The sequence below is a fragment of the Canis lupus genome, chromosome 30, assembly GCF_003254725.2.
Source record: "Canis lupus dingo isolate Sandy chromosome 30, ASM325472v2, whole genome shotgun sequence".
Taxonomy (NCBI): domain Eukaryota; kingdom Metazoa; phylum Chordata; class Mammalia; order Carnivora; family Canidae; genus Canis; species Canis lupus.
The window spans coordinates 5,348,651-5,466,881 of record NC_064272.1 but is presented as its reverse complement, the minus strand read 5'-3'; the positions used below and the strand labels follow the sequence as shown (position 1 = coordinate 5,466,881).

The 118,231-nt window shown below is 37.1% G+C and overlaps 1 long non-coding RNA gene and 1 pseudogene across 7 annotated transcripts; one reads left to right on the top strand and one right to left on the bottom strand.

Moving 5' to 3' along the window:
- LOC112675422 (tropomyosin alpha-3 chain-like) overlaps positions 1–5,440 on the bottom strand; it is a 6,298-nt pseudogene extending 858 nt beyond the window's left edge.
- Positions 5,441–20,280: 14,840 nt separating this feature from the next.
- On the top strand, positions 20,281–89,035 carry LOC125754063 (uncharacterized). Of its 7 annotated transcripts, none has more exons than XR_007407344.1 (6): positions 20,281–20,623; positions 27,003–27,080; positions 33,352–33,456; positions 85,299–85,348; positions 87,829–87,921; positions 88,406–89,035. It is a non-coding gene; the product is annotated as an uncharacterized LOC125754063 (long non-coding RNA). The 7 variants fall into 7 exon arrangements; XR_007407349.1 differs by lacking the exon at positions 20,281–20,623 and adding an exon at positions 25,978–26,055; XR_007407346.1 differs by lacking the exon at positions 20,281–20,623 and adding an exon at positions 25,999–26,051.
- Positions 89,036–118,231: the final 29,196 nt, after the last annotated feature.

Below are 118,231 nucleotides of genomic sequence, written 5' to 3'. Positions count from 1 at the left end.
CACTGATGGCTCTAGAGAACTACATTGGGGTAGTGCTGAGTTCAGGGACTTAATAGCATTATCCAGACTCAGAATCTGTCCATCTCTCAGCTTGGATGTCCTCTGGATTGATATAATTCAGGCAGACCTTTCCTCTTGGTGACAAAATGACCACGCAGAGTTTCAGTCTTTTCCAGTCATTGTAGTACAGTCTCTCTAAGGTGTCTCACTGGGTGGACACAGCCATGTGCCCATTCCTGAAACAGTCATTCTGCCTAGGAATGTAGAATGTGGGAATGGCCGTATTTCCCTTGTTCATCCACTTTTGGAGGGATAGAGACAGACTCACATAAACCAAGAGGGAACATATTGTTAGCCCAAAGGAAAATTAAGGTTCTCCTACAAAAAAATTAGATGTCTATTATAGTTTTAATTTTGCTCAAGGTATTTTCTGATATAAAAAGAAAGTATTATGTTGTCAAATTTAGGTTTTCCTATAATTTCTTATCCAAGTTTAAAGCTTAAAAAGGTCACAGAATCAATAAGATTAACTTTTCATTTTCTTCAGTTTTTTTATAGTTTATATTTTTTACTTATCTTTTAAATAAACTAGAATTAAATAGACTTAAAAGCTCAATAAATTACTAAATATTTCAATAATATTTATTGCTGAAACTGATTTATCACATTTATAATATATAAATTTTAATGGACACTACTTTCTACTTTTAAGTCATTTATTGACCTTTTTCTGTCTATTCTTTTTTTTTAAGATTTTATTTTTAAGTAATCTCTACACCCAGCACAAAGCTTGAACTTACAACCCCAAGATTAAGAGTTGCATGCTCTACCAACTGAGCCAACCAGGTGCCCCTTTTCTGTCTTGTCTTCTGCCAGCACTATAGCATTTTAGTTTGTAGCTATGTAATAAGCTTTGATATTTGGTGGGACAAATAAATGGCAGGTAGCTTAAATGAGAGGGGATTGAAAGATCTGGAGTCAAGAGTTTTACGTACCACAGTAGAGCCTGTTTTTTACCAGAAGAGGCTGCCTGTGCGTGTGGGCACTCCTGGAGCTGAGGTTAAGGAGTAATTGAAAGGAAGGAGAGAGTAAAAAAGCGAGGACATAGGGCCATGGAATCCAAGCATCACTACTGTTTTAAAATATGGCAATGCCTGTGCATTACAAAAGATGTGGTCTTCTCTAATTGGAGCTCAAGACAAATTATTATGTAGACTGTTTCTTTTTAGCACATTTTAATTTTTATATATTTTTTGGTTCTCATTTGCTTTTGACATCTCCAAGTTAGGCTGTTGATGCCAAAGAATGACACCAGTTAGACATCAGCACTTTATGAGCTTGCTGCTTCCAGGACTATTTATTTGCCAGGCAGAGAAGGTGGTACCTAATACTGAGAAATGACTTCTCACAGTCACACTGAAGCTAGTCATGAGGGCTGCTAGAGACTTTCAGTGAACAAAGGAGCCCCCTGCCCTCCTAATAACATCTCCTAAGCAGTGTACTTTTTATCTCCCTTAAGGCTTATTCTGTCTCTACTATTTTTCAGAAGGGAATCTTAGAAGGAGTATCATGTCTCTGCTTAGCTATCAAATATTTATTAAACTGTTAATATTTTTTGTGCGTTGTGCTTGGGAATTTTAATATAAATAAAATATTATCTCCCCTTTTGAGGAGTTCATTGTCAGGTCCAATAGTTCTTAGTTCCTTGTATTTGCTTTCCCAAAGTTTAGGCTCCCACTCTGAGGACCTAAGGCACTTGGCATTGCCCCAAGTGGTCCATTTAGAGGTCAGAATAAATTGCCTTCCATATTTAAACAGATTCTATAACCTTTAGGGTTTCTACTTATGCCACTTTGTGGCAGGAATGCTCCCCTTCCACCACCCCTCCTTCTCTTATCCTGGGCCTGACTTTGTTTTTAAGCATGCAGTATTAGAGCCTTTTTTGATTATTTTTCATGATAGAATACTTTGCTTAGTGTTTCAAATTCAGTGCTCCCTTTTGCTAATGTTGATGTGACAAGGTTTTCTTAGCCTGGACATTTTAAATCTAGATTCTTCAAATCCTGAGCTTTACCTTACATAGCTCTGTTGATGAGTTCTTGGAGTTTGGGGTACTTATGATTACATTTTGCTCCATTCCTATGAAATTCTGTTGTTAACAGGGGACATTCTGGTGAGTCAGATGAACCTGTGTCAAAACCATTTCACTCTCAAGAAGGCACAGTGGCTCTGGGTGCTTCTCAGTGGCCAGGGATATGCTTCCTTCTTCATTGATCCTGTTAAGTGACAAGATCCTGTCTTTTGGGGTGAAAAATATCCATGTGATTATATGCTCTGATTTATCATTCAGTGATCATATTAGCTATGTCGCCTCTTGCATTCTGTCATCTGGGCCCCACTGAGCTGTGAGGCTATTACCCTTCTCAGGAAGGCACTGACTTACTCATCAAGGGGGACTACTTCCTCTCCCTACTGCTCTGTCTCCCTGGAAGCCTTCCAACAGGACATTAGCATTTACAAATTAATTTGCACTACCTTGGCCAGAATGTAATTCTAATTCCAATTTCTTTTCCTGCAGGCCTTCTACAATATTCCAGCTATTCCTGTTGGGAGTTTCCCTTTCTTCTTCTCCAATAGTTCCTCTTCAGTTTTATTTATTTGCTGATATTTTGACAAAAATCTACCTTTTACCAAGCTTATGTATCCTTCAAAGCCCTGTTTATTTTCCAGCTCTTCCAAGAAGCCTACCTGAATATTTAGACTGACTTCAAAGTCATAATCAATTATATAATACTAATTTGGCTTAATCATTGAAAACCTTGCATCATAGGGTAGCAGTTAAGGTCATAAATTTTAGAGACAGTTCTTTTTTTTTTTAAGATTTTATTTATTCATGAGAGAGAGAGAGAGGCAGAGACACAGGCAGAGGGAGAAGCAGGTTCCATTCAGGGAGCCCAACATGGGACTCAATCCCGGGTCTCCCAGGATCGCACCCTGGACCCAAGGTGGCGCTAAACCGCTGAGCCACCCAGGCTGCCCTAGAGACAGTTCTTTTCTCTGTTTTTGAGCTGCTTGAATTTGCGTAAATTATTACCACTTCTAGTCTTCAATTTCTTTATTGGCAAAACAGGGTTAAGGATGACCTTTCTTGGTATCACTAGAGTCCATCTAGTGTTCTGTACATTGTAGATGCTCAAGAAGTTAGGAGGAAGTGCTTGCAGCTTCTATTTGCCAATGATAGGTTTACTTTAGGAAGTATTTCCTGGCTGCTCTAGAACAAAGTTTTTTTTATCAGTGATGATTAAGAGTGGTCTATAGGCAAAAACCTTATTGAACTCTTAGATTAAGGATTATAGACTAATGGATCATGATCTCAAAATTTCTGAATTAATATAATGATATTAGTTCAAATAATCTCATTGGAGCTCAATACAGGGTAATAACAATTGTCATATACTTCCTTGACAGATGTCAAAAGAGTGAATAGCACATGGACCAAAGAGTGTGGCCGCATATAAATTATATCACTTACTAAAACATTCAGAGTGGCTGGCTTTTCTCATGATTTTGAAGTGAATTTAAGCAGATTTTCAGGAAGTTTTCTTAATGTACTGGTTTCTCTTAGATTTTCCTAGATATTTTATTGGTTATGTTTAAAAATAGAGATTTAAATGAGGATTGATTTAGTAGCAGGGGTCCTTTTCAGAGAACTTGTTTTAATTTTGTTTCAGGAGTTACTGGCTGGCCCTAATTTGGCTTATTGCATAGATCAAAAGCATTTCATTTCATGCCCTCATGTTCGCCCTCTTATGAAGCCTCTCTACTTATCTCGTAATTTCTAGTTTTTCTGTCACAAGTGAACTGTGGGATCTTAGTTCCTTACTTTCTAAACAAAGGGATGAATTAGATGAATATAGGTTTTATGTATACTTTTTATAATAAATGGTACATATAATTTTATGCCATTTTCATGATTACCACAATCAAAATTTGTAGTACAACATTCAAATTTTCTGCAACATTCAAATTTTCTTAGCCATTGCTTTTATAAATGGCTTACTGGTATACTGCTCCTCTTGCTTTTAATCTCATCCTTTTTAGGACTTAGAGTGTAAGCTTGTTGAGAGTTCAAGGTTTTGTTTGCATTTTCATTTCTTTTTTGGTTAAATTAATACATATGAAATATTACATATATAACATATAAACTCAATACATAATATATTACATATATGCAATGCATAATCCAATTATGAGAATAATTATATTTAATAATATATGTAAATTATACTTTATAACTTCTTAATTGAATTATATATTAAATATAGTATATATTAAATATATGTAATTTAATCCTTAATTGAATTGTATATTGAAAGTCAGCTGGAAGATTTTGTCAAATAGATGTTTTAGCTTAAAGGTCAGTGTTCATGACACATAGAATCATTGTTCCAACCTCTACTAATTTAAAGAACTTTGAATAATTTTGAGTGATTCAGCAGCTTCTATTGCCTCTAATTGCATTGCTAGTGTGAAACAAATTTCTGTAAACGGAACACAATTTAAAAAATCAATGCTATATTATGTGTGTATGTGTACTCCTTTGAAGATTTTTTAAGCCAAAGGTTGGAATCCAAATTTAAGTTAAAAATTCAACCCTATTAGTTCCAACAGTAAAAATGACACAACAGAAGTGGTTGGATGGATGTTTACCTTCAGAGGTTACCAGTTTGCACATGTGCAGGCAATAATGACTCTTGGCACTTCACAACTTATTCTGCTGCCTAGAATTTGTCAGATATTTCTTTAGACATGAATTCTGTGGATCTCAATTTTAGAAATGTTACAATAGAAGAATTATATCTTGGGAACAAGAAAGCATGGTATATAACTGTCAATCAAGTATAATTTACTTTCCCTTGCTGCCCTGCTCCCAAAGGCATGTTAGTATTATTTAATTCGTTTACTGTAACTATGGTTTCTAAAAGATTTAAAGGTTTGAAAGCCACAAATAGTGATTATGCTGGGTGTGACCCAAATAAAATCCACTAGATTGTCTGGAAAGCTTGGTGAGAGTTTTGGTATCCTCTCATTCTTCAGGGGAGCCTTTCTGTTATGTTATCAGAAGCTTTCCCTTTGCTTCAGGAAGCCCATTGGCCTGCCCGGAGAGAGAAATTCAGTTGGTAGGGTACTTTATAGATGTCTCTCGATCCTCCTGGACAGAGGAGAAAGCCCAACACCTGACACTTGGAGAGGTTAAGTCTTTGAATGAAAAATTGCCATGAATTTGAATGAAGATAAGAGAGAAGGGGACAGTGAAAGATGTTCCAGTGGTGAGGGATCATCGGTGTTGGCAGCTGCCCATCCCTCTTATCTCACCTAATGGCGGGTGCCTGCCAATGTTTATTTGTCCATTGCCATTCACCAGCTGCTCCTCTGCCATGTTGTTTTCCTTCCCAGATGGCAACACGATGTTCCACGATAAAACTGACACAAAAAACAATGCAAAATTTGTCTAAGAGAGGTTCAGCAAGCATGAGAAAAACATCTGATATCTCTCAGAGCCCGCCAAGTTCGCAGCTTACAGTGCCAGAGTAATTATGGGATGATTTGAACAGAGGCAATGCATGGGGAAGCCACTACCAAATGTAGCAGGTAGGTTTCCAGAAGAGGCAAAACATTCAGCTCTCTCGTTCCTCTGGCACCCTGACAGAATCAATGAGCGCTGCCTGTGGCTCCCAGAAGCCTCGTACATTATGGAATCTGTGCTTTACCCCATGCTGCCTAATTAATGGCCCACTATTTTAAAAACTCTTTTATTCAATTAGACTCTGCTTTCAATAAGATAAACAGTCTTGCTATCAAAATCCTAGGAAACCAACATTTATAGGCTGCCTTCTCGCCAAAGCATCTGCTTTTCTGTTGCCCTTGGTCTTTTATTCTGTCCAGTTTTCATTTGGCTGTTTGATTCTGTAAAAATTGACTGCTATTTTGGGGAATAATATGAAACAAGAGAGTTTCTCTGCCATCCTATTACTCTGAGGGCTATTTCCCCCTTAGCCTCTACACAAGAACACAAACTAAAGAGAATCATTTTATTATTGCAGATTACAAAGAGCCACAGATGTTATTTAAAATGCGGCATTGACTGGATTTCATATTCATCACTATTACTCAAAGTACTGCCTTTTTTATGGGTTACCATTACGACATTTTTTGTCAGATCAGATTTTTAGATGAAACACTAAAGAGTTCTTTCTTCTTTAATATGACCACATGCCTCTTCATTTGACTCAGAATTGTCTCCTAGGGATAATTGCATTCATGTCTGTTTGGCTAGATTTTTTTTTATAGTTAATATAGTTTATTTGACCTACTTTAGAGACAATACTGAGGAAAATAATTTTAAAAATTATATCTAGCATTCAAAGAATCTGCCCCAAACTGGCTGAACTGTGGAATTGTTGGTTTTAAAATATTGTTAGTGAAAACAAAGAATAGAAAATGCCCAGTAGTCTTTGGTGAAAAATATTATTTTAGTGAATTAATTACTTATCTTCTGACTTATGAGTGGTATAACATATTGGTACAATTTAAAAACAGATTTTGCATTTATTTGGTCTGGGGAGGAAGTTTTTATTGTAGGTAGAATCAGGAAAACCAGTTCAAGAAATGTTGACACATTCCCACATAAAGAGAAAGGCTGTTGAAAAGGCTCAAGATTTCTTGAGTAAGACCTGAGTTTGGGTGTTATCTGGGCCATTAACATTAGCTGAGTCACTTAACCTCTTATAATCTCCATTTCCTTTTATAGAAAATGAAAATATGAGTAATAGTTGCCAACTACAAATGTTGCGAGGGTCAGATCAATTTACAGATGCAAGAATTTTATAAGTTGTAAAGCATAGTGCAGCTATTAGGTGGTTTCAATGACATGTTTCTCTGTTTAGCTGTATCCTCATAAAGTTTTCCCTCTTCTTAGACAATAACTTTCCTTCAATAAAAGGTTTATTTTTCTTTAGTTTTATAATTTGTTCTTGCAGCTTCAGAAATCCTGGAGGATAGTGCAGTGTAGATTTTATGATGGTTGTGAATATTTGACCTTCTAAGGGTGGAGGAAAGATCTGAATATATTAACTTTTGAGGCCATGCTCTAATTCGGTTTTGTAGGAAACAATGTCATTTGACATTTCAACCTTTTTGCAGGACAAATTGTTGGGCATTTTCCAAGACAGCAAGAGCTGAACTTGAACTTTTTCTTCCACTTGACCATATATATACAGGTAGAATTAATATAATGTCCATATTCTAGTTCATATTCATGTTGGATCAAAATGATTCCAAGGAACAGAGCAAGGTCAGATTGAGAACTCTCAATATTGAGAGAGAGGTTGATTTTACTAATTGATGCCTGTTGGAATTCATGTTCATCCAGAATACAGCAGGAGTTCTCAATCCTGGCTTAAAATCACCTGTATAACATTTGTTGCTGTTTGGTTTTAATTCTTTATGGCTACTGTGGCTTACTTAATTATCTATGATGAAGCAAGGAAATTAACACTGATAGCCAGCAGAACCCATGTCCAAACATTTTGACTTAAATGGTTCTGTGTGACTTTTCATTATCAAAAACTTTTAAGCTCTCCAGGAGAATCTTAAGGTACAGTTAGGCTGAGAACCACGCATTTAGAAGTAAGTGGCAATAAATTATGTACCAGTAGGTATGTACACACTACTTTGGTATTTAGCTAGGTTAGGTTCAGCTAGGCATGATTTTTGAGTGATCACTTGAGCCAAGATTCCATGATAATGTTAAAAGCATGTTTTTGAGTTACAAATATTGACACTAAAATTTTACATTTTTCTGCTCATTAATTTATTTAGTTTTAAAATATTAACTTAGTGTTTCCATTTGAAATGTTAAACATGTGTCACCAAGTTTTCAACTTGGAACAAGGGATAAAATAAACTTCTAAAACAGTAAAGACTGAGAGAAATATAATCCATGTACATAAAAGTTTTTGGGGTGCAACAGGGAAAGGGGTCCAAAGACAAAAATGTTTGAAGACCACTGCTCTAATCTATTATTTTACTTTCTTCAGAACTCTGTGTCTGTCTGGAATTACCTTGTTTATTTGTGAATGTATTGTATGACTTTCCCAATGAGAATACAAGTACACTAAGCACAATCTATTCACGGCTGGCCGTCCAGTGCCTAGAAGTATCTGGTGCAAAATAGATACTAGAGGTTTAATTATGTACCCTAAACATTCATATGTTTAAGTTTTAATCCCCAGTATCTCAGAAAGTGAACTTATTTAGAAATAAGATTATTGCAGACATAATTAGTTGAGATGAGCTCATACTGGAGAGACGTAGGTCCCTAATTCAGTATGATTTGGTGCCCTTATAAAAAAGAGAAGTTTAGACATAGACATGCGCACAGGGACTGAAGTTATGCTGTTCCCAGCCAAATTACTTAGAGAAGCTAGGAGAGAGGGATCTTGAGAAGGGATCCTTCTCTAGCACCTTCACAGGGAGCAGGGCCCTGCTGACATCTTGATTTCAGACTTCTGGCATCCAGAACTGTAAGACAGTAAGTTTCTGTCATTGTAAGCCACTCAGTTTTTGGTACTTTGTTATGGAAGCTCTAAGAAATGAATATAGTAGATATTCACTAAAGGTTGGTTAAATGCATGAATTATTTACTGTTTCACATGTACTACCACATTTTTCATAACAATCTGATCAAGTAGTGCCATTGTATTCTTTTTCTGCATGTGAGGAAACTGAGGCTTACAGAGATTAAGTAACTCGCCCAAGGTCACATCTGTCTGCCTCCTTAGCTGGAGCTCCTCAGCTCTACACTATGTGGTTTGACAGATATACTATATAGGATACATATGAAAACAGGAGGTCACCTTGAATAAGCAGTGCAATGCACAGAAAGAGTACTCAACCTGGAAGCCCAGTATCTGGAATATCAAGCATTCAATCTCAGTCAATTTAAAGATCCTCTGCCATCTTCACCCTGTAACTCCCAGCTTAGAGTTGTAACTTCAGGCTCAGAAGTCAGCTGTGGGGAAAGAAGGTGTGGAGTCTCTCTTTGCCTTCTGTGTTCCACCTTGTCTTATTTCTCAAGGTCAGGGTGAGGTGAGAGAGAAGAGGGAAAGGAGGAACAAAGGTCTTTCTTAATCAGTATAGTGGTCACATGACTTTGTAACTGTCTGAGTGGCAGATGGGATATTATTTTTGGTTCTTTAGAGACCCATTTTTTAAAAAAAGATTTTATTTATTTATTCATGAGAGAGAGAGAGAGAGAGAGAGAAAGAAGCAGAGACACAGGCAGAGGGAGAAGCAGGCTCCATGCAGGGAGCCTGATGTGGGACTCTATCCCAGGTCTCCAGGATCAGGCCCTGGGCTGAAGGTGGCACTAAACTGCTGAGCCACCCGGGCTGCCCTAGAGACCCATATTATAGCATTGTTCCCTGCCAAAAGAAGATGAACCCTTTGGCTGACTCTGGTCCTGGTTCTTTCTGTTGGAGTCACCTAACCTGGATGATGACCACTTGGGCAAGGCCCTTTGATGGCAACTCCAGTCCTGCTTGTCCTTGGCATCCATTCTGGCTCAAAGGAAACATTTGGCTCTGAAAGTACAGGCTGCTCCTATAGCTCTCTCTTATCCTTGGCCATAAAAGGCAGTAGTTCCTGCAAGCCTCACACATTTACATTCTTTCCAGACTAGAATCAGCCTCTAGGCTTCCTGAAACTTCCCTTACTTGGCTTTAGTGGTTGTATTGAGAAATAACCTGATATATCTGGATTTTAAAGTGAGTTTCGGGATGTTGTTTATAGATCAAATATTGCTAGGAAAATTATTTTTTAAAAAGGCTTTATTTATTTATTTGAGCGAGAGAGCACAAGCAGGGGGAGAAGCAGACTTCCTCCTGAGCAGGGAGCATGATGTGGGGCTTGATCCCAGGACCTGGAGATCATACCTAAGTTGAAGGCAGCTGTTCAATCAACTCAGCTACTCTGGCACTTGCTAGGAAAGTTATTATGACCAGAATACCAAAAATACTGGGTATTTAATACCAAAAATATGGGGTATATAAATGTCCATGTTCTAATCCATGGATCCCTCATTTTAAGCAATTCAACTGCTTTTACTAAATATCCCCTGTATGCCAGGCACTGCCCCAGGATAAGAGACAAATACTATCTATGACTAACACATTCTCACTAGGTCATAAGTAGCCTGAAATTTCTGAAGTGAATATTATAAAATATCATGGAACTGATTTTTAGAATGAAAATCATACTCCAAGATCCAAAGGCCCAGAAGAATAAGCTTAGATATACCTTCTGTTCTTCTGAAGATTTCTTTAGTTCATATTATAGTTTCAGCAGAACTCTTTATTCTGATTTCTCAGTAACTGAATAATTTGGTGCCTGCCTGCCATGCTTTTACCATTCTTTAGGTCTGAAGGATATTAATCTGTTTCCAAAACACGTGACTCTTGTCCCCTTTACTTGCATACACACACACACACACACATACACACACACATCTCCTCTTATGTGCAATTTAGTATGCTTAATAAATTCTAGTGATCAAATAGGGAGTTATTTAGTCAGTAGGAAATTGTCTAATTTGTCTCTGGAAGAAAAAATTCTTAATTACCTTTCAGAGAATTTGTTTAGTTTTAAATGATATTAGAGTGTGGGTAAAGTTTTCCTTTAGGGAGGTGCAAGGCTTAATATGTTAAGAGCCTATTAGGAGCAGTGCATGATTTTTGCATCATGTATCATTAGTTTATTCAACAAATATTTATTCAGAACCTGCTAACTACCAGTCAGCATTCCAGGCATTGGGGTATATCAGTAATCAAATCATAATGAAAAAGGCAAAAATCTCTCATTGAGTTAACTTTTTATTTGGGCATCAGACTATAAACAAGATATGTAAGTAAAATATGCAGTACTATGACCTAAGGAAAAGAAAGAAAGCACTGGCAGGCAAATGAACCACTAGAGGAAGGGGAGTTCAATTTAGATGTGTGGCCAGGGAAGGTCTCAGGGAAGGTCTCGCTGAGAACCTGCCTTATGAACTGGCTTGTGGGACCGTCCAAGCTCTAGACTGTTCTGGAAGAGCAAGCTCAGAGACCTGAGGGTGGCAGTGGGCCTGGATTAGTGGGGCTGGAGAGCAGCCCACGTGGCTGGAATGGAGTGAGTGAGTGTGATAGTGGGAGGTGATGTCAGAATTAATGGGGACTGAGGGGCAGCCACGGAGGCCTTGTAGGCCACAGCAAGGACATCAACTCATATCTTGGGGCCAATGGGGAACCATTGGAGGGCTTTGAGTGGAGAAGTGATATGATCTCACTGTTTAACAGGATTACCCTGGCTGCTGTACTGGGAATAGACTGCAAAGACAGAAGTGGAGACCATTCAGGTAGTATTGCAATAATCTAGACAAGAGGTGATAGTGGAGATTGTGAGAAATGGTCAAATTTTGGGTGTATGTATGTTCTGGTAGAGCCAACAGGATTTGCTGTGGGACTAACAGATGAGGAGGAGGTGAGTAAAAGGAGAGTTAGGTGGCCCTGAGGCTTTCTGTCTGAGGATCTGGAAGAGTTAAAGTCATGATGGGAAACATTAAGGAGACATGTGTCAACCTCTCTTCTCTCCAATCATCTCTCCCCAGCTCCTACCCCTACATTGTCTCTTCTACCTTCTTCAGCTCTTTATAGCTCATTCACTGAAATCTTGTACCTTCAAACTCAGGACCATTCCATTTCTTCCTGTCATATCCTTTGCCATCTTGTTTACTTTTCCCATTTATTTTTAATTTATATTTACTAAAGAGAAAAAACAGCACAAAATTCCCTAAGAGGTAAATGTAAGATGGTGAGAATTATAGCCTTTTAATTCAGAGCTCCTGTTGTCTTCTCTTCTTAATATATAATGAAGCCAAAAGATTAATGGACTAGATATTAGGAAATCCACGTTATTGTTTAGGCTCTCTGATCTTGGGCAATAAGCAACTATTTTCTGGACCTTAATTTTGTCGTCATTAAAACCAACAAAGGGTACATGGCTGGTGAGGTCATTTCTGGAGCTAGTAAGTAGATAATTACATTTTCTTACTGACCAGCATTTCTACGAGTCATGGCTCCATGAATGATACCGAATCCTTGGAGTTGTTTCATATTGGTGTGTTATCACTGATACTATATAAATAACTTACTGAGTACCTATTATATTTGAGGCATGGCACTAAATGTTGCAGAGAATATCAAATATGAGAAACTTACATTCTTTACCATAAACACCTAATCATAGTCATTTATACAACCAACCCACTGAAGGACATCATGTGGCATGGTGACAAAAGGCCAAAATAGAGGATTATAAATATTAATTCTGACTAAAGAGTGTTCATTAGAAAAGACTCCAAGAAACTGACATTTGAGTTTTATCTTGAAGAAAGAGTGAGATTTGTACAAGTAGAGATGAAGAGAAGATCCTTAAGAAGGGTATAGTATGCTGATGGGAAAGTATGCTAACAATTTAGAGAATAGCTTGGAGGTCAGGTATGTGTTAGAGTCTCAAATCCCACCCAGAGGAGAGTAGCTTTGATGTCCAGGAAATGGCCAACCTCAATATTGTTTCAGGCTTTCACACCTTGTTTCTATTCACCCTTAACTCCACTCCTTACCATCACAATCTGACTCTACTTTGTTCCCCGTGATCTCTTCTTGAGCTAAGCTCCTTGCACAATGTATTCCTTCTATTGTATATGACATTTATTTCACTTGGCTTTCTCAAGCCCTATCTACATCTAGCTCTGTAGCGCTGCTGTTCAATTCCAGATCTGTAGCCATAGGACATTTGGTTACAATGGTTAGTGAATACCTTTGTATATGAAATCTCTAGGCCATTTCCTAAAATCCAGTGAATTTAGGCTTTTACTATTCTATTATAATATCCAGATACATTTGATCACCTTTTCTTTTACGAGTTCCTTCTTTAATTCTCTAATATTCTCTCCTTGTGTTATGAAGTCTAGAAACAATTAAATGATTTACTAATTACCCTTAACAATTCCATTAATAATCTTAAAATGTATAAGATAAAGCACTACTTTTGCTGTGTAAGTTTGGCATTGTAAAGATTTATGTAAGTTATACCAATACCACAGGAGGAAATGTAGATACACATTTTATTCCTAAACAAGGAATATACATTGCTATTGCTTTAACCCAAATTGGACCATTAATGATTTTTGTGTATGTACTGTGAGCCTATATCAGGGGATTTTTAAGATGTGGGAGTATAGGGCAGCCTGGGTGGCTCAGCAGTTTAGCACTGCCTTCAGCCCAGGGCATGATCCTGGAGTTCTGGGATTGAGTCCCACGTTGGGTTCCCTGCATGGAGCCTGCTTCTCCTTCTGCCTGTCTGTGTCTCTGCCCCCTGCTTCCCTCTGTGTCTCTCATGAATAAATAAATAAAATATATTTTTTAAAAAGATGTGGGAGTACATGAGAATGGATGAGAAATAACTTATATCTTACTTTTCACTAATTTTTCACAGAGATTTAATATTTTTTTTAGTTGTCAGTGTAGGCAGTAAACCATATTCACTTTTATCAATACTTGTGGATTTGTCACCAGTAGACATCATAGATTCTTGGCACATTATTGTTGCAGGTCCCTCAAAATGTCATTTATGCTCATCATAATCTACTTTAAATGATGGTAATTATTAAATCCATCATTAGATATAATGTTTAATAAGTTATAGAAGCACATCATATTATTTCATCATAATTTTTAATTTTAAAATGTTTTGATGTCTTTAAATATAGTTGGTTTCCTTGTTCTCTGTGTTTTATTATATACATTTGAGAATATTATTTTCAGAAAGGATACACAGATGTCACCAGACTGCCAAAGGAGTCAGTGGCACAAAAAAAGTTATGAACCCTGGGGTACATAATGTTTTGAATTAGATCTAGAATGATAAATAGGTAGGTAGGTAGGTAGGTAGGTAGGTCGGTCAATACAGATAGAAAGGCCATAGGCTCAGGCTTCTTCCTTTGTCTCTCCTATTTTCATGAATCACTAGATGACCCAACAGCAGTGGACACCCTTAACATGTTGATAATATAGGTATAGGAAAGAATTGAGCATATTTTTCACAAAACTCCTCTTCTGTTTAAATAAATGGTTATGCATGATGATCAAATACAACCCAGAGAGAAACTTTAAAAACCTGGAGCAATCTTGGAAATGCTAATAGGTATACTTAATATCATATTTTCTTTGTTGAGTATGTACTTAACGAAGGGGAAATGCTAACAAATTGTTTCTATGGAAAAAGATTTATTAGTTTCTCTCCTGATTTGAATATTTCCTCAAATAAGTATGCTTTGTGATTATGTATATATATATCAATACATTTATATGTGTAGGTCTATATTTATTATACATACATGGACATACATAGATTTCAAAGTTTTATCTACTGTGTAGTGAGTCATTTTTATTAATATACTTTATAGCTAAGACTTAAAATGGGGGTTTTCCATTGCCTTAAAGACTAATATTCTCTATGTATAAATTTCTCTGCTTCTTATCTATTGGGGTTTTAAAAAATTTATAAAATTTACAAAATCTCCACTAATTAATTACTTTGTCCAATTAGATTGTATTACTATGTCACATTGAAGTTTAGTCAAATATTAGTATAAAAAAGGTAAAATCTTTATTTTAAAATATACCTTTCATACAAATTACTTATTTCTGGTAAAGATATTTGTTCAATTTATATACTACACTATCTATTTATCCAATGACACTTTTGATCCCTTTGCCACAACTTCTGATTGAAAGCAAAGTTCCTATTTTTAGTTACTTTATGAAGCTTTCTTGCACTAGGAAAAGGCAGAGGTGATTTATACCTTCTACATACCCTTTCCAACAAATAGTCATTTAAAAGATTGATTATTTGTTCATATATTTTTTCTTATGCAGGTATTGAATAGACTCGGGTGTATCCTCTATTACTATCTTGCTGTAATAGGTTTTATTCTATTCAGGTATATTAGGTGTCTCTAGTTGGGTTTGTGTTTCAAGTTACTTTCTATAAATGTCAGCTACTCAGGTAGTCAGTTACGTGGACTCAGTCCCTTTGATTGGGTTCCATGGTCCTTGGCATCATCTCTTGTCTTTCCAGCCTTTCCAGTGATATAGATGCTGAGGTGCCCTGGATCTGGCAGGTGCTCAGTAAATACCATCTCATGACAAATGGCCCTGTCTGATCAAGAAGTTCTGACTACATCTTCAAATCTCTTTTGATGTAGGTGCCGATAAAACTTATTTGGTCATGTAATTGGCCATTATAGACTGGTTTTATGCTGTGTGATTTAGGCAATATATGGGATAAAGGCAACTTTGTGTTTTGGAATTTCAGAAAGTCACATTCAGTAAAGACATGGTATAATATCTGAGGTATTTGCCATTAAAAAAATTTCGCTGTACTTTATCAAGCAAGCATCTCCAACACCCATCGCCCATACTTAGCACTAATCTGAATGGTGAAGTTGCTGTGTGGATCACCTGATATTCAGCAATTTAGGATATTGCTGAAGATGTCTTAAGAGTGCTCAAGGACATCTCTCAACAAAGACAGTATTTCCCATGACACTATATTATAAAGTTTGGTGTTGACCTAGTAGGTTTTGTATTTGTTACCTGTGTATAACCAGGTAGAGCTCTTTGCCAAGGTAGAAGTCTGTGGGTTGCAACTAACATTGCATTACATTTTCTACTGGTATTTAAAAGGCAGAGACCTAGTAAGGGGGCCATAGAATTTTTGAGTTTCTCCTCTTGCCCTTGAAAAGCTTATGCTACCTAAAACCTTTCTGTTTGTTTTTGTTTTGATGTTCGCTGTGCTGAAACTCTTGAAATCCTAAAAATTTACCAGGGGATTAAAACAGAATAGCTTGAAGGAAGAAAATCCATTCCAACAACGATGTAACTAAAGATTTTCTCCATACGAATTATTTCACATCCCTCCATCCTTTCAGTTGTTACAGAGTTCCAACAAATGCCAGGCACTGTGCTAGGTGCTAGGGGTAGAGAGATGAACAATATATAGTCCATGTCCTCAAGGAATTGATGAGCTATTTTGTAAATAGTGAACTACAACATAGGACAGAATAAAATAAATACTAAATGGAGAGAGAAAAGGACAGATAACTATTGGCCACAACTTGTCCTAAGAGACAGCTTATATGACAGAGAACCATGTGTTCCTTGATGAATTGCTATTAAAATCTAGTGTTCAGCTGAGAGGTTAAGAATGTGCTGTGTTTGCCGACTGGGCTTGAGAGGGATGTATAATGAAATTCATTTAATGAGGCTCTCTGAAAGCAGAAGTGCTTTTACTAGAGGCAACTTCCACTTGTCTAGTCATTATTGTGGTTTGCTTATGAGTAAAGGGCTTTGTTGTAAACACATTCTTTTTCCAAAGGGCTCTTTGACAATAGAAGGGAATTGCAATTCTCTCTGCCGGCCAAAAGAGGGCATTGGAGCTCTCAGAATGGCTGTTACAAACTGATCAGAACAGGCATTTGGCTCAGATTTGTCAGGATGTTTTCTGACTCCCATAGGATAGATCTGATTAAAATATAGTTTTGGGACCTGAACAAGATATGGAACTTGTGGGTAGGTAGGCTCTGACTTTGGTCTTTTGAAACTGAAGACACATATTTATTTAAGTACACCTAATATTAGTGATTCACAGTCTCACTCCCTTTGTATTATAGAGTAGTATGCTAGTCTCAAAACCAGCCACTGTCTTAATAGACACAGAATTTAGCAGCAAAAGAGTAATGTTTCTTTTCACCCTGAAAACTTACCTTTATAGTTCTGTTGCCAAAACTCTGCTCATTTGTGCTTTGTTTGGACATTCGATTGTGGAAACTTCTCTCCTTCCTTTTATCTCCTTTAGAAGTCCTCCGTTTCTCAGCTGGAAATGTTGGACTATTTTGAGGTCTATAGGACTAGAGTAGCTCATAAAGTTCTGAAGATGGGGCTGTTAAGCTTGGAACTAACATCCTGAAGATTGGTTTGTGGAGCCAGTATAAACATGACTGACCAACTTTGTTCACAATTGCAAGGATTAGTTTTATTTTTGTTTTGCCTTTAAGGGCAATCCTGCCTAGAGGCCAGGATGAACTAGGAGATCTCTTGAGGTAAGATCAAGGACGCTATAAGAATTTCCATTAATCCTTTAAAAACAAAATAATGAACTGGCCAGAGCATGAATGTAAACTGGGATTCTTGAGTTTTAGCCTCCATCCAAAGTAGATTGAGTTGCAGAGAGATCTGAAAGCCCCACCATTTTGCATTTTTAGTTGTCTTCCCAATTAAATGGGAACAAAATAGACTTGCCCTCATTCATTTGGACTTTTCCAGGAGGATTAATTTTCACTAGTGGCACTAGCATAAAATCTACAGGAATGTAAGGATTATTTGTTTCTTTTTTATCTCTACCCTCAGTGACCAGCACAGTCTCTGACTTATAGTAGTAACGAATAATGACTATTTGTTGAATGACTGAAGGAAGGAAATAAAAACGATATGATGTTTTCTTAAGACAGCACACTTTATTATCTGATACTCCAATAATAGTGCTGAAACCTTATATGTGTATATTGCTTAAGATTTTACAAATACCATTTGTGTATGTTATTTCAATTTGATCTTCAGTTCTGTAATTGAAGAAACCAGAGTTCGGAAATTGTAAGTAGCAGATATACGTAGGATGACCATGAAGATAGTTTTGAGATGGAATTAATTAAGGATTAATTAGTATGTCACTTCAACAATGTAAACTGGATTGTTGTGGGAGCACGAAGTGAGGACATGTATCTAGGTCTTCTGACTCTGCTTAGTACACTGTGCTCTCAGAAGTGTAATTTCTGCATCTTCCCATTATCAGCAGAGTCATAATAAACAGTGATCATGAAGCATGTGAATATTTACAGAATTGAACTGTATTCAACATGGTTTTGGTGTTATGTGTATTTTTTCCATTTTTTTTGTTTTGTTTTGTTTTATGATTCTTTAGAAATTGGCAAACTATGGAAGACTGAAATATTTGGGTAGTTTAAACACTCAGTATCCTTATTGCACCAAATAATAGAGGGTTCTGTGTATGTTTGCAATAATATTTTACATATACCAAGGAATTTAATAGTCACTTTATAGATGAAGGAGATATATCTGTGATTTGTGCAATATAATCAACCTGCCATTATGATTAGTCTCATTTATAAACTCCTATTAACACACAACTTATTTCATGCAAAAATGTAAAATGTACCTACTCTGCCTTCATGGATAGGTATCTGTGGATATGAACATACTGTCACATTTTCACATTTTCTATTGTATTTTGTACTTGACAGTCCCAGTTCTCTTGTTTGTGCATATCTATGCCTCACACAGTTGGTTTACATAAAGAATCTAAAATATTTTGTGCTTTAATTAGAGTGAAGAAGATCAAGAGAGTTCTCAAGGATATAATAAAAATAGCAACTTAGAGGATAAAAATCATTAAGCACAGGGTACCTGGACTTGTGTTTTGTGAAGATGTTCTTAACAAAGTACTGTGATCTCCATGGGCCCCACTATTCTTTCTATCATTCAGGCTTTATTTCTTTATTTCTTTTTTTTTAAGATTTTATTTATTTATTCATGAAAGACAGAGAGAGAGAGAGAGGCAGGCAGAGACATAGGCAGAGGGAGAAGCAGGTTCCATGCAGGGAGCCTGATGTGGGACTCGATCCGGGGACCATGGGATCATGCCCTGAGCTGAAGGCAGATGCTCAACCGCTGAGCCACCCAGGTGTCCCAGGCTTTATTTCTTTGAGTCCTTTTTACCTTAATTACAATTATCCATTGCTGTCTGAAATTAGAGTGAATTGGGTTATGTTACAATAACAACCTGGAATTTTCCATAGCTTATAACCACAAAGATTTGGTTTTTATAAATCCATCTGAGTTGACTGCTCTGTGTTGTCATCAGTTTGGGACCCAGGATGAAGGTACAGCCATTATGGATACATGACCAGTTTCATGGAAAGGGAAAGAAGACCTGGCCAATCACACTATGGCTCCAAAAGGCTTGTCTTGGAAGTGATATATGTTTCTTTTGCTTACCTGTATATGTCCCAAGCAAATCCCATGGCCAAGTATAATGTCAATCAGGTGAAGAATGAGGGTGGGGGGTAGACCACAAGAAAGACCACAAATACTCTAGTATTTGACAGATGAGTAATGCAATCTACCATGGTCTCCTTTAGTCTTAGCTGAGATACTTTGTTGGAATCACATCTTGCTTCAGAGAACCATTAGGATTCTTAACTTCTTATCCTTTTATCAATAAATTTGACTTTACAAAATCAGAGATTAAAAATTGGGAGGTTCTAATCTTGCTAAATTTCTGTGCTATTGGGCTTGTCTATTCTCTAATCAATATTTCTTATCAAATAATAATTGCAAATCATCAAGCTAGAGTACCAGCCTTGTCTTAAGGGAAATTATAAAATAGTGGTTTAAAAACATGTACAATTAGCTATAAAAGCATATGTCTTTGTAATTCCAGACTCAAGGAAGCTTTATCTCCTTTAGATCATCAGATAGTTTGGGGTTTTGAATTCTAGGTTTTTGTTTTATTAATTAAAAAAATAGTTATTTCTAAAAGTCACATTATATTTCCTGAATCCAAGGGGTGCTATTAACATTGTCTTATTACAGTATCTAGTATTAAATTTTGTTTTTACTTTTGCCACCTCTAGTATAAATTGTTCCAGAGTGGAAGAAATTAGGTGTTTGCCCACTGCATTACTCTTATACTTTTTTTGGAAGAGGCATAAATTGAGTTTGTGAACTCTGCTTTTGCCCTCTGAATTGAAGAGAAGTTTGCTGAGGTGGCGATGACCAAGAAACAGTGTGTTGGGTGCCAGTGAAGTTCAGAGAAGTTATTTGCTTAAGTATAGATGGAATTTGCTGGAGAATATCTACTTCTGGGTCTCTGTACAGTATTGACCAGAAAGCCACACTTATTGGCCACACTATGTAAGGAGAAAGAAGAAAAAAACAGAATCGGTAAGAGAGGTCATTTGGTCTTGTCCCTCCAGTGCCCTTTACTGACAAGACTTACCATTGTGACATCTGGCAAAAGAGAATGTTTATAGGGTCCAGCTGTAATATCACAAAGCAAAGAAGGATGTAGTTCAGGCTGAGAGGCAATATGTTGATAACTGTCACAATGACTGTAGAATTTATTGTTTAAACTAGAAAGCAAAGAGAGAGCAATTAATATTTACTGTGAGGCAATAGGTAGAAACTAGTGCTGTGATAGAAGAAACTAGAAATATGTTTACTAAGCCTGAGGGGTGAATAGAATCTGGATAGGGAAGAGTAGTGTCGCTGAAGAATACTGTGGATGCAGGAATCAGTGTGACCAAAGAAATGGGTCCTGGGGACATTGGAGTAGCTAAGCTAAATATGTGGCATAAGAGAGAAGCAAATACAAAGACGAAATAACGGTAATCCTTGAATAATGTTTTTTTTTAATAAAAGGCTTAACAAACTCACTATCCTAATACTGAGGCCCCTAAATATGAAGGTAGTTTTCGCCAGGATGTGCATTTCCCTTTCTACCATTCCCATCTTCATGACTAGCAGTAGCTTGAAAGGCATTTGTTACACTCTCTACTATCCTAAGAATTCAGTGCCTTTTGAAGACCTACAGTTGAGTTGCCAAAAAAAGTGATTTGGTCTCTCAAAATTAGAGGAAGGAAGATAATTTGGTAGAGAATTTGCTTATTGTCAATCTTTGTGATTTTATTTTGTAAAATTTAGAATCGTTTATTAGGAGAAAATGGAAAAAATGGAAAAATTCACCTTTCTACAGAATGTATATAGTAACATATGGTATAATTCAGGCCAAAAAGAAATCTGTATAGGTTATTTTTCAAGTGTTTGTATGTATGCATATGTCAGATAGAATAAGATTATTCTTAGTGTAAATCTTAAGAACATATATTAAGAACTAACACAACTGATTTTTCTCTGTCTTCCTCCTTCATCACTGAATACAGCCTCTAGTAATAAGATTTCTTGTGAGAAGCCTGTTATTCAAATTCTTTGCACAAATGCTGAAGAAATAGAGGCCCAGAAACGTGAAGTGGTTTGCTCAAGTCACTAGCTACTTAGTGGTAGAGGCCGGTTTTCTGCTTCTTAGGTCAATACCCCTTCTTTTCCAGTAGGTTCTCTTGTTTATCTCCCAGTTTGATCAGAACTTCAGTATGTGCATTTCACACGTAAGTGAAAATAAGCCCCGGAGAGATGTGTCTGGACATTTTGCTTTCTAGAAAAGGGATACTGTACTCAATTTTCATGTTTCTTGGCTGACTCCACAAAGCAATGTTTCCTCCCTCCTTACTGTTCTCTGTTCATCTACTTTTGTTCCTTTTATTTCTGGCCCAGCTCCCCCATATCATATCTCAGTTATTTTCTCCTCCTTTGTCCAAGGTCACAGGTTTGGAGAACAGGGACCATGTTCCTTTGGAAGGCAGGGGGTCATATTCCAGACACTAACAGGTCTCCCATGTTGAGCCACTTCTCTATGTCCTCACACAGGCCCCTCCACTCCACAGTATTTTCTGAGCCTCTGGTCCCTAAGCTCCTAAGCTCCCTGGTTTAACTCTGACATCTGGTAAACCATGTTGGAAAAGCTTCTTCTGGAATTTCTGTACATCCTCATACACATTCCAGATAACAAATGAAAAGTATTTGTGGGGGGGGGGGAGAGAAATGAACAGTTCTCAAAAGTTTACTTTAGATTGATTTATTGGCTGACCTCTCTGTACCTTTCTAACAAACTTGCTATTAAAAACAGGCCCATCTATTCCAATTTACCACATGTGACCCCATTAAATTCATGGCCAGCTTCCCATTGTATGGAACTCCATAGAGATTTGGAAGCTTATTTCTAGCATTTAACTTCCCTGGTAAAAACCAGTGACTTTAATGATAACTGAACACAAAGGAAAAATACTTTTGAATCATCTCTCTTTTATAGATGATTTTACAATGTTTGAAAATTTGATTAAAATCAACTTTGTGAATATTTATAAAATATATATCAGTCTCTCCACCTGTGACATTTTTGAGTACTGTCCATGCAGAAAGAACAGAAGTTGCGGTCAGCTTTTTTTGGTGTCTTTGCCCCTGATATTAATCTTGCTTTCTGTGGGGGCAGTCATAATTTCCACCACTCAGTACTAAGTGCAACATTCACAGAAATCTTAGAAATGGAAAGCCATCCCCATTTTCTTAAATTCTTGTTTCCAAATTCTCTAAATAAGTTCATAAAAATTTGTAAAGCAGCTTTATTAACTGAGAAAATTTCAATAAAAAACACAATAATGTTTAAAGAAAAAACAAATCTGGTTTGGCATATAATAGCTGTGTGATCTTGTCAGAAAGTCTTACTTTACAGAAGGCCCATGGTGCAAAAACTATAAATAAAGCAGCATCTCCAAAATTTTGAAAAGAGCCACACCACCCTTTCCTCCTGCCTGTTTTAAAAATATGTAACAAAATAAGAGAATTGGGAAAAAAACCTCTTCCCATACCCTGTCTGGCTAATTCAGACCAACTGGGAAAAATCACATGATGGACAACACATCAAAAATCTAGACTGAAAACGGCCAAATCTATGAATAGCAGATATGGGAACCAGCCCAAGGCTTGTGTGTAGAAGGGTGACAGATAAAAATAGTGCCCTAAATTTTTCAAAGGTGATTTGAAATCTCCCAAGTATAGATGACTTTGCTACTGAAAATAAGATGACAAGGGTAAAGTTGAAATTGTGACTCCTTCAAGGGTCTGTAGACTTAAGTTAATGTTCGAGAAAGAAGGGCTGGTTTCTCCTCCTCATCAGCAAGCTGAACACAGGCACAGAACATTTCTTTTTCTCTGACAAATTCTTAATATATTTATCCTTCCCCTCTGCTCCTTTCAAGAAAGGAAGGCAGCAGCTCAGGATTGTGAATTTTCAAAAGCATCCCATTTTCAGTTCCCTCCTGCTGATAAAAGCAATGTCCAGAAGACAAGAGGTAGGCTTAGCGCTGGGGAAATTATATATATATATATATATATATATATATATATATATATATATATATATATATATTCTTTCTCACATCATAAACTTTTTTTTTTTTTTTTTTTTTTGCTGGACATTCTTCATTGTGCTTCTGCCTCCACACTGTGCTTGATATCACTGGGGGTGTGGCTTGTCGCTACTGAAATAGAAAAGTTTCTAAAACTTGCTCTCCCCCATATCAACTAGGTACAAAGATAAAGGCCATATAGTGCTTTTATTATTTTATGTTTTTGAGCGGGGAAGTAGTGCAGAAGGAAGTGAAGTTGTTTTGAATGGCCATTTTTGAAGTTCTTTGCATCTCTTCCGTGCTATGCCATTGATTAAAATATCTTCACATGTCTCTGAGGCTCTCTAAGCTGGATGAGGAGAGTTTGGTGACAGTGTGGAATACCATTAGTAAGATTTCTTTTGGTGACAGACAGATGTAAATGTATCCATCTAATTCTCTACTCTCAGGTCTCTTTCTGCAGATGGATGTTAATAATTAGCAGTTGCATCTCCTCCCTCTTTATCAAATTGGATTCTCCATAAATTCATCATTTCCTTTTTATTTTCTCAAAGTAGCAGCAGCTCTGACAGCCTGCCTTTGTTCTTGTGTTTATAAATAATTTATAACACAGAAATATCTCTTCTTAGTCTTAAAACATAAACTAATGGAATAACACAACACACTGGCCCAAACTACCTTCTACTTAGGAAGAAAGAAAACGTCAGGGTGGGGTGAAAAGCTTCCTCCCTAACAAAGGGAGACTGCAGATCATATGGGAAAAAAATGTTTGTCCAGCTGAATATAGTTTTTTGGTTTTAATATTCCACCCCCCTCCAGATTCTAGCCATGTATGGGAGTTCTAGACAGCACAAGCAAATTCTTTTGTGATTTCCTTTCCAAATAGTATACCTTTGTGTGAATTCCCAAATACACAATGCATTTCATTAAGCTATCCAGAAAGGAGACAATTATTCAATTAAAACATCCACAGATGCTAAAAGCATACCATGGTACATTTATTCAGCAACTTTATGCTCGTAACCCATGCACAATCTTTAAACACCAAATTACAGGGATTTGGTCCAAATTAGCAATAAAATACAATGTGTTTGCCCTCTACTGGGTAGTAATGACTGTGTAGTTTTCCTTACATACCCAGTGGCCTTGTAGACAGCTTCATAACTGTTTCATGTAGTCACTAACACAGTGTTATAAACAAATATGGCTAGGATTTGTGCTAATTAAGGTAAATAGAATAATGTTGCATCCGTTTTTCTAGGCTAAGATCTTGAGTAGAGGTGGTTTAAAATTTTTCCTTATATTGCTCTAGGCTTGCATATCATATCATAGGAGATCATTTATAAGTCATCATTTGATATCCTGGAAAATATATTCAGGTTGTAGATAAATAACCCGCCTAACAATGCTAATGCAGAATGTCTGGCATGTAATTTAGATAGGAATCTGAACACCTCCTTACATCAGCTGTTAAGATTTTGCACTGAAGCAGAAATAACGTCTTATCTTCCATCTGGAAATGGGACATAGAATAGTGACACAAGTTATTTACAGAGTTACTGCAAAACAAGAGTGGTAACAGAGTAACTACAAAGCAACTCCCTGGGTTACTGCTGCAATATAATGCCAGATAAATAATCATGCCCGGGTAAATAAATTGGAAGACGCCTGATTTTATAGAGCATAAATGTAACTTGCATTCCTATTGGGGTGGAGCTTTTCCTCACACGTTGATTTCTGAAGCTTCTTTCCAAGTCCAAGCTGACCCAGCAGAGCAATAAAAGTGTGCATAGAACACTCAAGCCATTTCTACCTCTCAGGAAGTTGGGGGGAGGAAGCCCTGTCCACAGCCGGGGTTGGGGCCTCAGTATAGTCCTGAAAGACAAACATACCTTTAGATTTAAATTGATTGAACCAAGGGGCTGGGTTTGACTGGAGAGGAATTTGACTGGTATTTCGGGTCAGGTCCTCTCTCATGGTCCCAATTGTCTTGCTCTTGGCAAATGATTTATTTTTCTCTTAAAAATGGGGTAGAATTAATACCTGACTTGGGGCTTTTGGAATATTTTCTTCCTGGAAGCAGCAGCCAGCATTACTGGTCTCAGTGATTCACAAATGAAGCATTAAGGGTAGACTTTTCTTTCTTTTTTGTGGTACAAGGGGACAAAATAATTACTGGCTTGTACCACAGCCCAACAATTACGAAGAAATGAAATCCTCTGTTTGTCTTAAAAACATTTCTACATAAGTACTGGGGCTCCTCCCCCTCCTAGCAGCCCACCCACAGGATATCTTCTGGGCTCTGCCTTTATCTTTGGGGTCCTTCTGGGGCAGGGATATAGCAGGATATCTCAGAGAAAAATATTTGTTTTTATTCAAAGCACAGAATATAAAATGCCCTAGAGTCTCTCTTTCTCTGGGAGAGAGAGTGGAAAGTGACATAAGTAATTGACAGGGTATGTGTAGAGATGGGATTGAGGAGAGGTAAGGTGGGAGGATGAGAGCATTGCCGACTTTGGGGTAGAGATTTCACAGGAGGAAACACAGTTTTGACTTCAGAAGAGACAGTTTGCTGAAACCGAGAGAAGTGAAGGGAAGGAGAAAATCCCACAGAACTCACTTAATATCTAATAATCAATTTAATGTTGGTCAGATGGGCTCAGAGCATCTTCCAAAATTCTAGAATTTTGCTGTCTACAGTGTCATAACAGAAAAGGCAAGGCATTTGTTTCTCTGTTCAGGTCCTTGTCATCTTGCTAAGTCTGTACTTAGCTAAATGGCTGAAGATGTTTTGGTTTGTAAGGCAATTCTTGTTCCCAGCTGCATTAAGCTGCTATTATTAATTACCTCCTTTGGCCTAACATTATGCCTTTAGAACACACATATTGTCAGGCTCTCTGTGACTATTGAAGGCTATGCCATACACAAAGGCATTAAGCTTAAAACAATAGAGGCTGGTTATTTGATAGTAAAAGATGTCAGGTGGAGGCAAGCACAGTTGGCTAGAGCTGACTTGAAGCTCGTCATAAGGAAATAAGGGGTGAGGTGATCACAGCACAGCATTAACTGTGCGTGAGAGACACACAATTCTACATGGCAGCTTCCATCATGCATTTCCCATGGAAGAAGGGGGGAAATGGGCTCTGGGTAAATGATGGGTGAATACAGAATCAATTGTAGTGTATGACAAGACACTTTCTCTCTTTGTTTAATATATAAATCAGGAGCACTTATGAATTGATATTAATTAAAATAATGTATTTGCTTTCTTTCAACAGTAATGTCAGCCTTGTTAAAAAACGGAACACTAAATCTTCATTAGACTTTCAATATTAAAAAACTTGCATGAAATATGAATTAACATTTAACTTGTTGCTAGTTAGATTAAAGGAGAGAGAATGCAATAGGCATTTAGCATGTTGGACAAAGGCAGAACTGGCTTTCCCAAACCCGGGAATCAGTTGGTCTCCAGAGGTCATGCTGGTGAGGGAATCATCCATCATTATCTTCTAACAGGAGTGACTGGGGCCCAAATGGAATTACTGAATGCTATAGCATCCATGGAATTAAGTTCATATCAGAAGGCTAATGCATGGTGAATCAACAAAATGTCTGAACATGAAAATTCAGTTTGTAAAGGTCCTTAGAGTTCTCTTGGTACATATTTGGGGGCATGAGCAAGACAGCCTTCATTTTAGAAGAAAGTATGTAATACATTCACTTTTCCATAATCTTTTCCACACAGAAAAATTATGAAAAGCTCAAAGTGCTGTGGCTTAGCTATGTTAAATTTTGGAAATCTGTGACTACTGGAGGGGAACAGGTGGGTAAAAGCCTTTTTGTTTGTTCTATTCAGATGGATGGATATTTGATGACTTCTGGTCTTCATTGCACTGGTGGCCTGAAATTAGAACAGATGTAATTGGAATGACCAGGCTGAGACCTCATATTGCATTCAAAAATACATTATGAAACTTCAGTGATATTATTGGCAATGTGTTGTCTTAGGTGCAAACAGCTCATAAATGCGCTTGCTTATAAAATACACCATCGATCTTATAATTACATTCCATCTGGATTTATATGTTTTGAAAATGTGATTGAATTTTAGACCGCTCTCTAGGTTGACATGTACATGCACAGCAAAGCCACAAGGTGGTGGTATGGTGTCACCATATCTTTTAAGAACAACAAGAAAAGGGGGTTTGTTTAATGAGCTTGCACTCACAAGCCTGCTCATCTAGTGAACTGTGACTTTTCAAATACCAACCTATTAATGTCAAAGGCAATACTGAAGGGAACAGTTCTGTTTGATTTAAAAAATACAGACAATGTGAAGTCCACTATGGCCCAGTATCTATCACCTATGGGGTTCCACTCATGCCTAATGCTTTATTCAAGCTAAGACCTAGTTTTTATATATCAGATTAATACATATCTACAGCTTTGCACCTTTCTAGTTTGATTTTTTTTTATCATCGGGGCTCACCAGGGCCATTTTCATTCCCTTACTATAGCATCTGCAAGCAGGTGGATTAGAGATAACTCTCATTGTGCTTTGTTTTTCTCCCGACACTGTCATTAATCATTCCTTAAGCCACACTTCAACTTCTAGTAATCAGGACTGGCTGCTCCTGAGCTGCACAAGAATTGCCTCTCACAGTGTAATATGGAATTGGAAGCGAATGGCTGAGGCCAGACGCCTCTTCTGCATTCCCCATCTATCTCATCATTTAGGTATTTATCCATCTCTGGCTTGTACGGAGAGCACCTCTCTCCTTCCCATGAGGACGCAGATTGCAACAGAGGATCAGATTTGTTACCAGGCTTTGGGCTTTGATTGTCCTCTTATAAGTTCGGGATTAAAGTGAAATTTCCCACAGGGCTATGCAGGATTTGCTAGCATTTAACTGTTTAACCTGGCTGTTTGTGAATGAGAATCCTGTGGTCAACTATTCCGTAGAGAATATTATGGTAAGCCGAGCCTGAGTGGTACACATTCCGGTGTGTGCCTGTAAAAATGGGCGCAGTTGATTCCAATTAACTTCATACCTGATATCAGTTGTTTTCATGTACACAGAGAACAGTGATCCCAAGGCAAAAAGCAAGCCAAACCATTCCCTTTTATGAAATATAGATGTCAGTTTTAAATAAATGCAAATCTGCTCCCTCAAAATTAGGATTTCCACTTGGCGCTTTTCACACTGATTAGAGAATTAATCAGTCTTGCATGGTTGTTTTCTACTTTGTGTAGATATTTTACATTCTCTAATTTGTTTACCAGTTCTAATCTAACAACAGTTTGATTCTTTATTCAACATATCTTTGAATATGCCCAAAACAGAAACAGAGTTGTGAATTTATTTACACTTACTAAATTCACAATGATAAATATGTACTTAGAATGTCTTAGGTTAGATGCAGAACTTAAACAGATACAGCTTCCTAATCTTTGTTATTCCTGAAGAGGAAAATTCCTCTAATGTGCTTTTGATTCCCCATAGCAAGGCAGTGTGGAACTGGGGGAAAGATTATTCAAAAATCAAGCCCATATTATCTACTTTTGTTGTTGTGGTTTTTTAGATTTGTGTCTACTTAAGGGAAGGCTTTAAAAGAAGTCAAAATCATTCTGTTACCTAGTATTAAGGGGGTCGTATGCCGACCCACTGTACTTAATATATTTAATGTGAATATGTTAAGTACCTAAAAGGATAGTGCTCATTTTGTGTGTCTCATCAAAAGAAACAGAACAAGAAGGCAACAGAAATATGGAATTTAGCAAATCATTCAAAACTTATGATGAAACCCGTTGTTTGCAAGAAAACCAACCAAATCTTTAAGCCTTTTATTATTCCACAAATCCTCTGTCATATTTTTAGCCTTAATTTTGTAATGTTAAAAAAGAGTGAAATACACAGTTAAGCAGAAAAACTTAAAAAAAAAACCCTTATATTTAAAAAAAATGGTCACAATATATTGAAGCATAAAAAAACAGCTTTAAGCATCTCACTGGAAATCTGTTTGCAGTGGCTCGTGTAGGTGGCAAATTGATCATTTTGGGGGAGTAGAGGAATGGAAGGTTATAGTGGCCCGTAGACTAATTTATTTGTTTTGCTGCGTTCGAGTCAGGCACCCTCTTATTAGGGAACAGCTTTCAAAGCAGTTGTGATGGACACTGATCTTGAGCCTGGTAGGAGCTTTGCTTTGCGTGGGGTTATAAAACAAGAACACTGCAGGTCTTGTTACTAAATATCCTTAACCCCCTTTACTATAGCCCATAAAATTAAGGAGGCAGTGAGTTAGGAGTACATGGGGGGAAAAGTTCTCTTAAATGCAAGAGAAATCTCCAGATTCACATGAGTAATTTTCAGCTGTGTATTATGCTCCTGAAGTAACCTCTTCATTCCCATTGTTTTAGTGTGAAATCATTTCCTCGGGAGATAATTAGAGTTGCTCCATTTATTACATTAAATGATTAGCATGCACTTGAAATGATCCAGTGTATTTTCCTTTATTGCTGATGACTCTTAAATATGGGCCTCTATTCGTAATGGATAAATTAAGGTTGTCTTGGCTCTTTGTAGCCGACCGTGTAGCCAAACAAGAGAGACTTTCTTTTCCAAACATAGGCCAGGTGTGCAGTGGCTGAGATCTAGGTCTGAAGAGATTCTATTCATATGGATGTCCCACCTGGTTCAACAAAGAGCTTGATAACACTGCTTAAAGGGTTTCTCTCCCAAACCCCTTAATAAAAATGCTTTTAATGACAGTACTTTATCTGGCATTACTCATCCTATGCGTGGAGTAAGTAAGTTTAACATAAAGTGACCCAAGATTGCATTTCAAAAAAGTACCTCACAGAAAAAGCATGCACATTATCTGAGTAAGCAATATGCCCTACAAAGCCATGGAAAAATGATGTTTTAAGAATTACCAAATATAGATTTCATTTAAATGCAAGTGCTTCTTGTTCTTTTTGAACTAGCCTGGTTGTGTAGCTGACAGAGTCATCTAAAAAATCCACTGGAAAGTTTGGATCAAGTCGACAGCGCATGTTAAATAGGCACCATTGTATAATTAGAGAAGTGGGAAAGAAATTGATGCATTTTGTAGTTAATTTATATATTCAGATTTTCAGCAAATGATAATTGGGAAAATTTGAGCATGGTATTAGAACAATTTAAACCAATATTTATCTAAAAAATGTAAATGTGCACAGATGTAAGGACTAACCATGATGAAGATTTAACCAGTTTCACATTTCACCTCTCTGCGTAAATATGTGTTGATATTTAATAAATTTCATCAAAAGAGATAGGATTTCACATAAAAGGAAAAAGAGTTTCAAAGGAAATTATAAAAAAAATTCGTCCCAACTTCAAATAGTTTGGTATATTTTGAGGATGAGATTATTTTTCTTCTACCTAGACATGACTCAAAACTGTGTCATTTTGTCTATATTGATTTGTTTATGTAATTATTGTGTTCTAATAGCATTGTTATTTTCAAGAAAACACAGAGTTGCTGTGGAGGTTTATCATGCATGGCAACAGCTGGAGAATTAAAAAAAAAAAGAAGAAAAGAGGCTGGGGTGTGAGGTCGACTAGGTAGCTTTGCATTTTGGCAACAATGATCCCTTTGCCCTGGAAGGAGTGAGGCCATTTAGATTTCCACACCCTGATTTCTCAGGTATAGTGAATGGAAGAATAAGTTACCAGCAATCAGGTATTCCCTTAGCAAGTACAAAGAGGAATTTAATACTTCTCTCATATAACTGGTTTACTACTTCCCTCTTATAATTCATATTCCAGGAATGATCACATAAATTCTCTGTAAACAGTAGCTAGTATTTTACTATCACACAGTCAAATAAAAAGCACTTGTGGAAAAGTTCTTTGTATCTGAACTATGATCTTGAGAAGGGAGGCCTGTCAGTAGTCAAAAGAAACTGTATGTTCCTTTGTGTACTAAAACAACAACAACCACAGACTCTTTATCTGTGCTTTATTTTCTGGGTATAGTTTTAGCTTTGCAAGCGATCTGAGCAGCTATGCAGAATTTCTTATTAAATGTTATTTAAATGTAATCAATTAAAAATGACAATGCTTTGGTTAAATATCTAAATGACCGTAAATAATCTTGGTATATTCCTAGTTTCTTAGATGAAAATTTAGCATATTTGTTCCTTTATGTAATAGCAAAATGTTACTGGGTTCTGACTGAGGCACACTGGCTTTGGGAAAACATGGTTTCTGAAGATCCACCTTATAAATGATATTCTTTCTGCTTACACTCCATGTTGTTTACCCAAAACACTTTCCTACCAACTTAACATTTACTCAGATGGGACACATCATTATAGGGGAGCAGAGAGTCTTCTAGATCATCTAGTCATTTTTTTATATAAAGAGTGACCAAGATCCACAGATATGCAGGGATTTATCTGGACACACACAGAGGTGATGTTAGGACTTGTATCAGCCCCTAACTCTATGTTCAGTGCTCTTTCTACTTCCACAGCAAAACAAAATCAAATAGAAAAATAACCGAAATGCCTCCTTCAGCTTCCCTAGTGGAAAATATTATTTACAAATAGGGAAGTGGGAGCAATCCAGTATAATTAGGCATGATCCATATTAATGACTATTGCTACCAAATATGATTTTAATTCTATGCAATACAGATTTTATTTAAATTATTTTAAATGGATAATGGCCAAACTATATTAACCTTTAGCTAACCAGACCAAAGGATCTTTGCATGCTGGCAAATTCAATTAATATAAGGGCGTTGGCGATCTATTTATAGTAAACCTATTTTTAATTTCTTTGAGAACTTCTGAGAGCACTGTCAATGCATGGCGTTCTGAACTGGAGGAGACATATTATCCTGAAACAGTACTGAAATGTTGTTTAGCTCTGACAGGAGAATTCTCAGGGTAAGGATGCTTGAAAGTCTTTATCAGTGTCCTTATAGGAAAAATGATCCACTTGCAAATGATGGAGATGAAGGATAGGTTTAAATTGCGCTTCTTTTTATAACTTTGTGAATTTCTTTTTAGTGTATGTCTCTTTCAAAAGATGAAGTTATAACAGTACTAATACTAGTGGTGTGGAAGGTTACAATGGCTGAACACCATCTCCCTCAAACATTTATTCCATTTAAACAAAAATACCTGATAGCATTTCCATTATTCACAAGAAATCACACAATATAATGGTTTCTAGCACTCCTTTTGTAATAGCTTATTTAAATACTTGGGGCTGCAATTCAGATTTCCACTTTGTTCAGACTTCACAGAAATACTTTATTCAATTGATCACATTTTTATTCTTTATTGTACTCTAAATCGCCTTTGATTTCTTAGAACACCAGAAATAAAAATCAAGTCTCTAGTCATGTAAAATAAAAAATTCTTCCCCATGCATTTACTTAGAGTAAAACCAAAACCAAAACCAAACAAAAACAAAGTAATATACACAAAAATAGAAAAACACACTTCCCCACCAATAATTTAATAACAATTAAAGTGTATTATGTAAGAGTGGGGCAGCTATGTTCTCTCTATTGTTTTATGTTTTAGAAATCTGATATTTTGTGAAAATAGGCTTTTCTTAGGTGGAAATTTAATTTCAGCAATCTTTGTGATATCAGACATTTGTGAAGACAACCAGAAACCTCAGTTGATGCTTATAGTGATTGATTGCATCAGATTGAAGATGACCCTACCCCCAAAATAAATCTCGTAAATATACATGAAATCACAAAAACTGGCTAAACTCTTAACTTTTAATAAGCTTATATTTCAGCAGTGTTTTAAAGTTAAAGAAAAATGACTGTAGCCACTGCAGCTGACACATCAGGGTGGCATAACTTCTCTTTATAAAAACTTTATCCCAGAATGTATGGTCTAGAAAAAGCCTGAAAGCACTTTAGGGCACTTTTAGAGAAAAAAGAGAAATAAAGCTAAAAAAAAAAAACCCAAAAAAACAAAACCCTCAATGGTAGCATGCTATATATTAAGTTTATTTAAAAAATGCTTTTAATTTTGCCTTTATGCAAATAAGAGAAAGTCTGTTAAAATTAATCCACAGAACAAGAGTATTCAATTACTACAACGTGGTGACACGAGCTGCCAAGAGAAAGGAATTCAGACTCCAGGGCTGGTACAGTTTGCTTTTTATCCAAGTCCCTCCCAGGTGAAAATGAAGTACCTATAGTAGCATATGGGATATTTGACTTTATTATGATAATGCTGCAGCCCCTAAAGGAAAGATTCATGGAAACATACCAGTGTGTGTCTTGATATAATAGAAGTAAAAGACTCCACTGTTACAATACATAATTTAACTATGCAAATACAGACTTAGGTGTGCAGTGATTTATCCATTTGCAATAGCTTGAAATTTTTTGAGAGGATTCTTAAAAACTTTATTGTCTAAAAATGAATATTTATAATGCTTTAAGGACAGTGGTTACTTAACAGCTAGCTGTAATGTTTGGAATCAATAAAGAATGAAATGAAAAAACATATTTAGAAAAACTTCCAAGTGGGTTTTGGAGAGATTATATGAAGACATGCATCAAATTACTTGACTCGATATAACACCTTTTAGAATATGATACCTGCATATGTATTTTTCATATATGTATGTATATATACATAATACCTATAGAGGTTGGTATCCTTAATGGCAATTAAGGTGCTCTCCTATTTATTGTTCATTTTTCTTTAGTCCCAGGAAATAAAAATATTTCTTTTAAGATCATGTAAAAATGTTTTTATATATTGAAACAGAAACATCAAAATTCATTAAGAACAAAGCTCTGGCATATTAATCTGTCTGCCAGTTCTCAGCCTAGTGTGAATTCATCTGTTTGTAAGTCTTGGAAGTAGATATCAAAATAGAAATGCTCAGTAATGATTCCAGTAGTATTAACCAATTCGCCTTTTATTAAAAACACAATGTTTGATAATCTTGCGATACCTGTGATCTGAGTAAACTGATCAGAAAATTAGAAAAGCAGTTTTCCTCCCTGCGTTTTATCCTAAATCTATATGAAGAAGCATCCGTTACTTGCAAAGTTTCAAATGTTATTTGATTTATGTGCACTTGAAAGAAAGATTTCCCCTTGAAACAACGAGGACAGAATGTCCAAAGACATGGTAAATATATAGTTTCTTAATTGCAAAGCCAAAATAGATTACACACAGCCTTGCAAAAATCTAAGACATCTGCTTTGTTTGAGACAAGAAGAAAGACATCTGGGGGCTTGAATGTTTCTTTGTGACCTGCTCCAGTGTGAGTAACCTTGTAGTTAACTAGGCATTTAGTCAGGTCCCAGAAAGATCATTGCCTGGACTCTGCCTCAGAGGCTGATGGGGACCCAGGCCAAAGCCGAAATGTCATACCCAAAAGATCACTGAAGCCAGGCAGTCGGGGTGGAAGTGTCATAACTGGGGCAGTGTAATACCAGCCATCAACCATTTATCTCCCCGGCAATCACAAACCTACACACATGAAATAATCGATGGGGCAGAAAATTTTTTTTTTTTTACATCTAAAAGTAAAAATGTCAGCACTGAATCTTCTAGAATCATTTTGTTTTCTGACTGATTCGTAATTCTATTCTTATTTTCAAATCTCCTTAAATACTGGGGTCTTTTGTCATGTGGGAAACCTCTGGTGATTTCATATGGCATTGATGGAATAAATTCACTTTAAAAAAATTTCAATTACAGGCTTCCGCAATTACGTTTGACTTCTCTAACTGCAGAGAAGCCACAATAAAGTAGCCCTTCTGCTGTTTGGTTATATTCTTGGGTAATGTTCTGTGTGTTCAGTGTAGCACAAAGTGGTTTATTTGCTCAAAGATGCCTCCTTGATGTTTGGGCTTGCTTGTTCATCGGCCAAAAGGAGCACCCTTCTCCTGGTGTTCCCATCCCTGTGTGACTTTGTAACTGAGTCCAGATGCTGCAGGAGTGCTTCCACTGCCTGACAAAGACACTAAACCCCCAAACTGCCTGAGAGTTGTTGATAAATCTTTCCGTTGGAATTACACTTGTCTCAATGGCAGAGATACAAGATTCACTTTTTACTCACTATTTGAATGCATGGACGGCACATTTAATTACTCCCCATAGGCAGGAATTTGGCAGCGAGAAAGCAGTGTGTTTTAATCGGTCTGTCTAGCTATATTTTAAAACACTCCTTACCACAGTGCCTGCATATTTGTGTTGGCATTAACGGAACAAAAATGTGCATTGGATATGAAAGGTATTTTGATGGTAGGTAAACACATTTATTTTTCACCTGATTTCTGTGTTCTGTACTTACCATGCCAGAAAGCAGACTCGAGAGGATGGTACTTGCAGTAGGGGGAACTGAGAACTGAGGGTTTTATTTCTCAAGTGCTGCCTTTAGGATCTGAAAACAGGGTTAGTTTAATTAAGCAGCAAAATACCCAGTGGTAGAGTTTAGAAAACAGACCAAAGAGTAGAAAAGAGAGGTTTTTGTAGTTAACTGGCAAAGCAGCTGCAAATGAGCTAATGCTTTACTTTAAAAATATTTGATTTCCTTGATTAAGAGAGTGATTCTCTTTTACATGTTCATCATCACTCTTTATGAAAACGTTAATATAAATAACATGTGGCTGATTCTCCAGTGTATAGAAACATAGTATTAATAGCTGGACTATAGATTTTCCTAGGCACCACAATGTTGAAATTCAGTGTTGTTTTGTGAACAAGATCAAGAATAGTTAAATTGGAAAACTTTTTGCATTCCTCTGGGGTAGCACTTTTTCCTGATCTCTCTCTCTCTCATATCGTAGAAAGGTCTCTTTCACTGTAAAAATGCCCTGATATTCAAATATCTTACTTTTGACATCTTTCACATTGTAAATTGTTTCTACTTTTTTCAAAATAGCATCTCACTTGTATCCTGCACTTTACTTTGAAAGATCCTTCTCATGCTTGTCTTGTTTTGAAATAACATGGATTCTAGAGGCAGGCAAAGTGAGTTATGATATAGGCCCCTCTTCTTATGGGTTTGAACGCAGACACACTTAACTCCCACGTAGCTTTTTCCCAGTGACCTTATCTGGCCACTCGCGTCCAAGATTAAAAGACAGTCAGATCATTTGGCTTCTACTCAAGGCAACTATTATCTCCTTCCCTGAGATGACATAGCATTTTTTAGTTTGCATCAATTAAAAAAACAAGCAAACAACTCCAGTAGTCTTTGCACAAAAGAAAACAAAGTTTTCTGCCTTGTCAGGAAATTAACAATGTACCAAAATAAAAATAAGTACTAACAGCCTGCAGTGCAAGTTGCTGCTGGAAGCAAGCAAAACTGAGGTTGCTGCCTTGACAGTTGAAAGAGCAGATTCTTGAGGAGGGGGGGGAAGTATTTTTCTATAAATTTAAAGAATTTCTCCCAATTATGTCTCTGTAAAGAATATTTTTCTAATGTTTAAGAGCGATATCCTCTATTACCACACTTATTACAGCGAAATGTAGGAATGCATGAGTGGTGGGTGTTTTGTTGTGACATCTGAACTATTTGTAAATATTGTTCACAGCTTTCTTAGCATATTTTAGCGAGGCAACATTTCAGGAAAGTATAATTTATTGCACATGATATAGATGGTGAGCTTCCCAACCCATTTGTTGTAGATGTGTTTGCACAAAAGAAAACTGACACCAGGCATATTAGATTAAAGTAGCAGATTTCTGTCTGCGGGTCTGGAGTCCCTGTAGCGGTTGCCTTGCCTTTATAAAAACATCAGTGAGGCCAAGAGATTGGTCCCAAATAATGTAGTACTTGCACGGTTGGGTAAAGAGTACATTTTTCTCTATTACTGTACCATATTTGCTTGTTTGTATGTATGTGTGTATGTGTATATGTGTTAGTATATGTACCTGTGTGTTTGCATGCACGTGGGTCCATATGTGCGTATGCACGTGAGTGCATGCACGTGTACATGTATGTGTGCATGTGTGTGCATACATATGTATATATATGTATGTACATATTATTGCCCAGTCATGCTCCTATGACTGTGGCATGTAACTCCACTTTACATGATATTTTCTTCTTTCATTTCCCACAAGAAAAGAAAATATATATACAGTCTTTGCCTCTGATGCCTTATTTGGCTTTGTCTTATTCTTTTAAATTTTCCTCAAAGAGAGATAAAAGTCTTGAAGGAAGTATTAAGATGGTTTCTTCTTCCTCTCTATTCCCTGCCCATTCTAAGTGACAAGGAAAATAGGTTCTACTTTAGCTAGTTCGTGTATTTGTTTGTTTTCTAAACTGTCGTATTTTTAGAAGAAAAAAGAGTTGGGACTATTTTGAAAAGCTGCTTTGTTTTCAGAATACAAGTGAATTATTTGGGAAGTAAAAGCCTGTTTGTTTTCCCTAAGGAAGGTTTGGCAAACTTGATCCCCCTCTTCTCCTTTCCTCTTCCTCCTTGTACAATGGGGAATTATTAGCTCAACTTCACCTGACAAGCCACAATTATTGAGTGCCTACTGTGTTCTGAATATGTACTAGTAACTTCACAAGAGCTCTATGGGGTCAGTGAGATTATCCTCATTTTACAGAGGTGGAAATTGAGACTTAAGGAATGAAAATAACTTGCCCAAGAGCCCATGGCTGGTCAGAGGCATACCAGAGTGTGAATCTTGGCTTGTCTGGCTTCAGAGCTGGTGCCCTTTCCCTCTACCACAATGCCTTTGAATTAAAGGTAAATGTGGCATCTACTTTTATGGTGGAGCAGTTACCAACCGTGGCTGTGAATCAGAATCAGCTCTATGGAATGTTAAGAAAAACTCTAATGCTTGGTTTTCCACTCCTGAAAATCTCATTTTGTAGATTTAGGGTAGGAAACTGGCATCCATAATTTTTGAAACACCACAGGTTTCTGATGCCTGGCATTAAGAGCCACAGGCCTAGAGTGTCCCTTGCTCTCTCCCAGATAGTCATAAGACAGTTCTGATAAGACAGACGATATTTCTGTTAAGTTGGCACTGGACTCAGTATTTGTTGGTTCTTAATGTAGCTGATACACTGTTCCACCTAAGTTTCTGTTCTTTTTTACTCCTTTTTCTGGAATAGATAATCCAGAATGGACACTGATAAATTCTGGTAGAATGGCAGATAGTATGCTTTTTTTTTTTTTTTTTTTTGATAGTATGCTTTTAAAGGCGTTTTATCTGTTAAGGATAGCAACCAGCACAAGCCAAATGGTGACCTGCGGGCTGAGGGCGCATGCCAAGTCACCCTTTACAAGTGACTTTACAATTTCCTCAGCTGAGGATATTTGTTTAGTTTCTATCATTCTCAGAGGTTAGGGGAGTCCACACCTGATTCTCAGTGGCATCAATATCAGTCCTAGGTGCCCTGGGTGAGAAAGCCTTGTTGGCCTAGTAAATTCAAATTTGCTATTCAGTTAACTCATTTCATATAATATATTTTAAAAGAATATTTATTTAATTAATCTCTACACCTAACATAGGGCTTGAACTCATGACTCTGAGATCAAGAGTCATGTGCTCTTCAGACTGAAGTGCCCCAATTTCATGTAATATTGAAATGAAGATCAACTAGAGCCCCTCTTCAAACTGCCAGAAAGTCTTGTACATAGCTTGCAGTATGCATTACTAAATCATTTACAGTTTGAATTGCACTATTCATGCCCTGTTTACACCTGCTTCTGGCACTGAACCATCATAAATACTATAGTGTACCTCTATAATGAATTTTCTGAAAATAGGCTAAAATACTTCTTTTCTACAATCTTTCAGCTAATGGTTTGTGCCAACAAATTGACTACCGTGTAGAAACCAGCAGGATATGAAAATGTTCAGCTTATGGCTTACTAAAAATGGAAAAATGACACATATTGCTGATTTCATTTACCTGAGAACACCTCCCAAGTCTCACAAACCATTTGCAGGCATTTTGCCATCGATGAATATAACTGATCTCATGAGGATTACCCAAATAAGAATGCAGAAAAACATCTTTAGGGAAATCTGATCTCAGCCCCAAAGTCTATTTACCAAGCATTATTGAAATTAAATTAAAATGGAAGTATTTTTAAAAAGTCAATAGCCCAAAGGTACCATTCCTAGTCTGATTCATGTATTTGCTGTCTTATAAAATAAAATACGCTCTTTTAAAACATATTCCTGCTATTTTCAAATGTCATGCCTATGTACATTCCATACACATATCTTAGTTAAATACTATTCAATGAGTTTTTACAATGAAAATGTTCCATCCTACTCTTTACCTCCTTTCACTGGTGCCTTACCCCCTACCTGCCTAGAAACAAAGGCATAAATGCTAAAGCAGCCCAGACACATCTATCTCTGTAACGGAAAAGCAAGTGATTCTGCATGACTGTCCCTAATGGTACCAGCACGATCTCTGCCTGGCTGACCCCAGCAAAGACCCAGTGATTCATGGATGACTTGCAAACGTTCCCTCTTGCTCTCTAAGTGAAAACATGTTGAAAAAGACCCTCAGTTTATATATAAAGTATAAGCAGCAAAGGTGTGCTGTCTTAATTTTCAGTCTAACCCTCAAGACATCCTCCATGGCATCAGTATTAAAGCAGGAACCAGGACTACATTTTCCTACTTGATAATAAGCTATGGAAGTTGCATGGGGTCGAGTCTCTAGGAAATCCCCTCTTTCTTTGAAAAAATGTCATTGGTAAGATAGGAGATTGGCACCACAATGAGCAAAATATAGTGCAGGCTGATACGCATTGTCAGGTAGAATTTGGTTTGAGACACTGACTTTTGTCTGCGTGGTGTCTCCGTTCCAAAGAAGATGGAAGATGCAAAATTGCAAGTTTCCAATCTCTGGTTAATGTGGTCTATACAACTGAATAATGTATAAGGAGATGTTCCTTTGATAATGTCACAATTATTCATTGTACAGCCATAAACTCAAATATTCACATTAACAGCTAGGTATTATTTTTCTTCTCTGAAATTAAGTGAGCGGCATCAGTGGTCATAAATGAGAGCATTCATCAAAGGCGGAGCCATGGCAGAGGATTAAGAGAATGCTGATGAAGTGTCCAGATTCCCATAACTTGGAATGGAGCTGCATTCAGCATTCCTTTATTATCCATCTGCCACATAACAAAAAGTCTCCTATATTTAATGCAGGTTTGCCCTAGGCCACGTAATAGGATTAGGAATAATTTCTACAAATTTACAAAAACAAATCACATGGGAAGGCTTAGAATTTGCTAATAATTTCTCCATAGCTGGGAGATCAAAGGGTTGTAAGAGTCCCTAGCCAGGCGGTAGTTTGACCCTGGCCAGGCTTTTTTAATGAAAGGGTTAATCTTCTCCGAGGTGACCATAGAGGAGCAGATAGTGTGACCAAAGGCAGATTCAGGCCCCCAAAAAACAAGGAGGAAAATGGTCTGCAAAGTACAACAGCAAGAAAACATTTACAGAATCACACTACATTTTCTGGTTAGAAAAAATGAAACTGCAGAATCTCATTGAAAGAGGCGAGACAAAGGAAGAGGGCTGGCTGAGAAACAAACCCAGAAAAGATCAAAACCCCTCACCATTGCCTTGAAGGAAAAAGAAAAATTGGACTGCTTGCTTCTCCTTTTAAAGGTTGACTCCTTTGTGGTCAGGTGAGGGCTGCCATCTCTTGTCCTCTCTCACTGTTCCTGTTGGTGTGGGAGGAGAAGCAGCCCGCCTTGCAGGGTCTACTAGCACAGGAAGCCAGGGCCTTACAAGGTAGTCCAATTTCAGGTACGCTACTTTATCTTGGTATATTGGGACAGAAAATCATGAATTCTTATATGAGGACTTGCCCTATTCTTAAAGGGAAATGAAGGTGAACAAAGGCATATTAAAAATAACAAGGGCAGCTAGGATGAATGGCATTGCTCCAGTGTCTTCCAAGTTCTTTATGATGAATTTTGACGAGTGGCAACCTGTAGCCAAAATCTCCTGTCCTGCCTTATCTTCATCAGTGGCTGGAACAATGTAGCCAGGATTTGCATGTGTCAAGAGCCCCATCTGCTCTTTTTTTCCTAGCAATGGTTAGGGGATCCCATTGCCAGATGCATGACTTGTTCTCAAGACATCCTGAAGAGAGTGCTGTGTTTCTCCTTTATCTGTTGTGCCACTCATCGAATGGAGAGGTTAAATATAGAATCTGTCTGATGTAGAAGAGATGGTAAATAATTTCATAGTCTCTCTGAAGGGGGAGTTAGCTCTTTGATAGGGGTGAGAGGTTTCTGTTACTAAGCCTCTTAATCTGGGAGTTGATCCAGTGAGAGGAAGATCAAAGTTGCCTGCTCACCCACTTCCATTACTTGTTGGTCTGTTAAGACTGAGGTATCGTGCTTCTTAGAAAGCTCACTAAAGGAGACTGGCTTGAGAGAAAAGGAAGGAGATTGATTGAAAAGCTGGTAGCAGTAGTCAAAATGATGACTTCAAAATGAGGAAAATTATTTTTTTTTGGTTATCCCTTTCTTTTCCCTCCTAGCTCCTGATAAGAAGCAGGCTTATGATATAGATCCACCTCCTGTCTGGAAAGAAATCAGAATGCATCAGCTTCTTTCCTCTGGGGCACTGTGGTCCTCTCACTGCTTTCCTTAGAATGGAGAAAAACTGATTATGGATTATTTCTGGGCCTCACTGATGTTGGTAGAGGATAAATATCAAGATGGACTTCCAAAAACTTAGTATTTTGCATTGCAGTGTCTTGCAATGCCAAATTCCTTTCTATTGGCAGTATGAAAGAATGATTTTTTTTTTTTTGGCAGAAACAGCAGATCTGAGACATAAAAAATAGACTTTCTTGGCACTCGCACACGTGTTGACTTATAAGACGTAGGGAGTCCTAAGGTCATAGCTAGTCAACACTGAAGTAACATGCTGAGAAGTCAAATATAGGTTCAATTCTTGGTTTCTCTTTTACTTTGTGAGTGCTTTGCACGTATTTGGTGCTGTCCTAAATGCTGTACATGTATCAACTCTTTTAATTCCCCCATAATCATATGATAGAAGAATATGTATTACTTATACCTTCTAGATGAGGAAACTAATTCTTAAAGAAGTTAGCTCATTTACTTAAGAGATGAGAGGGATCTTGGAGGTAACCAAATTTTGTCTTTATTTCATTTTTCACATGATTAAATTGAGACTCTGAGGCAGTAATTTGCTTAAATTAGGTCACATAGTTAATAGGAGAGCTTGGGCAGGAGAACCTAAGCTCCCAATTACCTGCTTGTGCAGAATCCTTTCCATGAGAACATACTGTTTCCCTGCTGTAAGGATCTTACAAAATCCTAACATGGATTTCCAGCACTTCTTTTAATCACAACAGACAAATTTATTTAGTCAGCAATCGTTAAAAACCTACTGAAGAGACAAGCACTGTGTTAAATTTGGGGGATATGAAGAGGAATAGAACATAGTCTCTCCCTACTCTTGAAACACTATAGGGAGAGAGATGTAAAGGGAAAGTTGTAAATTGGCAAGGAACAATGCTATCTGTGGAGATATATATCTAGTATGCTATGGTAGCTTGAAGGAAGAAGACAGAACTCTTCATGGTAAAAAGTCAGGGATCACTTCATGGAGGAACTTTTATGTGAACTTTGAGGTCTCTAAGGATAAATGGTATTTTACCAGATGAACAAGGAGAAAGAAGATATTTGAAGAACCGAATGGGTGAAGGGAAGTGTGAGAACGAATGACCTACTGAAGAACTGAATTCAGGTCAGAAAAAATATATTGGACAATACTTCCATTGATGCTATGAAAGTGTGAAGTTGAGGCCATACAGGAAATGATGAGTATCTGAACTGTGGCGGTGAGAATCACAGGGAGAGAACAGATCTGAGAAATAAAAAGTGAGATTGGCAGGACCTTGTAACATGGGAGGTTAAGAGCAACCTCCTAACCCTGTAGGATTCTCCAGTGACTAGGCACATAGTGGTACTTTTCGCTAAAATAAGACAGATGTATCAGAGTAGGTAGGGAAGAAAATTACTTGAAAAGTAGAATTTGAGTGTCTGTTGGACACCTAAGACACACATGTACACCTGACTGTTAGACATATGGATCTGGAACTCAAGGGAGACAACTAGGTGGGCAATAAAGATGTGGCATCTTCAGTATATAGGTAGGAAATGAACCCATGAAATAGATGAGATTTTTTCAAGGAGAGTGCATGAAGTGATAAGTGATAAGCACTGGCAAAGTCCCAGCACTTCAGGAGCAGGCTAAGTATGAGATGCCTGCGAACAAAATAGAGAGGCAGCATTTGGCAGTGGAGCAAGAAAATAACCAGATGACAAGGTTTACGGCACTGAAAGGAAAGTGGAGGGAAAAGCATGGGTCAATATAGAGGGAATGGCCAGCAGTGTTGCCAAGAGGTCAAAGAAATGAAGGACTGGAAAGTAGCCATTGGGTCTGCCAAATATTAAGAATGAGGACTGGAATAGAAGAATTTTAGAAGCCTGAGTGCAGGAGCTATGTGAGTGGATGAATGGTTGGGAGGAACGTTGGAGGGTGGAGTTTGAAAATGAAAGGAAGGTGCGAGAGAAGGCATTCTCAAGATCTAGCCAAAAGACCAAGATGGGAGGAGCCATCCAAGAGGACTGGGTTGAAGACATGTAGCAAGTTCCCAGAGAAGGAGTTGGGATGGAATGGAATCAAGAGCTCACAGAGTCAGGTGGCCTCAGTCATGGCTTAGCCTCAACAGTCATATGAACAGAGGTGACATCTTTCCCCAGACTATCTCTTTGAAGCCAGTGATTTACCTGGGGGGTTTGTGGAACCTCCTGGTAGTGGTCTGGGGAAGATTTAAAAATTTTTTTTTATTGGAGTTCAATTTGCCAACATATAGCATAATACCCAGTGCTCATCCCACCAAGTGCCCCCCTTAGTGCTCATCACCCAGTCACTCTGGGGAAGATTTGACTGATAGAAGCTAAAGATGAAATGGGGAAGGGACTGTTTAGAAGTCATATTAAAGGGGAAATATGTTCAGATGGTGGAGGGTAGGGATGGGAAGAGGGACTGAATAAAAGTCATGTTTTAGGGATAAGGTGAGAGAAAAGAAAGAAACTACTCTCCATTATGACAGAGGGAGTCTGACACAAACCTAAAACTAGCAGCAGGGCCTCAGAGCAAAATGCAGTCTTGGTGGCAGTGTTATAGTTTTCATGATATTTTTGTAACTCATTCTCCCATCAGGTATGTGTAAACTGATGGATGAACGGGATGTGTGGGCTTGTTGGAAGAGCTCTTTCTCAAAATACCAAAACATTTTGGGACGAGGCCATTTAGCCACATTCTGGGGCTGTCAAAGTACAGAGATAAGGAAAGTGGCTTCTTTCTCCTTTTTTTATTTATTTTTATTTTATTTTATTTTATTTTATTTTATTTTATTTTATTTTTTATTTTGATTTTATTTATTTATTTATTTTATTTATTTTTTACCAACACCAGAAAAACAATGGTGTTATTTCTTCTTCCTTTGGTGGGTACTGCGAGTACAGGATTCCATTTTGGTGGATGGCAAGGCAGCAGCTACAGATTGACTGGTAGCAGTAATGGCAAGGTTTGTCTCACAGGAAAAATCAAAAACAAAACCAAAACTGTCTGACAGAGATCTGGAACTCTCTGAGAGATGAAGCTCCCATTCACCATCATGCAGAAGCAATGAGGGAGTCAGCAGTTTTTCTCACAAAACTTGTCACTGGCTGCTCAGCAGGAATCAATAGTCAGGCAAATGGTGACTGTGAATGGTGACAGTGTTGGTGGTGGCCATGGTGGCTTTATTGGAGGAGCTGGTGATAGGGTGCTGGTTTTCAGTATTTCTGTCAAAACTTCAGGTTCAGTTTCCCAGGGCCAATCCACGGAAACACTGAGAACAAATGTTCTTCTTTAGGTGTGGAGTAGAGTATTTAAATCGACACAGTTCTGAATTCCAGTCACTGCTCTCCCAAGTACTGGGGCAAGTTCTTGAACTTCCCATAAACCCTAGTTTCCCACCTGAAACTGCCTCTTCAGGCAGTTCTGATACTTCCTTTAAATCTTTCAGATAATGTAGGTAATCTAAAAGTGGCTAGCAATAAAACCCTTACTAACAGCTAGGTCACTGGAAGTTGTAGCATTTTTGTTACTGGCTTTGAGGGTGGGACCTGAATGAATGGAGGTTGGTGATACTGAGATCTGAATGTTGATGTTAATGGCTACCTTGATGTCATAGTTTGGGGGAACTTGGGCCTTATAATTAAATTGTTTCCCATCTTTCCTCTTGAGCATAGTAAGCAAGTTTACTCAAAGTTAAGAAGAAAGGAGAGACAATTGATTACATCAGGATGCTGCTGAGCTTTCAAAAACACAGGAGTTCCTGGATCGGTACTCTTAATCTGTAGCATATCCTGTTCAGATACATATTCTTCCCTTTTTTGCTTTCTCTGATTTCATTAATTCTATTTGCAAGCTGATTTTCATTGTTCTAAAGAAAGATAGAGATATATGCACTTACTATTGACTTTGCTACTTATTTTAATTCTGTTCATGTAAACAATTTCACAGAGGTAGAAAAGATAGCACATTTTGGTTGATTCAGAGCTGTTCTTATTCTTCTTAAAGTGTGTTTTGTGGGGCTTCTCATTGGATGTTAATGCATGATGTGGAATAAAGACTCATATTTCAACTGGGAAAAGCCATGCTAAAGAGGTTTTATTTCTGTAGTCAGTTTTCTAGAGACTTATGCTCACATGTATTTGGATCTCCCAAACTTATTTGATCCTTGGAATATTTTGTTTCAGCATTATTGCAGAACTTGTGTTCAATGGGTCAAGCTTTGGGAAAAGTGTTTCTAGGAAAGCACAGGCAACCAAGACTCTTGGGATCTGAGATGTTATAGTGGAAAGAGTCCTGTAGAATCTTCTAGAGGAGTGAGAGAAGGAAAAAAAGAGATTTGAGGAACTAGCTTTTGGTGTTCTGCATTTTCTCTTTGAGGTGATCCCAAACTATTCCTTTGGTACTTAATCACAACCAGGAAATTTGGAGTGGGGGAATTAAGTGGTAACTCTCAGACAGAATTCTTTGTTATTCTTCCATGAGTGGTATGGCAGTGCAATACTGTATGTAGGTTTTTTTTTTTTTTTTATCTATATACCAGTGATTAACTCTGTCTTTTTATTCTATTCTACAAATGGCAGTGATTTCTGGCAACAGCCTTTTCTATAGTAAATACTCTGAATAGTGATCAGGACCAGGGGATATGATGTATTTTATAATAGTAATTAAAACACATCATAAAAGGTTGCTATGGATATATTTTTAAAAAGGACTTTTGTATAGGATTTAACTCTTTCATCTCTTCTTAATAATTATCTCTTAACTATGGCTTGGTGGGAATTCTCTTTTTCAGGGTACATAATCGCTCACTATTTTAATCACACTAGATAACCCATGTGAAAACTTAGTTACTTGGTTAATGATTCTTAACCAGAGATCAGTAGGCATAAAAAGTTCTGTATACCTTTTAAAAATAAATGAGATGGGGCCCACACCCACAAGTCTGATGGAGTTTGTGAGGGGCTCTCAAGTTTCTGTTTTTCACAGTGCTCCTTGGGTGACTCTGCTACATACCTTGAGTTGAGAACCCTTGAGATGACTACACCTAAAAGAACAGAAATGGATTATTTTTCATTTGAACCAGCATGGTGTGATAGACTTCACACAGTTCTCACTGATGATGGTGCCTATCAAGAGTGTACATATTAAAGTCAGAATGAATAGCCAACAGCCTTATTTGCATCTGGGTCTCTTATGATCTAAGCATTCCTTTGGAGGCAAATTTGGTTATCAGAGGTCAATCGAGTGGGAAAGGCAGGAGATGGGCTCATCTTCTTGTAGACTGTTAGGTACTAGATTCCCTTTTTTGAGGAAACTTCCTTAAGACTGTGGTTTGTAGGTACTTTTGATGAAGGGAAATGTGATATTTCAGGGTAAGGAAAATAAGGAGCAGTGGAATCTCTGGGGGTTGCTATATCAAGAGACATGGTAATGAGAAGGTAGTAATGGAACTGAGTTTTCATTTCTTGGCTTGATGTCCATACCCAGCTCATTCTACTCACATTTTTGGTACAACTACCAATGATGATATTTTGGGTTTGAAATAACGGAGATATTTCAGCCACACAGTGTTCCCATGAAGATGTTGCTTAAAAATGACCATGAACAATTTTGCAGAAAAATGGAATGTTTGTCAAATTAGGGGATCAAATTGTACTATCCTTCAGTGCGGATAGGAGGAGATCCTGGTTAACAAAGTATTACAACATCTGTAAATCTCCTTAGGAAGCTTTCTAGGATGGAATGATTAAATGATAGCTTATTGTGCAGAGTGGAAGATCAAATTATCAACATATTAACAATTTCACCTTTTTTTTTTTTTTGACCTGCTAGCAAGCTAAGAAATGGCTCTTGAGAGAAAAAATTGGGATTTCACTAACTGCTTGTGGAATGGATGAAAGGGTGATGTGTCTATGACATCTGTCACCCTACTGATCTCCTGGGTTGATTCAGAACTGTCCTGGAATGGAATCTGAGGATAAATTGGACACTGTGTGGATTAGGGCATGAGTTTTCTTTGAGTAGCTTGGCTTAACATCTAATTGCCTTGGTCATACAACACCTTTGAGAACCTTGGATTCTCATGTTGTTTCTCTCAAGAATCAACCAACTTAATCCCTACTTGTTAATCCTTCAGGGAAAGTGTGCATGATATTATTACACATTGTGCCTGATTTTGTTTTATATATATTCAAGCCATAGGAGGATGCATGACCCTAATACCTGTTTTATTTAAAATGGATTATTTGCCTAAACTTCTCTAATTAGAACCTGACTAGAATCTCTCATCCCCATCCCATCCCCACAAAATACTCAACCCAAATATTACAGTATAATTGAAATTAGATTAAAAAATTAAATGACATTTTGTGAGCTGTTTAAAAGGGTCAGCAATGTGTTTGAGTGCTACGAGATTAACCTTTGCTCATTTGGGAAAATGCAGACTTCAATAGGGAATCTGTGGCTGGGGTTGCACTTGCTAAAAGTTTAAAACAGTAATTTTTTCCTAAGAAAGGTCATCTTGAGCTAAAATGTCAAATAAATTATTTAGATTACTGAATTAGAAAAGTGAGGATCTGACAGGCTGAATTTTTTATGCACATTAGCCTCAGCCAGGGTCTTTCTATGCTCTTTTTATTAGGTAAAGTGCACCCCCTTGCCTCTTATTAAAAATCTCTCCATTTAGTCCAATACACTTCCTTTGATAGATGACTGCTGCTTTTGAGCATCCAAATACACGAAGCTGCTGAATTCATATGGCCTGTATTCATCTTGTGTGCCTCTAGGCTGGATTCCAGCAAATAGGCAAATGGGAGTGGGGAGGGGGTGGCACAGAGGAAAGAACAGACATATAAGCACATACACCAACAATAAATATTTGTATATATGCATACAAAGATATAAATGTGTATATAAATATACATGTATATATAAAATGTTAAGAAATATATATATACATATATATATATATATTTTTTTTAAGCAAGATAAGCTTAGACTTCAGCAAAACAAAAAGGTACTAAGGTACATTCAAGGATAGGTACTAGGTAGTGTGCTTCCAATAGGGAACATGAAATAGTATCAGACTGTTCCCACTTAGGAAATAATATCAAAAATTTAAATGGCTTTATGACTGTGTGATCTGATTCTAGAAATAAGGGTACCCTTTGAAGGAACCTCTAGGTGCCACTGCCACCTTGGGGATATGACAGTTTTCTGATTAGTGCTAATTTTGTAGAATACTCTGAGCCTTTCAGAAAACTTTCTTATTGCAGACAGATGATGCCAGCACTCGTTGTATTTCATACATGAGAAAATTGAGTTATAGAGCTGTCAAAGTTAGAGATAGGGCTTGGTTACTATTACAGATCTGCAGACTTGAGTCCTAACATTGTCTCTTGGCTCCTTCTTCCCAAGGATATCTATGTCAAATCTGTGGTATCTTAAGCAAAGAAGTTCTTTAGAATGTTTAGTTGAATGTTTTGGTGCCCATGGGTGGAAATGGCATTTTCAAGAGTATTCTGCATTTCTGTGAGACTTTTAGCTTCCATGTCTTATGTTTCTGACATATATGCATATACCCAGTTCCTATTCAGCAAACTTTACTCTCTAGAATAATTATTTTTCCAAGGGGCTTTTCACATCTTTCTCAAGAAATTTTCCTATATGGCTAGGGATCCTAAGGCTTGGGAGAACCTAAATATTGTATAAGAATGGGGTAAAGTTGAGATTAGGACTCAGAATTTATAGATTCTTGGTTCTGAATCTGTGGTTAAATTTCATCCATTCCTTTTCTTCCTCTTCCTTCTATAAGTTTATTTTTTTCCCATTTTTTTCTTTATTTCCTTTTCTTCCTTCTGTCTTTGGCTGTCTACCAACCACACTCTTATTTGGATATTATTGGTACCTTGTATTTTCAGGTCTCCTTGCAGATGAGCAGGTCTTAATGACCAGTTCTGGCTAATGGAGTGGGTAGAAATGATGTATGTCACTTCTGGAATGAAGAACTGAAAAGCTATCATGGACCCCTCTAGCTACTTCTATTCTCTTGGCAATTGTGAAGGAGGACCTGAATTGTGATGATAAGATTAAAACGTTGGAGTCAACCGTGTGTAGATGCTCTGGAGAGGAACTGTTATCTGTAACGGGTTTTCTATGAGGAAGACATTAACTCTTCTTGGTTAAGTCTTTGGGGTTTCAGGGTTATTTATTACCACCGCATAACCTAGCTTATTCTGACTAAAACAGATTAAGGGTGGCTCTTTGTTCAGAATTTTATTTTCAATAAAAGTTCATCACATTTTTTGTTCTTTTTTTTTCCTGTAGACCCTTTATCCTAATTATTTTACTTTTATACAGGATCTTTGAATATCTAAGTTCATATAAAGTGAGCATTCTTTTCCTTTGTCCTAACGGATTTTTCTCTGTACATTCTTAGATAATGCCTATACTTGATCTCTCCATGTGTAATAAGAAAGTGCCAATACAAAAAAAATTATGTCCCAGTACTTCTTATATGTATTTGAAGAGAAGAGTCCCTGGCAGTTTTGGAATTTACAATTGTCCAGTTTTAGAGAAAGAATTCAAAAAGAAGAAAATGAAAGGGTTTGAAAATGTCTATTTCTTTTCTATCACTGTAAAAATAAAGACATACTGCTTTACCCATGGCCCATTAGATCACTGAAATTTGGAATGCATGACTGTGGTTTTCAATTGATCTTTAATTTGAAAGCATCTGAGAAGTGCTCTAGGAATTGCTGGGCCCTAAATAGAATTTTCCAAATATCATCTAAATTTTTGGCATTGAAGTTACACTAACTTAAAGAGCTTAAAAAATTGGCTGATTCAATACAAAGGATAGCTCAAACTTTCTCAAGCTTAAATTCTTTGTAGGGGGTAATAGTCTCTCAGGGATAATGCATTTCCAGGCAACTTTCTCAAGTTAAGAAAAGGCCTCTGGGACTAAGAAGGCTTTTATTTGTGGTCCAAACTTCTGTAGGTTCTAGTATGTGTATGTACCTGGGTGTAATTCTGATTATCCAGCATTCACTAGAGGTTGAGGTGAGGGTATGTCATGCCATTTATTCACAGTTCCATGCCCAAACAACATTTCCAGAGTATTCCTTAGAACAAGAACTTTCAGTGACTCCTGAATTAAGTCCAAACTCCTTTGCCTCTATGTTTCTCTATAATTTAGTCTCTTTCTCTATAAACTGCTTTCATAGGATATACTCTCTGGTTCAGTTGAACAGCTTATTCTGAGCTTAGAGACTTTGTTCATCTTTTTCCTAACTTGAAGTTCTCTTTCTCCCTCCTCTATCTGGATGTACTCATTTTTTTGAAAGCCAATTCTTCCACTAAGCATTCTTTTATAACTAAAGGCAAAAAGTTTTGAGTGACTACCCTTGGGACTGAATTATGCTTTATTTGCCTTATCTAATGAATTATAAATCTCATGCAGGAGGTCTAGGAGAGAAATCCATGATTTCAATAAAATGGTATATTCTAAGTAGAATAATAAATGATTGGACTAAGCTAACCCTGACTTGAGACATTTGTAAGAAAGAGGAGAGCTGAATCTGAGATGGTTTTGCAATGCACATCTTACATATTTCATCTGGTTATCAGTCTGATATTCATGGTGTGCAGCAAAGAGGTGGTTCTTTGTCCTTAAGGGGTCTAGAAAGGCTTATCTGAAATTGGGATATAAACAGAGGTTCATGGTTAAAATAGATCATAGGATCAGTACATTTTACACAGGAGTAGGATAATCCAGAGAATCTAAATTCTCTCCACTTCAGCTATTAGAAGTTCCTCACCATTTCCACCTGACCACCAGGGCTTATCTTTCAATTGCTTGTAGAGAGATAGCCTATCCTCCTTTGGTGTCTAAGCTTTTATTGGAAAATGGGGGACAGATTTCTCTGCAAAGGGTCTGAGGAACCTAGTGACACTTTTTTTGTTTGTTTTCCAGGACTCTGTTATCTAAATGGGCTAACATGGCTTCCATTTATTGGCCTCTCTGTTGTTTATTTCTTTATAGCAGGCTAGGAGAGTTAGCTCAAAGCCTACCAATGCCAAGCTAAAAATCTTACATATCTAGTTACCTTAAGTATCACCCAAGTAAGCGTATTTTAAGCCTTTGAGAGTACATACTCCACAAATTTACATCTAATATATGCTACTTACAGATAAGACAAACCCTGTAGCTGTAGAAGACCCCAAACTACTGCTGCCTGTTAGAACTCTTTGGCTCAGAGACTGCAGAGTGACATGGCCTAGCCGTGGCCCTATCTCTGATTTACCTGTCCCCCAAGAGTTCTATTGCCTTCCTCATCTTCTGGGTGTTGGCCCTATGCTGCTGTCTCTGAAAAGTCTTCTACTTTTCTTGGAAGGAAGAGGGCTTCTCTCATGCAACCCTGTCTTATTGTGCAATACTGTCATCCTAGTACTGTGTTTTTCTTGAGCCGGCCTGAAATCCCCAAACTTATCACAGATGCCTCTATATTTTCCCCAGGAATAAGCAAAAATGCTATTACCAGTATTTACCAATTTATTGGCCTCGAGCTCCACCAATCAGAATGGATATCAACCTAAGTCACTTGACAGTGGTATTTGTACAGCACTTCACTTTGGTACAGGGCCACCAGGTATCCAAAGGATTAGGTTTATTCACTTATTTATTCATTCATTCAGGAATGTATTGAGTACTTATAATATGCTTGGCATTGTCCTGAAACTCCACCAACCATTGCTAACTATAGGTGTTAGAACACTATTGAGTAAATCAGATAAGACAGTAGAGATAACTGGGGTGGCATAGCAGTGAAATTCTCCTGGCAGGGATCTCATAGGGAGCATGGCCTTCAGGCCTGGGTATTTTGGGTAAGGTGCTGGGATAGTGGTCTGGATCCCTAGAATATATAAGAGCTGTTGGCCAAATTGTAGAGGGTGCAACCCCCAAAACTTTGAGGAAGCCCATGGTTACTTGGACCATGGCTTGACCAGAAAATCTTTAGGTGGTGAATTTAGGCTTCTAGAATCACCTTGATAGCCAAAAATAAGCATGTTTCAGTAAGGCCCTTGTTTGGGAGTTTTCTGAGATAAAACAGTTGTTACTCTAACTATGGAAGCCTAAGGCTAACATAAATTGATTTCAGATACTGGAAGACTTAGACTGGTTTAAAGATACATGACATCTTCAGCTTAAATACTTCTGCCATTTCTGGGATCCCATGGAACCCAAGGTCTTCCTGTAGATGCTATTATGAAGTGAATCGTGTCTCCCCCCAAATGTATGTGTTAAAGCCCTAATCCCCAATGGGACTGTATTTGGTGATAGACCCTATAAAGAGGTAATTAAGGTTAAATGAATTCACAAGGTTGGAGCCTTAATGTAATAGAACTGGGGTCCTTATAAGAAGAGGAAGTGACATCAGGAATGTAACAGAAGAAAGGCCACATGAAGACATAACAAGAAGGCAGCCATCTGCAAGCCATAGAGAGAGACCTGAAGAGAAACTAAACCTGCCGCTGATCTTGGATTTTTACCTACAGAACTGTGAGAAAATAAGTTTGTTATTTAGGCCACCCAGTCTGTGGTGTTTTGTTGAGGCAGCCCTAGCAAACTAATACAGGTGAGTTGTCAGCAGAAGGCTAGATTTGTGGCATATGTATATAACAGTTATAACATATCTGTTATATCATATGTGATATCTTATATCTACTGATATTAAAAAACCTCTGAAGCATGAAGCATGAAGCCAAGGGTGATATGTAATAGCTTAGGGACCTGCCATTTCAAAAACATGGGCTGTATGCTAAGTTTTCTGGGTATGAAGGACAGACATCATCTTATAGAAACCTAAGAATAGAGGTTCTAATGGGTGTGGTCTTGGCTTCAAAGAGACTATAAGGATCTTAGGAACAAGGATATTTGGTATTTACTCTAGTTTTCCACCACCAATGTATTTGTATTTTTCCTAATCTATATTTTTTCTCTTTATAAATTCCATTAAACTTCAGTTGGCAAGTGACCCATGAATGGTCCTGATTTTTTCTCAACCTCTCCCATCACCTACCTCTTTGTTCTATAATTCAAGCTTTAGAGTTCTTGAGAGTTCTGGCTAACCTTTGAGCCATGGGAACTGGAACCAAAGAATTATCTGGTCTCATCATCTCTCATAAGAAGTGGATAGACTAGAGCCACAGGAACCAATACCTGGTTATCTAATGGCTAGAAGTGGGTTGTGAATGGGAAGATAATCTGATTCTCAGCCTATGTACTGTTGACACTTTTGTTGGTATTATCCACATCTCCTAAGGGACAAAGGCAATGATCTGGGAATATAACTTCGGGTTACTGAAAAATGAAATGATTTGACGTTGCATGAGGATAACATCTCGCTATTGTCTTAGGCCCATATCTATGAAAGGCTTTTGAAGGCTAGGTTCTGTGAATGAATATATGGGTATAAAACCCCGGTCTAGGAACTACATTCCATTCCTCACCCTCTTCTGACAGAAGTTGTAAAGGTTATTGTTCATTAGGTGCTGAAGCATTGTTTGGACACTGGGTAAGCTAAAGGGCTAAATATAACAAATTGGTTCAAATATTGCTTGGTCCTCTACTCATTACCTTCTTGTGAGAATACATATTGTACCATTGGAGATACAAACTCATTAAAGCCTGACCCCTTGGAGTTGTTACAGCAGGTTGAATATTTGAAGGAGTAGTTATACGTTTAACACTTTATTTAGGACATTTAGGCCATGTTCAGAATATCAAAAATGCTCCTTGTGCTGACTTAGTTGGGAATGGAGCTGGTCATAAAATTGTCCAAATAAATTAGAAATCAAGATAGCATATCCAGATTTCCTAAAAATGTTTTAGGTTTAGTTGTTAGGAGGCATTGTGCCTTGTTGATAAGAGTGAGTCATATGTTTGTATATCAGCCAGTCACACCAAAATGTGCTCAAGTGTCCTGAAAGAAGTATCTTTTCACCCAGAGGAAGTCATCTCTAATGGAGTCTTAATCAATCCAGACTACTAGAGCATCCAGCACACTCACATGCTTCCACACTGTTCTGTTCACCCCACTGTCCTGGGAATAAGAAGCTAATGAAATACAATCTGGTTCCCAACCACGGGGTTGAGTCATAACTGGAATGGGTGATGAAAGTGTAGGAACTCAAACAAATGGGGGTGAATGAGGTGATTTACTGAGTTATGTATCCCAGGGAATGCTTACCAGGGAGAGAATAGAATCATAATCCAAAAATGGAGATACAGACTAGTAGTAGGCAATGTAAACAAAGTGGAAGATCTGAGCAATATAGGGCCTAGAGAATGAGCAACAGTTGGTAAATGAGACCAGCGTCCAATAAGAGGGAGCTGAATATGTGAAAGTTAAATTATTTCCTGGTGCACTTTACATCTTACCAATAGTACTGCTGGGTTGGAGACAGGTAATTAAAAGAACGTAGCTGAGAGACATAGTAGGCATTTCACTGTCTCTGAAATTCTGTTAAATTCATAGCTATATAATTGAGCACTTATTTCATATGTTAGCTCTTTAAGCATTAGTTTTATACCTCCCAGCATATGCTGCAATCCACTAGGAACATTAGTGGGTTGCACAAGGACTGCTCCTTGATTGATTGATGGAGAGAGTCCCTTATTTAGAGAGATTTTATGTAATTGAACCACTGTCTATTCATTTTATGTTTACAAATATTTTTCCAAGTGTGTATTCAACCTTATTCATATATATATATATATATATATATATATATATATATATATATATATGAATGTGGATGCTTGAGGGGAGATATTTAATCTAGGGTTGTTGCCACCACATGACAGGGCATTGGGAAACAATACAAAAGGGGAGGGGGCAGGCAGATGATGGATTTCTTCATTATGTTGTATGTTTGAAAGATTGACTCAGATGGTTTGCTTTAACCACAGAGACATGCAGCCAGTACTCAAATCATTTATTAGTGGACCAAAAAGAGATTCCAGTGATTCAAGTCCTGGAGAATGATGAAAGAACCTGAGGAGAGGTGGGGAGAGTTCATCCATAATTATGAAAGTGTGTGTTTTCCATCCTTTCTCTCCTTCAACACTGAGTGAACACCAACAATCTTTGTTTTTTTTTTTTTTTTTTTAAATTTTTTTTTTTTTTTTTTTTTATTTATGATAGGCACACAGTGAGAGAGAGAGAGGCAGAGACACAGGCAGAGGGAGAAGCAGGCTCCATGCACCGGGAACCCGATGTGGGATTCGATCCCGGGTCTCCAGGATCGCGCCCTGGGCCAAAGGCAGGCGCCAAACCGCTGCGCCACCCAGGGATCCCACCAACAATCTTTGTGTCAGGGCCTCCCTCGTTCTGTTCCTTGAAAGGCCCTAAGGTGCTCTCCTTATTTTGGGGTTAACAGTCATCTTAGATAATGCCTGATTTTGTAGATACACGCTTTGGGGGAAAGAAAAACAACTTTATGATTACAACTAATCTTTATGATTTCTGGCAACTTGTTTTTTTAAGGACTAATTACCCGACCTGAGCTGGCATACCTGAAACTTTGATGACTAACTGAGGAGGTGACATGGCTATTTCCGTGCGCCAGGAACTGGCTTCCAATAGTTTTAAGAGCAGGATAGGAGCTGATCGTTGGGGGAGATGTTTTCTTCATTTTGCAAGGAGCTTCTTTGCAGAACACTCTTAGCTGTGAACCTCTAAGTTATGGACTTGTCATTGACTGTTTTTGACATTGGTTAAAAAAAATCTGAAGGCCACTGCTTGAGACTGGAATGTTGAATTCTTAAGCAACTTAAGAGAGGCTCAATGGAATTTGGCAAAGATATTTTTTTAGTGAAGGAACTTGAGATTTCTTCTAGTGCACATGGATGTGAGATATCTGGACTCAGAGGAAGGAAAATATGGGAAAGGACTCTGTTCCGTGTTAGGGAGCAGGCTCCTAAAACACAGTGACAATGGAGGGGCCTGGGAGGAAGATGATCAGTAAGGTATGTCTGTGACATAAGTGTAAATGAGCTCAAGAGGGAATTACATAATTGGAGGAAAAAATTCTTAAGACAATGGATAAGCCGGTAGCCTAGTAATTTGTTACATAATCCTCTTTGCTTATCAAAAGGTGAATATTACCTTTCTCTGTGCATTTCTTATGTGTCATTTCTAATCTTCCCAAGGCAGAGGGATGCCCAGGCCTTATGGGGCAAAGGTCATCAAATCAACACACTCAAAAGGAAATGTTTTAAATTTTAATATTTTTTAATGTTTAAAAATCACCATCATTATATCATTGTACCTTCTATCCATCAGGAAGAACCCACCATCTCATTTCTAATTCTTAACTCTACCTTCTGTGAAAACATAATGTAAAAATTCACAATTTTTAAAAAGCTTCTCTTGACTTTACACATTATGGTAATTCTTTCAGTTCAGTTTCTATGTCAATAGTAATAGCCTCAACCATTTCTATACAACCATGTCTACAGCAATTAGGCATCAGGCAATGTTCTAAGAGCTTTGCATAAATTGACTGATTTAATCTTTAAGCAATTGTATGAAGTAAGTAATATGGTTTTCACATTTTATGGATGAGGAATCTGAGGTCAAGGTTCACAGCTAAGTAGTGCCAAAGATTTAAACCCAAGCAGTTTAGCTCCAAGGTCTGTTCTTTATGTCTTTATGTCTGGGTTCAATCTGTGATCCTTTTATTATGCTTGCATTTTGTTTTCTACTGATTTAAATATTTTCTCATATTCATTCAAAAGTTTTCATAAATGAATTGGATATTGCCATTATAATCTTCTTGAGATCAAGAACTTGGCTAAAGCTCATGTAAGTTTTCATAATCATTATAATTTCTAGCATAAAGTGGCAGCTCAATGTGTATTTTGTCTAACTAGATTATACCTGATTATTTGATTTCACTCAAGAACTTTTACTAAAATTTTAGTATTGCCTTATTCTCTGTGATATTTAAATACCTTTAATCCTACATGTAAAATGAATAAGGAACATATTGCAGAATAGGAATATCTATTAATTCATCTAACAAGTATATTCTGACTACCTATAATGTTTTAGGCCCTGAGCAAAGCATTTATATAACTGAACTCTCATGAACTCAGTCTGTATAATGAGGTCCTCCTAATAATCTGCCATGAAGGAAAAAGAATTGTGTGTGATCAGAGAGTAGAAGGGGGGGATTGGTGTGGGCTGAGAGAGTCAGGAAAAGCTTACTGGAAGAGGTGATGCTTGAGATGAGTTCTGAAGGGTGGACAGAAGTTAGAATGTTCCATGGAGCTCAGGGTAAGCCTGACTACTTCTCTGCACTTGTGTTATACTCTTTTCTTTCTTTCTTTTTTTCTTTCTCTTTTTCTTTTTCTTTTTCTTTCATTCCTTTCACACCAGCCTTATTTAAGATCATCAAATAAGCCACGTTCCTTTTTCTCAGATTCTTTTATGTGTTGTTCTTTCTGTCTACAATAAATTTTCCTACTTTTTCATTTCAATTTTTTTAAAGATTTATTTATTTATTTATTTATTTATTTATTTATTTATTTATTTATTTATTTATTTATTTATTTTTTTATTTAGAGAGACCAGCAGAGAGAGAAGCAGGCTCCATGCAGGGAGCCGGAAGTGGGACTCAATCCCAGGTCCCCAGGATCACACCCCAGGCTGCAGGTGGCGCTAAACCGCTGCGCCACCGGGGCTGCCCTTCATTTCTATTTCTATCATTTCAACTGATGTACGTTCGTTCGGCATTGGTGTTCTTGAAGCATTCTATTAGGGTTCTCCAGAGAAACAGAACCAATAGGTTGTACCTCTCTCTACCTCTATCTCTACCTCTATCTCTATCTCTGTATCTATTGGTATAGATACACACCCATGCAAACACACACACACATTTGTTTTCAGATATTGGCTTTTGCTGTTGTGAACGCTGACAAATCTGAAACCTATAGCGCAACCAGGAGGCTGACTACTCAGCAGGAGTTGATGCTTCAGTCTTGAGACAGAACTTTTTCTCTAGGAAATCTTGTTTTTCGCTCTTACTACTTTCCACCTGATTGGATGAGGTGCAACCACATTATGGAGAGTAATCTTCTTCACTTAAGGTCAACTTATTCCAGATGTCAACCATATCTACAAGGTACCTTCACAGCAAAACCTAGATCCACCTTTGATAAATAAGGGGTACTAAGGCCTACCCAAATTGACACGTAAAACTAGCCATCACAGGCATTAATATGTATGTTAATAGTTTGTGATAATTTTATGGCCTTCAACTTTACTCCTGACTTACCTTCACCTTTACAGGCCAGGTCTTTCTACACACTCTGCTCTTGGAGGTCCTATTTCTCTATTTTGGAGGTTCTATTAGTATATTTTAAGAATGTCAGTTGAACAATTTCCTCTATTTTAAATTTAAAATCTTTCTTGCTGTTGGGAATATTACCTCAAATTCACTAGTACATTAGGTCTGTTTCTTCAGGGAATAATCTATAATAACTCCTTGCCTTGGCATTTCCCTGAGTTCAAACTGATAGCTTAGTTGGAACCCATTATTTATTGTTTCATTTAATCCTTCATTTATCAACAATGATTTTTAGTACCAATTGTGTATAAATGCTCTATCCTATATGCTCTGATACATATATAAAGTTGAATAAGACATCTTTATATTCTTTTTATTCCCTGCATTACTATTTAGCTGACCACAGAGAAATACATTTACCACCATTCAGCTCACTTTGAAAAAGCCTTTTCAGTCGTCCTGCAGTTTATCCCTATTGAATGGGTTTTCTACAACCTGAAAGATACTGTCTACAAGTATGGGGATTTCATTAGATACTCTCTCATGTAGATTATTTATAAACATGCCTTGGCTTTGATCCTTAGGAATTTTCAATACTTAAACTTATCTGGCTGAAGAAGTACTTATTTATGCCTCCCCTTTATAATTTAAGTTAGCTTCCTACTTTTAACCAAAGGCCCTTTTTTTTTTTTTAAATTTTTATTTATTTATGATAGTCACAGAGAGAGGGGCAGAGACATAGGCAGAGGGAGAAGCAGGCTCCATGCAGGGAGCCCGACGTGGGATTCGATCCCGGGTCTCCAGGATCACGCCCTGGGCCAAAGGCAGGCGCCAAACCGCTGCGCCACCCAGGGATCCCTAACCAAATGTCCTTTTAAGCCCACTGTGACTTTTATTAAGTAAAGTTTTTACTAGATTGTAACATATACAGAGAAATTAAGTGACAAGTTGTCATAAAGTGGACACACCCATGTAACTATCACCCAGTTCAAGAAATAGTTATCAACACTTCAAAAGTACCCTTATTCCCTTTATCTCATTATCCATTCCTGAAGGTTAAAAGAAACTTTCTGATGTCATAATTAATTAGGTTTGCATGTTTTTAACTTTATACAAATGGAATTACACAGTTTGTGCTATTGTTAGTTTGGTTTCTTTCTCTTAGAATTATTATCTGAGAGATGTAACGTAGTAGACCCATATTGTTTGGAGTAACAATAGTTGGTTCATTTTTAGTGCCATATAGTATTGTACTGCATGCACATATACAGTTTATTTGTCCATTCTACTGTTGGTTGACCTATTTAATGGTACTGTGGACATTTAGAAATGTCCTTTGATGCATATATGTATGCATTTCTGTTGGGTATATGTGTAAGAGTGGAATTGTTGAATTATAGGGTGTGGTTATGTTCAGCTTTAGTAGATATTGGCAAACAGTGTTCCGAAGTGATACCACCAATTTATGAGCATTCTTATCGTTCCATATTCTCACTAGCAGTTAGTATAGTCAGCCTTTCAATTTCAGCCTTTCATCGTTTTGTTTTGAATTTCCTTTTCCTAATAACTAAAGATGCTGAACACTTTATAGTTTTCTGGCTGATTTTTTTCTTTGCAAAATACCTGGTAAGTCTTTTGCCATTTTTTTCTGTGGGCTTTTACTTTCTTATCAGTTTGTTGGAATTATTCTTATATGTTAACTACAAATTCTTTGTCAGGAATATATCGCAAATACTTCTACTTTGTGACTTGCCTCTTCAAAATGATGTCTTGATGAACAAAAATTATTTTTTAAAAATTTTTAAAAAATATTTGATTTATTCATGAGAGAGAGAGAGAGAGAGAGAGAGAGAGGCAGAGACACAGGCAGAGGGAGAAGCAGGCTCCATGCAGGGAGCCCGATGTGGGACTCGAACTCGGGTCCCCAGGGTCAGGCCCTGGGCTGAAAGCAGTGCTAAACCCCTGAGCCACCCGGGCTGCCCCCCAAAATTCTTATTTTTAATGTAGTCAAATTTATCAATTTTCTCTTTATGATTAGTATCTTGTATACTGTTAAAATATATTTGGCATCCTAAAGATATCCTGTTTTGTTTTAAAAGATATATGGTTTTAGCTTTCATATTTAGATCTCCCACATATCTGGAATTACTTTTTATGTATATGTGAGGTATATATTAATAGATACATTTTTTCTTTTTTAAAAATATTTTTATTTTTAAAAAAATACATATATTTTTCTATATGGACATTTAGTTACCCAATAACACTTATTTAAAATATCATCTTTTCCCCATGGGCTTCAATGTAATCTTTGTCATTAATCAAATGACCACATGGATTTATGTACAAATTTGAGTATGGATTTTCTGTTGTATTCCATTGCTCTATTCATATTTGTTTGGACCAATATTACATTTTTAAAAAAAAATATTTATTTTGAGAGAGAGAGAGAGCATGAATAGGGAGAAAGGCTGAGGGAGAGAGAATGTCAAGGAGACTCCCCACTGAGCATGGAGCATGATATGGGGCTCCATCTCACGGCCCTAAGATCATGACCTGAGCGGAAGAGTCAGATGCTTAATTGGCTGAGCAACCAGGTACCCCAACATTACAATTCTTAATTATTATAGTTTTACAATAACTTTTGATACATCTTAATGTAAGTCCTTCAGTTTTGGTTTTGTTCTACATTGTTTTCATTATTCTCAGTTTTTTATACATCTGTATACATTTTAGAATCAGCATATAAAATTACACACATGCACAGAAATCTGTTAGGAGTTGTTTGAGATAACAATAAAACTCCACAGGTCAATTTTAGGAGAATTGACACTTTTTCAATATTGAGTTTTTCAGGTCTTCAATATGGCATATTTTGCAATTATTTAGATTTTTTTGTAAAATTCTCTTAATTCTTGTTCCATTACTGCTATAAGGAAATATAATTAATTTTTGCATGTTGACTTTGAATCAGGGAAATTGCTAAATCAAATTGGTAATTTTAATAGTTTATAGGTAGATTCTTCTGGATTTTTTTTGTCATTTTGAAATAATTATAGTTTTGTTTCTTCTCCATTTATTATATCTTATTTTGTCTTGCCATATTGACTACTAGGATTTTTAGTAAAATTTTGAACAGAATTAGTGATAGCATACATCTTCATCTTGTTCCCAACATTAGGAGGGAATCATTCAATAGTTTGCTATTATTATATTTGCTAGATGCTTTGTGTAGATATTCTTTACAGTAGTAAACATTCCTAGTAAACATTCCAATTTTGAAATGGTTCAAAATTTCAGTGTAGAGAGATCCTAAATTCATCTCATCCCACAGACACAACAAATCTATAGCTGCATAAGAAACAATACCCCTCTGAAAAGAACCTAAGAAATAGCTAAACAGCTAATCTACAATGAAGGATAAAAGGGCCATATCAAGACTGGTAGGAGATGCAGAGGCATGGTCTCACAAAAACCGCACCCCAGTGAAAAGACCACAAACAGAAGGGACATTTCACAAAAATAGAACTTCTCCATGAGCAGGAAGGGATTTGTGCTCCACGTTAGGCATCTCAATTCTTGGGACATTCACTGGAAGGAAAAATCCCCCAAACATCTGACTTTGAAAACCAGTGGAGCTTTTGTCTGGGAGAACCAGTGGACCTTAGGGAATGGAGATTTCTCTCTTAAAGGGCTTACATGCAGACTCCTTTGCCCCAGACCCAATGCAAAAGCAGCAGTTTAAAAAGAACCTAGACCTTCCATAAAGCGATTCATTTGCTAATTTTAAAGCATCTGCCACAGGGGCTACTGAACTACTAAAGAGTCAATAAAAAAAATCAAAGGAGAAATAAAAAAAATAGCTTGAGACATACCTATCCTCTGAACACTATATGACATTGATGAAAGAAATTGAAGGCAACACAAACAAATGGAAAGATATTTGAAGAATATATATTTGAAGAATTAATATTATTAAAATGTCCGAACTACTAAAAGATTACAGATTCAGTGCAGTCTCTATCAAAATACCAATAATATTTTTTTACAGACTAGAACAAAGAATTCTAAAATTTGTATGGAACCACAAAAGACTCCAAAGCAATCTTGAGGAAGAACAAAGTTGGAAGTATTACAATTTCAGTTTTCAAGATATACTACAAACCTATAGAAATCAAAATAGTGTGGTGCTGGCACCAAAATAGACACATAGATTAGTGGAACAGGATAAAGAGTCCAGAAATAAACCTGTACTTATGTGGTTAATTAATCTATGACAAAGGATGCAAAAATACACAATGGTTGGGATCCCTGGGTGGCGCAGCGGTTTGGCGCCTGCCTTTGGCCCAGGGCGTGATCCTGGAGACCCGGGATTGAATCCCACGTCAGGCTCCCGGTGCATGGAGCCTGCTTCTCCCTCTGCCTGTGTCTCTGCCTCTCTCTCTCTCACTGTGTGCCTATCATAAATAAATAAAAAACTTAAAAAAAAATACACAATGGGAAAAAGACAGCCTCTTCAATAAATGGTGCTGGGAAAACTGGACAGTTATATGCAAAAGTATGAAATTGGGCCAATTTCTTATACCATACACAAAAATAAATTCAAAATAGATTAAAGAACAACCGCTGAACTCTTAAAACATTGGACTTCTAAAAGAAAACTTAGGCAACGATCTCTTGGACATTGGTCTTAGCCACATATTTATGGATATTCTCCCGAGACAAAAGCAAATGAACTATTGGGACAGCATCAAAATTAAAAGCTTTTACATTGTAAAGGAAACCATCAACAAACAAAAGTCAACCAACCGAATGGGAGAAGGTATTTGCAAATAATATATCTGATAAGGGGTTAATATCCAAAATATATAAAGAACTCAATCCAATTACAAAATGGGCAGAGGATCTGAATAGGCATTTTTCCAAAGAAGACACACAGATGACCAACAGGCACATGGAAAAATGCTCAAATCACTAATCATCAGGAAAATGCAAAGTAAAACTTCAGTGATATATCACATCAAGCCTGTCAGAATAGCTATGATAAAAAAAAAAAAACAAGAAATAAGTGTAGGTAACAATGTGGAGAAAAGGGAATAAGATCTTGCATACTGTTGTGAGAATATAAATTGGTGCAGCCACAATGGAAAACAATATGGAGTTTCCTCAAAATTTAAAGGAAGAACTTCTATATGATCCAGCAATTTTACTTTAAAGTATTTATCTGAAGAAAATGAAAACACTAATTTGAAAAGATATATGTACTGCCATGTTTATTACAGAATTATTTACAATACCTAAGATATGGAAACAACTTGTTTCCACTGATAGATGAATGGATAATGAAGATGTGGTGCACACACTATACAACTGAATACTACTCAGCCATAAAAAAGAATGAAATCTTGCCATTTGTGATAATATGGATGGATCTTGAGATTATCCTAAATATCATATGATTTCACTTGTGTCAACTAAAAAACAAGCAAAACATAACTCAGTTACAGAGAATAGATTGGTGGTTGCCAGAGTGGGGTGGTGGTGGTTGGAGGATAGGCAAAATGGGTAAAGGGGATCAAGAAGTACAAACTTCTAGTTATAAAATAAATAAATCATGATGTATGACATGGTAGAATATAGTCTGTAATAATGTGTTACAAATTTGAAACTTTCTTGGAAGTTGTCTTAAAAGTTTTCATCACCAGAGAAAAAAATTATGTAACTTTGTATGGTGGTAGATGGTGAGATTTATCACTTATATTTATATAGAAATATTCTCCTTTATGCTCAGCATCATATGTTAGCAGAGAATTATAAATTCCCTAAACGGCTATTGATATGGTAAAAATGCAAAACATTGAAACATCAAATACTGGTGAGGATGTGGAGCAACAAGAATCCTGATTCATTGCTGATGGGAATGCAAAATGGTGTGATTGTTTTTGGAAGCAGTTTGACAGTTTATTGCAAAACTAAACGTGCTTTTACTATACAATCCAGCAATTATGTTCTTTGGTATTTACCCAAAGGAATTAAAAATGTACATTTACAGAAAAACTGGCAAAAGATGTTTATAGCAGATTTATGAATAATCATCAAAACTTGGAAACAACCAAGTTGTCCTTCAGTAGATGAATGGATAAACTATAGTACATCCAGACAATAAATTATTTTTCAATGCTAAAAAGAGATGAGCTATTAAATCATGAAAAGACATGAAGAAACCTTAATTGCATGTTACTTAGTGGAAGAGACCAACCTGAAAAGGCTACATACAATACAATTTCAACTACCTGACATTTTGGAAAAGGCAAAACCATGGAGACAGTCAAAAATCAGTGTTTTCTAGGGGATGAGGAGGGAGAGATGAATAAGCAGAGCACAGAGGATTTTTAGGGCAATGAAACTATTCTGTATGATATTATAGTAGTGTATACATGTCACTATACTTTTGTCAAAATCCATAGATTAAAAGACACCAAGAGTGAATGCTACTACTGCAAAGTGCAGACTTTGCCTGATAATTGTGTTAATACTAGTTTATCAGTTGTAACAATGTACCACTCTGGTGCTGAGCGTTGATAGTGGGGGGTGTGTGTGTGTGCATGTTGGAGGGAAGGGGGGTATTTGGTAACTGTATACTTTCTGTTCAATTTGGCAGTAAACATAAAACTAGTCTAAAAAATAAAGTTTATTAAAAATACATTTGTTTTTTGTTTTTTTTTTGTTTTTTTTTTTTATTGGTGTTCAATTTACTAACATACAGAATAACCCCCAGTGCCCGTCACACATTCACTCCCACCCCCCGCCCTCCTCCCCTTCCAACACCCCTAGTTCGTTTCCCAGAGTTAGCAGTCTTTACGTTCTGTCTCCCTTTCTGATATTTCTCACACATTTCTTCCCCCTTCCCTTATATTCCCTTTCACTATTATTTATATTTGTAAATACAAAGTTAGAGTTCACCTGGTCTGGGTGACAATTAATCTTTTCAGTAATAAAAGAAGTTCTCTCATGGCTTTTTATCAGATATAAAAGTTTTGTGTGACTATCAGGAATGGGTGATAATTTTAATCAAATGTTTTTGTTGTGGGGATAATATTTTTCTCCTTTAAAAAAAATTTTTTTTAATTCATTCATGAGAGTACACAGAGAGGAGAGAGAGAGGCAGAGACACAGGCAGAGGGAGAAGCAGGCTCCATGCAGGGAACCCGACGTGGGACTCGATCCCGGGTCCCCGGGATCACGCCCTGAGCTGCAGGCGGTGCTAAACCGCTGAGCCACCGGGGCTGCCCTCCTTTGTTCTTTATTCATTTTGATTACCTACACTGACTTTTTAAAATGAAAATTAACTGTACATACCTACTGATAAACCCTACTTGGTTATGACATTTCTTCCTAATATTTTGTTTAGGTTTTAAAAAATTTATGTTTATTGTTAAAAATGGTTTATAATTTTTATTTTTTGTAAAGTACTTGTCAGATTTCTCAATCAAGGTTATTCTGGGCTGATAAAATGAGTTAGGATGGAAATACTTGTGTATGTTTGGTATTTAATTTTTTTGATATAATTTTTGATATAATTCACTAGTGGAAGTCTAAGGTTTTGTTTGTAGGTATGTCTTCGATTAAAGATTTAATTTTTTAAAATGCAGAATTAAATACATTTCCTATGTCATTTTGGTTAATTTTTTTTTCAGGGAGTTTGCCCATTTCATCCAAATTGTCAAATTTATTGGCACAAAATAGCTCAGAATATAGTTCATATTCTTTTTAGTATGTGAAAATCTAGTAGTGGCATTCCCTTTCAAGTATCTAATTTTAATAAATAGTGTATTATCTTTTTTCTTGAACAGTGTATTAGGAAGTTTAACAATTTTTATCATATTCTCAAAGAATCAAATGTTGGTTTTTCTGTATTTAAATTTACTTCTGACTTCATTAATATGTTTTTATCTTTTTGTTTAACTTGCTATTCAGTTTTAGAGTTTTACACTTAACTCATTGATGTAAGTCTTCCATGTGTTTAAAAATATACAAGGCTTTAATTTTTCCTTTAAGTTTATCTTTAGCTCCATTCCAAATTCCTTCAATTAATAATTTTCTAATTTCCATTGTGATTTTTCCTTTGTCTATAAATGATAATTATATTTCTTAATTTTATAAATAATTGAAGATTTTCTAGTTACTCATTTTTGCTTTTCATTTCTAGTATTATATCATTCTTTCTTTCTTCTCTTTCTTGGGTTCTAATTACATGTTTGGTAGATCCTCCCCCCTCCATCCTGCTATCCCATGTGTTTATGCCTCTTCCACTGCTTCCTGTATTTCCCATACTCCCATACCGACTTATCTTCTAATTCTTTTTTTTTTTTTAAGATTTTAAAAATTTATTCATGAGAGACACAGAGAGAGGCAGAGACATAGAGGGAGAAGCAGGCTCCCTACCTTGGGATCACACCCTGAACCAAAGGCAGACGCTCAACCACTGAGCCACCCATAAGGCGTCCCCTTATCTTCTAGTTCGTTAGCTCCTTAGCTTTTAAATCCATCTACTGAATTCTTATTTTTAGTTATTATATTTTTCAGTTTTAGAATTTCCATTAGACCATTTTTATAGATTTCTGGAAAGTTTTTATTTTTATTACCTATTTTTCTTGACTAAATCATAATTATGAAAAAAAATCCTTGTTTGATAATATTTGGATCACCTATGAGTCTCTTTTTATTGTCTGACTTTTTTTTCTCTTTATTCTATTTCTTAGAAGGCTTGGTTATTTTTGATTGGGTGCTGGACATTTTGAATGGGAACTTTTTGACTCTGGATGTTTTCTTTCTCTAGGATACATTTATCCTATAGTCTGGCAGAAAGCAAAAATACAAGCCACTCATCTGAATCCAGGCAGGGACAAATGTAGTTCACGGATAATTTTCAATCCTTCTAAGGTTTGACTTGAATACACACTGACTCCTGGATATATAGTAACAGGGAACTCAGGGTCTTTCCTGGGGTCCTGTCTCATTGTTGGGTCTTAATATTCTGCTCTTGTCTCCTGTATACTGTGAAACGTCCAAAAACTCCACCCTGCTTCTTACTTCTTTTTTCTGGTTTCTTAGTTTCTTGTGTTGCCCATTTGATTAGCAATGCTAGGGGTGGAGGATGGGGAGGGAGAGAGAGCAAAACTGTGCAGAGTGCTTGGCTTACTTCTTTGGGCCTCCCTTATCTCTGGGTTTTAGCCCTTTGGTGACCCCAGTTGTTACCCAAGTCCATGTTACTGCATAGGCCTTGCTGATTTTCTGCTGCCAAATGGTGGATCTTCTACCCAATTTCTTTTCCTCTCTCTGGGCAAAGATTGGCAAGCTCTCTAAGGAAAAAAAAGAAGCATGCAGAATATGGATTTACCTCAGTAAAATTTTCTTCTCTCCAGGATTCTTGTCCCCAACCCCAGTTGCCTTATTAGCCCTCTCACCTTAACTGGAAGGGAAAATCTCATGGCCTTTTATTTTGTGAACATAACCTTTGTTATAAAATGCTGAAAAACATTTAGGAAGATCACTTACCCTGTGATTATTTAATTCTAATGAAGCCGTTTGTAAGTGCATATGCAAAAACACAGATACTGGGGTTTGATCACTTTAGCAATAATTCAAATGCTTTTTGGACATTTCCTAATTCTGTTATAAGTATAAGGAAGATAAAAATCATAATTTGCCCTACTGTTTACAAAGAAAAATAAGACATAATTAGTGATAATTTCATGTTTCTATAAGCAATTTGCTATGAAAAAAATTATAGATTTTATGTTTGTATCTTACAATGTGTATATGGTCAAGAATTTAGATAAATCCTAGAAGTAGGGTAGGAGATTGCTATGTGGACAAATTAAAAATTAGTAGGGGAGTCTTCTGTTTTGGCCTTGGGCCTTTTCATTGCTAAATAGTTTTTAAAAACTTTTTGCAAGGCAGTATTTCCCATAGGGAGATTCTTAGGCAGATACATGGAGCCTTGACAACAGATGATCACAGGAAGTATTTTCTGGTTGTGTCGCTCTGAGGAAGACTATAACCTCAGCAACCCTGAGTTGTTGTCATGTGACAGATTGGGGGATAAACGGAGAGAATAAATCCTGCTTTGCTTATCGCGTGGGAGTTTTGTGAAAATTGAAAAAGATGGTGTTGCAAACACATAGTTTAGGGACAAGAAGCTACTATATAGACAGGTGACACAGCAGATTCATTGACTCAGATATTCAAAGCTTCAAGCAATTTCTGAGCTCTGGATCCTTCTTTAGGACTTGTTTATCTGTCTATTCCATATAAAAGTTTATCAGATTCTCTAAACACAAAGAGTAAACCAAAATCTCTTGTGCACCCAAATTTCACAATTAAATCTTAGCTAAACAAAACTCCTTTCTGCCTCCTTCCTGCTGTCTTATTGCTCTTGATGCCCCATGATTACAGTGAACAGTCCCCATCTGTAATCCTTTTAACCTCTCTTTGGCTTTATTTTACAGCCTTATGTGTCTCTGCCAGCCAAGTAGTTTATTTTCCTCCTCCTTTCTGGATTAAAGGGGTTAAGCTCCATGGACTTCTTTAGGACCTAGCTAAGACACTGTTTGTAGCCCTAGCCAATAGTACTCAATTATATTTGCATGGGGAAGCCTTTCTCTACTGCTCCCCTCAACTGAAAGAACACAAACAGCACAGGGAGCACCCCTTGGCATTCCTATCACCTACTCTGTTTTCTTTTTCTTCCTGTCTAAGCATGACTTTGCTTATACAAGGCTAGCTTTTTCCACCTGCTCCCTGGATGATTTTGGCCCATTTTCAACTCTCATTCTTTCTGTGGCATTGGGAGTAGTTAGTCATTTGTGCATCAGTGAGAGGAGGGATTTAGTGAATAGGAAGACCATAGACTTTCCTCTTTGGTCCTTCCTTTCTTGACAAAGTAAATCCCACTGAAAAACAGTATTAATAGAGCATGACGGTTTGAAGAATAGAGCCCTAACTGTTGACATTTCTGTTGTCAAGCTAGGTATTATGCTGTGATAAAGAAAAGACACATTTTTAAAAAAGACAATCTCCATGGCATTAGGTTTATTAGTGCAATATCATTGTCATTGTCCTCGACTCCCCAATACACTTAAGGGCCTATCAATATTTCCATTAAAAAATCCCATTTGCTGTCATTTAAAAGTAGCCTGGCTATGTCAGATCATTTAAACTGAAATTATAGATCAATTATTTTTAAGTTTATTATTGAACGTCAAGGGTGGTTAAATTCACTGAATTGGTAGGGGTTGAATAGTTGCTGTTCTGAAGGAAAATGGTCAGTATAAAGATATTATGCAAGCCCTGGAAAAAATTTGAGACATTTAACTCACTTTAACATGAATCACTGTTAGTTATCCATGTGTATCAATGAAAGAATAGATTTACTTCTTCATGATTGGGATTAGAAATGACCTAAAATAACCTTAGTTCTTCATTTGAGAAATATGAGACCTAATTGCTAGCAAAATACAATAAAAAGGGGTCAGTACCCTCTGGCCTCAGGAAAGACATGCTATCTCTTGAACACTCAATGTGCCATATTGTGTTAGGTAATAAGCACAGTAACCCAACAAGTTAGGGCCATAGTATTTTAGAGATAAGGAAACTAAGATTTACAGAGATTAAAAAACTTTCCAAGTTCAGCAGCTAATGAATTGCTAAGTTTGGGGCTCTTGGATTCCAAAAACCTTAATTTTCTTGTGTACCACTTGACGCACAGGATGATTTTTTTTTTCAGTGCAATCTACTAGTCACCTGGCCATAGTGCTGTCAATGTTGAAAGCTGCTTTCTTCTTCGTGAAGCAATGTGTGGATTATGCTGTATGTTTTTAGTCATTGATCAGATCTAGGCTGGCAAAATTTGAAGTTGGTCTAGGTTTCTTTTTTCTTTTTATCTTATTGACTCATTCATTTGGCTAAAATCCTCCCACTCAACCTAAAATGGGTGTTACTGCTTTTTTGTGTTTTTGTCAGTCTGATTTTTGTGCAATGATGTCTCTTGTTAAAACATTTTCCTCACCACCAGTGAATTTCAGTATCTTTTCAGCATATTCTGTAGGTTATTTAGATTGTTCACATACTTTATGTTTATATTTTTCCTTGATGGGGCTGTCTTTTATTTTGAATTTTAATTTAAAAATTGTTGAAAAAAGGTAGGCTATTTGGTTGTTTGTTAATTAAGCACAGCTATGTGAGTTATCGCTAAGTGATACCATACATTAGAGTCACAGATCTTGAGAAAATTTGCTTTGGAGATCCTCCATGTCATGCAGACATGTCAAAAAGTGAGATTTTGAGCATTGAGACAAGACTTTTCTCTCTCATCCTAGAAACTAGGGGGGATTGTGATGGTGTCTATGAGTTTTAAAAGCTGCTTGTGGGGGATCCCTGGGTGGCGCAGCGGTTTGGCGCCTGCCTTTGGCCCAGGGCGCGATCCTGGAGACCCGGGATCAAATCCCACGTCAGGCTCCCAGTGCATGGAGCCTGCTTCTCCCTCTGCCTATGTCTCTGCCTCTCTCTCTCTGTGTGTGACTATCATAAATAAATAAAAATTAAAAAAAAAAAAGCTGCTTGTGGTATATGCATAGGAATGATAGCTTAAACATTGGCTATGATAAAACTAGCAAAATATCTATTCAAGTCAATAATATTACTTTCACAATATTTTTGACATTGCAGTGATACAGTTTGAAGCCAACTGAATGGAATTCAAGTCAGTATTTTTTATTTCCATTGAAGAGCATGTTTCTTCATTGAAGACCACTTTCTTGCTAAATTGGGTATTTTACCTTTGAGTTATTAAAATGTTTTATGTTTTATCTTATAAATGAAGAGGATTCTTTTAATATTTCAACACAAATAAAATTTATTCTTTCTTTCTAAAATATAAGATCTTCAAGCCGAAAGCAAATAGAGACTATTACTGAAGGTAAATGGTTTTATCCTTATGTATATCATATAAAGTTTGCTATCATTATATTTGAAGGCTTTATATAAAACATAATACCCAGATGCTAATCCTGGGACTCTACTGGAGAGCTATTCTTTCTTTTTCTTCTTGTTTCAGGTTTAAATGTTTGAGAGAGATTTTATAGTTTCCCAGAAAATAGGGATTAGATTTTTTTTTTTAGATTTTATTTATTTATTTATTCATGAGAGACAGAGACAGAGAGAGAGAGAGAGAGAGAGAGAGAGAGAGAGAGAGGCAAAGACATAAGCAGAGGGAGAAGCAGGCTCCATGCAGGGAGCCTGATGTGGGATTTGATCCTGGGACTCCAGAATCACGCCGGGCCAATGGCAGGCGCTAAACCGCTGAGCCACCCAGAGATCCCAGGATTAGATTTATATTTATTTTCTTTCTTTCTTTCTTTCTTTCTTTCTTTCTTTCTTTCTTTCTTTCTTTCTTTCTTTCTTTCTTCTCTTTCTTTCTTTCTTCTTTCTTTCTTTCTTTCTTTCTTCTTTCTTTCTCTTTCTTTCTTTCTTTCTTTCTTTCTTCTTCTCTTTCTTTCTTTCTTTCTTTCTTTCTTCTTCTTTTCTTTCTTTCTTTCTTTCTTTCTTTCTTTCTTTCTTTCTTTCTCTTTCTTTCTTTCTTTCTTTCTCCTTCCTTCCTTCCTTCCTTCCTTCCTTCCTTCCTTCCTTCCTTCCTTCCTTCCTTCCCTTTCTTTTCTTTTCTTTTCTTTTCTTTTCTTTTCTTTCTTTTCTTTCTTTCTTCTTTCATAGGGCCATTTAATCTATTATTCCATAGTATCTACTGTTACCTTCTTTAGGGTGTTATAGACTCCTTGAATAACAATGCCCCCCTGCTAAAGAAAAAAAGTTAAAAAAGATATCTGATACCCTGAATGTCTCCTGGTTCCCAGATACTATCCTAACCATTTTACATGGATTGTTTTGTTTAATCCTCACACGAGGTATAGTGACTCTTTTTTTCTTTATAGGGCACTCTGACCTTAGGGAAGTTAAATAGCTTGCTCAATGTCAACAAAAAGAGTTAGTGTTCTAGCTTTTTAAATTTGTGAACAGCATACTTTTTTTTAAATAGCAAGTTTCATTGTAAACAATTACTAATCTAAATCTTTATCAAATTATGTTCTTGATAACTTTGCGATTTAGACTGATTAGTATTGATTTTACCTTACATTGAGGCTACAAAAAAGCTCATATAGGAGAATAAACATCAGCTGTGCCATTTTCTCATTGTTAATTTGTGCCTATATTATTATTTTATGTTCTTCACATCTTGATTTTTTGCAGGAAACATTTTAACTGCTTTCATGTTTGGCAGGATAATTTAGTTAGTGTCTTAGTTCAGGCTACAGGCTGAGAAGTCCAAGATCAAGGTAGTGGCAGACTTAGTATCTGGTGAAGTCCTGGTTCATAGATGGCTGTCTTTTTCCGTGCTTTCACATAACAGGAGTGAAGGAGCTCTGTGGATCTCTTTCATAAGGGTAGTAATCTCATTCCTGAGGGCTCTACTCTCTTCATCTAATCACCTGCCAAAGGCCCCACCTCTAAATACACATCCTAAATCACATTAGGATTAGGTTTCACCATGAATTTTTTTTTTGGGGGGGGACACAAACATTTAATCTATATAATTAATAATAGATAATATAAATATACAAATCTAGCCATAATAATCTGCCTGGAATTCATCATAATTGCTGAAGGGAGACCCATCAGTGAGGACTAGACTTTCTGCAAGGGAACAGTCCCTTTCCTGCTGCCTCTAGGACTTAATGTGATCTTGGTCTCATAAATACTGAAGGGGAGAAAGGTGGAAATCAGTTTATTAAATATTATCTTTAATTTTATAAAATATATATACAGAAAAATGTGTGAAATAGAAATGCAAAGTTAGTGAATAATCACAAAGCAAAAGCTGACAAACACCATGGTCGAAAAGTAGAATAATACCAACTTTCCAGAATCCCTTCTAGATCATAACCTCCCCTTTCCCCTAGAGATCATTATCCTGACTTTCATGACAACTGATTTGTTTCTTTTCTCTTTATTTTTATCACCTCTGTATGCTTCTTTAATCAGTGTGGGCTAGTTCAACCTCTTTTTGAATCTTATGTAAGTGGAATTACACACTATAAAGTCTTACTTAAAAGAAGCTTGCTATGTGTCTTAGTTTCCCCAACATTGATTTTGTAAGATTCATCCCAAGTGTGTGTGAAGCTGAAATTTATTCATAATTATCATGATACGGTAATAATTTTTTTAAATAATAAATTTATTTTTTATTGGTGTTCAATTTGCCAACATACAGAATAACACCCAGTGCTCATCCCGTCAAGTTCATAATTAGTATACTATAGTATTCCATTGCATGTGTATTCCATTTGCGCTGAGTGGTGTTGTGCCAATTTGGATAAGCTATAAACTACATTGTCCAGAAATTGCTTCCCGTGGGGTTCTGAATTAGAGTTGGTCAAAAGGAGAATGTGCATGATACTTTAAAGGCAGAAATAAAGCAATCATTCTCTGAAAGTTTGCATAGTGATAAAGGTATGGTGACAGACAGAAGTGCCCAGAAAATTCCAGTTTGTCCACACTCTTCTCTTTGTCCATCTTTTCTTGACGTTGGCCTTGTTCACCAGGAGACCCTCCATATCCTTTTGGTTATGGACCCAGAGAGGTGACAGCTACCCAGAAGCAGCAGTTGACTACAGACATTTCCTGGACTTCTCATTCTTTCCACTTCAGCTTGGCTTTAAGATTGCATGGTTGGTAACTCCTTCTCTGATCCTCCAACTCCCCCTTCTGGGCCATTATTTCCTTAATTTGTTCCACAATTGTATAAGGTTGAATTCTTATAAAAAATCTTTTTCCAGTTAGAATTTCCTGACTCATATGCCATTCAACAATTGATGGTTATTTGGGTTGTTTCTAGTTTGGGGCTATTAGGGAAAATGTTGCTTCTTAGAGCTATATCCTGAACAATTTTGCCCAGGTAAGCGTGGATCCAGGACTTTTAGAGTCTTAAACTCATAAAATTTGGGGGACTCACTTTAAAACACACATACACAAATTAGGTACCAGGACTTGTAGAGGATCCATGCCTCCAAGCTTAATTAGTTTCATGATAAATCTGCTACATCCTTAAAGTATATAACCAGGAGTTGAAATGTTTAATTCTAAGATGTGCAAATATTCACCATTATTAGATAATGACAAATAGTGTTCCAAAGTGGTTGCACCAGTTTGCACTCCTACTAACAATATCTGAGTTTCTGTTTTTCCATAGTCTTGTTAATGCTTGGTGTTATCAGAATCTTAATTTTTGTAATCTGATGGGTGGGTTTAGTAACTCATTGTGGTGGTTCACTGATTATAAATGAGATTGAATCACTTTTCATATTGCTTTAACTTGAGTTCCCCAGAAAGTAGAGCTTGAGGTAAAGGCTTAAGAGCTGTTGCTTTGGGATCCCTGGGTGGCTCAGAGGTTTAACGTCTGCCTTCCACCCGGGGCGTGGTCCTGGAGACCCAGGATCGAATCCCACATCGGGCTCCCTGCATGGAGCCTGCTTCTCCCTCTGCCTGTGTCTCTGCTTCTCTCTCTCTCTCTCTGTGTGTCTCTCATGAATAAATAAATAAAATCTTAAAAGAAAAAAAAAGAGCTGTTGCTTTAATAGGGGGTGTAATCCACAGGAACATTATTGAGGGCCTGAGGAGTGAGGCAGAGGAGAAATGGCAACTGCAAGGATGCGTTTTAAACTAGCCACTTCTTGGGCAGCCCAGGTGGCTCAGCGGTTTAGCGCCACCTTCAGCCCGGGGCCTGATCCTGGAGACTTGGGATCAAGTCCCGTGTCAGGCTCCCTGCGTGGAGCCTACTTCTTCCTCTGCTTGTGTCTCTGCCTCTCTTTCTCTCTGTGTCTCTCATGAATAAATAAACAAAATCTTAAAAAAAAAAAAAACCTAGCCACTTCTCTTATCAAATACAAATGACTGTGGATCTCATGGAACTATCTTCTAAGTGTCTGTGAAAGGGGTTGTTTTCTCATGACTATCTGTGGTTAATAGGGTGGAAAGACAGGAGGAAGAGAGAGATCATTCATTGGCTGCTATCCTCTATTCAAAGATTGATTACATGGGACATTGAATCTCATACACATCTGGACTCTACATATATGGCTGTTAAGTAGTCCTAACTATCAACCTAGAAATCTCTAGGGAAAGAGGTGAGAGGTGCTTGCATGGTTTGAAGTTAGGTGCTGTTGGCTTGTATCTGCACGAAGTTGGTCTCCTCCTAGTTGGTAGCCTTGGCACTGACTGGGGCTGGAAGAAGTGTTTAGGGGACCTGGAGACAGGTTCAAGGCCAAGAAGATCTGACATTGTGTATATGAGGCACACATGTTTATTAGCTACTTTGGATTTCTTCTTTTGTGAAGTATCTGTTTACTATCTTTTATTTTTGGGCCTAATTTTCTATTGAATTGTCTGTCTTATTTATTTGTAGAAATTCTTTTTATATTTTGGAGACAAGTCTTTGGGGTACATGCTTTGCAAAAAACTTTTCCTAATCTCTGAGTTGTCTTTCACTTTTTTATTGTTTTTCATAAAGAAAATAATCTGAATTTGAATGTGATCAAATATAGCAATCTTTTCCTTCAGGTTAGTATTTTGGTGTCTTATGTGAGAAGTCCTTCCCAAACATTGAGGATACAAAAATATTCACTTGTATTACCTTTTAAAAGCTTTAGAGTGTTATTATATACACTTAGAAATGATTTTTGTGCTCACTCTGAGATATAGATCCCTGCATATGTATGCCATGTTATCAGCATATTTTATTTTAAAAAGAGTTATTTCCTAATGCTCTGGAATACCATCTCTGTCATAAATCAGATCCCCATACATATGTAAAACTGTTTTTTGGTTTTACTTTGGGCCATTTGTTTATCGCAAAGGCAACGATATGTTAATTACTGTATTTAAAAATTACTTCATATCTGGTAGAGCACGTCTTCCATCTTATACATCTTCCACAGTATATTCCATCTTGCAATTTTATCTGTGAATATCCATGTTAATATTAGAATCAAATTGTTTCTACAAGAAACCTGTTTGGATTTTGACTGTGATTGATTTGTATTTGTTAGTTAATTTGGGAGAATTGATGGATTTATAATATTGAGTCTTCTAATATTTAAATATTGAATGTCTCTCCATTCATTTAGGTTCTTTAATGTTTTCCAAGATACTTTATTATTTTCCTCTTTCCTAAAGGGAAACAGAAATTTTTGGAATCTTCTGTTATATTTATTTCTAGGTAGCTAATATGTGATACTATTTTAAATGATCAATATTTTATATTGACCCTGTATCCTGACGACTTGTTAATTTTTTAAATTAGTGCTAAAATTTATATGCATATTTTGAGTTTGCATGGTTACATCTGCAAATAATGACTCCCCACCAGTCCCCCGAGTCCCTTGCCACCCTCTTACTGTGCTAATAGGGTTTCCAGACCAATGCTGAAAAGAAAAAATAATGTGGAATTTTATAAAATGCTTTTTCTGTATCTGTTTAGATGGTCCTATCATTTTTGCCTTTAATCCGTTAATGTGGTAAATTACATTAATTGATTTTCTAATGTTAAAGCAACTTTACCTTCCTTAGATGAACATAACTTAGTCATGATGTGTTATCCCTTTTGTATATGGCTATATATAGTTTCCTTTTATTTTATTTTGGCATTTTGAATCCAGGTTTATGACTGAAGTTGTCTTTTAATTTTTGTGTCATGTACACTCTTTGTCAGGTTTGGTATCTATGTTATTCTCTTTAAATGAGTTAGAGTGGTTTTTCTTTTCCTATTCTCTGGAATACTTCATATAAGTTTAGAATTATATTAATTATTTTTTTCCTTGAATGTTTGGCATATCTCAATAGTGAAGCTATTTGGGTTTTTTTGCAGGAAAGTTTTTTGATTCAGTTATTTCATGGATATGGGTCAGGATGATATTTTATATCATTAACATTAGATAGAAAATTGGCATAGGTCAACAGAGTGGACACCTGATTGATCAAATGGATGCCAGATATAAATAAATGATGTAACTCAATGGATGCTTACAGGATGAATATCAGCCCTGATTATCATTTTAAGGACTTCTGTTTCTTTTTGCATAATTTTTGGTAAATTATGTTTTTCTAGGTATCTGTACATTTTGTTTAAATTTTCAAGTTGATTGGCATAACGTTATCCATAGTTACTTTCCTTATTACGTCAATTATAGGACCAGACAGATATGGAACATATTTCAGGAAGTATATGTTGTATTGATAGAGCTGAAAAGTAAAATTCCTTGTAGTGTAAAGCCATTGCTTAAAGAACATGAAAGTTTTCTGTACCATGTGTGAAATGGGTGTATTCCCTAGATTAGTTTTACTTTGTTTTTTATGTCTGTATTACTGAACCATCATTTCCTAAAATGCAAATGTCAGTTTATGCCCCTTGTGAAAATATAACTTTTGTTCTAAACCACAGTAGTGTTTGTTAGTGTTCTCAAAGTGTGGCCTGTAAACCCCTAGAGGTCCTTAAAATTCTTTCGGGGGATCTGGAAGGTCAATTTTTATAATAATCTTAAAGCAGGGGCACCTGGGTGGCTCAGTGGTTGAGCATCTACCTTCGGCTCAGTCTGTGATCCCGGGGTCCTGGCATGGAGTTCTGCAACTGGCTCTCCATAGGAAGTCTGCTTCTCTCTCTGCCTCTCCCTCTGTGTCTCTTATAAATAAATAAAATCTTTAAAAAAATCTTAAAACATTGTTTATCTTTTTCACTCCCATTCTTTCATGAAAGTATAGTGAAATTTACCAGTGTTCTGATGTCACACTATATCATAATAGACTTAATTCTCTTAATAAGAGAATTTAGCTGTCTTTTAACTAAGCCCGAGATTAATTAGATTTGCAAAAAATAGGTAACTAAATTTTTCTCACTTTCTTGAGAAAATATGGTTATTTTTCTATAAAATATTTGTGTTGCTATGCAATGAGTTTATTACCATGTTAAATAAATAATATATAGTTTAAACATTTGTCAGTTTAATTTTAATATGATACATATTGATAAATATAACTTTATCATCAGAAGTTTTGGGAGTCATCAGAAGTTTTTGGAGTCGTCAATAAATTTTAGGAGTAGAAAGGGATTTGGAGACTAAAACTTTTGGGAACCAATGGCTTATAGGATAAAATCATGCTCTTTAGTAAGATAGATAAGGCCCTGCTAGATCTGGTTCTGTTCTTCTCCAGCAGTATCCCTCCACTAGAACCTGTACAGAAATACTCCACTCTTCTGAGCATTTGCTCTTGGTGATTCACTCAACCAGAATACCTCTCCTCCTGGTCTTCCTATAGACTCCTACCCATCTTTTCCAAAATTCACTCTGGGTAATCTTTCATGAGCTGAACCCCTTGCCCCCCTCTAACCCTCTCCTTTCCTTGTCTCACTTGTACTTTGTACGTATCTCTGCTGAGTACCATATCATACTGCAATTTTAGACACTTTTCTTGTTATATGAGTTGGCTTTAAGTGTATTTGGAATAGCAAGACCTTTCTATTTAGACTTCTTTTTAATCTGCATGAGCTGCAGTTGGGAATAGAGTGATTGGCAATGATATTCATTATTCTTTTATTACCACATGACACTTATTTCCTAGAGCTTTGGATTCCTACTGTGTTTGTGTTTACCTTGCAAGATTCTTGCGTGGGTATCTTAGCTTTGTCTGAGGTCAGGAAAGAATGATTTTCCTGCTGGGGAGCAGAGTAGATGAGGTAGTACGTGTTCAGTAATTCCTAAATGAATCAGTGGGTTAGAAGGATGGATAAATGAATAAAAGAAGGAATGAATAAATAATGAGAGGTTTAACCTTTCTTTATGGAAACATTATCAGCTTTGGGCATTAATTTTTAAAATCTTGTTGCATGCATCAGCTATACAGTAACTAAAAGGGTAGTTACTTGCCAGTCAGAGGGAATTCCTAAGGTTTTCAACACAAAATACAGATTGTTTCCAAAAGGCTTGAGGGAATTTAGGAGCTCAAATTCCTGATTGGGGTCAGATTTTCTTTACAAGTTTTTCTGTGTTTATTTATTTAGTTGAATGGGTCACTTATGAAAGTGGAATTCTTCTTTAAAAAATATCTGAAAACATTTATGTTGTGTTCTAGTCATCCTCTGACATAATTTTGACTTAGGAAATTTTCCTTCAAGAAGCCCAGAGTTTTTATGGATCTCACTGGACGGGTATTAGCCCCACAGATCCCAGTGCAACAAAGGTGGTCAGAATGTCCCTGACACAATACTATTGTCCTCGTCTGAAAGGTTGTCTTAAATATTATTAAGCATGTGGGTTATTAGAATTTTAGAGGACAAAGATATATCTAATTTACCGCTGCCCTCGTTTCACCATTTCAAAATGGTCCATTTTTTGGTAGTGCCATTTCCCTGTTTTCCCTTCTATTCTCCCTGCTTGGAAGGCTTTGTTTATTCTAAACCTCATTAAATAAGTTCTCAATTCAAAATTCTGCCTTGCCTTACCAAATTAAGGCTGGAACCCCCTGTGGTTACATAAACAAAAGATATGGGAAAGTGATCATTTTTCTTAATACTGAGACATCCCAATGATCTGCCTTGGTGGTTATTGCTATGGAAGAAGAAGGGAGAGGGAAACCTGTTGGAAATTGCAAATCCTCAGCCGAGGTATGTGAATGTGTATGAGAGCTTTCAGAATGAATTGTGGAATTCCAAATACAGACCTCCCTCTATCCCAAAGTCCAGTTAACCACACAATCCTTTCTGAAAGTCTCCTTGATGTATGAATTGAATGACATATTTGAATTCTACATAATTCTTTTTCTAAAACCTAATTAAAATCAATTCCCTGGCATTTTGCTGCTGTTAGAAGAGATGATGCTGTTAGATGTTTCAGTCGTTAGCAATATGTTCACTGGATTAAAAACAAATTTCTGAATAATATTGTAATGATTAGTGAATCTATGATAATCTAAGCAATTATTAAGGAACAATGCCTGCCCTGACTTGGTATCTTGATTATTTGTTGATGACATCTGAAAATGGAGATGTCAGGAGGCAATATTGTATTGTTTAACTGTGTTAATTTATTTTATGTATGTAAATTTCATGCTTCTCGGTATTTCACAAGCTTGAATACTGGCTAATTGTCTAACCAGAGAAGACAGAAAATTGGGTACAGAAAGTAAATGACAGTCTAAACACACTAAAGACTTTCTTTAAAACCTCGGTTCCTAAGATTAGAAAGACTCTTATAATTTTAATGAGATTTATTTTGATTTCTAAAGTGAGAACAGTTGTTAAATGTACCTTAAAGTTTGGCTGGATTTTGGGGTTATGATCATTTATAACGAAAGGAACCTTCAGGCTGATAAATGTGAATTATGCTATCAAAAAAGAAAATAAGTATCTGTGGGACTCATACTGTTCACTCTAGAATACTGAAAATGTCTTGATATTCCAACCTACTTTTTCTTTATAGGTAAAGATGTATTCTTTAGAATTCATTTCAGATTATTTCTTTCATGTACTTGCTGTTCTCCTGATTGTTGTAGAGATTTTGTGAAATTGTGGGAAAATGAATCTGCAAAATTAGGTTACAAGAGAGTGTACTTTGAAACCGTGGATGGGAATAGAAGTAACTCTGCGTATATTTTCATGCACCATCTTTGTATCACTAAGCTGCACATGGCATAGGAGTTTAGCAAAGGCTTGTACCATGTGAAGTTGATGACTTAATAGATTCCGAAAACTGAGTCACAGTCCACAATGAAGCAACACTCACCATCTGCTAGTTTACAGAGGTTTATGACATACTTGCATTAGCAAAATTGTCGCCCCCATTATTTTTAAAAAACACCCACAGACACTTCATGTTTTAAACAGACCTTCAGTGGAAAGCCACATGTCTACAAGTGTTCTGCCGTGGGTTTCTGCCATGGGCTAGCTTCACTGGAAGCCCTGCCTCTGTGCAGGAGGCATCCAGAGTTGGGGATGTGGGATGGGGAGTGCTGCACATGACTCTGGGTCCCTAATCTGTGGCAGGACTGTTCCAATTAGAGTGAGGAGCCAGAAGTCCCGATGTCAATGTGTGGTGGGACAAGAAGGAAAACACTAGCTCAGTCTAGGCTGGCTGATGCAGACAGGGCTGAGATAAAGTCATTGGTGCCATGAAATAGGAAGAGGCTCCTGATAGAAGACAAGGAGAGAGGAGGCTGTCATCACTGCTCTTCTGGGTGGTCCATGCAGGACCGCCCAGGACCATGGTTTGTGTGGAGTGGGGGGGTTTTAGAGACATAGTCTGGCCTTTAGGGAAGGTTGAGGCAGGGTGTGAAGGTCTCAGCTAAGTAAGCTGAGAGGTTCAGTGCTGTACTCCCAGTCAGGAATCCTCAGAATGCTGAGCAAACGTCTAGTCATGAGAGCTGGGGAAGCAGGCTCGGGCAAGGAGATAGTGGCAGCTGGACAGACATACCCAAATAGGATTCACATGGACCTTGGGGTGCAGGATTCAGTCCAGATGCCGCTGGCCAGCGGGATTGGCATTGCTGAAGGTTCCCAGTGCCAGAAGCTTACCAGGGCAGGGGCTGAGACACAGTTACTTCTGCTGGAGGACAGAATTTGAGATTTGCTCTTGAAGTGTCAGATCTTGTAGCTTTATTTATTTTGCAATGGTCTGATATTTGAAAAGGACTGATTTGCTTTGGGCCTAATGTTTTTCATTCATTCATTCATTCATTCATTCATTCACCTAACAAATACTGATTGATCAGTTACTGAGTGCCTTCTTAACTAATTCTTACTGTAGGGCTCACAAGTACTTTTAAGTGGACTTTATGAGTTATAACTTATCAGTCTCTCTCTATAATGTTTTTGGAAGTACACTTGAGGTCAAAATATATCATCTTCTACATTTTTGTTCATCTTTGAACTATCTTGATTTTTTTCCTTTTCTTTTTAAAGTTTATTTATTTATTCATGAGAGATACACAGAGAGAGAGGCAGAGACATAGGCCGAGAGAGAAGTAGGCTCCATACAGGGAGCCTGATGTGGGACTCAATCCCAGGGCCATAGGATCACGCCCTGGGCCGAAGGCAGATGCTCAACCGCTGAGCCACCCGGGTGTCCTGATTTTTCCCTTTTGATTAGATAGATACATATTGCCTTCAGGGAGTCTCTTACTAGAGCTTAGTGGGGAGAAAAAAGCAAGTGCCGTGTAATTAATTCTGAAATGAAGGCTTTCACAAGGTACAGTGTGGCACACCAGAGAGTATGCTCACCTCAGCCCACCAGGTATCTGGGCACGCATCACAGTGGGGTTCTTTACCTGCCTTCTCTGTTCTGTATAGATGTTCTCCATCCTTGCCAAACTCCTACTCACCTTTTAAGGCTGAGATCCAGTTTCCCTCGTTGTTGAGGTTGCCTCTGTCTCAGGTTCTTGACCAGAATGGAGGTTCTTCTCATTTTTCAAATTGGTCAGTTGAAGAATCACAATTTACTGGATCTCTATATAGCCGAAAGTGCCATTACTATTGAATCTATAATGATGTCTGCTTGGGAACAGGCGATTTAATCCTGGAATTGGCACTACCAAGCTGATGTGACAAATGGACTCATGAAACAGAAATGTGTTGCATTTAGAAACTCTTCTCTTTCTCTCTTTTTTTAATCTTGGGAATTTGATGGAATAAACCTAGATGAAAGGAGAAGTCAAGTCACATTAGCACTGGGCTTCCTTTTATGGAATATATAGGAATAAATGAGGGAAATGTCCTCTCAAAAACTGTAGCAGTGTAGCATTACAGGTAAGATGAACCTGAACAAAAGCAAGGATGTCAGCTTGCCAATTTACAGTGGCCTTTTCTTTGCCTTATAAAGATGCCTTGGCAAGGGGGGTGGGTACAAGGGCTGATCTAGCATCTACCAAGTGCCAGGCTTTATGTGTATTGTATTTCAGCTCACAAAAAGCTTCATACATTAAATATTGTAATTCCTATTTATGGTGCTTTAGAGCTCACAAAGGTAATCGGCCCAAGGTGTCAGGATTCAAACCCTGGTCTCTCTAACACCAAACTCCACTATATCAGTTGCTTCTGATGTAAGACTTAAAAATATAACCACCCCTCCCAGTCTGCCTTCTTTTCTACCCCTACAAAATTATCCTGATTGTAGGTAGACTCAGACATCTTTAGGTAAGAGGAGTATTAAGATCACAGTTACTTATTATTTATTTTGACCAAAATGTGTAAATATCTGGATATAAAGGAAGGGATATGTGATTGTTAAGGTGTGTATGAATTGAGTAATACTACTCAATGGATATGAATGCAGCACATATCCAGAGCTAACATATGAGTAGTAGATTCAGTATATTGAAGATCCTCATTTCTATTCTTGGTCACCTCACTTTATTGTCTTTGTGTCTAGGGTTTCACATAGCAGTGTTCCGTTACAAATCAGGTAGATGCTTTGTCCATTGTTTGCCTCTTGAAGTGTCATAAAAGTCAATTAGGTTATAAGTATAAGGTGGTGCACATAGTTTAGAAAAAATACCTGTATAAAATATCTGTAACAGTCTGATTATGACAGCATATGGAGTTATGAGATTCTGTGCTTTCTCTAGGCCAACTCTTGGCAAATTATAGCCCAAGGGCCAAATTCCACTACTGTTTTTGTACAATCTACAAGCCAAGAATGGTTTTAAACAAGTTTAAGCATTTGAAAATATAATTTTTTGGTCAAATATCAAAATTATACAAAAGTCGATTTTCAGTGTCCCTAAATAAAGTTTTATTGAAACACAGCTACATTAACTTACTTATGTATAGTTTATGGCCATTTTCATGCTAGGATGGCAGAGTTGAATAGTTGTGACAGAGAGTCTGTGGAAACTCAAGGCCTAAAGTATTGATTATCTGGCTCTTTCCAGAGAAGATTGCCCTCCTCTGGCCTAGGCAGGAAAGCGGTACTTCTCTGAAGGTACGTGGCAGCAATTACGGAATCTACCCACTAGGTATGTATTTGAGCCCAAGTGTTGAGTGTACGAAAGGAATTACTCTCCAGATGCATACCCGAAAACTGGGGAATGGAGATGTTGCTGAAAAAAAAGTAAGATTTAAAGTTGCATCCTATCCTCAGACAGTCTAGAAACAGAAAAGAGGAACATTTTTAAAAAAGATTTCATTATTTATTTATGAGAGACACACACACACACAGAGAAGCAGAGACAGAAGCAGGTTCCATGCAGGGAGCCCGATGTGGGACTCGATCCCGGGACTCCAGGATCACACCCTGGGCTGAAGGCTGCGCTAAACTGCTGAGCCACCGGGGCTGCCCAGAGGAACATTTGTTTTAGTCAGTCCGGCTTACACAGGGACTCCACAGTGTTAGTATAAACAACGCAGAGCAAAGGTTAATTTTAATTGCTTTTGTTTTTCCATCCTTGCTCCTGTGTGAGGGCAAATGATTACCCGTACATTTGCTTGGAAGGGCTTTTTCATTTCTCTATCGTTAGACTTACATGCCTGAGAAAATACCAAATCAACATCCCTTTCATTGTTACTTTCTTTGTAATAATAGCCTCTTTGCCAGCTAAGCCTTCCAGTGTAGGGGAAGGACTTGACTCCTTGGTCCAGGCAGCTTTGCTTTTCTCTGCCTCCTTGAAAAAACAGCCTCAGTGGGAAAGACATTCTGGTCAAGAGCCCTCAACCCAGGATACTGCCAGTTTCCTGAGTGGCACTTCCGACCCACCCATCATTATTGAAATACACTTGGCTGCTAATTTCCTGGAAGATTCAAATGCTCCTACTTCAAGGTCATCTCAAAGGAGAGTTTAAAGAGCATTCCTCACCCCCTCCCTTCCCTTGTAAAATATGTATATTTACAAGAGCATGCATAAATGGTCACCAGGGAAGATAAGCTATCAGAGAGTTGGGAGATGTCTTTCCTCATACAGTTCACACATCACTGAAGCAGATAAAATTGGTTTTGTACCTAGCCTCCGAATACACTGTTAAGAACTCTGTCCTGAAAATTGATCTATACCACTACAATAAAATTCAGAGCATCTCTTTCATAAATATCTAACTGTGGCATCAACGGTTGCTGCTCCTGCCTGGCTCCCGGAGACTCTGCTCGGGCAGGCAGAGAATGGCCTGCAGCTTGTGGCCTCCATGTGCGCCATGGTTGTCATTGGCCGCATTGAAACTTAAAGCATTAGGTTTGCTGCAGTACAATATATGCCTCAGTTTACAGTTATAAAGTCAGTTGCATGACTACCCATGGAATATTGGATTACATCTCTGAATAACAACAACAACAACAACAACAACAATAATGGCATCCAGATCTGCAACTTGTCATTTTCCAAATGCTACTATTTTCATTCATGCCTTGCTGCCTATGGCCCTGAAAGCTGCCTGTGTTATTATCAGGCTTTGTAATTCACTAAAAGAAGACAGGACTACAGATTTCTTTGTTCTATTTTATAGTACTAATGCTATTTGAAAAGTCAATGCACCCTTGTACCGAGATTTTACAAAGACCTCACTTAGAAGCCATATGTGTACCATATGGGGCATCTATGAGAAACAGTGGTAATACGGTAGATAAAAAGTAAGGAAGCATAAGGTCAGTTCTTCAACATTATCTCTAACTGGCCATTAGATCCTGATTGGACAAATATGGGAAAGTTGTACCCTAATGTAGGAAAAATAGGAAAAAATCTTTAAGTAATAATAGATGACCCCAGGATTGAATCCGAAGCCTGGTACATGGCAGGTAACTTAGTAAATATTTATCAAATAATGGAGTGAAGGATAATGAGAAATGTCCTTGGAGCCAAAAGATGTGGGTATGAGACTCTGCTCTGTTGTCCACAATCTCTGGTAGCTAAGACAAGGAACTTAGTCTCAATTTCTTCTCAACAGAGAAAGAAATAGCTGCTTTCCAAGACTTCTGGACAGGCTGAATTGGATAATTAATATGAAAGTTCTTTGAGAACTTGTTTAGATATATGTAATGTATTGTTATTCTTTAATGAAATTGCTACTCATGGCTTACTGTTTAAACAAGTGTAAGAGGGTCTAGGATACTATGAGACAAAAGACATTATTACCAATTAAAAATCGGATTTTTGAAAGAAAGTCACCATGTAAATTAAAAAAAAAGTGATACTTTAATGATAGGATAATTTTGGTGACATAAGAAAAAAAGACTGAGAATCATGAGATCTAAAACCTAGTACTGGCTTTGCTAGTCCTTAAATATGTGATTTTTGGCAAGTCCCTCTGTTTGCCTCATTTGATCAGGAGACTGGACTAAGTGATTTTGAAAAGTCTTTTCCAGTTCTTTGATTCATTGATGCAGATCTGAGCAGACTCAAAAACATGTCAGGTTTTCTGTTTTTAAATCCATATGCTTGTGTTTCTGTATACCTCAGAGTTTTATTTTGTTCTTAGTATTTGAGAAATACTAAGTCTCCGCTTAAAGGAGCCTCAGGAGTTATAGAAGGGGAGTCAGAAGAGAAGGGACATCGGGAAAGTACGGAACAGGTAATTTGGTTTTGTGTGGCCCATCATTTTGCAGAATTAGATATATCTTTAAAAATATTTTATTTATTTAATTGGCAGAAAGAGAGCACAAGGAGAGGGGAGGGATAGAGGGAGAAGTAGGCACTCCAAGGAGCAGGGACTCTGATGCGGGATTTGATCCCAGGACTCTGGGGTCATGACCTGAGCCGAAGGCAGTTGGTTAACTGACTGAGCCCCCCAGGTGCCCCAAATTAGATACTTTAAATGCAACTGGAAGTCTCTGAGTGACTGCAGGGTTCCTGAGGTACTGTCCTGAACTTTCTTCCTTTCCTTTCTGTCGTTAAGGGACTCTCACAGAAGAGTAGTGGCATCTAGGCTAGGAGCTACTGGCCTGCCTGGATATTGCCAGTGACTCTCCCTGGGCTCTTTGTTCTGTTTGAGGAATGGAAAGAAAGCTCTCTAGTAGTCACAGCTCATGGAGACTTTGTTTACCTTTCAATGACAGGTGATTTGTGAAGAGCCAAGAGAGGCAGCGATCCTGACCTGAGCGAAGAGCAGTTAGCCAAGCGTTTTCTGCAGGAAAATGACCTGACTCTGTCACTGTGAGAAGGGGATTGTGGGGACATCAGCAAACCTATCACTGTCATCCTTCTCACTGCTGCCTTAGAAATGCACTTCTAAAGTTTTGAACTTACCCAACCAAATTTGCATTTTGAAATATTTCTGTTGCTTGAGTTTCTTATGTGGTTTCCTTACTTGTTAGGAAGATAAATCTTGCATATATAGCAGTGGGGGTAAGGGACTGGTGGTTTATTGCATAAATTTAGAAAAATGCTACTTTTTTCTAAAAAAAAAAAAACCTTCTATGACAAGGGCTTTCCTCTTATTTACTACTACTACCGTTACTATTATTTACTTTAAAAGATTTGGAGATCAGAGGTGCCTGGGTGGCTCAGTCAGTTAAGCGTCCCTTGATTTGGGGTTAGGTCATGATCTCAGGGTCGTGAGATGGAGCCCTGGGTCAGGTTCTGTGCTCAGCAGGGAGTCTGCTTCTCACTCTCTCTCTCTCCCCCTCACTCTGCCCTTCCCCCACTCTCTCAAACAAATAAAATAAAATAAAAAAATTTGGAAATCATGTTCATCCATATATACTCCATCCAATTTCAATTTATTGGGCCTCTTCCTGCTTAGCAATTTTAGTTCATGGCTCTTTCTTGAGGGAGGTTAACAGTGAAATAAACTATTATGCTCCCAAGAGGGGAAAAAATAGAAACCCAAATAAGACGTCACTATCATACCTCGTTTAGGGTTTCCTCTGAAGTCTCTTTCACCTAGAATTCACTTCTGCTAACCTGAGGCCTGTGATCTTATTTAATATCAGCTGGTAATAAAGAGCCCTTCAGCTAACTACGGCCACATTCCACTATTAACTGCAGCTCTTGAAGCAGTCATCGAGGGAAGGGGAGTCGGAAGCCTTCAATGTCAAGACGTTTAGAGGTACTCTAGCATCAATCAAGATGCACGTCGCTAAGTGCCTGCTTTCATTTACATGAAATATTCATACAGCATTCCGTTTTGCTTTTCTCTCTCCTAATCATCACTTTTCGGAAGAAGCTACAATCATCTCAGTTAGGGGAGGGTGTTATGGGACGTGCTGTACCTTTCAAAGTCAGGCTTCCTGCAGATAGCTAGTTCTGTAATGAGGCAGCAGACTGCATAGACCACCAAAGGTCTCCCTCACAGAGGCTGGCCTTGTTATCATGTACTATTCATCTTCAAGTATACAACTTAGTGCAAATGAAAGTAATTAATTAACCATAACAAACCTGTCAAAAAGCTATTTAGGATTTTGACAGAAAAAATTTAACATTTGCTTTAAGTGGAAAACAAAAATCGTCTAGCTCAGAAAATTCAGAAGCAATTCTATTTACACAAGCTTTCCTATTACTGCCGTCTGTTAATTACATGATAAGTAGCATTTAAATTAATTTCTAGTTCTTTTGACTTATATTAATTGTATGATGCTTTTATAGTTGATACAGATTTTTAAAAAAAGAAGTCCTAGGTGGGAAAATTTGCTGCTAATAAGTAATTTCAAAAAGTAGGTATAAGATACATTGGTCATCTAAATAATAATTATGAGTATATGGTATTTGTGGCAACATGGATGGACTTTGAAGACATTATGCTAAGTGAAATATGCCAGAGAAAGAGAAAGACAGTGTATTATCTCACTTATATATAGAATCTAAAACAAAGCATAGAAACAGAGATTAGCATGTGGTTAACAGAGGCAGGGGTTGATGGCGAGAGGATTGGAGGAAGGTAGTCAAATGGTACAAACTTGCAGTTAAAAATAAATACTGAGGATATAATGTACAGGATGATGGCTAGCTAACACTGCTATATGATATATAGGAAAGCTAGTAAGAGAATAAATCTTGGATTCTCATCACAAGGAGAAAAAATTTTCTTTCTTTAATCATTTCTTCTTTTTATTGTATCTATATGAGAAGATGAACCTATTATGGTGATCATTTCACACAATATATGTAAATAAAACCATCATGCTGCTTGCCTTAAACTTACGCAGTGAAGTATATCAACTACTTACTACTTCTCAATAAAACTAGAGGGGGAATAATAAAGAGTACATGGTAACTGGAGAGTCTCTCCTTCCTCTCTCTTTCCCTGCCTTTCTCCATTCTTTACTCTTCCTTCCTTCCTTCTAAAATAGTGATTTACTTGTATATTGGATTTCTCCTCCTCAAACAGTAAGCTAGGTCCCTAGAATGGCATTCATTTGATACAATCCTTTGGAATGATACACCAATGATGAAATTGTTTCCTTATGAAAGGAGTATTTCATCTGCCTTTGTTTCTGATAGGTAAAGAAAAAGGGTAATGATCTACTGTGCAAGATTTCTGATCCATCATCTAGAAGTTAAAATTTCTTTCCAAAGATTTTCCTGTGTTATATCTATTCCTACTTGTCTATCCAGGTCTGGTCATGGCACAGGGAGATATAGGAGTTGGTCTTTGCTTGTGGAAATAGCTTTTGCAAATGTTTTTTTACATTGAACAAGAAATGTCAGATGAATTGTTAAAGTCTAATGGCATTGAATAAACGTGCAATGTTTTTACTTAGAGCACTATATTTTTAACAGGAACATTTCATAATCGGTACACACTAGAAATGTACTCATTTTCAAAGTTAGAAATGTTAATGGCCCTGAAACAGTTCATTCTTCTTGTCCGTTTAACCCTTCATGCTATATAGACTGAAACAGCAACCTGAGTGGGCAGGATGAGGTCAGTTTTCATTTAGGTAGGCCGTTTCTGCTTTAGAACAGAATGTCAAAATTGTAGCTGATTGCCCAGAATTGGAATATAAATGACAGATTGGTAAAACCTTTGAAAAAAATTCTCAAATGCTAGTTGAATCCTTATACATTTTACCACACAATTCTAAACGTATTTGTCTCCCTTTTGACCCATTTTACATGGAGTCATCTTTTTAAAGTCATACTATATTTCTCTAAATAACACAAAATACACTAAAGATTATATTTTAAGAAAAAAGAAGCCCCTAAATTCCAATGATTTGTGCTCAGATGGATTAAAGTGGGTAATATAAAGCAATTTGGAATAATTCAGATCAATGATCTTTAGTTATCTTAAATAAACAATCATACTTAGTCACATATAAAGTACAATTGTGGTTTTTCAAAGTGAAAAAAATGCCGAAGATAAAAATTTAAGAAAATTGTATATGCTGCTTCTTCATTGTCAAGATGGTTAGGAGCTTTGTTCCAAATGAAAAAACAACAACAGAAATAATAATAAAGAGTTTGAATACATTCCCAGTGTTGCTCTTCACTGTGTGATCAATGTTTATCAATAAACAAGTGGGGTAAAAATTGAGGTAATCAAGAGTTTCATAGTAACTTTGTTTTAAATGTTATTTTGTGGCTATTTTTTTTTATTTACTCTGGATAAGAATTTTTTCCCTTCTCTTTGCTATTTAAACTTGATAACAATTTGAAGAAGTTTTGTCTTTGTTTATTCCTCTAAAAGTGCTTTTCTAGGAAAAAGAAACCCTGAGAGTAATAGAAATTGATATTTCAAACTACAACAAAAGTTGACACAAGAATTGTAAACAGAACACAATTTGCCAGTAATTTTAAAAGATGCTGGAACATGGAATAAAAAGAAAATACCATGGGGTTTAAGATCCAGTATATTAAGCATTCAAATACAAATAATGACTCTAGAATAAGCACCTTTTTAACATTAACGAGTTGCTGAGCATGTTAACACCCACGGTTCCACCCATCTTGAATGAATTTAAAGCCATTTGGAGTAGTGCAATTGCGTTATTTTGTAAAACTGAGTCATAAGTGGCACAATCCATTACTTACTCCCTCCTTTGTATGTGACTTCTAAAGTTGATGTGCTTCTACTTTATGGCCTGACACTATTGTGCACGTATTTAAACATTTCAAGTAACTAACGTAAAACAGGTCATTTCCCTTTCTTCTTCCCACCATAACATATGGGTTGGCTCAAATTCCAAGTTTGCTGAAACCTGCTGAAGTTTGCAGGGTTTGAATCAGATGTAACCTATCATACCTGTGGGATATCATTAATCCCTGGAAGTAGTGGGAACTTTTGAGTAATTGTTAGCTTTTGATTTTATGACAGTGGTTTTGACTGTAGCTCACTCACTAGGCAGATTTAAAAGAATTGGTTCTCCTTGTCCTGTGTCCCTTTGGGTTCTCAAAATAGGAAATACTCTGAAATATGACATTAGGGATGGGTCTTGTGGAGGTAAATTTTCATGGATAGAAGGAAGGGTGTGTGTGTGTGTGTTAATGACTCGTGCTGGAGTTTTACAGTAATATGGACAGGCTATTGGTGAAAAATTGTCTTTGCTTTTCTTTTCAACCTAGCTGTCTGATGGTTACTTTTTCTGAAAATGGCTCAGCTGCTTTGCTTGGGTTGAGACCTCATTTCAAGGCAATAGTAACCATTAGTAAGCCATTTAAGGCAATAGTAACCATCCATATGGCAACACACAAAGGCTCATAAAAAAGGTAATGATTGCTATTTCAAATTAATATCATTCCCATCAGCAATCACCTTAGGAAGTGTTAGTAATGCTAGTTTCTCAAAGGCCCTCTTTATAATTTGCCTTCCTATTCTGTTCTAAACTGTTCTTGCCTTTAAAAAATATATATCTCATTTAATTTTTTTCTTTCTTGTTTTAAAAGAGCTTTACGGGGGTATAATTTACACACCATAAAATTCAGACATTGTAAGTGTAGAATTCAATGAGTGTTAGTAAATTTACAGAGTTGTGCAACCAGTACCACAATTGAATTTTAAAATATTTCCATTACCTCAAAAGGAAATCTCACACTCATTTGGAATCAATCCCCATTTCCACCCCTCTCTCCAGGCAACCCCTAATTTGTTGTTTGTTACTATAGATTATTCTTTTCTGGAAAGGAAAATCATATAAATAGAATTATACAATATTCATATGTATGTATCTTGCTTTTTTCACTTAGTAAAATATTTTTGAGATTTATCCACATGGTGGCATTTATCAGTAGCTGATTCCTTCTTATTGTTGAGTGGTCTTCCATTGTATGGATGGATATACCAAGTTTGGTTTATCTGTTCATCAGCTGATAGACATTTGGATTATGTCTATTTTTTGGCCATTATGCATAATGGTGCTATTTAAATTCACTAAAGAATATTAGTAAATCTTTAACAACTTAAGGTAGCTTTGGGTTTGGAAAACAGAAAAACTCATTTGAGGGCTAGTGGATAGGCAGATAAAGAGTGAAAGTATTGATTGTTATTAAAAGTAAAGTGTGATTATAGGAAAGATGTATGTGATTGGCCAGTTGTTCTGGAGGCATTTCCTAAGAGCACCTATCAACGTATTTTTAGTAATGTCAGTCTCTTTATCATTTAATTATTCTCCCTATAGATTAGATCTAGTATATTTATTTTTAAAAATGAATCTGATTACTGTGTAGTCAGGTCCTGAGCTATGTATTCATTTTTTCCAAGTTATGTTTCAGAGAACAAAGTTTAGTCATTCTACACTTTTTCTTGAATAATAACTCTGACAGATACTCAAAGTAATATTTATCATCCAAAATTTTTTTTTAATTTTTTTTATTTTATTTTTATTTATTTATGATAGTCACAGAGAGAGAGGCGCAGAGACACAGGCAGAGGGAGAAGCAGGCTCCATGCACCGGGAGCCCGACGTGGGACTCGATCCTGGGTCTCCAGGATCGCGCCCTGGGCCAAAGGCAGGCGCTAAACCGCTGCGCCACCCAGGGATCCCATCATCCAAATTTTTAAATCAGAAATTATAATCAGATTATTAATACATTGATAGTATGATCATTATTCTTTAAGCACTTTGTTACTATGGGATAATTGCAGATTTTGAAAGATGAAGCACCCTGTATTTACTCTTTTTTGCTACGTATTTGTACATAGATATCTCATGACATGTATCATTTCTGTACAGTGTGGAATAGATATGTGGGTCTGTGTTGGAATATTTCATTAACATAATCACCTACAGGTATAAAACCGGTGAAAATCATCTCACTTTAGCTGTTTATTAATACTCTGAAAAATCTATGGTCTCTGGTTAACAATTGTTAGTTTAGGGACGCCTGGGTGGCTCAGCAGTTGGGTGCCTGCCTTTGACTCAGGGCGTGATCCTGGAATTCGGGATCGAGTGAGTCCTGCATTGGGCTTCCTGCAATGGGAGCCTGCTTCTCCCTCTGCCTATGTCTCTGCCTCTCTCAGTCTGTGTCTCTTGTGAATAAATTAATAAATCTTTAAAAAAACCAATTGTTAGTTCATATAATTGTCAGCCACAAATAGTTGGTTGATATCATTTATTTAGCCATTCAAAATTATGGAAACTATGCTTAATTTAGAAATTGTACATTTGTATTTCTGGCTCCTGCAAGATGAAACATAAACCCATTAATCCACCTTAGAACTTTTAAACTTCCCTTCTTTTACATCTGTAGTTCTCATTATCCAGAAGTTATTCTGTCCCTTCTGTTAAATTACTTTATGGTGCAGCTTATACGAACATGTCTTGCTTTCATCTAACATTTCAAATAGGGCAAAGACTGCTGTACAATTTCCAAACACAACTGTGCTAACAGAGATGAATTACTAGAGTTTATATAATTTATATTAGGAATTCATAGACCTAGCAAAAGGGATTAGTACATTTTATTTCAGGGTAGGAGATGATCCTGTCATTAATGGTCGATACTTTCATCATCTTTTAAACCTGAGGAATTTCCTGGGTGACAAGACTGTAAGGACATATCAGAGATTCACAGCTGTGAGCTTTATCTGGACATGCACTGCTTTACTCGCAGTATGTGGACTACGTCCCATCAAAACTGGATTAGGCTGTCAATCACATCTTCCGATGTATATTGTATTATGATTTTTTGAAAATGTCACTGAGATCAGAGTAATTTCTTGGCTAATTGCATCTTGTCTCTTCTTAATACCGTGCATTTAATGGTTTCATTACCTGACGTGACAATCACAGTTTCTAGTCTAGTATTAGGGGCAGTTTTATTCCCCTTCTTTTCTGCACACACATGCACACACTCACACACATCTAAGGCACTTCTTTAATAAAAAAGAAAAAAGATATATTTAAGACACTTCTGTTTTTTTGTGAAATAAAATGTATGTGTAGGATTCCTTGTTTTCTCTGTGGTTTAACAAATACATAATACTTGAAATTGTTTCTGTAATCCCCAAAGCATACCCAATGCTTAATACAGTATTTTCCTTCTCTGTTATGGAAATATATTAAGGAAGATATTAACCTTTAAGAAACTGTCACTCATTACTCACGTTGCCTGTGCTTTCCTCTAGAGAATCTGCTCCAAACACAAAAATATTTGTGTTTCAGTATTACCTATTTAGCCATGAGAGATTCATTTGGATGAACATTAGGTTTCATTAAATCCTACTTCGGTGCATGCAGCTCTAGTACTACCTGTTACTGGTAGAAAAATGGGCAACAAGAGATATTAAAATCCCTGTAATCATGAGTTGCTCTGAAAAGGTAGTTATTAAGTCTTCCTGAATATACTCAGGTTTAGATTAAAATAGGTACAAGAGACACATGGATGAATAATGTAATGTGCTAATCTCACATTAGTATGGACAAATAACTGTGATTTCTGGGTAGAGAGAAAAACAGAACTTCGGTTTTGTTTTATTCTGTAGTTGTTAAAGATCATCTTTAGTACCATAGTGTGATATCACGGTCTTTAGGGGTTTAGCTATAGGCCTCATGGGGAGAGGGTTTCAAACAAAGGTTTATGAGACATTGTTCCAGTCATTAAAATGAAGTAACTTCCAATGGGTTCTGTTGATTATGTACTGCAAAGTAGAATGATGGTGGTGGTGGTTGGGGAAAACAAGCACTAGCTGGAAAGCAGTGCAGAAGCGTCTTAGGGGTGGATTTTGTTCCGTTGGTGCCTCTGGCAGCTCTCATGTCCATCAGTGGCAGGGAAGGGTTGTACTTCTGGTGTCCTTTGATTTTCCTGTGCCACTGAAAATACTAATTGTGAGCTACAGGGAAAGAGATATGGATGAAAGATGGGCAGATTTTGCCTGGCTTTCATGGTAGGGGGCGGCAGCTGAAGGATGCACTTGTGTTTAGATCTGACAGCAGCTGTGGTATCCAATTCAAATTCACTGTGGCAGGAAGAAAGAGTGTGAATGCTAAAGTATCCAAGGTGTTTGTAAATACTCTGCTTTGCTAACCATTCAAATCTGGTTTGCATAGATTGCTGCAGTTGCCTGTATAAATGTAGAATGACATTTATAAAAAAATAATGTGCAACCGGTGATGAGTTTTCCTTCTAAATGTTTTTTAAAACAGTACTGCACGATTCATTGGTATTCATATAAAATAGAGGAAGAGTGATGATTAAGAAGCAGCTTCTGACTACTGTGTATTTCAGGGGAGAAAATTAATTGTGATTTCAAAAACCTTCCTCCACATGGGTTCAAGGATCACCTTTTTTTTTTTTTTTTTTTTTTTAGCTTCGGGTAGATTTCAAAGTTAACGAACTACTCACTTGTCTTGCAAAAAGGACTTACTAAACTGGTTGTGATTTTTTTTTTCATTGAATGGGTAGTGCAATGTCCCAAGAGCTTTAGACATTGGAAAGTCACATAACAGTCATCAGGTACCCACTCTTAAGTAGGTGACTTTATTAGTATACTTACTTCAGTGCATCTCTAAAGGGACTTCTAAGTGATTCATCCTATTTGCTTCTAAGTACCGGAATGTGGAACTTATTCATATGAGGCACCTTCTGAGGTGACAAGTGCCCCTCTGTAAATCTTCCCATGTCTGTTTTCTCAGAGCCTCCTGGAGATGTCATCATTGTAGATAATGTTACCAAGAAAATAGGTAAGAATAAAGGTAACTTGGAATCCCATTACCCATTTTGTTTTGTGGTAGCAAAGAATAGATTAGGGAGAAGTAGCTGAGATTTAAAAAGGGGGAGAGAGGGACAAGCATAGACACGTTGTAGTTTTGACATGAAAAGAAGAGTCAACAGCTGCATTTTAGAGCCGTATTTACATTGAATTGTGTCATTTTTTAAAGCACATTCAGGCAGATGTGGGCTTAGGTTGCAGTTGCCATTGGGTACTTCTTTTATTTCACTTGGACTTCTGTGGCCCTGTGCAGAAAGTCTCCCGGCCTAGTCTGTGGCAATGCAGAACATCAGATCTCAGTGTTGAATAGCTTGGATTTTCAATTTTTAACCTGTCCACCTGGGATTACCCTTGTTGCCCTGGCTTATGAATGAGACAGCAGTCCCACTTTGGCCTGAAGAATCCACGGTGATAGATGGTTGGGTGACCCTCGACTGTTTTTCATACTGTCTCCTGAATGGATAAATGTGTCAGAATTAAAAGATAGTTTATGCCTTGACATCAGAGAGGAAAAATGAAATAAAGCTGTGTTGTCACCTGCCTGGTAATGAATAAACACCAGAGATCGATGTCTGTGCTCCTTTGGAAAAGATCACCAGTGACATTGGGGCTTTACTTAGGAGAGGGCAAGAAATGCCTTGATTGAGAGGAATTACTTAGGCAATATTTTGTTGTTATACTTGGAATTATAGCTGACAACCCCAAGTATGTCATCAATAGAGTCTTGGGCTATGCATATAACTAAGGGCAGCCTCCTTTAAATTAAAGGACCCTTCATGTGAGCTTCAGCAGGCTCAAAACCCTTGTGAAACGGTGTGCAAATTCTGTGCAAACTCTGGATTTTCCTGTGTCTGTGTGTGGGGAGACTCTGAAAGAGTCTGTGATTGAAAAATAGATTAAGAACACCTCTGATAATGAAATGTCAAGATCATTAATAGAGGAATACACCATCAACACTGAATTTTTATTATACCTAGTGGTTGGTACCAAAGTCATTGAGTGAGGCGAAGATCACAAGAAGCCGAATTTTCCATAAAAATTTCTTAGGAAAGCACATAATAAGACTGATACACTTTCTTTGGAAAACGCCAAGCAGTTGGTTTTCCTTCTTTCCAGGTGAGCCCCAGATTTCTCTACCAATTTCAGTCATCATAGGATACAGAAGATGAAAAAAAAAAACAAAAAAAAAAACACCAGCACAGTTTAAATTGTTCTCTCAGCCTCTAAACTTTGGTTGAACATATTTAGTTGAGTTCAAGCAGAATAACAATGCATTTGTTACATGATTTGATCATCCTGGTAGTTTTTGAAGATGGCCAAGCAGATGTAGAGTTATTCCTATTTTACATATCAGGAAATTGAGACTCAGAAAGGGTGACTGAACTAAATATCTTAGTTTTTAGATGGAAAATCTTATTTATTACCTCAACTCAGAGGTGAATTATGTTATTTCCTATGGTTCCTATAGTAAATGGCAGAATAAAGACCAGACTTTATTTCTCAATATCTAAATCAAAGATATTTTCACTAGAAGGAGAAAGTAAATAATGCTAACCAGTAAAAAATGTTAATAATGATAGAAGTAGCAAAGATATTGTAATTACAATATGATAATATCCCAGGGTCCTTTAGAAAAAACTTTTCCCTCGAATGTGTTTTTTTTTTCAGTAATCTGATTTTCCATTTTCTAATTTTTCTGTGAATTACAAGTTCAAGTATCTATGAAAACACTAAATATTAGCCATCGGGTTAATCCTGCTATTGGAGTCTTTGTAGGTGTCTAGTGAGATATGATATACATGAAGGTCTTTTGACAAATCCATAAATATGAGCATGATTGTAAGGTCAAATGTTATGAACAACATTATTGTTATGGTTATTACTACTACTATAGCATATTAGCTACTGTATACATTTGTGCTTCTTAACAGGAATAAGGGGTGAGGAGAACAGGATATATTTGAATTATCCAGGAAGATTTTTTTTCAAAATACACATTATGCCCTTATTAATCCTAGGTCTTCTTCCACCTTCCTCCATTTTTCAAGATGTATGAGAATCTTAGACTTGTGTGCATATTGTAAATAAGCAAACAACAAAAATAAACTCCCACATGATTGTGGCTTGTATCTCTTGGTTGTTAACCAGTAATACTCTCGGGAATAAATTTATTCATTTACTCTCTTGCTCAGCCATCACATACTTTTGAGCATGTACTGTATGCTAGGCACTGAGCCTGCTGGGCGATTCATGTACTAGCTTAAAAGATAGTTTCCACTTCTGCAGCTTTCCATTTATATTTGCTAGTAGAAGCATGTTGTAGAGACACTGATACTTATCCTGATATCAGTTTTCATGTTACTGAGGAGTTGATAAGACAAAGAGACACATTTAAGGGCTACTATCCTTACTAGAAACAGTGGACTTTGGCAACTGCCAGGTATGTGTCCAGTCACCTACATCTATGTCATTTCAGAGAAGAGATGTAGAAAGGAAGAGGTCAGAGGAGTGTTCAGTGGGCCAAGGATACTATGGCTCTTTTAAAAATAGCCCTTATTATGATACGTGGTGAATATCAAAAGCAATGATGTACTATTGCTATGTGTACTCTTTTGTTGGGCTTAAAGATAGATTTTTATTGAAAATCAACAGATGCGGAATACATTACAGGTACATGAAATAACAGGTATTCACTTGATGCTATATATAGCATGGGAATCTCCTTGGCCAAATTGTAATGCTAAGGTAGGCAAGGTCTGAGATTCTAAGAGTCATATCAGTCGTTGGTAGCCTTGTCTTTATGTACACTGATTTCTATTTTACTTAAAATCTCCTTTCCCTTTTTTCTAAATTCTTTTTTTTTAAATTTTATTTACTTATGATAGTCATACAGAGAGAGAGAGAGGCAGAGACATAGGCAGATCCTTTCCCTTTTTTCTATGGCCTTCCCAGCTTGTATGGCTCATTTGACTTGTACTTGTCCCTGCAAGAAAGTATCAAATAACATGGGTGCTCCATACTTCACAGACCTAGCACTGAATCTTATGATATCTTATGATTTATCCAGTTCTCTCCTACTTCAGAACAGGTTATATACTGAGATCATGTTTTTTATCTTATTTTAAAATCACTCTGTACTTTGTTCTGCCTATTAAAAACTTTAGCTCCCCTCAGTGTGGCTATGCTACTTACTATGAGAAAATAACCCTTTCATCTGGATTTGGCCCTGGTACCCTCAGTACAAACATAATTCTTATACCTAATTTCCAACTGCCTTTCCAATTTCTTTCATTTCTGTTTATGCTTCACTACTACATATTTCAGTGATTCCTAAATCTGACTCTACTCTGGAAGTACCCAAGGAGTTTCTAAAAATATAGATTCTAGGGCCAGATACTAGATTTGCTGATTGACCTTTCCAAGGTGTCAGTTTCTGGGATGATAAAAATGATTTATGTCTGTACTGTGTCATATGGTTGCCACTAACTGCATGTGGACATTTAAATTTAAAGTCAAGAAAATTAAAAATGCAGTTCCAAGGTTGTTTCAGCCACATTCAAGTGTGGGTCCCAAGAAACTAACAAAATGGCCTTGCTTTGTTCTTCACAGAGAACCATGATGTTGGATGACCAGTAACTTCCCATTGATTTTAAACTAATTGATTTACTTAATTTCACACACACACACACACACACACACACACACACACACACACACGTTTAAAAATGTCTGCTGAGTCTGGTCCAGGGGTTAAGGAAGGAAAGATCTTAAAAGGTGAGGAGAATGGAAGGGAGGTAGCTGACTCCTGTCCTAAGACAGGAACTTGAGTAGTCTAGAAAAATGCTGATATGAACCCAGTGGGTTTATGGTAGCGTCTATGACTCAATATTTTAAAACATGAGGAATCAAAACAAATATAAGAATGGCTCTGTCACATAAGTGAGAGGATACAGTTGGTCACCCTCAGATAAGTAACTAATTAATATGTCAGAAAATGGTGGCAGGATATTTTGCCCAGTAGTATGTATACACACATACACACAACCCACATATATGAAGATACTCCGAGATGTTGTATTTAACAATGAAAAAAATGGTACAAAATTTTGTGCATGTTAATTAGGAGAAACACGAACCATAGCAGGTCAATTGGACCATATTAGAGTCAGGTTAGATACTATCACTGAGTGGAAGAATGACACATTGAAAGTGCTGAGATATGTAATATCTGTTCTGATTTGCAGCTGAAGGTGGTAGCCATAGTAGGTGACACAAGAATGAAACAGTGAAAGTTAAACTAGAAGTCACTGTTCCCATGAACCGAAGTGATAGGTTCATGATAGACTCAGTGTTAAATGTAATGATGTTGATATGTATGAAACCCATTTTTAAGGCATAAGATTTAGGGTTAACTTATTTATTCTTTGGAACACAGACACACATTTACAAAATGGGTTTCATATTTAACACAATGTCTGATTTGCTACACAGGGCCACTGTCTTTCCAGCCAGCAAACTGTGACACAACCAATGTTTGGAATTATCATGGGAAGAGATTTATACAAAAGGGGAAAAATGGGATTTCTACCAGTAGAGAGGATCCCAGGAACCAATCAAGCTCCTGTGAGAGTCTCCAGAGTAAAAAAAAATCCCAATAAAAAATGGAATCCATTTGCCATATGGATTATTTCCATCTTAGGCATGATATTTAGGTAATGTCTACTCTTTTTCACTTGGTTCTGATGAGATCAACATAACTACTAGTTCTGCAAATTGTAAACCTCACTAGGGGATAAAATTATCCACATCACTTGTCAAGCAACATGGCAAGGAAACAGTTTTCAGATGTAAATGTTAACTTTCCTTTTCATCTGAGACATTTTCTCTCTATATCCTCTACCACATTGCATGGCAATCTCTTAAAAATACAGAAGATGTGCCTATTTGAAAAGTGTTCCTGGCTACCATTTTATTTATAAAAATTAACTGAATCACTAAATATACTAAAGGTATTTTATTGCTCAAATTCAGTAGAATATTCTAAGACCTGTCATAGTACAAAAAGACAGAATGACAAGTTTAAAAAAAAGAGGCTATACTTAGTTTGGTAAAATTGTTGAATTGTAGTATAAACTAAATATTATAAGTAGCTTTTGTTGTTAACTTAATCAGCAAGTTTTAGTAGAGGATCTTATTTCACCAACATTGTAATTATCATCTGAAATATTTAAATCTATTTTTGTTTATACAATCCTTACCCTATGTAAAGACACAATTTAATGATGATTGTAATTCTGGTGAAAGAATTACAGGTCACAGTTTATACCAGGACCTAAACTGAATCAATCATTATTACCAATATAGGTACAGATTAGCCAGTAGGCTAGGAAGAACATAGAATTTGCAAATGTAATGATCCTGTAAAGTTAGCTGTATCTCCATTATGTTTGGAAGCAGTTAAGTTATGGTTAAAAAATGTTCTTTGGAAACACATGCACTGGGATAGAATTGAGGCTCTGCATGTGAGTCTGGACAAATTATTTATTGCCTCCAGTTTCAGTTGCTCTATCTACAGAATGTCCCTACTCTAGAGCATTATGAGGAATAAAGGAGATTATGTATATAAAGCAATTGGCATAGTGCCTGGCACATATGGGTTCAATGAATACTAAAACGCTGTTGTTGTTTTTTAAAGTATTTCAATTGATTTGGATTCTTAACTCCTGTTACATAACTTTTACTTTTTTTGAAGACGTATTTACCAATTTTAGAGATTTTGTTTTTTGTTTTGGATGGATGTTAATTGAAAAGCACCTAAATAGTATGTGAGCATAAATGGTGAAAAGTGAAGAAAAAGGTGAAAAAGTTATGGGCAGTTTCTTCAAAGTATCCCTGTAGATACATATAGAATGATTTTTACTTAGTTCTGTATTGTGTGTGTGTGTGTGTGTTTTAAGGTTTTATTTATTTATTCATGAGAGAGAGAGAGAGAGACAAGGCAGAGGGAGAAGCAGGCTCCATGCAGGGAGCCCGACGTGGGACTCGATTCCAGAACTCAAGGATCATGCCCTGGGCCAAAGGCAGACGCTAAACCGCTAGGCCACCAGGGCTGCCCTGTGTGTGTTTTTAAAAAGACTTTATTTATTTGACAGAGAGAGAGAGAGAGAGACAGAGAGACAGAGAGAGAGAGCACAAGCAGGGGGAGCAGGAGAGGGAAAGGCAGGCCCCCTGCTGCGCAGGGAACCTGATGCAGGTCTTGTTCCTAGGCCCCCAAGATCATGATCTGAGCTTGAAGGCAGGCACTTAACCAACAGAGCCACCCAGGCGCCCCTCTGTATTGTTTATATAGTTCTGCAACTTACTCTTACAAGTACACTGGATTTACTTTGTTTTTTTTTAACCACTGCATAGTATACTATGGCAGCCACAAGTTCCATACTTCAATCATCCTCTTTAGTGAAAGGCAATTAGGATACTTCCAGTTTTTCAGGATAGGTTTTTTTTTTTTTATTTCCCAAACAGATTTTTTTTTCCAGAATATGTGGGCCTTTGGGAGGTGCTTAGGTCAGTGAAGCCCTCATGAAGAGGGTAAGTGTTCTTATAAAAGAGGCCCATAGAGCTCCCTCACCTCTCCTACCATACAAGGAAAATGCCCTATGAACCAGGAAATGGGTCCTCATTAGAATGTGTCCTTCTGGTGCCTTGATCTTAGACTTTCTAGCTTCCAGAATTATGAGACATAAATTTCTGTTGTTTATAAGCTATCTAGTCTGTGCTAATTGGTTTAGTATCCCAAATGGACTAAGACGACTTAGAAGTTTTCTTTCTTTTCTTTCTTTCTTTCTTTCTTTCTTTCTTTCTTTCTTTCTTTCTTTCTTTCTTTCTTTCTTTCTTTCTTCTTTCTTTCTTTCTTCTTTCTTTCTTTCTCTCTCTCTTTCTTTCTTTCTTAGATTTTACTTATTTGTTCATGAGAGACACAGAGAGAGGCAAAGACACAGGCAGAGGGAGAAGCAGGCTCCTCACAGAGAGCCTGATGTGGGACTGGATCCCTGGACCCGGGGTCACGCCCTGAGCCAAAGGCAGACGCTCAACCGCTGAGCCACCCAGGAGTCCCAGTTAGAAGTTTTCTGGAGACTTCTATGACCCTATGCTATAGGACATAATTCATTGATAAATATGTTTTAAGAAGTTTTCTCCTTCTGGATTTCTTTTTACCTTAAACATATGCACTGACAGCCATTTGTTGAGTATCTACTATGTACCAAGTGCCTTTTGTTCCCATTTCTGATAGTTACAAAAACATGCCCAAGGTTAAAAATTTAAGAATTGGCAGAGCTCATATTTGAAGTCAGGACTCAGAAACCTTCTGTATTTTCAGCAGGCTAAAAATGGTCAAATGACAAGAAACCAATCAGATTGAACCAGAGGGATTTATATAGCATGATTAGATATATTTTAAATATTCATTATATGTCATTGTAGTCCTGGGAGCAGAATCTCAAACCTCTGTTTTCTAATTACATCCTTCTACCCCCCTGCTCAAAATTTTCCAGTGACTCCTAGCACGGTAGGAATAAAATTCAAGCTTTACATGATGCCATCCACTGCATGTTTGATTTGGCCACTCATCAACAACCATGTTTTCAGCCCACTTTTCCACAGCCATTCTGGCCTTTATGAAATTCCAGCAACTCCAGAGATCTCCAAACCTTTGCATTTGCTTCTCTGTACCTGGACCCTTTCCAGCAGATCTATTCAGGGCTTGCTCCCTTATTTCATTCAGGTATCTCTTCAAAGTTCACCTTCTCTTGGGAGGCCTTATGGCCTCATCTGATCATCCTAACCCACCACTTCACTCTGATTCCTCACCCTGCCTTACATTTCTTCCCAACGCTTGTCCCTCCCTCATGTCCTCGTGTGGACTTAAACGTTTTCCTTAGGTATCACCTAGTTGCTGGCCTTCCCCAGTGGAATGTGAGCTACCAAATGCAGGAGCTTATTTCTCTGTACTCACAGAGCCTAGAACAGAGCCAGGTGCAGGGTGTACATGCAGGAAGCTTTTGTTAAAAGAAGGAGTATTGGATTGCCTCAGCGTAGTTTTGCTTGTTTCCTAATATTCATTTTTTAAAGAACTAAATGATCCCATACTTTACCTGTGGCCATGTGTTATTGTGGGTATTTCTTGGGAGCCCAATATTTAACAGAGGCTGGTTTGAATATTAAAATAGAACCAAGTTTATTTTTTCTATCAATCTATCATCTCTCTCTCTCTCTCTCTCTCTCTCCCTCTCTCCCTCTCTCCCTCTCTCCCTCTCTCCCTCTATCTATCTATGTAGGCACCGTGCATAATGTGGAGCCCACCATAGAACCTAAACTCACAACCCCAAGATTAAGACCTGAACTGAGATCAAGAGTAAGATGCTCAACTGACTGAGCCACCCAGGCACCTCTATTTTTTAATATTTTAAACTTTTATTATTTTTAACTTTTACTGAAGGATCATTTTTTATTGAATATTGAAGTTTTATTGAAACATATTTCAGAAAAATGCATAAAGTAGAAGGGCTCATTTTCACTAACTGTACGGCTGTGTGACTACTACCCAGATGAAGATAAAAGAACATAACTAGTACCCAAGAAGCCCACTCTTGTTCCCTTCCATTCACTACTCACCCTTTTGCCATGGGTATTATGTCCTTGGCTCCTGATCGCATAGGTTAATTTCACCTATTTTTTCACAAATCTTTATTTTAATATTTATTAAAATCTCTGTTCATAATGTTTATCCCTTGTTTGGGGCCCGTTCTCCAAAGTTCTAGAATCTTTTTACCAAGAAAAAATAATTAAGTCCTTTAACATCTTTTATCCTTTTAACAGTTTTGTAGGAGCAAAACTGCAAAGCCTCATAGTAATTCTCAGTAGACACAGGAAATTCAAGCAATGAGCTGAGAGTTTGAGTGCATTTGATCTGTGAAATGATTTGGGCTCAAAATACATTGGGGAATAGCAACTTTTTGTGTGTGTTATTTTAAAGGTAAACAATATTTAGTGGGATATTGAGCAAAATGATGAAATATATCAGGAATGGTAATATGTTTAGAAAAACATATACAGCCCAACAATGCACTTTAAAGAGATGAAAATTATCTGAAAAACATGATTCGTGATTTTACTACCTTCCAGGAAAAAGGAAGGAAAAACACAGGAGAAAACTATAATGAATTAATGTATTTAAAATACAGTAGTAACTTTCAAGAGCATTTTCATGGAAATTACAGTGTTGTTCAGGAGCATCCATTATAGGATTAAAAAAAATGAACAAAAGTGTGTTGCTGATTCATTCATGATGGCTACTGCACAGATGGCGTTAATATCATTATGTTCTTGAATCCTTTATGTGAACATCTTAATATTTTTTTTGCCAAAGTCAATTATTTTAAGCCCAACATATGTTTTTAAAACATATCACTTACCATGTAAATTTATATCATTTGTATCTTTAGTCGTTGGGAGCTTCTGTGTTTGAATACACAGTTGTACTGTTTGGATACCATGCATGGTGTCGTGGTGAGAAAAAAAACCTGTCTTGCTAACAACAGCCTCTGTGTTTATCATTGGGGGGGGTGACAGCAGGGAAGATGGTTTCAGTTTTGGTCATTTTCTTTTTTTAGGTTTACTCTTCAAGGTGGCTCATTTCCACTTTTTATTCAAGCACCTGTAATACTCAGTTGAGGCAAATATACCATGTGGAATGGGCAATGTGTTTCACTGCAATGATCTGAAAGAAGAATCAAACCTGAGAAGTGTTTTTTTCAGGTGATTGCAAACAGGCTAGAGAGAGATCTTCTATCTAGAATAATTCCCTAGTGTGTTAAAACACTGATGCATGGGTCCATCCCCCAGAGTTTCTGATTGAGGACGTCTGAGGTGGTGCTTGAGAGTTTGTATTTCTAGTTCTAACAGGTTTCCAGGTGATGCTGGTGATGTCTGTACCAGGGACCACACTTCTGAGAATCACTGAGCTAAATGAGAGATAGATATGACTCAGAGAACAGTGGTCTGGCCTCAGATACTTAGATCCATTTTGGGGAAGCCTACCTGCAGCTATATATATATATATTTAATGCTTCCTTAACACTGTTCACTCAGTTAGGTCCTGATCCTTTGGTAGCTCAATCCCTTTGAACCTCTCCAAGCATCTTTTTGATGTGGATTTACTTGGCTGGGGGTGGGGTAGTGTGAGGGAAAAAAAGTTAGTTTGGGGAAAACAAAAACTTACCAAGTGATTTTTACCTCTTTTCCTGTTTTAGAATTACTAGATTTACCTTACCTGTCCTATTGCCTTAGGGGTTTATGTCATGGAACAGCTTAATAATGGAGGACATTTCATTCTGTCAGCAACTCTTAAGCAAAAACTCTGCTTTTTTTTTTTCTCCTATGCAGGGAAAAACCCAGTTTGTGCCTACCTCACTGTGGGTCTCCTTTACTATTTATACAAAACACTTCCAATACTTCTGATTACAAAATACATGGAAGTGTTTCCCTCCACCAAGCAATTCTCTGGGATACCAAGTGGATGTCCTACAAATTCAGCTCGGTTCTGACCCTATGTACCCAGAGATAGCACCAGATTTCACAGGTTAAGGATTCAGTCTTATTAAATTGCCTCCCATCTCTTCACTCCCACCCCATTTCCCATGCCAGTTGTAAGTCCAGGATGTTTCTCTGACCAGTTGGCTATAAACAAGAGGTTCCCATGATCCCCTCTTCAGGTTTGATTAATTTGTTAGAGGAGCTCACAGAATTCAGAGAAACATTTTGCTTGCTAGATTACCGGTGTATTGTGAAATGATATAACTCAATAACAGCCAGACAGAGGAGATACATAGAGCAAGGTATGAGAAAATGATGGGGAGCTGCCATGCCGTCTCCAGGTTTGCCACTCTCCCCACACTCCACCTGTTCACCGATCTGGTCCTGATCCCAAACTGTATCCTCTTGTTTTTGTTTTTGTTTTTGTTTTTTTCTTTTTTAAAGAATTTATTTATTTATTCATGAGAGACAGAGAGAGAGGGGCAGAGAGACAGGCAAAGGGAGAAGCAGGCTCCATGCAAGGAGGCTGACTCAGGACCCAATCTCAAGACTCCAGGACCACGCCCTGGGCGGAAGGCAGGCGCTAAAAAGCTGAGCCACCCAGGGATCCCCTTATCTTGGTTTTTTATAGAGGCTTTATTACATAGGCATGATTGATGAAGTCATTGGTCATTAGTGATTGATTCAAACTGTAGACCCACTTTCTTCCCTTGTGGTCAGTGGGGTGGGAAGGGAAGTTCCAACTTTCTTATCACATGGTTGGCTCCTCTGGTGATCAGCCTCCATCCTTAGGCACTTTACAGAAGTCACCTCATTAAGATAACAAAACACACCTTTGGGATCCCTGGGTGGCTAGCGGTTTAGCACCTTTGGCCCAGGGCGCGATCCTGGAGACCCGGGATCAAATCCCACATTGGGCTCCCGGTGCATGGAGCCTGCTTCTCCCTCTGCCTATGTCTCTGCCTCTCTCTCTCTGTGACTATCATAAAAAAAAACAAACAAAAAAAAACCAAAAACAAAAACAAAAAACCAAAACACACCTTTAAAGTACTCTTATCACTTAGGAAATCCCAAGGAGTTTAGGAGGTCTCTACTAGATACAGGGAGAAAGACTATATTTCTTATAAATCTCAAAATCACAAAAACCGTTAACATCTTTAGATTGGGCTAGCTATTCAGTCGTCCAACATTTTCTAAGCACTCTTTTCATGATTGTTGAGGTAAACTCTCAGTTCAAGGAGACTTCCATCTATTGTGAGAGGGAGGTATGTGAGCCCGTAGAGAATAAGTGCTAGGGTGGGGAGGCCCAGGCCTATGTGCTTTATGGCAGCTGAGGAACTAAAGCATGCTGTATTTTTCCAAAAATTTTTGATCATGGGGATGGCTTTTGTTCAAGAAACATCTCATTGAGCTTCCTGGGTTCTGCAAAACTTTGAGAAACTCTAGAGGGTGCTGTTAAGGGATGCTTTCCTAAAGGAAAGAGAGCAGATCTCTAAGTAGTCTCAAAGATCTGCAAGGAATTTCATTCTGGGAATTCCTGCCCTTATAGAACAGTTTCTGTGGAGAATTCCTACCCACATCAAAGACTTTCTCAATACAAAGGAAAACATGTCATGGGTCCAGTGCTGGGGCAGTTGGGAAATATTGCTTACACATATGAATTGAGTATAAAATTTTAGATCGTCTGATAATGCAAAAAAGACACTGGAGTTAGAGTAGGTAGCAAATAAAAGCTCATCTTTGTAAGTCATTAAAATGGCAATGAGGAGGGTTGTCAAAGTAGACGTGGACTGTTAAGGTTTACCACTGTTTAGAGGAAGGTTATAATGGTCACTTGAGCCCTCCTGGTCTCATCAAAATTCCTGCAGATCAAGTACAATAGCTAGGCCTGGGTGCCTAAGCGGCTAGTCATGAGAAGGTCCATCACTTTGTCTTAAGAGAAGGCACCAGTGACAGTAAACTGGAAATAATTCATTCATCAGTGAACTAGTTATGTGAAATAGACTCAAGCAGGTGCCTGGTTTTCCAAAGCTTAATAAGACCTGCTTCTGCCATTCCTGGCACTGGTTTAGAAGCCCAGTAAGATCTGAACATTCTGTAGAGTTGTGAATGTCCCTAGTCAAACCTTCAAAAGGACTGTGTATAGTGTACCATGTTCTTCCCTAGGCTCTGGGCTTCTCCTGACTATGGGAGGATGGGGGCTGGAAATTTTGGGGGGATGGTACTAAACACCTGATGACTTAATGCTAGCCATCTCCACTTGCAGGAACTCAACCCCACAGTCCCGGGCAGAATAAGTGCTAAAGGCATTCGAAATAAGGACCTAACTCTCTCTATCCCTAAAGTACTTTACCTGTTCAGAGATAAGAGGCAGCATGATACTTTCTCCTAAGGAATTTGAATTTTCTTCTAGAGGCAATGGGGACCTATTGAAGGATTTTAAACAAGGGAATTTGCATAATAATATCTGCATTTGGAAAATTCACTCCACTGATGGTATTGAAGATGCATATGGAGGAGGTAGAAGCTAAGCACAGAATCCCTTTATACTAAATTTTGTTTCATAATGAATAGTAGATGACAAGGATTCCAGTGAATCCATAAAATAAACTTTGATCTATTGAAAATATAAATTTAATTCCCATACTTAAAACTCCATATGTGAGTTAACTCCCATATTTAAAACCCTCCATAAGCTCCATATTGCCTAGAAAACAGTCTTCAGTCTATTTGACCCTACTCTTATCAGTGAAGAAAAAAAACTCACGCATTTCGCACACCAATATATCCATATTTATTTAGTTATAAATACCCACGTGCCAAGTAGTAGTGTATTAAATGTTTTAAAAAACAGATATACAGATAATTTTAAAAGCACGGAATAAAGCTAAATATAATCAGAAATTCTATTTTTTTTTTTTCTAATCTCCAAATGATCGTTGTATGTCCCTTTGGAGACCCAGTCCCATAGCATAGAGAAGTCCCTCTTCAGCATGACACAGAAGCTCCTTCATTAAGTGATACACAGTCACATCTCTCCAGGCTTACTTTCTCCAGTGTTGACCACCAATGCCTCTACAGCAGTTCCCCTGCTTTGGTCCAACAGATTTTCCCCCTCTGGGTCTTTGTTCATCTTCATTTTTTTCATTTGAGCTGTTATTCTCCTATAGCTTTCTCTCCTTTGTTATTGTCTCTGAAGTATCTCTTCCCATCCAATGTGGATGTTATCTGCATGTGGATCTCTTTTCCTCCCCTCACTGTGAGCTCCTTGAAGACAAGGACTCTATCTGAGGCTTGGCTGTATTTCCAGTGGAACTGAACAGACACATCTGACACATCACCAGCTACAGCTTTAATCAGATGCAAATAGAAGATATGTTTGGAGACATGGAAAGGACCAAATATAGGATGGGGGTAATTATGTGACTATATTATTTTTTTCCTCCTCAACTATATTTTTCTGCTAACTGTGAACATTTTATAGTTTATAAAAAGTATTTCTAGTGGTAATAATAATAAAGGCTAATAATTCTTCATGAATAGGAACACTAGTTTAATTACTAGTTAATAATACTTGGATCTTCCTTTCAAATAATAATAATAATTCCTTACATTTATATTTTGCTTTATAATACGTGGTTTAATCTGGAATATTTACTTCCAAATATATTTCCTTTAAGGATCTAACAGGAGGGGTAAAATTCTTTTCAATTGAAGCAGGCTTTCCAAAAACATTATCTAAGTATTTTGCACGAGAACAATTATTTGGGAAACACTGGGTTAAATAGTGAAAAATGCCTCCTACTGTAGGATTGTGAAACACTTATCCTGTAGGGATCTATATAAGCATGCTATATGTTTCCAAACATTTTTGATCATGGGGAAGGCCTTTGTTCAAGAAACATCTCATTGAGCTACCTGGGTTCTGCAAAACTTTGAGAAACTGAATCAAGGTGCTGAAGACCTCTCTTAGAAGGTACAAATGGTTTGGTACTGACTACTTCAAATCAGTTGCACCTGTTAATATTGTACCACTATCACAGTTTAGCCACTGGCTTTTTTTTTTTTCTAACTCCCAGAGTGTATGACTTCAGGAGAGAAAAGTTTTGGTTTATAAATGCCATATTTTTTTACCTCATAGATTTTCAATAAATATTTGTTGGTTAAAGTTGGTTACAAGGAATAAGTACGTAGGAATGATAAAGCAAGGCAACAGATTCTAGGTGTGTTGCAGTTGAGGGGACAATGTAGTGGCATTGGTGGGAGAAGGTGAGGATGGGATACAAAGAGGGGATGGAGGAGCTCAGAAGATTTAAAGATACATGCTACACTGTCAGTCTGGCTGTTAATATAGGTACAGGGTTTGGAAAGTTGTCATATTCCTAATACTACTGTCTAGAAACTTACTCCAAGAAACTCAAGTAGCTTTTTCAGGTAATCCTTCTGACTGCTATTTCTGATCTGCTTGCAGTTGTTCTGTGAATAAGTAATGGATGAGTAAAGAGAACCTTCTTTATGGCTACCCTGTTTTGTTGGCATTCATATATGACTTGCCTCCTCAAACGGACTATGAATTCTTAGAGAGCTTAGGTCATGTCAAATGCATTCAGATATTTACCTTATTGACTACCATGACTCCTTGTCAAGTGGGTGCTGTATCAATTCATTAACAAATGAATACATAAACTGTTTTTTTTCATAAACTGTTTTATAATAAAGAATTTGATGGGCCTTTATCCTTGGTTGTTGAAAAGGAGACTAAATCCTTAGAATTTCCTGGTATCTGAAGTGAAGGACTGAGGACTGAGTTTTATGGAGGACTGAGCCCTTAACTTATGGGGTTTGTGCTAATTCTAAGTAGTTATTGCTGGAATTGAGTTGCATATCTGCTGGTATCAGAACATGAACTGACAAAAGAACACTGGTGTTCTGACTCCCAGAGGAGTGCCCTAGCTTCTAGTATGTTCTATACAACCTAGAGTGGATATACACTTATTCCTGTTGCTATCATTCCACCCTGGCATCTTACACATTGCATTACTTATTCATGATGGTTGCTTAATGCATGCATGCTGTATAGAGTTAAATTTGTTCAGCTGTGATCTCATGATCAAGGACTTACATACTCTAGTGAACACACACACTTAAGCCAGTATAGAAAGCTGACATTGTTAACAAGTTCTACACATCTGACTTTCGAAGTGATTGGAAACTAGTTATACCACACTTAGTGTGTCTCAGTATTGATTCCATGTACATCTCTGCTTCACAGTTTTGTTGCTATGGTATATACTCTTCAAAATGGTTTGGAAAAAATATTAAACACATCTGAGTAAGATTCAGGATTGAAATTCATTTCTAGGTTTTCTAGTCTGAGAAATGATCATTCAAAAAAGTCAGGTTGGGGTTGTATGTTGAGTCCTTCACTAGATTTTTTAGCTAGTTAGAGACTATGCTGAACTGAAGTATAAGTTCCCAGAAGTCAGGCCCCAGGGAATAACTCCTAGGAAGCCATCAAGTCCAGCATCACACTTTAAGTATAAGATTCAAAAGGTGTCCTTCCCTTTTTAGCAGCGTCCAGGGAGATTCCACAAATTACCAAAATTCCCTTTGATTTGCTTGTTTTCCAGAAATGAATCATACTTTTAAAGAACTCTTGTTTTGATCTCAATAATCTCCTTTTAGCTTCCTCCTTTTTCTTCTCCTTGTTCTTTTTTCTCCTCTTCCACTTTTGCTCTCTCTTCTTTTCTCTTTTTTAAACCTCTTGTCATAATATCTTTTCTTGCTTCCATTTTCCTTTTCATCTTGTCTTTTTGTCCACATGTGTACTCAAGAACACTACACTTAGGTTCTCTTCACAGGCAGATTCCTTTTTTGTTTAACAATAGGAAATACTCCCTCCAGGTTTTGAAACAACTTTTAGAGGACACTTCCTAGAATACTCATTTTCATATTTGTGGCTTAACAAGAATGAAGGAATATTATTCAACTTTAAAATTGGCATTTGTTTCATTGGCAAAGAACCAGAACCTGACTGAGGTCAGGACATGTTCTTTATCCTATGACCTCCTTAAATGCATGGAAAACCTCAAGCTTTCTCCAATTGAATTGCTTTGCTAGTGTAGGGGTAGAAAATTTTTCCTTCTACTTTATGGGTTCTTTGCCTGATCTACAATTAAATTGACATAAGACAAATTAATAGGAGAAAAATAAATTTAATTTTGCTCGTATGGGAGTCCCAAAGATATGACTCAAAGGCAAGTTGAGTAGTGAGGTTTATATGCCATCCTGAGCTAAAGAATGAGATGAGAGTGTGGGGCTTCAAAGGGGAGGAGGGTAATTCACAACACATAAAAAGAGCAGCTGTTTGGTAATTAGATGTTTGCCCTGCCATACAGATAGGTCTTTCAAATAAAAGTTATCTCTGGTAATAGCTCTCTTTCTGGGATAGGCCCCCTATCTAAATTCTTGTAGGTAGTTAAGAGAGAAGTAAAAGGTTTTGGGGTTTTGTTTGTTCGTTTGTTTTGAGTCTGCTGCGTCTTGATTGCCTTCAACTCAAAAGGATCCTCATACCAAAGTGGCATATTCTGGGGTCGCGTATTTTCCCTTTCAACGGGTATATAATCCACATTAAACCTACATATAGCCTGACAAAAATATATAGTAAGAAGTGCTTAATCACCATGCCTTTAAAGCCAATTAAAACTTCCTAAATTGTTCACTGAAGGATGGTGTACTTTAGAGTCGTGAATTCTGTCCCTGTAGGTATCACGAGAGGGGTTTAACTGGGCACACAGCATTTACAGATTCTGATTGGCATTTCCTTCTTTGTTGAAAAGAGAACCAAGCTCAGTTTGCAGCAAATATGACAGTAGGCTGTACAAATGTACATCTGAAATGCAGCTCTGGGAGGGTTAAACCTTCAAGCTTATATGAGACAGCATCCGTTTCAGGTCAAAGTGCTGTTCTTAAATGATCAGCAGAGAACAGAAAAAAGGCATTGAAGTGACCTTGCTGAGGTTCTCAAACTGCACCGAAGCCTTTTCTGCATGATTAAGTGAGCGGAATCTTAGATTAGCTAAAAGCAGTGCAGAAACATAATGAGTTCACTTATTTTGGAGCATTTAATAACAGTTATAGACAGTTATGTGATCAAGCGGAGTTATGACTTATTCATTCTTTCATTGCTATTAAAATTACTGCATTTGAGGTTTTTAAAGTCATTGAAATAAAAAAAAAAGTCTGATTTATGTTAGGAGAATTTAGCTTGCCCTTTGGTCTCTCAGTTTTTAAATGATATAATTAGACTTTTTAAAGACCATTCTAAAAGCATTATTAGCATTTTGTATAGCAGAAAGTAAATGCATGTTTTGTGGATAGTTTAATTTTAAAAGGGATAATAATACTTGATTCAGACAGTGATATTCATAGATTATTAAGGAAGGATTTTTTTGTATGAAATTTCTCAAAAGGCAATTGTATAATTTTAGTAATAGACCTCACAGAATACGTGTGGGTTTTGCTGTGTGTACACACGGATACTTTTTCTAATGCACTCTCTAATTTCATTTTGAATGGACATTACAAAGACGTGGAAATAATACAACACAGCTTTCCTCCCATTTGGGAAAGCAAGGATGGGAAGAGAAAGTACCAGAGGATGTATTAACTCATGACCTTTAGCATATTTCCTCCGAAATTACAGAGCCATCTATCAGCCTGGGGGGAAAAAGCTCACTTTAATCATAACAAAGAGATTTGCAGGTGGTTTGAATTAGCAGTAAACAACAATCATTAATAAATCATTTTCGAGGAATATGGAAATGTCATGGATGCATCGACATTTTTAATATGATTCTACTCTTAAACTTTTCTTACACAGCTTATTGTATGCAAATACCATTCCCTGTCCAAATGGTTCCAAATTAGACATTGCTTCCATTTTCAAGTGGGTTATTGCATAATGCATAAAAGCACAGAGGAAACATATCTCCCCATAAAACTGTGAAATAAAGTGCTGATTTTACTTGGACACTACAGTAGGATTATTTGATACACACATCTTTGCTCATAAAACCGAGCTGACTGCAATCTCCTTAAATAACAGCTATTTGTGCCACATGTGTGTTCTGTAAACTGTTTGGATATCTCTTTTGAAGGCTTAAAATGCAGTGGACTATGCTATTGAAGGATGGAAACTGAAAAACACATTACTAAGGGGTGAACACAAAGAAGCCCTTCAAACAGCCAGCAATGGAGAATTATCCATGTGAACAAATGGATGGTCCAGGTTGTATGTGTTAAAGCATGACTACACAGCCTTTTAGGAATATACGTGTTTGTACATGAGTACATACACATGTGTAGTTATACCTCACCATTTTATTCAAAAGTATTTGAATTTAATTATTAAAGTTTGCCTTCCATGTGAGTAGCCATCCTCTGGTAAGTGAGTCCTTAGGTAGTCTCAAATAGCCAAGTGATCAGTTCTGTTTGTTCTAGTTTGTTAATTGGCAGGAAAAGGTGTCACTCAGTCTATAGGAGGGGAAGGCCAGGTTATTTGGGTGGCAATGAAGGGGGCATGATGGCAAAGCAGCAACGGTAGTGCTATTTGAGGAGGCTGCTCTGGAAATAGTTTCTCGACAGTGACCTTAGTATCTACTTGGACTGTTTCTAAAGGGACATGATGGCCTGGAAACACAAAGCACATCCATCCCACTGATGAAGGTCAATGGTGCATGGGGCAAGGGTTATTGTGGCAGCCTCCAACTCATGCAGTGCAGATCTTTGTCCACTAGAGACTGATCTTTGCCCAGTAAACATGTGGGTTCAGGCTTCACAGTTTAGACTTGAACTATGGTCTCTGAGGTGAGAGGCTAGCATTTCATCCGCTAAGCCATTTAGCCTTTTCCTTTGAAGGAAGATTGATTTTAAAAAAGCTATTAACCTTCAGTGATTTATCTCATCAGATCATCTTCATTTTCTTCTGCTTATAATAAGACTATATTATATAGTTTTATTGTTCAGTTAATTCAACAAGATGATCTGAAAGGGAAAATGCATGAGAAACATAAAGAAGGCAGAGATAATAGAAAATTATCAGCAACACTGAAATGAAAATGTTAACAGGAAAAACAAAAGAAACTGAGCAAATGTTATTGCATATCTCAGAGATGCAATCACATAAGACATTATGGTTCTACGTAACCTAGTTTTACAGAAAAACTTTCCATGTGTCACATTGATTCTAGGGCCACACACCATGCTAATGACATAGGCACTACTTTTTCTAGTGAAAAGACAAAGAGGACATGTTTCTTTTCTTTTCTTTTTTTTTGTAGTGACTAAAATATAAGCTAAGGAACCAATGGTAATTAATTCACATTGAGTATATTTTCAGAGGTGCACAAGAAACAGCAATTTTCAAGGAAATTGCATTAAAACACATTCTGTTCTGAGCCTGAAATTAGACATTTTATCTATTTTTAGTGAAAAATGTGAAAAATGTGTTAAACAGTAACCTGTTCTGCTGCCTTATCCTGAATCCCTTTAAAGTGAACTAGAAATCGGTTGCTTCCTGTACTGAATCATGTTTGATTTATTGCATTGTATTGATTGAGTTTCTACTTTGGAAGAAGTGTTACATTTTGTGAATAATGTGTTAGCATTAATGACTTTAATTCATTCCCCATAACTTTATGACAGACACTAATTTACATTTCTTCTGGAGTACCTGAGAGCAAAAGAAGTTCTGGCAATTTAATTTTTTTCATGTATACTGCTGGGCTGAGCCATGAGTGGAAAATGTAAGAACACAGCATTTGGAAAGTATCTGCTTTGGGGAGTGTGAGCTCCCCTCACCCCAACCCCACCCCGTCCCACCCCCGACACTCAGGTATGTACATTGACAGTTGAAGTGAAGGCTATGATAACATTTCAATATTTGATGAGACTAAGCAGCAGTAGGCATTAGGTCTCTGCCATTTTATGGGCTTACTTATTTCTCATGGTTGAAATCCCTTTTGTTTCAGGCACTGTTAGTTTATTTAAGTTGGTGTTTGGGCAGGTGAGGCTCACTCAATCCTGGCAAGTTCTGACAACTTGATTCCAAAGAAATCAAAGAAGCTGAGCCTGTCAAGCTCTTGTTCTGTATTTACTGAACTGTCCAGTAAGGATACAGAGGAAGGAGATTTGAAACTGG